The sequence below is a fragment of the Ylistrum balloti genome, unplaced genomic scaffold, assembly GCF_031769215.1.
Source record: "Ylistrum balloti isolate Yb309-2 unplaced genomic scaffold, AGI_CSIRO_Ybal_v1 Utg370384, whole genome shotgun sequence".
In the NCBI taxonomy this organism is placed as follows: Eukaryota; Metazoa; Mollusca; class Bivalvia; order Pectinida; family Pectinidae; genus Ylistrum; species Ylistrum balloti.
In genome coordinates this window covers 42,512-186,690 of record NW_026782267.1, presented here as the reverse complement: position 1 = coordinate 186,690, position 144,179 = coordinate 42,512, and the positions used below count along the sequence as shown (strand labels likewise).

The window sequence follows — 144,179 nt, the reverse complement described above, 5'->3', positions numbered from 1 at the left end:
TATTACCGTTTTGCATTTTATACTGACAAAAACATTTTTTTTATCTTGGACATACAAGAATATTAATATTTCACATTTCTTATTTGCCAAACGTTTGTTTTAAAAAATTATGTTTGGCCTCAAAATGTGTAATTTGAACTTTTCCAGTATTCAGTGATATGATGGCTGCGTGTCCCGCGGGTTGTTTACAATTATCGGGAAACTGCAGAGAACCCGTATTACACCGGGTATCATCGATAACCAATCGACTCATTGTTATCCGCTGGATTTTTAATGTCTAATGGAAGACTTATTTTGTTTTTATTTTTTGTTTTGTTTTTATTTAGTTATTCCCCTTTAACTTGAACGAAACTATCGACATGGTAACTGTTTGCATTTACGTTAAGTTAGATATCGCCATCCCTATTTCTCTGTGTACCAAATAAAATATACAGTGCTAACCACACACTAGATTTGAGTTGCTGGATTCAGTTAGTGTTATAGGTTCACGGATCGTAATACTCTCCACTTCTTTCTTCGCCTATGTATAGGGCAATCCAGTGCTGACCTTGTTTCGTATCCGAATCGGTATTACAGACTAACGAACATGGCGACGTTAATGCATGAGGCAATCTGTCACCTTTAAAAATAGTCGAAGTCTTTTTTAAGATGATTTCTATATCCAACGTATTCGTTTTTTAGGTATTGAAATCAAATAAGACTTGTCAATTCCTGTGAAATGTGCTTGTTTCGGAAAGATCGGGCGTCAGGTCGAATCCAAACAAATTATAGCCGTTGCCGTATTTTTTTTTCTCTCGTCATGGAAAATTTTGTCTGTACTACTAAATAAACCCATGTACCTCCATATGTAATGTTTCGCAAGCTTGTTTTGCCGGCTACGTTCAAGACGACGAAATTGATTTTGGGTAACGACGCCGCTATAGGCATCGCTGTCCACGCAGCCCACGACCAATCTCTTAGGCATTTTCCCTATAAACAGGTTGTCTTTCATGAAGTCGAGCTTCAAACACGGAACGGCAGCGGCTTTCATTTCCATACTGCTTATGGGGTATTTGACAGTCGTCAATTCTAACGCTGTCCTATGTGCCAATCTAACCGACGAACTAGGTTTCGCTTTCCTCACGTTCAGGTAAATGTCTTGTGTGACTACTTCGAACCCGTCGCTTTCCCCCATCAGAAAAAAAACGAATCTTCACTTCAGGTTAACGTTATCCTCACGTCTACGTTATTAATCAAGTTTCTCTCTTGAACGAACAAATCTGAATGTAATCTACCCATCAGTACGACAGTTTAGCCCGTCGCCGTTAGTAATTTACCTTAATGTAACAGTGATATTCGGCACCGGTCGTGTCCATTTTCGTACTCGTGTCTTTATACCATATACTTCCCGTCAACTGAGATTCTTTGGTCGCTGGATCGAAAATCGAGAGAGTTTCCATGTAAGCTTTATAAACATACACGTTTTAAATTGTTTTAGAAATGAATCTGTCCTTTGTACTTCACACAAGTCTTTGGTAAGTATTTCCAAATCAATAATCCACGGTAACTAACGCGGTCAATTTCATTAAACACATTCCAAAAATCACCCTTCGTCTAAATACTCATTATCGCAGATATCCAGTTTTTTTCTTTTTCTCAGTTTCCATCTCAAGTAAAATTGTGAAGACAACGAACGGTGGCTAGCATCGTAGACACATCATTTGACAACAAATGACGCTTGTTCCCTCTACATGGGTCATATTTATAGTTGTAAACTACCCGGGAGACACGTAGCCATCATTGGAATATCACTGAATACAGGAAAAGTTCAAATTACACAGTTTGTGGTCTGATGTTTTTTTTTAAAGTAATGTTTTGCAAATAAGAGATATAAGATATTAATTCTTGTATGTCAAAGTTAAAAATGTTTTTGTCAGTATAAAATGAAAAGCAGTAATATTTTGTAAGTAAGTATTGTAAAATGTTAAACGTTTGTCAATAAAAACAGGAAAACAACAGTAAACAACAGTAAACAGGTCAAGGTCACGCGGACCAGCTATGCCATACAATTTTGGGCTCCTGAAATTATGTCTTATTTCGGAATTTTGAGGTCATCAATAACCCTAATTTTTGGATGGTACATGGTTTATGGGTTTATGGACAGTACTATTTAGGTAATTTCTACATGCGAGGGTAGAAAAGTGACATTTGAATCTTAGAAAATCTAACAATGGATTAAGACCCTACCGTGATGACAACTGTTAACGACGCGCCCGTGGTGTGTATACAGTGTACATGTACTTGTGTGGTGTGACTGTATGATTATACTCAACTGGACTTTGATTTGGATATTTATCACCATTTAAAGTAAATTTCTGACCATGGGTAAACCGGGAGTTACTAGAAGCAGCAGCTCAGGTGGTGCTAAGACGACAGAGGAAAGGTTAGAGGAACTGACTGCAATGGTTGCCAACATTGTGACTAAGTCTGAAATGGACAAAAACATACAGCGTCTCACAGACAGGTTGGAAGAGAAGCTCACCAAACTAAATGATGATATTCGGCAGGAAAATCGTGAACTGATCCAATCCTATGAGGGGAGAATTTTCGAACTTGAGAGAGAAAATTCGGAACTTAAACAGACTGTCGGTCATTTAGAAACGATGTATTTTGAGCTAAAAGATTCACAGGAAGAGATAAATACAAGATACAACGACTTGGAGCAGCAGGGACGAAAAAATTCTATTCGTATCTATGGCCTAGACGATCCAACCGTAAGAGAGACTGTGGCTGAGTGCAAAGACAAAGTGACTAATTTTGTCAATTCCGAGTTGGGTGTGGCACTCCGTGGGGATGACATCGATATAGCCCACAGGCTTGGAAGGTACCGTGCCGGTAAGAAGAGAAGCATTATTGTGAAGTTTACGCATCGGACTAAGAAACATGAAATCCTGAAGGAGAGACGGGCTCTGAAAGGTTCCGGGATCACGATATTTGAGGACCTTACTCAACGAAACCAAGATCGACTTAAAGAAGCCTACAAACTGGAATGTGTGAAAAACTCATTCAGTGTCGATGGTAAACTTTTTGTTATTCTTCAGGATGGAAGAAAACGTAGACTGTTAAATGACACTCCACTAAATGGGAAATACTTGATGGAAGATGAAAATTTCAGAAATAGTTGACTGGACTGTGTTAAAATAAATCATCGGTAAAGGACTCTTCCGGGAAATGGCCCGGTTACCGATACATTATGTGTTCTATTTTCAACTTTTTCGCGAAAAAAATATATGTGTGGATTACTTATACATTCTGTAAGTTGATCTATGTGATTCCAAATCGTGGGATGTAAGTTGTGTGGTGAGATGATCTACAGGTTTATTAGGGTTATATTGACTCTCCGTTAAGCTAAATGATGACTCACTTATGGAAGATGGATACTTCATAAATCGTTGACTGGATCGTGTAAATTATCGGTAAAGAACTTCTCTGGGAAATAGCCCGGTTACCGATACATTATATGCTCCATCTTTCAACATTTTTAGATAAAAATAAGCGTGGATTAAGTGTGGTCAGTGTTTTTCTATATCATGGGATGTATAAGTCGTCTGGAGAGTTGACTCATTTCGGTTGAAAGGTAAGCCAAATATAATATAATGTTTTTGTCATTATGAACTATGATTAGGATAATCTTGCTACTGGATTAATTCCTATCATCTCTTTATTTACTTTTTTTCCAGTTTGTAAATTCATCTTTATGTCTTGTAAGTTTTAATTTATTTACTATATGACTGCTGTACACAGTATATATAGATTATAATTCTAGAATATCCGGTTTCTTTCATTTTTCCGGACCTCTGCCCAGGCTCTTCAGGAAAATTAGCTATGCACTACAGTATATCCCGTAGTAGTAACGGCTATATATGCAGTTTAGTAAAATTGATATTTTTGTCCTGCAAGTTTTTAATTATCTTACTGTATGACTGCTGTACACAGCCTATGTAGACTATAATTCTAGAATATTCGGTTTTTATTACTTTTTCCGGATCTATTGTCCAGGCTTTGTTTTCACTTCATGTATATTAGTTATGCACTATCACAATTTCCTGCTCAACTTCCGGTTCTCTTGGCAGTAGTAGTGGTTGCAGTTTAGTAATAACGTCATGTTGGAGTGAGTTTGGGCGTGAAAGTTGATAGTTGTCGACGACCAAGACCACATAGGATATTTTTTATGTTTCCCTTATGTGTTTACATGTTTTATGTCCTGTTTTCTTCTTTCTTCTTCGTGACAGATCTTCTATCAGTTGTTAGGCCTAACGCTACGCTACCGGGTGTCGATACGGGTGAAGAGATAAATGAGATGGTAACACATGTGTTCCATGGCATTTACCTAAACACCTGTCCCAATTCTATGGATCGTAGCTGTTTTAACTGTTTAATTACTTTATTATTGTTAATAACATAACTATTCTTAGTGCTAACTGTCAGGGTTTATGTGACAGAATAAAAAGGAAAGATATCTTTACATACTTCAGAACTCAATCATATAATATTTTTTGTCTTCAGGACACACATTTTACTAAAGAGAAGGAGAATATTTTTAGAAGTGAATGGGGTACTGATTGCTTTTTTAATTCTTACAAATCTAATGCTAGAGGGGTTGCCATGTATGTATTAATAACAATTTTGAGTTTAGGGTTCATAAAGAAAAGGGAGATAACACCGGTAACTTTTTAGCTCTTGATATTACGATTGAAGGGACAAGGTTAACTCTTATTACTGTATATGGTCCAAACCAGGATAATCCTGAATTTTACAATATTATTTCTGAGACTATTGATGATTTTGAGAACAGCTCTGTTATTTTGTGTGGAGATTTTAATTTAGTTCTAGATCCTGAGGTTGATTATGATTGTAATTATAAAAACATTAATAATCCAAAAGCAAGGGAGAAAGTTTGTGAAATTGTTGAAAATTATGGTCTTATTGATATTTTTCGAGAACAGCATGAGAATAGTAGAAGATATACCTGGAGAAGAAACAACCCTATTAAGCAGGCAAGGCTAGATTTTTTTCTTATTTCTGAGAACATGCTCTCTTCTATTAAAATCTCTTCAATTGATCCTGGGTATAAATCAGATCATTCTTTTCCAAAGATTCTAATAGAATTTAACAAGTTCAAGAGAGGGAAGGGGCTTTGGAAAATAAATAATTATTTGTTCCAAGATATAGAATATCTCAACACTATAAACTCTCTTATTAATGATGTTAAAATGCAGTATTGTTTACCAGTTTATAACCTAAATAATCTCCATGAAATATCTGACACTGATTTACAATTTACTATAGATGACCAACTATTTTTTGAAGTTTTATTGATGGAAATTAGGGGGAAAACTATAGCATACTCAAGTCATGTTAAGAAACAACAGCATATTAGAGAAGATAATTTAAAACGCACTATAAAAGATTTGGAAGATAAAGATAATGTTGATTTAAATGAATTAGAAAATAAGAAGAAAGAGCTTGAGGTAATTAGGCAACATAAAGTTAAGGGAAATATTATTAGGTCACGGGCAAAATGGATAGAAGAAGGAGAAAAACCTACAAAATATTTTTTAGGATTAGAAAGTAGAAATTTTACCTCCAAAATTATCCCAAAAGTAGAGAAACCAAACGGTGAGATAATAACTGATCAGACTGAAATTTTGAATAGTGTTAAAGATTTTTATGAAAAATTGTATGATGATTCCGATGATACAGATGATGTTAATTTAAATATTTTTTTATCTCATTGTCAAGTTCCAAAGTTAGATCTTATTGATTCAGAAAAGTTGGAAGGTATTATAACATTGGAGGAAGCTGGAAAAATTTTATGTCATATGAAAAATAATAAAAGTCCAGGCTCAGATGGTTTTACGACAGAGTTTTTGAAATGCTTTTGGAAACAGCTTGGCACTTTTGTAGTAAGATCCTTAAATTTTGGTTACCATAATAATGAACTTTCGGTTACACAAAAACAGGGTATTATCACTTGCATTCCTAAAGGTAGTAAACCAAGACATTTTATTCAGAATTGGCGACCAATATCTCTTTTAAACATTGTGTATAAAATTGCAGCTGGAGTTATTGCTGGTAGGCTAAACAGTTTTAGGAAAACTTGTAAATAATGATCAAACTGGGTTTTTGGAAGGACGTTATATTGGGGAAAATACTAGAATCATATACGATATTATGAATTATACTGAACTTAATGATATTCCTGGGATGCTTCTTATGGTTGACTTTCAAAAAGCCTTTGACTCTGTTTCATGGAAATTTATAGATAAAACTCTTTCTTTTTTCGGTTTTGGAGACAGTATTAAAAAGTGGATAAAAACATTTCATTATAATGCCAATTCTGCTATAATTCAAGGTGGAAATCTCTCTTCTTTTTTCAAGGTAAAGCGCGGCTGCCGTCAAGGGGACCCTGTCTCCCCGTATATCTTTATCCTGTGTGCTGAAATATTAGCTATAAGGTTAAGAAATAATAATGACATAGCTGGTGTAAATGTAAACAATTTTCCTATCCTTCTCTCTCAATATGCAGACGACACCTCATTAATACTTGATGGGTCAGAAAAATCTTTACAAAATTCAATCCTCGAATTAAATATTTTTGCTGATATCTCTGGATTAAAAATTAATGTACACAAAACTCAGGTAATATGGATAGGTAGTAAAAAATACAGTACTGACACTTTTTTACCAGAACTAGGTTTACAATGGGGCAGGGATAAATTTACACTCTTGGGTTTGGATTTTAGTGTAAATTTACATGAAATAGCTAGATTGAATTATGACAAGAAATTGGTAAAACTTAAGTCTTTAATTAAATCATGGAATAGGAGAAAACTTACACCTATTGGTAAAATACATGTTATTAAATCACTACTCATATCACAGTTTAATCACCTCTTCATATCACTTCCTAATCCAAGCTGTGCTTTCCTTAAAAAGTTGAATAAAATTCTATACAATTTCTTATGGAATGGTAAAATAGACAAAGTAAAAAGAAATGTCATAACTAAAGATTACTTTGAGGGGGGTCTAAAAATGATTAATATTATTTCTTTTATAGATGCTTTAAAACTAGGATGGTTAAAAAGATTCTTCCTTAGTTCACAATCCAGAAAATGGCAAATCATACTTAAGAATATTATTAATATGGATTACATTATGAATTGTGGCAATGATTACTTACAGAAATGTCAGAAATCCTGCAAAAATACTTTTTGGTGTGATGTCCTGAAGGCTTGGGAAAGATTATTGAATTCTGACTCACTAAAGGGCAGACAACTCTCTATACTAAAATCCCCATTGTGGTATAATCCTAATATAACTATAGGTGGTAAGTCTATTTTTTACAATAACTGGTATTCCAAGGGTGTTAGAGTAATAAATGACATACTGGAAAATACTAGTCCAGTTACTTTCTATTCCTATCCTGATTTCTTAAGGACTTATGGTTTAACTACAAATTTCCTTCATTTTCAAGGCCTTGTAAACTCTGCTAAATTTTATATAACTAGCTGTACACCGATAGACCCAGATACACAACTTTTACACCCGTCCATTCCCATTAACATAGAACCATTTTTCAGTAACACAAAGGGAACAAAATATCTATATCAACTTTTGTCTAAAAATGATGAAATTCCAACAGGTAGAAAAAAATGGGCAAATGACTTTGATTTTGATATTGGGGATTGGGCAAACATTTTTTCACTACCTTTTAAAATAGTTAAGGACTCGAAACTCCAGTGGTTTCAGTTTCGGATATTACATAAAATTCTGACAACTAATTCATTACTATTCAAGGCAAAGCTAGCTGTAAGCCCAATGTGTACTTTCTGTAAAATAGAGTCTGAAACAATATCTCACATTTTCTGGGAATGTCCTAAGGTTCAAGACTTATTTCAGAACCTAGAAGTAGTTTTAGATGCTCTTTTAATTCCTTTCACTATCAATAAACAATCTGTTATATTTGGCATTTGGCCGCATCAAAATGAATTCAGCAAAATAGATAATGAAGTAAATATTATCATAAAACATTACATTTATAAAACTAGGTGTCTTGACACCACATTAAACATAAATTCTCTCATCAACTCTATTAAAGACCATTATAATGTGAAAAAATATATAGCAACAAAAAAAGGTGGTGCTTTTCTCACCAATTTTAATAGAGGATGGGTAAAGTGGAAACAGATTCTATCTATATAATTTTTCATTTCTACCTGTATTACAACTATAGTGCAAATATGTATACATCATTTAAACAATTGTCACATAGGCATGAGCAGCTGGCACGAACGAAACTTAAATATAGTAAATTTTATTATGACCACAATTCGTTTTCTGTTTCTTCCAAAGAAGGTCTGTCTGTCTTATTGTCTGTTTGTCTGTCTTATTGTCTGTCCGTCTGTCTTATTGTCTGTCTGTCTGTCTGTGTCTGTCTGTCTGTCTGTCTATCTGTCTGTGTATGTCTCTCTGTGTCTGTCTGTCTGTGTCCGTCTGTCTGCTTATGTATTGCCTGTCTGTCCATACTTCTTCTTTCTTTCGGCTTTTTTTTGAAGCACATCACATGAGTCTAACTTATTTTTTGTATGTACCGGTATGTAATGTATGTGTGTGTGTGTGTGTGAATGTGTACATGTATGGGTGGTAGGGTTTGTGCGCGCATGTGTGTGTGTGTGTGTGTGTGTGAGGGTGTGTGTGTGGGTGTGTGTGTGTGTGTGGGTGTGTGTGTGTGTGTGTGTGTATGTATGTATGTAGGTATGTATGTAACATGTATGTATGTATGTATGTATGTATGTATGTATGTATGTATGTATGTTTCTGTCAGAGAGTATACATTTGGCATTTTTGAACAATAGAATGATCACGAGTGTTTTCTGCGGGATGTCTCACTAGATATTTATATTGTATCTTTGTCATGTGCTTGTGTCTTGTGAAAAAACCTGAATAAAATTATAAATTAAAAAAAAAAAAACAGTAAACAGCAGCAAATCAACACCAAATCAGTAGCAAACAGCAGGAAAAAACTGTAGCAAAAAACAGCAAATAGCGGCAAACAGCAACAAAACAGCAAACATAAGCAAAACAGTAGCAAACAGCAGAAAAACCAGTAGCAAGCAACAGGAAAAAACAGTAGCATAAATAAGTAAATAGCGGCAAACAGCAGAAAAACCAGTAGCAAACAACAGGAAAAAACAGTAGTTTCATAGTGAAAATCTCGCTATTTTCTTAAAGATGTGTTTTCTATATATTTTCTCAAATTTCACAAAGGGCCGGTTTCCAAAACGGCCCCTTCTCTGATTCAAATTTCCTGTTGGTGGTGCATTGCCCATGCCGTTGTGGTCACAAATCTATAAAGTATAAAGATTTAGGTCACTTGGTTTGTTTTTTATGGCTCCTCAAAGTTGTACCTTTCAGAAGCTGTCTAAGTGTCGATAAAATGTGCATGTTATGTAAAATATTAATGAAAATCTAATCAAATGATAGTCACCGTAAAGAATTCATGGCATGATTGTGACAAAAAATCATGTTTCCATCGAGCCATTTGGCTGTTTTATGGAAGAAACAATCTCAAAAATGCCATTTTCGATGATAACATTTTAGACACAAAAACTGTATTTTTTTTTTAGAGAATACACCCTTTTATGGGCGTTGGATGCAAACCAATTTTTATCCTATTAAATAGTACGTAATATGCTATTGATGAGAGGAAAAATCATCAAAATGTAAGTGGTGGAACATTTTCAAATGTTGGGTTGAATTAGCCTATGGCTGAATTGCCGATTTTCGACTTTCTTTAGATGATTACCAAAAAAACGAGAGTATTTGCTCGGTATGTTGAGAATATGTACACAGATATGAAAAAAAGTGAGAGAAACACTTTTTCATAAAAAATCCAAGATGGCTACTTCGTAAGTCCCCGTGGTTGAAGACATTGGCTGACAAATAGACAGAACAACAAACAAAACGTGTTCCTTATGATTTTGGTTGGTTTTCGCATTTACGGGAGTGTTCATAGCTACGGGCGATTGTATAATACCTATATTTATAAGTTTGGTTAGTCACATGGTAACGGGGATCTTTCATATCGAGCCCTAAACATACTTTCGACATATGCACTCTGTTGCCGCATGGAAAACTATTTCAAGTTTTGTCGGAATTTCTTTACCTGTGGTTGTAATGGTCGAGGGTTTCCCAGCGTCCTGTAATACCCAAAGTAGTACAAGATACTGGAGATGTGCGCACACATTCCCATCGTTCTCTCTCCAACTGGGCAATAGCAGTAGCAGTCCTTTATTGGGGCCTCAACATCGGGTGAAACGGTGAACCGTATCCAAACGTTATATTTCGTTTGGCTTTTGTGTCGAGAATGTATTTGACATCGGAGAAGGTCTGGGGAGTGCTGGTAAAGCCACACCTCATAGTCGCCGTCATCACTTAAATGTTTGGCGATGTAACCAGGAGCCAGAGGTTCTCAAGTAATCAAGATCGAGACGGGGAAACAGTACTTTATTTTTTTTTTTTTTTTTACATCATAAAACTGTCATGAAAATATCCGCTCTGATATTCAATATAAAAGTATGCATGTAATAAGCTATATAATAGGGTTTCAGACAAGGTTGTTACTCATTTCCCCTTTTCTTTCAATTAACAACCACATTCAGGCGGCGATATGAGAACGTTCCACCACATGGAATTAGCCGATTTTTGGTACACATATGAAACAAGTCAAGCTCTATCCGATTTTTTGATGGGAATTTGCATCCAAAACTATATAACGGGAGAAAATTGCAAATTTGTGGCATTTTTCTTCATAATTGTGTCTCTGCAAGTGCATTTTCATCCGAGAATATTATTTTTTTTATGTTTTATGAATAAACACGATGTTTTGGAAATATTTATCAAAAGAAATTTATACTATGTTGCAAATTACAATTTCGAGATAACCTTCTTTTATTTACGAACTTATGTCTTTGATGCTGAAATTGACAACTTTATAAAAATACATTTTCACTGAAATTATGAAATCTGGTTGAGTGATCTGTCCTTGATCTAAGGAAAAGGACAGTTTTTCAGCTCATAATTATTTTCAAAGTTATATAATTTCCTAACCACGGTTGTGTTTAAATTCTGGATAGCGTTATCCGAACAGCTTCAGAACTGGGAGTGTAACCTCTTGAAGGTAAACTATACATCAAGAAGACTGAAAATTTTTGAAAAAATGAGCGAACCACGTTCGTACGCCGAGGCGGCAATGGCAAAAATTGGCGGACAACCAGGTGAGAAACACTGTTAAGCCTGTTTTTATAGAAGAATATACATTTTTGGTGTGAAAAATCCTCCTAGAGATCAATGGTTGAACCATGTTGAAATATATAAGGCTATAGCAAGAACTGTTCCTCCCGAGAATATAGCCGGTCTACAACGGGTCCGTGGTGGATCTATATGGATTGTAATGACGCGAGAGAGACTTTCGCAACAAGTGACTTTTGCCTCCGTGGGAAAAGTATTGCAATGTACGAATCTAACCCTGGCAGCACTTATGTTGAACAAGATAATATAACCAGAGTAAGGATAAAGAACATCCCCCTTTCAGCTGATGATGGCCAGATACGGCGCTCACTTATGATCAAGGGATGTAATATTACAAATATGTTCCGAGAAAAACTCAGAGTCGATGGAAGACTTACAAATTGTGAGACAGGCGATAGAATTGTTCTGGTAAAAGATTTAGCTGACCCCCTTCCAAAAATCATGGAAATCGGTCGATACAGAGCATTGGTCGTACATAGAGGTCAAGTCAATGACAAAGCAAAGTGTTCAAAATGTCTCCGCTCTGGTCATATCTCAAAAGACTGTCAGAACGAAGTGGTGTGTCATTCCTGCAAGGAAACCGGTCATGTAATGTCAGATTGTCCAACATCACTAACTGAGGCAAATAATGATGTCACATATACGTCTTCTAGCGAAGAAAAAAGTGAAGATGACACGGATGATGAGGCTGTGCTTGATGTGCATACAAGCTCCGAGAATCAACAAATTAACGTGGCACCTGTAGTTGTGCGCAATCATGAGCTTGAAGAGCCAACCCCAGTATCATCCGAACAATTTCCCAAGAAAATCCAAAACAACGGCCTCGAAAAACAAAGGGAAAGGGAAAGAAATTGAACATCGAATCAACTCCAAAACCCAAACGAACAGGTACTCTAGAAAGCTACATACATATTCAGAACACAGGTACGGACACACCGGTAACATCTAGAAAATCATCCAACATTACCAGTGACAGGAGATCGCCTCTGAGTCCACCAAGTGATGACAGGTGTCAAAAAAAATCCAAAGACACAGGTTAACTTGTTAACTCAAACTATCGTTCAATATATATATAGTATTATACAAAAAAAAAAAAAAAGGAGAAAAACATAATAAAGAAACAATCCATCCATACACCGCATATACATACATACACCGCACATACATACATTCACACATACATACATACATATACTTATGTACATTCCAAGTTCAGATATAATATGTTTATAAAATACACACATGATTTTCTGTGTTTTGTTATAATTGATATTACAACAATTGTATTAACATTTTATATTATATAATTGGTCTATCTTTAGCAAAGAAATACTGATTTGACATTGTGTAATTTTTTTTTTCTTATTGTTTCATTCATATGAGATCTATGTATGGAATTTCATAATTTGTATACATGAATATGCTTTCGTGCTCTACATTTTTCAGATATCAATAAATATTGTTTCTTTATTATGTTTTTCTCCTTTTTTTTTTTTTTTGTATAATACTATATATATATTGAACGATAGTTTGAGTTAACAAGTTAACCTGTGTCTTTGGATTTTTTTTGACACCTGTCATCACTTGGTGGACTCAGAGGCGATCTCCTGTCACTGGTAATGTTGGATGATTTTCTAGATGTTACCGGTGTGTCCGTACCTGTGTTCTGAATATGTATGTAGCTTTCTAGAGTACCTGTTCGTTTGGGATTTGGAGTTGATTCGATGTTCAATTTCTTTCCCTTTCCCTTTGTTTTTCGAGGCCGTTGTTTTGGATTTTCTTGGGAAATTGTTCGGATGATACTGGGGTTGGCTCTTCAAGCTCATGATTGCGCACAACTACAGGTGCCACGTTAATTTGTTGATTCTCGGAGCTTGTATGCACATCAAGCACAGCCTCATCATCCGTGTCATCTTCACTTTTTTCTTCGCTAGAAGACGTATATGTGACATCATTATTTGCCTCAGTTAGTGATGTTGGACAATCTGACATTACATGACCGGTTTCCTTGCAGGAATGACACACCACTTCGTTCTGACAGTCTTTTGAGATATGACCAGAGCGGAGACATTTTGAACACTTTGCTTTGTCATTGACTTGACCTCTATGTACGACCAATGCTCTGTATCGACCGATTTCCATGATTTTTGGAAGGGGGTCAGCTAAATCTTTTACCAGAACAATTCTATCGCCTGTCTCACAATTTGTAAGTCTTCCATCGACTCTGAGTTTTTCTCGGAACATATTTGTAATATTACATCCCTTGATCATAAGTGAGCGCCGTATCTGGCCATCATCAGCTGAAAGGGGGATGTTCTTTATCCTTACTCTGGTTATATTATCTTGTTCAACATAAGTGCTGCCAGGGTTAGATTCGTACATTGCAATACTTTTCCCACGGAGGCAAAAGTCACTTGTTGCGAAAGTCTCTCTCGCGTCATTACAATCCATATAGATCCACCACGGACCCGTTGTAGACCGGCTATATTCTCGGGAGGAACAGTTCTTGCTATAGCCTTATATATTTCAACATGGTTCAACCATTGATCTCTAGGAGGATTTTTCACACCAAAAATGTCTATTTCTTCTATAAAAACAGGCTTAACAGTGTTTCTCACCTGGTTGTCCGCCAATTTTTGCCATTGCCGCCTCGGCGTACGAACGTGGTTCGCTCATTTTTTCAAAAATTTTCAGTCTTCTTGATGTATAGTTTACCTTCAAGAGGTTACACTCCCAGTTCTGAAGCTGTTCGGATAACGCTATCCAGAATTTAAACACAACCGTGGTTAGGAAATTATATAACTTTGAAAATAATTATGAGCTGAAAAACTGTCCTTTTCCTTAGATCAAGGACAGATCACTCAACCAGATTTCATAATTTCAGTGAAAATGTATTTTTATAAAGTTGTCAATTTCAGCATCAAAGACATAAGTTCGTAAATAAAAGAAGGTTATCTCGAAATTGTAATTTGCAACATAGTATAAATTTCTTTTGATAAATATTTCCAAAACATCGTGTTTATTCATAAAACATAAAAAAAATAATATTCTCGGATGAAAATGCACTTGCAGAGACACAATTATGAAGAAAAATGCCACAAATTTGCAATTTTCTCCCGTTATATAGTTTTGGATGCAAATTCCCATCAAAAAATCGGATAGAGCTTGACTTGTTTCATATGTGTACCAAAAATCGGCTAATTCCATGTGGTGGAACGTTCTCATATCGCCGCCTGAATGTGGTTGTTAATTGAAAGAAAAGGGGAAATGAGTAACAACCTTGTCTGAAACCCTATTATATAGCTTATTATATGCATACTTTTATATTGAATATCAGAGCGGATATTTTCATGACAGTTTTATGATGTAAAAAAAAAAAAAATAAAGTACTGTTTCCCCGTCTCGATCTTGATTACTTGAGAACCTCTGGCTCCTGGTTACATCGCCAAACATTTAAGTGATGACGGCGACTATGAGGTGTGGCTTTACCAGCACTCCCCAGACCTTCTCCGATGTCAAATACATTCTCGACACAAAAGCCAAACGAAATATAACGTTTGGATACGGTTCACCGTTTCACCCGATGTTGAGGCCCCAATAAAGGACTGCTACTGCTATTGCCCAGTTGGAGAGAGAACGATGGGAATGTGTGCGCACATCTCCAGTATCTTGTACTACTTTGGGTATTACAGGACGCTGGGAAACCCTCGACCATTACAACCACAGGTAAAGAAATTCCGACAAAACTTGAAATAGTTTTCCATGCGGCAACAGAGTGCATATGTCGAAAGTATGTTTAGGGCTCGATATGAAAGATCCCCGTTACCATGTGACTAACCAAACTTATAAATATAGGTATTATACAATCGCCCGTAGCTATGAACACTCCCGTAAATGCGAAAACCAACCAAAATCATAAGGAACACGTTTTGTTTGTTGTTCTGTCTATTTGTCAGCCAATGTCTTCAACCACGGGGACTTACGAAGTAGCCATCTTGGATTTTTTATGAAAAAGTGTTTCTCTCACTTTTTTTCATATCTGTGTACATATTCTCAACATACCGAGCAAATACTCTCGTTTTTTTGGTAATCATCTAAAGAAAGTCGAAAATCGGCAATTCAGCCATAGGCTAATTCAACCCAACATTTGAAAATGTTCCACCACTTACATTTTGATGATTTTTCCTCTCATCAATAGCATATTACGTACTATTTAATAGGATAAAAATTGGTTTGCATCCAACGCCCATAAAAGGGTGTATTCTCTAAAAAAAAAATACAGTTTTTGTGTCTAAAATGTTATCATCGAAAATGGCATTTTTGAGATTGTTTCTTCCATAAAACAGCCAAATGGCTCGATGGAAACATGATTTTTTGTCACAATCATGCCATGAATTCTTTACGGTGACTATCATTTGATTAGATTTTCATTAATATTTTACATAACATGCACATTTTATCGACACTTAGACAGCTTCTGAAAGGTACAACTTTGAGGAGCCATAAAAAACAAACCAAGTGACCTAAATCTTTATACTTTATAGATTTGTGACCACAACGGCATGGGCAATGCACCACCAACAGGAAATTTGAATCAGAGAAGGGGCCGTTTTGGAAACCGGCCCTTTGTGAAATTTGAGAAAATATATAGAAAACACATCTTTAAGAAAATAGCGAGATTTTCACTATGAAACTTCTGTTTTTTCCTGTTGTTTGCTACTGGTTTTTCTGCTGTTTGCCGCTATTTACTTATTTATGCTACTGTTTTTTCCTGTTGCTTGCTACTGGTTTTTCTGCTGTTTGCTACTGTTTTGCTTATGTTTGCTGTTTTGTTGCTGTTTGCCGCTATTTGCTGTTTTTTGCTACAGTTTTTTCCTGCTGTTTGCTACTGATTTGGTGTTGATTTGCTGCTGTTTACTGTTTTTTTTTTTAATTTATAATTTTATTCAGGTTTTTTCACAAGACACAAGCACATGACAAAGATACAATATAAATATCTAGTGAGACATCCCGCAGAAAACACTCGTGATCATTCTATTGTTCAAAAATGCCAAATGTATACTCTCTGACAGAAACATACATACATACATACATACATACATACATGTTACATACATACCTACATACATACATACACACACACACACACACACCCACACACACACCCTCACACACACACACACACACACACACACATGCGCGCACAAACCCTACCACCCATACATGTACACATTCACACACACACACACACATACATTACATACCGGTACATACAAAAAATAAGTTAGACTCATGTGATGTGCTTCAAAAAAAAGCCGAAAGAAAGAAGAAGTATGGACAGACAGGCAATACATAAGCAGACAGACGGACACAGACAGACAGACAGACACAGAGAGACATACACAGACAGATAGACAGACAGACAGACAGACAGACAGACACAGACAGACAGACAGACAATAAGACAGACGGACAGACAATAAGACAGACAAACAGACAATAAGACAGACAGACCTTCTTTGGAAGAAACAGAAAACGAATTGTGGTCATAATAAAATTTACTATATTTAAGTTTCGTTCGTGCCAGCTGCTCATGCCTATGTGACAATTGTTTAAATGATGTATACATATTTGCACTATAGTTGTAATACAGGTAGAAATGAAAAATTATATAGATAGAATCTGTTTCCACTTTACCCATCCTCTATTAAAATTGGTGAGAAAAGCACCACCTTTTTTTGTTGCTATATATTTTTTCACATTATAATGGTCTTTAATAGAGTTGATGAGAGAATTTATGTTTAATGTGGTGTCAAGACACCTAGTTTTATAAATGTAATGTTTTATGATAATATTTACTTCATTATCTATTTTGCTGAATTCATTTTGATGCGGCCAAATGCCAAATATAACAGATTGTTTATTGATAGTGAAAGGAATTAAAAGAGCATCTAAAACTACTTCTAGGTTCTGAAATAAGTCTTGAACCTTAGGACATTCCCAGAAAATGTGAGATATTGTTTCAGACTCTATTTTACAGAAAGTACACATTGGGCTTACAGCTAGCTTTGCCTTGAATAGTAATGAATTAGTTGTCAGAATTTTATGTAATATCCGAAACTGAAACCACTGGAGTTTCGAGTCCTTAACTATTTTAAAAGGTAGTGAAAAAATGTTTGCCCAATCCCCAATATCAAAATCAAAGTCATTTGCCCATTTTTTTCTACCTGTTGGAATTTCATCATTTTTAGACAAAAGTTGATATAGATATTTTGTTCCCTTTGTGTTACTGAAAAATGGTTCTATGTTAATGGGAATGGACGGGTGTAAAAGTTGTGTATCTGGGTCTATCGGTGTACAGCTAGTTATATAAAATTTAGCAGAGTTTACAAGGCCTTGAAAATGAAGGAAATTTGTAGTTAAACCATAAGTCCTTAAGAAATCAGGATAGGAATAGAAAGTAACTGGACTAGTATTTTCCAGTATGTCATTTATTACTCTAACACCCTTGGAATACCAGTTATTGTAAAAAATAGACTTACCACCTATAGTTATATTAGGATTATACCACAATGGGGATTTTAGTATAGAGAGTTGTCTGCCCTTTAGTGAGTCAGAATTCAATAATCTTTCCCAAGCCTTCAGGACATCACACCAAAAAGTATTTTTGCAGGATTTCTGACATTTCTGTAAGTAATCATTGCCACAATTCATAATGTAATCCATATTAATAATATTCTTAAGTATGATTTGCCATTTTCTGGATTGTGAACTAAGGAAGAATCTTTTTAACCATCCTAGTTTTAAAGCATCTATAAAAGAAATAATATTAATCATTTTTAGACCCCCCTCAAAGTAATCTTTAGTTATGACATTTCTTTTTACTTTGTCTATTTTACCATTCCATAAGAAATTGTATAGAATTTTATTCAACTTTTTAAGGAAAGCACAGCTTGGATTAGGAAGTGATATGAAGAGGTGATTAAACTGTGATATGAGTAGTGATTTAATAACATGTATTTTACCAATAGGTGTAAGTTTTCTCCTATTCCATGATTTAATTAAAGACTTAAGTTTTACCAATTTCTTGTCATAATTCAATCTAGCTATTTCATGTAAATTTACACTAAAATCCAAACCCAAGAGTGTAAATTTATCCCTGCCCCATTGTAAACCTAGTTCTGGTAAAAAAGTGTCAGTACTGTATTTTTTACTACCTATCCATATTACCTGAGTTTTGTGTACATTAATTTTTAATCCAGAGATATCAGCAAAAATATTTAATTCGAGGATTGAATTTTGTAAAGATTTTTCTGACCCATCAAGTATTAATGAGGTGTCGTCTGCATATTGAGAGAGAAGGATAGGAAAATTGTTTACATTTACACCAGCTATGTCATTATTATTTCTTAACCTTATAGCTAATATTTCAGCACACAGGATAAAGATATACGGGGAGACAGGGTCCCCTTGACGGCAGCCGCGCTTTACCTTGAAAAAAGAAGAGAGATTTCCACCTTGAATTATAGCAGAATTGGCATTATAATGAAATGTTTTTATCCACTTTTTAATACTGTCTCCAAAACCGAAAAAAGAAAGAGTTTTATCTATAAATTTCCATGAAACAGAGTCAAAGGCTTTTTGAAAGTCAACCATAAGAAGCATCCCAGGAATATCATTAAGTTCAGTATAATTTATAATATCGTATATGATTCTAGTATTTTCCCCAATATAACGTCCTTCCAAAAACCCAGTTTGATCATTATTTACAAGTTTTCCTAAAACTGTTTAGCCTACCAGCAATAACTCCAGCTGCAATTTTATACACAATGTTTAAAAGAGATATTGGTCGCCAATTCTGAATAAAATGTCTTGGTTTACTACCTTTAGGAATGCAAGTGATAATACCCTGTTTTTGTGTAACCGAAAGTTCATTATTATGGTAACCAAAATTTAAGGATCTTACTACAAAAGTGCCAAGCTGTTTCCAAAAGCATTTCAAAAACTCTGTCGTAAAACCATCTGAGCCTGGACTTTTATTATTTTTCATATGACATAAAATTTTTCCAGCTTCCTCCAATGTTATAATACCTTCCAACTTTTCTGAATCAATAAGATCTAACTTTGGAACTTGACAATGAGATAAAAAAATATTTAAATTAACATCATCTGTATCATCGGAATCATCATACAATTTTTCATAAAAATCTTTAACACTATTCAAAATTTCAGTCTGATCAGTTATTATCTCACCGTTTGGTTTCTCTACTTTTGGGATAATTTTGGAGGTAAAATTTCTACTTTCTAATCCTAAAAAATATTTTGTAGGTTTTTCTCCTTCTTCTATCCATTTTGCCCGTGACCTAATAATATTTCCCTTAACTTTATGTTGCCTAATTACCTCAAGCTCTTTCTTCTTATTTTCTAATTCATTTAAATCAACATTATCTTTATCTTCCAAATCTTTTATAGTGCGTTTTAAATTATCTTCTCTAATATGCTGTTGTTTCTTAACATGACTTGAGTATGCTATAGTTTTCCCCCTAATTTCCATCAATAAAACTTCAAAAAATAGTTGGTCATCTATAGTAAATTGTAAATCAGTGTCAGATATTTCATGGAGATTATTTAGGTTATAAACTGGTAAACAATACTGCATTTTAACATCATTAATAAGAGAGTTTATAGTGTTGAGATATTCTATATCTTGGAACAAATAATTATTTATTTTCCAAAGCCCCTTCCCTCTCTTGAACTTGTTAAATTCTATTAGAATCTTTGGAAAAGAATGATCTGATTTATACCCAGGATCAATTGAAGAGATTTTAATAGAAGAGAGCATGTTCTCAGAAATAAGAAAAAAATCTAGCCTTGCCTGCTTAATAGGGTTGTTTCTTCTCCAGGTATATCTTCTACTATTCTCATGCTGTTCTCGAAAAATATCAATAAGACCATAATTTTCAACAATTTCACAAACTTTCTCCCTTGCTTTTGGATTATTAATGTTTTTATAATTACAATCATAATCAACCTCAGGATCTAGAACTAAATTAAAATCTCCACACAAAATAACAGAGCTGTTCTCAAAATCATCAATAGTCTCAGAAATAATATTGTAAAATTCAGGATTATCCTGGTTTGGACCATATACAGTAATAAGAGTTAACCTTGTCCCTTCAATCGTAATATCAAGAGCTAAAAAGTTACCGGTGTTATCTCCCTTTTCTTTATGAACCCTAAACTCAAAATTGTTATTAATACATACATGGCAACCCCTCTAGCATTAGATTTGTAAGAATTAAAAAAGCAATCAGTACCCCATTCACTTCTAAAAATATTCTCCTTCTCTTTAGTAAAATGTGTGTCCTGAAGACAAAAAATATTATATGATTGAGTTCTGAAGTATGTAAAGATATCTTTCCTTTTTATTCTGTCACATAAACCCTGACAGTTAGCACTAAGAATAGTTATGTTATTAACAATAATAAAGTAATTAAACAGTTAAAACAGCTACGATCCATAGAATTGGGACAGGTGTTTAGGTAAATGCCATGGAACACATGTGTTACCATCTCATTTATCTCTTCACCCGTATCGACACCCGGTAGCGTAGCGTTAGGCCTAACAACTGATAGAAGATCTGTCACGAAGAAGAAAGAAGAAAACAGGACATAAAACATGTAAACACATAAGGGAAACATAAAAAATATCCTATGTGGTCTTGGTCGTCGACTACTATCAACTTTCACGCCCAAACTCACTCCAACATGACGTTATTACTAAACTGCAACCACTACTACTGCCAAGAGAACCGGAAGTTGAGCAGGAAATTGTGATAGTGCATAACTAATATACATGAAGTGAAAACAAAGCCTGGACAATAGATCCGGAAAAAGTAATAAAAACCGAATATTCTAGAATTATAGTCTACATAGGCTGTGTACAGCAGTCATACAGTAAGATAATTAAAAACTTGCAGGACAAAAATATCAATTTTACTAAACTGCATATATAGCCGTTACTACTACGGGATATACTGTAGTGCATAGCTAATTTTCCTGAAGAGCCTGGGCAGAGGTCCGGAAAAATGAAAGAAACCGGATATTCTAGAATTATAATCTATATATACTGTGTACAGCAGTCATATAGTAAATAAATTAAAACTTACAAGACATAAAGATGAATTTACAAACTGGAAAAAAAGTAAATAAAGAGATGATAGGAATTAATCCAGTAGCAAGATTATCCTAATCATAGTTCATAATGACAAAAACATTATATTATATTTGGCTTACCTTTCAACCGAAATGAGTCAACTCTCCAGACGACTTATACATCCCATGATATAGAAAAACACTGACCACACTTAATCCACGCTTATTTTTATCTAAAAATGTTGAAAGATGGAGCATATAATGTATCGGTAACCGGGCTATTTCCCAGAGAAGTTCTTTACCGATAATTTACACGATCCAGTCAACGATTTATGAAGTATCCATCTTCCATAAGTGAGTCATCATTTAGCTTAACGGAGAGTCAATATAACCCTAATAAACCTGTAGATCATCTCACCACACAACTTACATCCCACGATTTGGAATCACATAGATCAACTTACAGAATGTATAAGTAATCCACACATATATTTTTTTCGCGAAAAAGTTGAAAATAGAACACATAATGTATCGGTAACCGGGCCATTTCCCGGAAGAGTCCTTTACCGATGATTTATTTTAACACAGTCCAGTCAACTATTTCTGAAATTTTCATCTTCCATCAAGTATTTCCCATTTAGTGGAGTGTCATTTAACAGTCTACGTTTTCTTCCATCCTGAAGAATAACAAAAAGTTTACCATCGACACTGAATGAGTTTTTCACACATTCCAGTTTGTAGGCTTCTTTAAGTCGATCTTGGTTTCGTTGAGTAAGGTCCTCAAATATCGTGATCCCGGAACCTTTCAGAGCCCGTCTCTCCTTCAGGATTTCATGTTTCTTAGTCCGATGCGTAAACTTCACAATAATGCTTCTCTTCTTACCGGCACGGTACCTTCCAAGCCTGTGGGCTATATCGATGTCATCCCCACGGAGTGCCACACCCAACTCGGAATTGACAAAATTAGTCACTTTGTCTTTGCACTCAGCCACAGTCTCTCTCACGGTTGGATCTTCTAGGCCATAGATACGAATAGAATTTTTTCGTCCCTGCTGCTCCAAGTCGTTGTATCTTGTATTTATCTCTTCCTGTGAATCTTTTAGCTCAAAATACATCGTTTCTAAATGACCGACAGTCTGTTTAAGTTCCGAATTTTCTCTCTCAAGTTCGAAAATTCTCCCCTCATAGGATTGGATCAGTTCACGATTTTCCTGCCGAATATCATCATTTAGTTTGGTGAGCTTCTCTTCCAACCTGTCTGTGAGACGCTGTATGTTTTTGTCCATTTCAGACTTAGTCACAATGTTGGCAACCATTGCAGTCAGTTCCTCTAACCTTTCCTCTGTCGTCTTAGCACCACCTGAGCTGCTGCTTCTAGTAACTCCCGGTTTACCCATGGTCAGAAATTTACTTTAAATGGTGATAAATATCCAAATCAAAGTCCAGTTGAGTGTAATCATACAGTCACACCACACAAGTACATGTACACTGTATACACACCACGGGCGCGTCGTTAACAGTTGTCATCACGGTAGGGTCTTAATCCATTGTTAGATTTTCTAAGATTCAAATGTCACTTTTCTACCCTCGCATGTAGAAATTACCTAAATAGTACTGTCCATAAACCCATAAACCATGTACCATCCAAAAATTAGGGTTATTGATGACCTCAAAATTCCGAAATAAGACATAATTTCAGGAGCCCAAAATTGTATGGCATAGCTGGTCCGCGTGACCTTGACCTGTTTACTGTTGTTTACTGTTGTTTTCCTGTTTTTATTGACAAACGTTTAACATTTTACAATACTTACTTACAAAATATTACTGCTTTTCATTTTATACTGACAAAAACATTTTTAACTTTGACATACAAGAATTAATATCTTATATCTCTTATTTGCAAAACATTACTTTAAAAAAAAAACATCAGACCACAAACTGTGTAATTTGAACTTTTCCTGTATTCAGTGATATTCCAATGATGGCTACGTGTCTCCCGGGTAGTTTACAACTATAAATATGACCCATGTAGAGGGAACAAGCGTCATTTGTTGTCAAATGATGTGTCTACGATGCTAGCCACCGTTCGTTGTCTTCACAATTTTACTTGAGATGGAAACTGAGAAAAAGAAAAAAACTGGATATCTGCGATAATGAGTATTTAGACGAAGGGTGATTTTTGGAATGTGTTTAATGAAATTGACCGCGTTAGTTACCGTGGATTATTGATTTGGAAATACTTACCAAAGACTTGTGTGAAGTACAAAGGACAGATTCATTTCTAAAACAATTTAAAACGTGTATGTTTATAAAGCTTACATGGAAACTCTCTCGATTTTCGATCCAGTGACCAAAGAATCTCAGTTGACGGGAAGTATATGGTATAAAGACACGAGTACGAAAATGGACACGACCGGTGCCGAATATCACTGTTACATTAAGGTAAATTACTAACGGCGACGGGCTAAACTGTCGTACTGATGGGTAGATTACATTCAGATTTGTTCGTTCAAGAGAGAAACTTGATTAATAACGTAGACGTGAGGATAACGTTAACCTGAAGTGAAGATTCGTTTTTTTTCTGATGGGGGAAAGCGACGGGTTCGAAGTAGTCACACAAGACATTTACCTGAACGTGAGGAAAGCGAAACCTAGTTCGTCGGTTAGATTGGCACATAGGACAGCGTTAGAATTGACGACTGTCAAATACCCCATAAGCAGTATGGAAATGAAAGCCGCTGCCGTTCCGTGTTTGAAGCTCGACTTCATGAAAGACAACCTGTTTATAGGGAAAATGCCTAAGAGATTGGTCGTGGGCTGCGTGGACAGCGATGCCTATAGCGGCGTCGTTACCCAAAATCAATTTCGTCGTCTTGAACGTAGCCGGCAAAACAAGCTTGCGAAACATTACATATGGAGGTACATGGGTTTATTTAGTAGTACAGACAAAATTTTCCATGACGAGAGAAAAAAAAATACGGCAACGGCTATAATTTGTTTGGATTCGACCTGACGCCCGATCTTTCCGAAACAAGCACATTTCACAGGAATTGACAAGTCTTATTTGATTTCAATACCTAAAAATGAATACGTTGGATATAGAAATCATCTTAAAAAAGACTTCGACTATTTTTAAAGGTGACAGATTGCCTCATGCATTAACGTCGCCATGTTCGTTAGTCTGTAATACCGATTCGGATACGAAACAAGGTCAGCACTGGATTGCCCTATACATAGGCGAAGAAAGAAGTGGAGAGTATTACGATCCGTGAACCTATAACACTAACTGAATCCAGCAACTCAAATCTAGTGTGTGGTTAGCACTGTATATTTTATTTGGTACACAGAGAAATAGGGATGGCGATATCTAACTTAACGTAAATGCAAACAGTTACCATGTCGATAGTTTCGTTCAAGTTAAAGGGGAATAACTAAATAAAAACAAAACAAAAAATAAAAACAAAATAAGTCTTCCATTAGACATTAAAAATCCAGCGGATAACAATGAGTCGATTGGTTATCGATGATACCCGGTGTAATACGGGTTCTCTGCAGTTTCCCGATAATTGTAAACAACCCGCGGGACACGCAGCCATCATATCACTGAATACTGGAAAAGTTCAAATTACACATTTTGAGGCCAAACATAATTTTTTAAAACAAACGTTTGGCAAATAAGAAATGTGAAATATTAATATTCTTGTATGTCCAAGATAAAAAAAATGTTTTTGTCAGTATAAAAAGCAAAACAGTAATATTTTGGAAGTAAGAGTTGTAAAACGCTACTATTTTGTCAATAAAAACAGCAAAACAACAGCAAAACAGAAGCAAAGATCAGCAAAACAGGAGCATGTATGATTTTTTTGTCATCATTACATATTTTGAAAAATTGTGAGAAATATGAATTTCGCAAATAGAAAATGTGATGATTTAAAGAAATGTAATAATTCTATGTTTTTATTGTCAGTAAAACTGTAATATTTCGTAAAAATAAACAGTAAAAATTATGTTCTTGCATGCAGAAACACATCAATACACAACGAATCACGCCACACAAGTCACATTCCGTTGTAAAAAAAAAAGGGATGTATACACTCAACAGCCAAAAACTTAATGACGTCATCAAAACCAACCCGTCAATCAAATTACATAGGAGGGCATACCTGTAACATGGACTAAGACCACAATTAATTTCACTATATGTTTCATTGTAACATTAAATTTCATAACTAAGTCCCAAAGTTTCATCTGCAAATTTCCATTTCACCTGGCCAAGATCAACATCTGAGAAGCAACCTATCATGTTGGGCATTTTCTGGAGATATACCTCCATGTGTGTCACCAACGTCAATTATATACATCCGGGTCAGGGGTAAAGGTGAAAACAGGACCTTTTACACCGGGTCCTGCAGCACAAAATACATGTTCAATATGAATGATTTACACACTGACAGCTAGATTATCATCTCTATAACACATCTACATTTATAGGCAAACATCCAATTCAAAGAGGCGTATTATTTTTTTCCCAAATATACATACATTTTTTAGGGACTTCATTCGTGGGTACTGAACCCGGAAGTATTTAATTGTGGTCTTAGTCCTATTATAGGACACTTTTTTTTTTAAATTTAAAAAAAAAAAATTTCATCAACTGTGAGCTATTTCAAACATTTCGGCGTAAACAGAATCAGCGTAGGTCAAATAAAACAGGAGTTATGAAGAATTGAAAAACCCCTCTCAGACTGAGATTTTAACTCAGCTTTACATACACTTTGCTGTACATATCACAGACACCAAGCGTCAGGAAAAATGAAACAGATTTTGCAATTATTAAGATATTTCAGTTCTGTAAATTGGTATATAAACTTTAATAATTCCTACATATACCTATACAAAAAAGTTTTTCAATTTCAAATTACAATTTCATTTTTTTTTTGTAGAATTTTAAATTTTTTTGTTAAATTACCAAATTTTAATATTAACTGAACATTTAATCTGCTTTAAAGCATTTTTCAGCTTTGATTTGGACATGAAATAATCAATAGATAACAGTGAAGACTTGCAGTAAACAATCACAGTGAATGACACCCACTGGACTAACTAACAGCCACATGTATACATACAAAGACTATCCATGCCAAAGGCAGGGGAGGGGGGTGGGGTGTTCTCTTTGGGCCTTTATGTTTACTTTTGGGGCTCTCCCTGTCTCTGAAACACCTTTGATGTTATATTATCAAACAGGCAATGATGTGTATATCACAATGACCAATCAAATGGTCAGCTTCAGTTTGATTTTTGTATTCTTAATACATCTGACTACTTCTGACTGACCACTGCTGACCACACTGCTGACCACTACTGACCATTACTGACCATTACCAATATGAAGGGAGACAGAAAGAGAAGGAACAATTATTTCAAGCCTGGAAATGTTCCAAAGAATAAGGGCCAGGTATTTAAAGTTGAAGATCCTGAGGTACCTGTCACCAGAGAAGAGAGACCAGCTCTGACCAGAAGACTGACCACCCAGGAATTTCAGCTGATCACCAAGCCCAGTCCTGCTTATTCAAGATGTTATTGATTATGCAGAGAAATTTGGTGTAGATGGGGCGGTTCTTTTCTTAGACTTTTCTAAAGCTTTTGATTCTATTGAATTTGACTATATGTTTGCAACTTTACAACATTTTGGGTTCAGGGAATCTTTTCTTAAATGGGTTTCTACCTTGTATAATGATATCAGCTGTGCAGTTTCAAATAATGGTTGGATATCTGAATCTCTTAAAATAACACGGGGAATTCGACAAGGTTGTCCCTTGTCTGCCTTATTATTTGTTATTACAGTAGAAACAATGGCATTAAAGATAAGACAAGATGAAAATATTAAAGGTATAAAGTTTTTCAGTAAACAAAGAGAGTTCAAAATATCTCAACTGGCAGACGATACAACTTTGTTTTTAAAGTCAAAAAAAGATATAAGCAAAGCATTAAACTTAATTGAAATATTTGGTACTTTATCAGGATTAGTCCTAAATAGACAAAAAACTCAAGGAATAAAATTAGGACAAAGGTTACTTATAGGTGAAAACTTTGAAAACATTGAATGGTCAAGTACATATGTGAAAGCATTAGGAATATACTTTTGTAAAAATAAACAGTATGATTATAAAAACTGGGAAACTAAGATAGAAAAAATTAAAAAACTTTTAATTTCTTGGAACAAACGGAAATTAACAATGTTTGGTCGAATACAAATTATAAAGTCCTTACTTATACCACAAATTACATACACCTATTCGGTGCTACCAATAACAAAAACAAAAATAAAAGAAATAGAAGGCATATTGTATAGTTACATCTGGGGAGGGAAAAAAGAAAGGGTTAAGCGAAAAACTATAGTTCAAAATTATGAGAGGGGAGGATTAAATACAGTTGACCTCACAGCACATGTTAAGTTAATGTTAATAAAATGGGTGAAAGCGCTAACAGACGAACAGGATAGTCAATGGAAAATAATTCCGGGGAGATTCTTTACCAAGGCTGGGAGAAAATACATAATTTTTGCTATGAATATTGATAATATAAACCAACTGAAAGAATTTGACATTCCCACATTTTATAAGAAAATTATAAAGGCCTGGATTGAAATGGGAGCGGGACAAAAACAATATCCAAAACACACTGTAGACATTGGAGGCCAGATAATATGGGGAAATAGATTCATCACATATCAAAATAAAGTTAAAGTCTTTGAAAAATGGATTGAATCAAATATTATAAGAATAAAAGATTTATTAGATAATCAAGGAAATATTAAACTCAAATATAGACAAACATATATGGAATACAGAACCTTTTAAACCTACTATAAAACTGAAAACATCAACAGCTATATGGGAATAGATCAGTTGTGCAACAAACAAATATACAACTATCTTAAACACTTAAACTCCCAAAAACCAATCTCCTACATCTATTGGGCTTCCCAATTTCCTGATGAAGAAGACTTAGACAAAAAAATGGCAAATGCTCTGAAATTCACTTTCACTCACATTTATGACAATAAGCTGAGAATATATCGATGGAAATTGATTCATAAAATCTTATAAACAATCAGTTACTATATAAATATAAAATAAGGATTAATCCACTATGCAACTTATGCAGTGTAGTTGAAGATTTTGATCACTTTTTTACAAAATGTGACTTTATAGTTCCTATAAACAATCAACTGAATAAAATTTTTGAGTTGATAGGCTATAGAAAAGACATGATAACATTAAAAAACTTAGTGCTAGGTTATAAACTCCACAGTGACAACCATGTGAATATAAATATTTTACTAACACTCATTGGATTCACAATCTATAAGGGTTACTGTATGAGTGATAACAAACAAAAACAAGTTAACTTAATAAACGTTCTAAAACAAGAATTAGAAATGTTTCTTGAAATTCAAAAACACAAAAATAAAAGTATTCCTAAAATTATAAGTAATTTCGTCAACCACTTAGAATAATCTAAGTATTAATTTTAATCTATAACTCTTGTGCGTCTTATCTTGGTCAATGCACCCGGATGGCCGCGAACAGCATGTAAACATAACAACACGTGACCATTTCCAATGTAAAAATAGCTTCCTCAAACCGTTAAGCCTGCCTGAAACAAAGTCATTTGATATTAAATATTACTTTACCTAATACTAATAAATACACTGTAATTACTATAAATTACATAAGACAGTCATAACTTATTATCTAATTTGCAAGAAAGCGGGCTTCAACCAAACTTACGCCTGCTACTCTGTTTCTGTTAATGTATACAGATCTACCTGTAATTGAGCTTCAGAAATATCATGCCACGATAAACAAAAAACGAATTCAATAGACTAAAAATACCCTAACAAATAAACTGAGGTTTTGGAAACAAAATAAATGTCTAGACTTACCATGTCAAGCAGTAAATGCTCAGCGTTATGCAGCCATGTGCTCCGGTTAAAGTACCGTTGGCGCCTATACTAGTGCATGGAATAATCGTGGGCGCGTTCGACTCAAGCGACGCGCATACAACAAATAGTTATGAATACTTAATACGTCTTTTTATTGTCTTAATATTTTAATATGTTTATATACTTATAAACAAATCGAAATTCTTTGTTGGAATGAATGTGATATCTAATTTATCTACTGTAAACAAATAGCTATATGTCAGAATACAGCTACATGTATTTAGGATGAATGGTTATGTGGAAGGCGAGTGAAGAATGTGAGCCCTCCTGCGAGAGGATATTTCTGTATCTGTTTGTTTATCACTGAATAAAAAGAATGTAAAAAAAAAAAGATACGGCAAAAAAAAAACAAAAAAAAAAAGTTAGAAGTCAATTATAACCATTGAAGTTCATTTGAAGTGTATTTTCAATACATGTAGTTTCAAAAAAAGAAAAAAAAAGAAAATTTAATTTACACGGGAAAAAAAATGAAATCTGGTTGTCGGAAAGGTGTAAAATTATTTTTCGGAAAAGAAAAAAACAGTAGTTGAGCTAGATAAGAAATTATACGGGGGCAGGCTCCTATGGAGAATTAACATAACTGGAAACAGGCCCTTTGTGTCCGTTTGATTTAAATTATTTTTAATTTTAATTTAGACTATTTTAAAAAGAAAATAATTTACAAACTTGAAGAAATGACATATTGACGGATAGAACATATCACCATACAAAATTTACATAAGTGTCCTTAGCCTGTGTAATAAGATTATACCCACGCTGTGATTTTCTTGTCTACTACAATTAACTAACAAAGAATATACATACGGCTCACGTAATTTTATTGGGGTCTTCCCCGAACACCAACTCTGTATATGACAACATGTTTACATAGGAGGTCAACTGTGATAATAGTGGATTATAAGCTGTTTTAGAATTGTAGTACAGGTAACTTGCACAGGTAAATTCTGATAACTGTTCAGAAAACAGGTAAATCAGATGATTAAGTTCTGATTCTGATAACTGTTCAGAAAACTGAAAACTGTTAATAACTGTAAAATAAAGGAATCAAATATCTGTGTTAAATCTGTATAAATCCCAGGCTATTCAATGGGAAATGTATAATAGCCTAGTTCATTTTGGGAAATTATCATATTTCAATCTGCACTTTGAAAGATCAATATCTCAATCATTGCTTGATTTATTACTGTACTTTTGTCACAGATATATATTGTCAAATCAACTTTTGTCAAATATTAGTTAATCTTGTATTTTCTCTCAGTTTTTATGTAAATTGTGTTTAATTTGAGTGATATTATTATCTTTGTTGTTTGATACAAGGACAGTATGGCTAATGCTCAGATCAACGTTAAATTCATCACCAACAGAGAGGCGGACAGAACCTTTCACATAATGGATTCATGTTCAGACAGATTCGAAAGAACGGCAGCAGGACATTCTGGAGATGTTCGACCTCAGGCTGCTCAGCATCACTCTCGACAATCGACAACATACCAGCTAACTTCGGAAGAAATCCACACACCCACGCCTCAGACCCAGCCAGTGTTGTAGCCAAACAGATCATGAACCAGATCACCAACAAATGCGTATAATCGGTCCAGCCTATTCCGTCCATCTTTGAGGAAGAGCTCAATCAACTCCGAGACAACGACTGGGATGACACTTCCAAGGCCGTGGTCCAGCGACTACCAACATTCTACACAGCGAAATCGTCTCTTTACCGTGCTCGCCGCAAGCAGACTCCTCCACTACCAAAGACTTTGGCCGACATCACCTTGGATGGAAGATGGACAGAAGCATCTACAGGCGAACCATTTCTCCTCTTTGACGACGGTGAACAGAACAACAGGATGATTGCATTCGCTTCGTCTTAGAACCTGGCCGAACTTGCAGCATCTGACACCTTCTTCTGTGACGGAACTTTCTACAACTGTCCAACAATGTTTCATCAGATTTACAGCGTCCATGTACAGAATGAAGGCATCATGACACCAGTCGTATACACATTACTTCCCGTAAAGAGCCAGACAATCTACAGCCGTTTTTTTAATCATTCTCCTGGATCACATGGCACACTTCGACATTCCATTCCGACCCACTACAGCCTTCGTCGATTTTGCGGTAGCTGCACACAATGGATAGAGGGAGATCGTACCACCTGGAACCACTTCTCAGCCAAGGGACCCCGGACTACCAACCATCTGGAAACTTGGCACGGAAAACTGAAGAAGGTACTGCATGCCCACCCCAACATCTACACCATCATCCAGACGTTTAAGGACATACAGAACATGAACGACATCAGCCGGATTCAGAGAGACGCAGGAGGCACCATTCAACCCCGGAAGAAGAAATACGCCAATATTGACAGACGCCTGGCCACCTTGAAGGACCGTTACCAGACTGGGACAATCGACCTGATGACCTATGCCGATTCAGCATCCGAGCTTCTGCATCTTGGATAGAGTGTTTTGTGTTTTCTGGACTTATGGATTACTTGATTATCACAGGTTGTAAAAGGACATAATATCTAGATAAATGGATAATGTATTGTCATACATAGTGCTAATTCCGCTTCATTTAGGGGTTTACTATTTATATTATATCATACTTTATTATGTTTCAACATTATATATATACAATTTAATAACAGACATCAGTGTATCATTGTGACTTACTAAATCTTATTTATCAATTAAATATAATCTTATATGATAATCATTAAAATAATAAATAACAATTTTAAATACTAATAATTGATAACTATTTTGTAATACTTCATATACTACAAAAATGTGTTACATTTATATATGTAAAACAAAAAAAACTTTCCTTATTGATATGTACGTATCCTATTTACAAGGACAAGTTGACATTCTTAGTTGAAACCGACTATAACTTTAACATCAAAGGATTCCCTTTATAAACACCCTCCTTTCAAGTTGGCAGAGTTGGTGTTCGGGGAATGAGCCATTTTATTTACTCTACGGTCACACTGATGATCATGTCTGTACATCTATTTTTACTACTCTTTGTTCGTAGTCAGTCAGATAATGACATTTACAACTCACCTGTGAAGTTACCTGGTCAGTTATTTGTCTGACAGCCGTGTCAGTTATTGTTAACGTATTAAGTGACAATTAGCGATAATCTACATTACGTAAACGCTTCGCGTACCTGTCCACAAATTTATTTCTTTGTTCTTAACCCACGCTAGAGTTCGATAGCTTTTAACCAATCAAGACAGAGGTGGACAGCTAATTAGCCAATCAAAATGCAGATTGCTCCGGACAGCCTGTTTAGATTATCTGTACTGATGCCCAAGACTTCACTCTGAACTTGGACATTAAATTAACCACACGTAATCTAAACAGCTGTCTTTCATCTATAATTTCAGGTAAGAAACTTTACATTTTTTTAATTATGTATTTTCACATTTGAATTTGATGGATGTTCTCTCGTATTCGTATCAATTTTCATTTTATAATTGTTTTATTGTAATTGCATTTTTCATGTGATAATGTGTTCAATTTGCGATATGTTGTATCTATTGTACATCGCTGCAATCATGAGTATCTGAAAAACTAGTGTAAATTCAGAATGCGCACACATTATTTTGTATTGTATATTACTTGCCGTTAACTGTATATATTTAGTTTTTGATTATAGCATATGTGTCTATTAATCTGAGCATAGGCAATTTATCTTGTAATCACATTCTTCATTATTTATCTGGTAGTGTGTCAGATTATAAATATAAGTTGCTGACCGGAAGTGACCATTACAACCGGAAGTAATCCCTGTAAACTGAAGGTAGAATTTGCTAATGTAAACAAGTGAATGTTAAACATAATACTGAGTCAAGCCTATGATTGCTCATGATTATTTTCCCTTTTTTATGTAAATAACTTTTATGTTCCCAGTAGTCCTAGTCAATTAACTTGTATATTTTGTTTTAATTACCAGTTTCAATTCTAACTGTTAACTACATACAGCTGGTACATTTGTATGATGAGCCATATTCTCAGGTTGTGTTGACTTCTCACTGCTAAACATTAGATATCACTTGCTAATTTTCCCCATATTTTCACAATGTCATAAATAACATAAACAATACATTTTCCCTTAAATTAAACCCTTATAATGTAGTTCAATTTTATATGATTGTAACTCTGTATCTGTATATCAATATTAATTATAATGTGTTTTGTTATTGAAATGTATTGTGTATTATGACAGACATTTGTATTGTATACAAATGTCTATTTCACTCTGAACTTGGATATTAAATAAACCACACGTAATCTAAACAGCCGTCTTTCATCTATAATTTCAGATTCACTTAAAAAAAAAATTTCACACAAAACCCGGTGAAAACTTGGTGGAGTATCCTAAAGAACCCGAATGCCTGAGAATAAAAACAACAGACCCTTGAATTATCAGACCGACAGAGTAACAACAAGAAATCAGAGTCAAATACTACAAGAACAGTCAACACCAACACAGCCTACACCCTCAGCAGCATCTTTACCACCACTGCAGTCGTTGTCATCATCATCATCATCATCATCATCATCATCATCATCAACAACAACAACAACAACAGCAGCAGCAGCTACAGAGAATGGTGACATTGTAATTATTGAGGACAATACTGATGTCATAATGGCCAACATTTCATTAAAAAAGTTTGATGGAACTGGATCACCACAATTATGGCTATCCAGTATAGAGGCATGGCGGACAGTCCATAGCTATTCGGAACAAAAAATGCTAGGAGCATTGGCCCTAGTATTAGAGGGACCAGCAGTTTTGTGGCTACAGACACAGCCAGATGCATCAACAGCTTCTCTTACTGCGTTCAAGACTGCATTTTTGGAACGATTTGGGACAAGTGACAATGACATGTCATTTATGTCATTGAAACAACAACAAAACGAAAGTTCTCTAGACTTCATTGAACGGGCAGAGAGGACTGGCCTTGGTGTGGCCTTGTCTGAACGTTTCAAAGTGAAAGCAGCGACGCAAGGCCTGTTACCGAATATCAGGTCAAGAGTAATCGGCAAAGAACCCGTTACGTTTCCTGACCTGAGGAAATATATCCAACTTGCCACGGAGGAACTTGATTTTAGATTTTTTTATTTGGTAAAACACAATATTAAAATACATACAAACATGTAAAATAACAATTTTGTTGAACCAGGATAACACAGTAAAGTCCGAAGACTTATTTCCGCTGTGGTCCCTTTCCATAAAAAACGTTACAATACAACATAAAATACAGTGACCTTACATAATACAAAATGCACAAATATTATTGATATAAAATATATATTTTGTAAAGAACCTAAAACTATTTAAACTAAAAGTTTGGCAGGAATATCATTGTATCACAGAAAATGTATCCAATTATGAGGTATTTTGTAAAAAATCTCGAACAGCTTTTTTAAAACTTTGTTTCCCGCTATTTGTAGCTGTTGTTTCATTTTTTTGGCTCAGACCGTGGTACCAGGCTGTACAACAATAATCAAAGTGACACAGAACAAGAGAATTACAAAGTGTTTTCCTAATAACCAATGGGAGATCTTTACATTGCCTATAAAAGAAGTGGAGTCTAGAATTAAATTTTTTTATTATGTTATCAACAATATGTTCACCTGTTAAGCAGTTATCTATATCGATACCGAGATAGCGCACTCGATCTGATGTTTGAATAGGTTGGTCATTAATAGTTACTTCAAAAGAGTCTATTTTGCTAAGTTTTTGCTTTGTACCAAAAAGAATGACTTCTGTTTTTCCAAGGTGCAAAGACAATTTATTATTTACTGGCTAAGTGTGACAATTAGATAACTCCTCCGATAGTTGGATGTTTTGAGTCCACCACAGATGTGAAAAGTGTGGACTTACTTTGTGATAAGTTTGCAAAAATGACAAAAGACCTCTCTGAGTCATTTCTGGCACAAATCAACACACTGCAATTACAGCAGCAACAACAACTCCAACAGGGATTTCATCAACAACGCCCTTATCACCAAAAATCAAACAGCGCCAGCAGCATCATCAGCAGCAACAGCACTACCACCAACAGCAACAGCAGCAGCACCAGCAGCAGCAACAACGCCAACAGCAGAACAGCAAAGTCAACGACCGTGCCAAGGTTGTGGTAAGTCATACACTTTAAGGTCGCTTTGTCCTGCATTTAATAAAAGATGTAATTATTGTGGGTATTTGAACCATTTTCAGGCTGTGTGTAGAAAGAAAGACAACATGTCTTCTAACTTTAACACCTCCCAGTCAATGAATTTCTACTAGGGGTACGCGCCTATCCCTAGCAAGGATGGGCACCTAAACAGTACTAGCACTTGTGCTCATAGGGCACCACAAACTTCCATTACTGACAGCTCCCGAAGCACCACATCTTCTTCTCACTCGCACTCTAGGATTTCATCGCATCCTACACAGACTGTCAGTACACACACAACAAATGTCAATCTGGTCACCCCTGTTGATAAGAACACAGTGAACGTTGAATTGTATGGCACAGGAGAATCTATATCCTGTGTAGCCTTACCATTGTTAGATAGAATTAACTTTGATATGTCAACGTTACAAAAATGTTTTCGAAAAATTTCACCAACCACTTATTCTATGAATGGATTTTCTTGAAGACCACAGTGCTGTTTTTAATGCGTCATCAAAAACACTACATCTGAAGGAACCATCCTCTGATACAGTTTTCTCTGTTGACACAAACATAGGAATCGCACGAACATCCACTCATACCACTGTTTCTTCAATGTGTATTTCAAACATACAGGTAGATGTATCAAGTCTCCCCGTAGGGTCCAACACCTTATTAGAGCCCCTACCAAATCTCCCTAAGCTAGGTCTTGCAGGAGCTAAATGTGTAGCAGTTATACAATCTGGTTGGAAAACTGTGCTTCAGGTAATGAATCCTACTGACAAAGACATTATCATTTCAAGGAACAAGGCTGTAGCATCAGCATCCAGTATTGACAATACCAAGGTAATACCTCTAGAATCATCGCCATCTGGTTGTAGGAAAGACCCTTGTCCATCTTCATCTCCTACCTCAGACACATCTGATCTGTCCTTTGATATGAAAAACTCTGATCTATCTGAAGAACAGAAAAACATTCTCAGCACTTTTCTTAATCAGAACAGATCTGTCTTTGCTACTAATTTGTCAGAGCTTGGTAAAACTAACCATGCATCTCATACTATCGAAACAGGGGACGCAACTCCTATTCGGCAAAGATTTTACAGGCAATCTCCAGAGGTAAAGGCCGAAACTGAACGTCAATTTCAGGAGATGCTTGAGAATGATATTATTACAGAGTCAACATCTATGTAGCAGTCACCCGTGGTTTTGGTGAAAAAGAAAAATGGTCAATTACGCTTTGCTGTTGACTACAGAAAACTAAACGCAGTCACTAGACAATTCACCTTTCCTCTTCCTCGTCTCGAGGATGTCTTTGATTCTATCGGGGAAGTCAAAGCTCAGTTCTTTTCTAGCCTTGATCTTGCTTCAGGTTTCTGGCAGATCCCCATGGACCCCCAAACGGCTCATAAGTCTGCTTTTGTTACACCAACAGGTGTATTTCAGTGGAATGGGATGCCATTTGGTCTTGTCAACAGCCCAGCAAGCTTCCAATCTCTCATGACAAAGGTACTGCGAGATCTAAACTGGAAAACCTGCTTAGTCTATGTTGACGACATCTTAGTTTTCTCTCGTTCTTTTGAATCTAATCTTCAACATCTTCAACAGGTGTTTGACCGTCTCCATTCTGCTGGTCTCACTCTTAAACCCAGCAAATGTTAATTTGCACAATCTCGGGTACACTACCTGGGTCATGTCATTTCCAAAGATGGTATCGAAGTAGATACCACAAAGACAGATGCGGCAAGATCGTTTCCAACACCAACAAACCAAAAACAGGTAAGATCTTTTCTTGGCCTTTGTAACTATTACAGAAAGTTTGTTAAAGGTTACAGCAAAGTTGCAGCACCACTTAACACCCTTCTGAAAAAAGACAAAAAGTTTGAATGGACATCAGACTGTCAGGATTCTTTTGATGATCTCAAACTAGCACTCACTTCTCCTCCTGTACTCGCTCATCCTGACCACTCGAAACCCTTTATCCTGACCACAGATGCATCAGGTGAGTCCATTAGCTATGTCTTCGGACAGCATGACGACCATAAAAGAGAGAGAGTTATTGCTTATGGTGGACTTTCATTAAACACATGTGAGCGTAAGTACAGTATCTCGGAAAGAGAAGGTCTTGCCATAGTAGAAGGGATAAAGAACTATCATGTCTACCTAGCAGGTAAGCGTTTCAATATTTACACAGATCACAGTGCTATAAAATGGTTGAAAGAAATTAAACAAGAGTCAACAGTTAGGTTAGCTCGTTGGTCAGTACTCTTACAAGGTTATGATTATGAAATCATCTACAAGACAGGTAAGACAAACGAGGCTGCTGATGCACTCTCCAGACGACCATATAACACCTCAGAACCCTATCCAATTGAGGACTGTGTTCCAAGCGCAGATGTAGCGACAATACATGACAAGGATTCCTTCTTACAAGTGACTTTTGAGTATTCCCACAGTAGGAGCACCAACACTCAACTATCAGCTGAGTCTATATCTCAGATCACTGAACCTGTCTCCACTGACTCTGTCTCAGTCTTACAATCTCAATGCTCTGACTTCTCTACTCTATACCACTACCTTCAGACAGGTATATTATCCACTGGTAAGGTGAATGCTGACAAAGTTCTCTGTCAGTCCCATCAATATGCCTTACTGGGCCTTGATAGAACCTTCCATGCAGTACAACTTAAATACTACTGGCCTAAGATGTACCAAAATGTTGCATACTATATCCGTAAATGTGATACATGTCAGAGGGTCAAGAAACCTACCAATCTTAGGAATGCCCCTCTCACCCCAATGCCTGTTACAGACACATTTTCACGGCTACATATGGATATCTTAGGTCCAATTACCACAACAAAAGAAGGTTACAAATACATCTTACTTGTTGTGGATTCCTTTAGCAAATGGCCGGAATCCTTCCCTCTCAGAACACAGGAATCAAAGGAAATTGCTAGAGTACTGTACTCTGAAATTTTCAGTAGATATGGTACCCCCCATTGCATTGTTAGTGACCGAGGACAGAACTTCCTTTCTAAGATAGTCACAGCTGTTTGTGAAATCTTTCAAGTCACCAGACACTTCACCAGCTCCTATCATCCTCAAACAAATTCTACATGTGAAAGAATGAATAGCACTTTAGCCCAGTGTCTAAGAGCCTATGTTGATAAAAATCAACAAAACTGGACAGAGTTCTTACCAGGTGTTCTAATGGCATTCAGAATGAGTCCATCAACTCAGTCCTCTGAATTGTCTCCTTACCATCTTCTTTTCGGGAAAGAAATGAACCTTCCTTTTGATACTTCTCTTATATCAAAAGAAGGTCTCAACAAAGATGCCAAATCTCATGTTACAGCACTACTATCTCATCTCAAATATGTGAAGGAGTTGGCTGAACAAAACATTACAAATACTAAAGCCAAGCAAAAACTGCAGCATGATCGAAAAGCAGCACTACCCCAGTTTCGCGTTGGAGATCTTGTGATGTTGCACTCAACAAGAGTACTCCAAGGTTTGTCTCCCAAACTACATCACCCCTGGGATGGCCCATTCTATATTACAGATGCAGGTCCAAACCACACATATAAACTTAGACGCTGTAACACACACAAGGAGCTTAAATCTCTGATTCACGCAAATAGACTTAAACTCTATTCAAACCCTTCAAGCAGGGGTGACCTTGACCCTCCAGTACCACCAGTTAGAAATGATGCCAACTTCCATCATGCTCCACAGCAACATCATGCGGATGACTCACAGTTATCTGATGCCAACTTGCATCATTCCCATCAGCAGCAAGATGCCAACTCTAAAAACAATGATGCCAACTTGCATCGTATCCCACAGCAACAGAGCACCAACCCTCATTCCAACGATGCCAATATGCATCACACTCACCGGCAACATGGTGCCAAATCACGTTCCAGCGATGCCAATACACATCACACTAAGAGGCCATCTGGTGACAACCCCCCTTCCAATGGTGCCAAATCACGTCAGACTCACCGAAAACTGTGTGTCAATCCTCAGCAATCTCATGCGTCTCAATCAATAGATTCACAATCACATTCACAAAATCTTGATCCGCAGCAAACTTATCCTATTGATAAGTTACTGCGCTACAGAATTAGGAAAGGAATAAAAGAATTCCGTGTTAAGTGGAAGAGTTACTCAGAACGGACCTGGGAACCAGAGGGCAATCTCCCTGCCTTGTTGGTAAGACAATTCCATATAACAAAGACGCAACATGGGAAAACACGCAGGAACAAACAGTCAAACTTGACTTGTTTTTCACAATAATAAATTCCTACATTGAGATCTCACTATACTTTCATACCACTTCCTTTATTATCTTTCTTCTTCTCTCATTAGTATTCTGTTACTGAGATTTTGAAATTTGTTTGTCAATTTAGTGCTATAGTCGACTGGCCAGAGACTTCCATCGGTATCAAATTACTAATTGAATCTTATTTTTCTCATTCTTCTGTTGGTGTTTCTCAATCGTGGCTCTTTCTAGCTGTGATATTCCTGTGCATCCCATTTGTTGTTACGGATTCGTCGCCAATCCAAAGATTGAATTATGGGATTTTGTTTGAACCAACTGCCCAATTACACCTTGGACAAGAATTTTGGACACACACTTTCAAGATTCCCCTTCCCTCACCTATGTACCTTCCAGGGATTCGTACTTGTGAAAGACAAACATGTAAAGTTGCAAATCAAATCGTCAGTACATTGAACAATCTACGTACTCAATGCATGTCTAATGTCAATTCTACTGTAAAGGAAATTCACCGTCTTATTCCACACTCGTATTTCCCAAAAACCCTTAGTTCTGGTAGATCCAAACGTGGTTTACTAGACTTCATTGGACAAATCTCCAAGTCGTTATTTGGAACTGCAACATCAGATGATGTTGAAGACCTCAAACGTCACATGCAGGTATTAAATAACAACAATATCAAACTAGCAAAAGCTATGGCTTCTCAGAGTCATCAACTAATGTCTTTCATGTCTACAGTGGATAAACGTCGTAATAACATTGTTGAAGTGGTAAAAAGCAATCATGACCAAACCGTCACATTATCAAAACAATTTTATGCTTCTTTAGATGGCATTGAACATGAATTTGTACTTTTAGAGAACCTAATGTTGTCTCAAATCAATGCTACCTCAACACTAGACAAACATTTGGAACATGCTAAGTTAGCAATTCATGATTTAGCAAAAGGCAAATTATCTCCCTTTCTTCTGTCTCCTGAAATTATGAGGTCAACTTTGAAAGAGGTTCAAAGTATTATTTCTTCCAAATATAGTGGATTTAGCATAATTCATAAAGACCCATTATATTACTATCATTATGCTAACTTTGTGTATGCCAGACATCATTCTATGTTGTATTTACTCTTAAAGATACCTATTTCATCATTTATACAACCTCTGCTTGTGTATAAAGTGTATTCTGCACCTGTCCCACTCAATGCAACATCCACTCATGCCACACAGTTGTTAGATGTCCCTGATTACTTTGTCCATTCCGGTGACAATCAACACTTTCTACACTGTCTCACAAACAATTACAAGACAGGAACAAATATTTTATATTGTAAGTTCCAGGTAGCTCTGTCTTCAGTTGCAAAATCTAACTGCATATCAGCTATTTTCTACAACCAGAAACAGTCAGTAAAAGACAACTGTGATTTTCGATTTTTACCAGATATATTGTCATTATCCATTACAGAGTTAGCTCCCTCTACTTTACTCACGTATCAAATACCTATGTTAGCACTAGATTGTCCAAATGGTCAGAAGATCATAAAAGGATGTCCTTTTTGTGTGGTCAGTGTACCATGCCTATGCACAGTAACAGCAGGAAATCTTTTTGTTCCTCCACGTTTAGGTCAGTGTAAGAATGATTCCATTGACATTTCAGTCATTCACCAAGTCAACTTGGCTCTTCTTCAGGAATTTTTCCCTGATCAACAACATGCTTCAATTTTTGGTGACACATCATATCCAGATTTTGTCCATATTAAACTCCCAAACTTAAGAATCTATAACCATTCATTTTCTGAAAAATTAGCTATTGATCAGAAGTATCATTTGAGGTTAAAGAAAATTGTCAAATCAGCTAAAAATGGTGAAGTTGCATTTAAGTCACTAGCTAAATCAATGTTAGAAGGACAAATTCCATTTACTTCAGGATCATGGCCAGATACAAGTGGTGTAATTGCATTAATAGGAACAGGTACAGCAGGTATAGCAATTATTTTAGTCTTCTGTATGTATTCAAAATTGAGGAAAATATCGACCATGTTGTTACTTGTTCAAAAGTCTCACACAGTTCAAGCTTTTACAGTCTCACCTAACATTCCTAGTTTTCATTTTCAATGTCTTCCTGACCCAACCACATCTTACACCATTACAGAAAATGTGTACAACTCACTGATGACACCATGGCCCTATGTCACACTGTCACTTTTAACTACCATTTTCATCCTGACATCAATTTACTGTGAATTTTTCACAACAACAAAACTGCAATTTTTCTTGAACTTACCACTGGCACTGCTTGTGAACTAGTCCGTGTAGCGTCATTACCTTTATGTCCTGATAACTGGACTATATCTCCCCCAATAGATATCAATAATATCCAAGTGTTTGGCAGGATCTTCCCAGTACTTAGTGTGGACTGGTCAGAATTTTCTATCATTAACAATAAGAGCAAACACAGAATTTACCCGACAAATAAGTTTCGTTTGTCTCCTAGACAGGCACATTCTATTAGGAAACTTTTAAATCAGCCTTATGCAGCATACACTTTGGTATGTCATCATGGTTATTTCCATCCACTTTAGTTTGACTTACAAACTATTCTCCAAGCGAACTTTTTAGTGTCATGACTTACAACATTGTGCGTTTTGGTACTTGTAATATGTTATTTGTATTTCAATTTTTCATTGATGTTTTATTATTATGTTTATTCAATTCATTATGAATGTTTACCATATTAAAATGCAGCAACACTGATGTCCACTCATCATGTCAGTATCAGTATGTGTAGGCTGGATTTTATCTCAAAAGAGATATGCATTTCATGATTTTATGTATAAAAGTTTTTGCTTATTTTATTTTTATATGGGTGTATGTCAATATTTACTAATATTTTGTAACATGATGATTTATGTGGTACAGAATTTAAGTTCATTTTTACCCATTGTTCACTCTATTGAATTAATTTGCTTATAAATGCAACAAAGGCAGTGTTCTATGTTTCCTACTGATTATCTCCCTTGATTTTTATTTTTTGCATTTCCTGAATTACCTCCCTTTATGAGATAATTCATACTAGCACAGATGTTGTTACCAATCTAGAAATGCATATTTCTGTATTGCTTGTAGCCGGATAGATTTACAATAACTGATTAAGTTACTTTTATCTTTGAGGACAAAGATTTTTCCGACCAATAGGGATATTTCATAGTGAAAATCTCGCTATTTTCTTAAAGATGTATTTTCGATATATTTTCTCAAATTTCACAAAGTTTGTCTCCGTTTGATTTAAATTATTTTTAATTTTAATTTAGATTAGTCAGTCAGATAATGACATTTACAACTCACCTGTGAACTTACCTGGTCAGTTATTTGTCTGACAGCCGTGTCAGTTATTGTTAACGTATTAAGTGACAATTAGCGATAATCTACATTACGTAAACGCTTCGCGTACCTGTCCACAAATTTATTTCTTTGTTCTTAACCCACGCTAGAGTTCGATAGCTTTTAACCAATCAAGACAGAGGTGGACAGCTAATTAGCCAATCAAAATGCAGATTGCTCCGGACAGCCTGTTTAGATTATCTGTACTGATGCCCAAGACTTCACTCTGAACTTGGACATTAAATTAACCACACGTAATCTAAACAGCTGTCTTTCATCTATAATTTCAGGTAAGAAACTTTACATTTTTTTAATTATGTATTTTCACATTTGAATTTGATGGATGTTCTCTCGTATTCGTATCAATTTTCATTTTATAATTGTTTTATTGTAATTGCATTTTTCATGTGATAATGTGTTCAATTTGCGATATGTTGTATCTATTGTACATCGCTGCAATCATGAGTATCTGAAAAACTAGTGTAAATTCAGAATGCGCACACATTATTTTGTATTGTATATTACTTGCCGTTAACTGTATATATTTAGTTTTTGATTATAGCATATGTGTCTATTAATCTGAGCATAGGCAATTTATCTTGTAATCACATTCTTCATTATTTATCTGGTAGTGTGTCAGATTATAATTATACGTTGCTGACAGGAAGTGACCAACACAACTGGAAGTAATCCCTGTAAACTGAAGGTAGAATTTGCTAATGTAAACAAGTGAATATTAAACTCAATACTGAGTCAAGCCTATGATTGCTCATGATTATTTTCCCTTTTTTTATGTAAATAACTTTTATGTTCCCAGTAGTCCTAGTCAATTAACTTGTATATTTTGTTTTAATTACCAGTTTCAATTCTAACTGTTAACTACATACAGCTGGTACATTTGTATGATGAGCCATATTCTCAGGTTGTGTTGACTTCTCACTGCTAAACATTAGATATCACTTGCTAATTTTCCCCATATTTTCACAATGTCATAAATAACATAAACAATACATTTTCCCTTAAATTAAACCCTTATAATGTAGTTCAATTTTATATGATTGTAACTCTGTATCTGTATATCAATATTAATTATAATGTGTTTTGTTATTGAAATGTATTGTGTATTATGACTCTGAACTTGGACATTAAATAAACCACACGTAATCTAAACAGCTGTCTTTCATCTATAATTTCAGATTCATTTAAAAAAAAAATCACACAAAACCCGGTAATAGTAGCATAAATAAGTAAACAACGGCAAACAGCAGCAACAAAACAGTAGCAAACAACAGCAAAAGAGCAGCAAACAGTACAAAAACCAGCAGAAAACAACGGTGAAAAAACAACAGCAAAAAACAACAAAACAGTCGCAAACAGCAGCATAAATTTGATTTCTTTATTGTCATCATTACATATTTTGAAAAAAAAATGTAATTGTGTAAGTGAAAAATGTAAATTTTGCTAATAGAAAATATGATAATTTAAAGAAATGTAATAATTTTATGTTTTTTTCAGTAAAATAGTAATATTTCATAAAAAAACCCTAATAATTATGTTATTGCATACAAAATACTAACCATACACGACGAATCACGCTATACACCTCACACAAGTCATATTCCGCTGTGAAAAAAAGATGTATAAACTCAACGGTACAGACGAAAACTTGATGACATCGTCAAAACCAACCGTCAGCCGATTTATATAGAATGGATTCCTATACCATAGCAAGCAGAACAGAGGGGACAATCAGTTAAGAGCAGAAGCGGATCGGAGAGATAGGCAGAAGAATATAAATACCCAATGCGTCGTTGTGAAAAGCTGTAAATTGTGTTTCTACTCTGAATTCGGGGAGTTTCTAAATAGGCATATGGAATGATAAGAATGTTGAATCAGTTATTGTTACTGACTTAGGTATAGATCCAAGTCTGTCATTTGGGTATCTAAAATGTTATTGAACAGTATAAGTATGTAATATCAGTTAGATTGTGTCTTATACTTTATAGTTACAAATAATTGGTGTGTTATTATGAAATACCTGTGAGGCAGAGGAAAAAATACAGCTATGAATTAAAAATTCTTTGAATTGACTGATATGGAGTTGAAAAGCTAAGAGGCAGTAGACGCAAACGCAAATCTCTCTCTCTCTTAAAAAAGTCATAAACCACTTTTCACAATTTTTGTCTACCGATACAGTTACGTCCCTTTACGCATATTACGGCCAATCAAATTCTGGACAACTAGCTACGTCACACAGCAACAACTGAAGCGTCAAAATGGCGGACACTTAACTGGAGCCAATTACTTATCCGGATGTTAGAGTAGTGTTTAGTGATTACACAGAAAACATGCCGAAGAAAAAGGGGAAATCGGGAAAGTCGAAGAAAGGAGGGAAGAAAAAGGGTAAATCCTCTTCAAAGGAAGGATCAAAACCTGCGAAAGCAGACCCAATGGCTCCGCTGTTTGTACAACCCCCACCTCGACCAGGCGAAAGGGTATACATTTTTATTGTTTTGATGTTCACTCTGTCAGTGTGTGGTAATAGTTCGTGAGTCGTTTGTATGATTGAGTCGTTTAGAGAGGGACTGACATCTAGCGATTTTTCTCACTCACGTACCTAATGTTTGTTATATATCAATACAATACATGACTTTCAAGCCCATAACTGAATAACCTAAACATATCTTATTTACACAGCTTGTGGAACTTTTGAAGAAGAATCCAGTTGATGAAAAGGAAATTCATGGCTACAAAGTGACCAACAGAATACTTAAACAACTGACTCCTCAGGAGATCCGAGATCTGTTGATGGTGTTTGAATTGTTTGATAATAACAGTGATGGGTAAGTCTACTCTGGGGGTATACCCCTGTGTCATCGGATTTTGACGGTGTAGGAAAAAAATCGCTACTTACGGATAACTTCAAATAATTTTATTCCAATGCTTACAGGCAATGTTCTTCACTGTTCATGCACTAATTCTGTAAAAAGAATGATAGACTTCTACAAATGCACCAAGCAAAATATAGAAAAACATGGCGTCTGCTTACCTTGTGTGCATGTGTGCTTCGTCATCAGAATTCAAGGGTCATCCATTAACGCTACGGTGGCCCATAAGGATAGCACAAAAACTAAATTCAAACCTTAACAAGTCAACAATCTACGCATTCACCCAACTATACAAATTTAGATGTAAGGAAGGTGTTTCATTTCCACTGGGCAAAAATCCTTCCATCAGACCATCCAGCATACATGTATGTTTTTCCGGGAAAGATGAAGAATGATGGACCTGATTTCCAGAAGCATTGCCTCCCCCAATAACTGATATAGTTTGGAACTTTCCTGATGTGACAGCCTGGGGCTTATTAGTGGCTCCTTAAACAATTTTTGGAGGTTTGCAGTCTGTTGAAAGCCCTTTCTCACCTAGATTATAAATAGCATGTGGTCTTTCCTGAAAGTTGTGTTTCTCTAGAATGTTACCAAGCTCCTTAAGATATCTCTCAATGACAAGTCTCGTGGCACACTTCGCTCTGGTTGTCTGCAGTCTTCTGGGCTTTCTCAAGTTTAACTCTGGCCATCTGTCTGAGAAGTTATGAAGCCACTGCAGACTTGAAGAATTGTCCTTTGAGTGAAGTTCCAAATGAATTGCATAAGCAGTTGCCAAGTTAATGGTTTCCATTCTGGGATATCCATAACCTAACTTGGCCATAATGTTGATATGTCCAGAAAAAGTAGCTTCCTGTTCTTGTGAAAATAGAACCCTTGATCATCTCAATGGTTCAATGATGTCATCATAAACAGAAACGCAGTGTTGATACAAGTCTGATACACATGTCCGATACACATGTCTGATACACATGTCCGATACACTTTTCTGATACATGTCCTATACACATGTCTGATACACATGTCTGATACATGTCTGATACAAATGTTTGATACACTTGTTTGATACACATGTCTGATACACATTTTATACAAATGTCTGATACACATATCTGATACACATCTTATACACATGTCTGATACACATGTCTGATACAAATGTCTGATACACATCCCATACACATGTCTGATACACATGTCTGATACTTGTCCAATACACATGTCTTATACACATGTCTGATACACGTCCGATACACATGTCTGATACACATGTCTGATACAAATGTCTTATACACTTCTGATACTTGTCAAATACACATGTCTGATACACAAGTCTTATACACGTCTGATACTTGTCCAATACACATGTCTGATACACATATCTGATACACATGTCTGATACATGTGTGATACACGTCTTATACACATGTCTGATACACATGTCTGATACATGTCTGATACACATGTCTGATACATGTTTGATACATGTCCGATACACATGTCTTATACACATGTCTGATACACTTGTCTGATAGACATTTCTGATACACATGTCTGATACATATCCGATACACATGTCTTATACACATGTCTGATACACTTCTGATACTTGTCCAATACACATGTCTGATACAAATGTCTTATACATGTCTGATACACATGTCTGATACAAATGTCTTATACACTTCTGATACTTGTCCAATACACATGTCTGATACACATATCTGATACACATGTCTGATACATGTCTGATACACGTCTTATACACATGTCTGATACACTTGTCTGATACATGTCCGATACATGTCTGATACACATGTCTGATACATGTCCGATACACATGTCTTATACACATGTCTGATACACTTGTCTGATACACATTTCTGATACACATGTCTGATACATATCCGATACACATGTCTTATACACGTCCGATACACATGTCTGATACACATGTCTGATACACATGTCTGATACACGTCCGATACACATGTCTGATACACATGTCTGATACATGTCCGATACATGTCCGATACACATGTCTTATACACATGTCTGATACACATGTCTTATACACATGTCTGATACACATGTCTTATACACATGTCCGATACACATGTCCTATACACATGTCTGATTCACTTGTCTGATACACATCTGATACACATGTCTGATACACATGTCTTATACACTTGTCTGATACACGTCCGATACACATGTCTTACACACATGTCTTATACACAGGTCTGATATACATGTCTGATACACATGTCTTAAACACATGTCTGATACACATGTCTTATACACTTGTCTGATACACGTCCGATACACATGTCTTACACACATGTCTGATATACATGTCTGATACACATGTCTTATACACATGTCTGATACACATGTCTGATACATGTCCGATACACATGTCTTATACACAGGTCTGATATACACGTCTTATACACATGTCTGATACACATGTCTGATACATGTCTGATACAAATGTTTGATACACTTGTTTGATACACATGTCTGATACACATCTTATACACATGTCTGATACAAATGTCTGATACACATATCTGATACACATGTCTGATACAAATGTCCGATACACATCCCATACACATGTCTGATACACATGTCTGATACTTGTCCAATACACATGTCTTATACACGTCTGATACAATACACATGTCTGATACACATATCTGATACACATGTCTGATACATGTGTGATACACGTCTTATACACATGTCTGATACACATGTCTGATACATGTGTGATACACGTCTTATACACATGTCTGATACACATGTCTGATACATGTCCGACATACATGTCTGATACACATGTCTGATACATGTCTGATACATGTCCGATACACATGTCTTATACACATGTCTGATACACTTGTCTGATACACTTGTCTGATACACGTCCGATACACATGTCTGATACACATGTCTGATACAAATGTCTTATACACTTCTGATACTTGTCAAATACACATGTCTGATACACAAGTCTTATACACATCTGATACTTGTCCAATACACATGTCTGATACACATATCTGATACACATGTCTGATACATGTCTGATACACGTCTTATACACATGTCTGATACACGTCTTATACACATGTCTGATACACGTCTTATACACATGTCTGATACACATGTCTGATACATGTCCGATACATGTCTGATACACATGTCTGATACATGTCCGATACACATGTCTTATACACATGTCTGATACACTTGTCTGATACACGTCCGATACACATGTCTTATACACTTCTGATACTTGTCCAATACACATGTCTGATACACATGTCTGATACACGTCCGATACACATGTCTGATACACATGTCTGATACATGTCCGATACATGTCCGATACACATGTCTTATACACATGTCTGATACACTTGTCCGATACACATGTCTTATACACATGTCTGATACACTTGTCTGATACACATGTCTTATACACATGTCTGATACACATGTCTTATACACATGTCTGATATACATGTCCGATACACATGTCCTATACACATGTCTGATACACATGTCTTATACACATGTCTGATACACATGTCTTATACACATGTCCGATACACATGTCCTATACACATGTCTGATTCACTTGTCTGATACACATCTGATACACATGTCTGATACACATGTCTTATACACTTGTCTGATACACGTCCGATACACATGTCTTACACACATGTCTGATACATGTCCGATACACATGTCTTATACACAGGTCTGATATACATGTCTGATACACATGTCTTATACACATGTCTGATACACATGTCTTATACACTTGTCTGATACACGTCCGATACACATGTCTTACACACATGTCTGATATACATGTCTGATACACATGTCTTATACACATGTCTGATACACATGTCTGATTCATGTCCGATACACGTCTTATACACAGGTCTGATATACACGTCTTATACACATGTCTGATACACATGTCTGATACATGTCTGATACAAATGTTTGATACACTTGTTTGATACACATGTCTGATACACATCTTATACACATGTCTGATACAAATGTCTGATACACATATCTGATACACATGTCTGATACAAATGTCCGATACACATCCCATACACATGTCTGATACACATGTCTGATACTTGTCCAATACACATGTCTTATACACGTCTGATACTTGTCCAATACACATGTCTGATACACATATCTGATACACATGTCTGATACATGTGTGATACACGTCTTATACACATGTCTGATACACATGTCTGATACATGTGTGATACACGTCTTATACACATGTCTGATACACATGTCTGATACATGTCCGATACATGTCTGATACACATGTCTGATACATGTCTGATACATGTCCGATACACATGTCTTATACACATGTCTGATACACTTGTCTGATACACTTGTCTGATACACGTCCGATACACATGTCTGATACACATGTCTGATACAAATGTCTTATACACTTCTGATACTTGTCAAATACACATGTCTGATACACAAGTCTTATACACATCTGATACTTGTCCAATACACATGTCTGATACACATATCTGATACACATGTCTGATACATGTCTGATACACGTCTTATACACATGTCTGATACACGTCTTATACACATGTCTGATACACATGTCTGATACATGTCCGATACATGTCTGATACACATGTCTGATACATGTCCGATACACATGTCTTATACACATGTCTGATACACTTGTCTGATACACATGTCTGATACATATCCGATACACATGTCTTATACACTTGTCTGATACACGTCGGATACACATGTCTGATACACATGTCTGATACACGTCCGATACACATGTCTGATACACATGTCTGATACATGTCCGATACATGTCCGATACACATGTCTTATACACATGTCTGATACACTTGTCCGATACACATGTCTTATACACATGTCTGATACACTTGTCTGATACACATGTCTTATACACATGTCTGATACACATGTCTTATACACATGTCTGATATACATGTCCGATACACATGTCCTATACACATGTCTGATTCACTTGTCTGATACACGTCTGATACACATGTCTGATACACATGTCTTATACACTTGTCTGATACATGTCCGATACACATGTCTTACACACATGTCTGATATACACGTCTGATACACATGTCTTATACACAGGTCTGATATACACGTCTTATACACATGTCTGATACACTTGTCCGAGATACATGTCTGATACACATGTCCGATACACATGGCTGATACACTTGTCTGATACATGTCCGATACACATGTCTGATACACATGTCTGTCATTTCAGGTGAGTGCATTTGAGATTGGATCTGTGGATATTTTCTAGAAAAATACTGGTGTTTCATCGTTTAGTTTTTAATGAATATTAGAATATGAACACATTTGAATTAATTTATTTATTTGTTTGGTGGCAATTCGTCGACATAGCATTGCTAGAGAGAAATGATTCTTAAGGGGTTGGAAACTAGTGTGCCAAGGATATATCATGTTCATCTACTTTTGATATGGGTATACAACAGGCTAGCACCATCATTAATATTTGACATCGACCAAATCCCTTACGTAAAATAATTTATTTTTTCGGAATGATAACTTTTACCAGAAAATGTCTGTAAAACGTATGCAACTTCAGTTTATTTTGTGTATTGTGTTTTGATTAAAACAAACGCTTGTTACTCAAGATGACATTTAAACTGTGACAAGTGTCTATGCTTATTAGTAATCAAATGAACTTTTAATATCTTTGATAGGTACCATGGGTCTGCTGAACTTCGCCGTGCAATGAGAGCCTTAGGGTTCAAGTGTTCGAGGGAGGAAGCAAAGCAGTTGATAGCTGACACAAGTCTAAATGGCAAAAAGTGAGGAATCTAATATACTTTTAAAGAGATCAAATGAGCATAGTCATCCTATTTTTCTTTAATAAGAATGATTATTTTGCACTAAATTCATTACACCATTACGAAGAAAACAAAAGAAATAAAACTATTGCATATATATACATATGTACCTGGACACATTAAAACTACTGTTTAGAAGTTTCCTTTACACCAGGATGTTGTGCAAAACTACTCTCTTACAAAACAGGTAACATCATATGGCATTACAAAACATCAATATGCAATAAGAGTGGATGTAGACATGTCTGGACTTAAGCTTCTGTCATACTTACCATTAATATCATAACAATGAAAAGTAACAGAAAGGTAACATGACAGAAAGGGGTATATATATTGGCAATTTATTTAAAACTTATGACATAGATTAGAAGCTCACTGGTATGTAAAATGGTATGTATTATGATTTTTGATGAAAGATTGTAATGTATTTCTTTATTTTCTGGACATGTGATATACATCATTTTTTTCAGTAATATTTTGATAAAATATTCATCCATCATTTTTTACTTGTCCGAACTTATGGTACATTGTATCCTTTTCAGTATGATTGATTTCCCTGAGTTTCTAGAGGCAGTGATTGACAGACAGGGTGATGCAAGAGACATGTATGATGAAATACTCAAAGGTTTCAACATGTTTGATTATGGTATGTTGATGAACTATAAGCAGATAACATTGTATGTTTGTTAATAAGCTAACCCATAGTGTATGTCAGATCTAGTACACTCCACACTGGTCATTTGTCTGATTATTGTCTGAAGGCGACAGTGCATTCATCGAAACATCAACCTTCTACTGGTTGTGTTACAAGATCTTCTATATTGTGGTCGTGTGGTGCAGTGGTAACACACTCGCCTTTCACCAAGCTGTCCGGGGTTTGATTCCCTCAATGGATGTGAAAAGGTATGGGGCACCTGCCCCGGGTACTCTGGTTTCCACCCACAGAAAGAACCATTGCACGCTTCTATCCTGACCAGCAAGAGTGATTAACATCAGTTGGAAAAGAATTGTTGTAAAATAAATAAAGTAAATTATTATCATTAGATATCTTAATATTATTAAAAAGTAGAGAAAAATAATAAATCGTGTTTATAAAGTAAAAAAAGATATACTAGTTAATGTAGGTTAATTAACAAATAAATGATGTACACTTCCATAAATTATCAATAGAAACTTGTACTGATTGCACTCCAGTAGCAAGATAAACTGTTGGGTAAAGAACTTAGACATAACTCACAAGATTAATACCTCCAAAATATTTTCTTTGAAATTTAGAATACTAATTTAACCTGGAAATTTGAGCCTATCACACTTTGGGTTGACAGGAAAACACAATAGCATGTATATTGATTCCTGAATCTCAGAGTGTAATTTCATCATAAATTTTGAATATTTTTTACCTATTTTGGGGATTGCTATTGTTCTGTGGTCATTAAAATATAGATTAATTCAAGCTTATATCATTACTTCATCTGCAATACACTATTTTACCAGTTTAAAACAATTACACCTTTGTATAAGCTAAATTAAAATCAACCATCATGTCAATTGCACCTGTGTATTGTAAGACCGACTGGTTCTCTACCATATTTAGTCTTAAAAGGATATAAAATATCCCCAAAAGTTCATGTTAATCATAATTAGCCAATATGACAAATTTAAAAAAAAAGAAAAAGAAAGAAAGATGTTACATCTAATTATCTTATCTTAAAGCTGTCCTGTAATGGAAGGTGTTAAGAAATATGGCCTTTGATGATTTTTTCTGTCCAATATTAATATTAACGACAAATTGTTGAAATTTTCTTTGACAGAAAAGACAGGAGCCATTTCTTTGGAGGGTTTGAAGTTGGCATGTGAGGATGCTGGTATAAAATTTACTCAGAAGGAGCTAGAAGAAATGATTGAAGAGGCAGACCTGAATGGTGACGGAAAAGTTGACCAATCAGAATTCATTCGAATTATGCTACAGACAAACTTATTCTAGAAACTTCATCTCTATGTGTATTAACATAAAAACCTGTGATATCTAACTGGCAATTAAATTCACTAATCTATTTATGAATGATTAAGTTTGGTAGAGTCTATAACTTCTGATCATTGGGTTGGAATGGATTAAAAGTTATTTCCAGGGATCTTTGTAATGAATAAATTGTGAATTTAAATCTACCAAAACCAGAATAAAAAAGACCAGTGTAGTAAATCAATTTTTTGGACTGTATTTCAGGGATATTCTCGTTTTGATACAACTATTTTACTTAAACATGTTAGAAACATATATAGCAGTAATATCTAATTTTGAATAGAATATCAGTTTGACTCATACATTGTAATGATATAATATTTTGCAATAAAGTCAGATCAGGGTTTTTCTAAACCTTAAATTTTCTATACAGATGTTGGCTTGTTCAAGTGTGATGCAATGTATAAGTGTGTATAATCTGGGTGTGATAGAAATCTTATTATGAATCTTTGATAACATTTCATATTTATATGCATCTAGTCTTCAGATATCGTTTTGAGTAAATAAAAATCAAGAATCATTGTGAGTATCCATTGTTTTTTATCCAAATGCTTACTTTGAGCCAGACTCAATAGAGACCAAAGTTTCCACTGCAAATTTAGCACTCCTCCAGTAAGCTGACTTGTTATAGATACAACTTAGCACTCCTCCAGTAAGCCGACTTGTTATAGATACAACTTAGCACTCCTCCAGTAAGCTGACTTGTTATAGATACAACTTAGCACTCCTCCAGTAAGCCGACTTGTTATAGATACACCTTAGCACTCCTCCAGTAAGCCGACTTGTTATAGATACAACTTAGCACTCCTCCAGTAAGCCGACTTGTTATAGATACAACTTAGCACTCCTCCAGTAAGCCGACTTGTTATAGATACAACTTAGCACTCCTCCAGTAAGCCGACTTGTTATAGATACAACTTAGCACTCCTCCAGTAAGCCGACTTGTTATAGATACACCTTAGCACTCCTCCAGTAAGCCGACTTGTTATAGATACAACTTAGCACTCCTCCAGTAAGCTGACTTGTTATAGATACACCTTAGCACTCCTCCAGTAAGCCGACTTGTTATAGATACAACTTAGCACTCCTCCAGTAAGCCGACTTGTTACAGATACAACTTAGCACTCCTCCAGTAAGCCGACTTGTTACAGATACAACTTAGCACTCCTCCAGTAAGCCGACTTGTTATAGATACACCTTAGCACTCCTCCAGTAAGCCGACTTGTTATAGATACAACTTAGCACTCCTCCAGTAAGCCGACTTGTTATAGATACAACTTAGCACTCCTCCAGTAAGCCGACTTGTTATAGATACAACTTAGCACTCCTCCAGTAAGCCGACTTGTTATAGATACAACTTAGCACTCCTCCAGTAAGCCGACTTGTTATAGATACAACTTAGCACTCCTCCAGTAAGCCGACTTGTTATAGATACACCTTAGCACTCCTCCAGTAAGCCGACTTGTTATAGATACAACTTAGCACTCCTCCAGTAAGCCGACTTGTTACAGATACAACTAAGCACTCCTCCAGTAAGCCGACCCGTTATAGATACAACTTAGCACTCCTCCAGTAAGCTGACTTGTTATAGATACACCTTAGCACTCCTCCAGTAAGCCGACTTGTTATAGATACAACTTAGCACTCCTCCAGTAAGCCGACTTGTTACAGATACAACTTAGCACTCCTCCAGTAAGCCGACTTGTTATAGATACAACTTAGCACTCCTCCAGTAAGCTGACTTGTTATAGATACATCTGTTAAAAATTCCTTTCCTCATTCATTCTGATTCCAGTCCCAAATGATTCGTAATATTTATGAAAAAAAATTTGCTTTTTACAAACTCAACATTTACTTTCAACAATATGCATCAATAATTCACATACGGATAATGAAAAAATTGTTATGATGTTTTGTTTGAAAGGAGAAATCGTGCCTTTATGTTGGTGAAAATTACATACATGAAAAAGGTTGATTAAAAAAAATAATCTTTTACTGTTATGAAAGTCACAGTTCCAATAAATGCAGTAAAGTACTCCCAGTTAATAATTCATGGTCTTTGTACTAGCTTGCAAATTGCGAAAGATACTTTGCAAAAAATGGTTATATAAGTGATGCTAAAAAAGTTTTCCTTATAAGAGTCAATGAGGATAATATGGGACACAGTGTGGATTATTTCTTGACCATGTATTACATAGCAGCATTATATTGAAAATGCTATATAAAACATCAGCAAAACGTTCTTGATACAATCTTAGAGGGATGTGTGGAATGTCAACAAAGCTTATAATAAAGACATTTGGAAAAAGAAATATAAACTTTATTGAAAAATAGGTATAAAATTCATATGGTACATAAACGATGTTATAACTATTATTATACATACATAACATCAACAGTCAACAGTAGAACTGTACAATAACATCCTCTATATGAAAGTCCTGGGGTACAAAAACAATTTCTCTACATCTGTCTAATGTATCATGAATATAATTTGCTTTAAGCAGGACAAATAACATTCATGAACCCTCAGTTAATTGATTATTGTATTACTGGCCAATGTGACCTAGAGACAATAGAAATGTGGTTCGAGTTATTCTGACATTCTGTTTCCTTTACGTATCAGTATCATATATATATACATGTAAGTTGATTGAATGTCAGAGTAATTAAGCCTAATTAAAAATTCATTAAAAATGTTTGTTTCCATATAATGCCAAATTTTAAGGACTAATTGTTAAAAAAAAAATGTGTTATTTAAGTAATTATGTATCGTGCATATACATAAATTTTTCCATGATAATCTAGTTTATCAGCTTTAATAAAGTATACATATATCTGCCAGGTGATCTTTACACTATGCACTATAGTGTAACACTATACAAACATTTACACTGCAGGAAAAATAATTACTTCAGTGTTAAATCTACTGGTGTATGATTTCTATCATGCATTTACAGTTTATGCAGGAGCTATAGGGGATACTACATGTAATTGATGTGTTCAAAGGAAATAACTAATCTCAGGATAGACAAATCCTAGGTTCAAGGGAGAGAGCCAAGCAGTCTACGGCCGCTTTTGCATAATCAGATTAAAATTGTTCAGGCAGTTTGGAATTATTCCACAATAAACAACCGTGCTTGTACGGGATGCTGGACCTGATATATGAAAAGTTACAAATGCAATGTATTAGAATTCCTGTCTAGCATAATACAATTAACTAAAATTAAGATACCATCCATTTCACTAATACTTAATAGAATAATGTTTCTGGAAAGATGTGAGTGCACCAACACTATTTTATGCTGAAATTCTGAAAAAAACTAATGATATTCTGCAATTTAGTTTCAGAGAGGACCCTTCAATCTGCACATGCCAAATATTCTGCAGCCCTGCCTTGGTCCCGATCTGTGCCTGGCATTTTTCTTGCAGGTTCAACTTCTTTAACAGTTTCAACTGGTTACATGAAAGCGACCTAAGAATTTACATGTAAAAAAGACAAATGTTATATTTCTGTATAGTGTAGGAAGAAATAAAATTTGCCATCTTATAGTGAGTATCAATTGGTTTTTCTTTTCTACTTTATGCATTAAACAACTCATTAGACATTGGTTCTTGATTGTATGGAAATATTAAAGCAAAAGTTACCACAAGTTTTAGGTTGTAACTACAGATCCTGTAATTTGTTTCAGAGCAGATTTTCTAAAAAAGCAATGTAAGTTGATTTGCTATTACATACAGTCCAACCTACATTAAAAGTCATTGTCTATAAAGACCTCAATGGAATACATGACAATTCATAGTCATTGAACCTCTTCATAGAGGCCACCTACAATTCGTAGTCATTGAACTTCTTCATAGAGGCCACCTACAATTCATATTCATCAAACCTCTTCATAGAGGTCACCTACAATTCATAGTCATTGAACCTCTTTATAGAGGCCACTAACAATTCATAGTCATTGAACCTCTTCATAGAGGCCACCTACAATTCATAGTAATTGAACCTCTTCATAGAGGCCACCTACAATTCATAGTCATTGAACCTCTTCATAGAGGCCACCTACAATTCATAGTCATTGAACCTCTTCATAGAAGCCACCTACATGTTAAAGTCACTGTCTGCTTAAGTGGCTTTCAAGTCTGACTGTATTTGACTCACTTTAATGACATATCAAAATATCATTGTATATTTAACAAATCTGATGAAATCTTTATATGACAAATATATATACCACAGTAATAGTAAGTATACAAGAGTTCAAACATTGATATGTACAATCTGTTGTGATCTGTGTATACATTGTTTATGTGACACATCTGATATAATATACAATATCTTCTACCATAGCACATGTAAAAGCCATTTGAAAATAACAGCACAGATTAATGTAGAAGAATTGTTTTTCTTTCATTCAAAATAGATAACTCTGACCCTCCTGGCCTACATATTATGAACTGTTTAACAGAACCTGGTCAGCAATTTCTGTCACCACATACATGTTTCTCTGTTATATGTTCAACAAAACAATGACATGATTTCTTAATGAAAATGATTGTATGTTATAAAATTTTGGTACCTAGTAAACTAAAAATCAATTTATCAACTCATTCACTGCACACTGAAACGATAATATAGAAGCAAAATTCACAAATTCCATTTTGAAGATAATGTGATTGTGGATGTGATAATAACTGAGCAAAAAAAATTCAATAAATTATATAGATACTGCATTTTCTATAATACTTCATACACTTCAGTATATGACCATCATACATAGGTAAGAATTATATATCAACAACAGAGCCATACACAATAAGTAAAATATCTATCACAGTTTATACAAATATGTCAAAAAGTCTATATACATACTACAAATATTCTGATTCCTATAAATGACTTTATAATGAACATCTGTAAGTCTGCAGTATACAGAACATGCTAGAGAATGATGATAGAATTGGTGACCAATGGTAGTGTGGAGGAAAGGTTGGGGTTAGGGTTACAAGTAAACAATTGTAAACTGGTCAACAGTTTTCACCATTGGCCGATGGTGAACATCCAAATGCACCCTGGCTTTCAAACCAAGAGGCAGTCTTTCTGATTGTGTTTACCAATGTGAACGAACAACACATTGCTTTTTCCTTATTCTTGATATTCATTCATCCAGATATACATTTATCTACCTAAATTTCCTATATCTGAATATTTTGAGTCTGGAAACAATACAGTTGTTTCTTATCAGCCTACGGTTAAAAAATATTTCCTTGAGGCATTGGAAGCAACCCGATGTACAGTTTGCTGCCTGCGAAGTTCATTGAGCTGGTTCAAACACCTCATGGACAGTTTTGACATGAAAATACTGTATATCTTAAGAATTACACAGGAATGATACAATCTCATTATACAATTATCATGAAATATTGTTAGCACTCAACCTATATCACAGGTGTATAGTGTAGCTATGTAGAACAGAGTTCAGCTACCACTACTTTATGATGACAGTTAAATTGACAGGGATCTGAGAGCCATCAGCAGAATAATATATTTTGACAACTGTCACAATAGGAATATCACTTAACCATCACACAAACTTGTTTATTGTGAAAACATCAATGATATAACTACTTTAAAGTGAAATAATTCTATTTCAATTTAGATACAAATCTTAGAAGATTTTATTTTTACGAGTTTGGTGAACAAAAAATAAAACTCTGAGATGAAATAAAAATAAATTTTCACTTAACTAGAAAAAAAGACATTTTGACAGCTTTTAAATTAAAACTGAAAATGTTGAGGACACAGTCCATCAGAGATTGATTTCTGACTAACCTGGTCAGGGTATATCACATTAGAGACACTGGATAAGAGGTTGATTTTGTGATCAATACATACATGTATATCAAACCATGTATACTGGTGTGTAATTACTATATGGATCCAAAAAATCTGGAATAAATATTTCCATAAGTGATAGATTCTTCTCTCAACTGGACATCAAAATGAATGAAAATATTATGTGAAGCAAATAATTGGCATCTGCATAGTTTTCATGGAGGATAAACATGAGACAAATGTTTATGAAATGCCTAGAGACCAGTAACAGTATCCATGTGTAAGTTTTCAACCATTGCTATGTCCCTAGATACTAGTGTTGGGAATTGGTTGAGATTTCCTGATCGATCATCAACTTTGTGTAACCGATCGATGATCGATTAAAATCGATTAATTCTTAATTGTCTGTTTTTGGATATTATTCAAGTATAAATACGTATTTTGTGTTATGTTTTAACAGCAATTCACGTAATTACTAAAACTGTTGTACCTACACCATCATTTTGTGTGCTTGTTATTCGTTTATTGCACAGAATACTTTTTAATATAAACAAATGTCGTTTTTTAAAAAATAATCTTATTAATGTTGAAAATAAGTTCAATGTTGAAATAATCTATTTTCATACATCACGATGCTCGATTACAGATTTCTTAATCGATTGATTGATCAAACATCTCAAACAAGTGATACTCGATTAAATTGATTAATCGGAACAACACTACTAGATACCAAATATATCATGTGACATCCCTAGATACCAAATATATCATGTGACATCCCTAGATACCAAATATATCATGTGAAGTCTCAAGATACCAAATACATCATGTGACCTCCCTAGATACCAAATAATATCATGTGACATCCCTAGATACGAAATATATCATGTGACATTCCTAGATATCAAATATATCATGTGACATCCCTAGATACGAAATATATCATGTGATGTCCCTAGATACCAAATATATCATGCCACGTCCCTAGATACCAATGATGAGAGGTAATAACCCTATACGTACCAGAAATGACATGTAATGTCCCTATATATCAGAGATGTCAGGTAATGATGTCTCTAGACACCAGCAATGACAAGTGATGTCCCTATATATCAGAGATGTCAGGTAATGATGTCTCTAGACACCAGCAATGACATGTGATGTCCCTATATATCAGAGATGTCAGGTAATGATGTCTCTAGACACCAGCAATGACAAGTGATGTCCCTATATATCAGAGATGTCAGGTAATGATGTCTCTAGACACCAGCAATGACAAGTGATGTCCCTATATATCAGAGATGTCAGGTAATGATGTCTCTAGACACCAGCAATGACAAGTGATGTCCCTTTATATCAGAGATGTCAGGTAATGATGTCTCTAGACACCAGCAATGACAAGTGATGTCCCTATATATCAGAGATGTCAGGTAATGATGTCTCTAAGACACCAGCAATGACAAGTGATGTCCCTATAGGTACCAGAGATAACAGAGATGACATGTGATAAGTCCAAGTATCAGAGAAGACCTGTGATGTGGCCAGGTATCAGACATGACATGTGATGTGGCCAGGTATCAGACATGACATGTGATGTGGCCAGGTATCAGAGATGACATGTGATGTGGCCAGGTATCAGACATGACATGTGATGTGGCCAGGTATCAGAGATGACATGTGATGTGGCCAGGTATCAGACATGACATGTGATGTACCCAGGTATCAGAAATGACATGTGATGTGGCCAGGTATCAAGAGTTGACAGGTGTTGTGTGACCAGGTATCAGAGATGACATGTGATGTGGCCAGGTATCAGAGATGACATGTGACGTGGCCAGGTATCAGACATGACATGTGATGTACCCAGGTATCAGAGATGACAAGTGATGTGGCCAGGTATCAAGAGTTGACAGGTGATGTGGCCAGGTATCAGAGATGACAGGTAATGTGGCCAGGTATCAGGGATGACATGTGATGTGGCCAGGTATCAGAGATGACAGGTGATGTAACCAGGTATCAGAGATGACATGTGATGTGGCCAGGTATCAGAGATGACAGGTGATGTAACCAGGTATCAGAGATGACATGTGATGTGGCCATGTGTCAGAGATGACAGTTGATGTACCTTAATATCCAAGATGGCATTTAATATCCATCAAGAAGGCAAATATGATTATTGAGATTTCTTAAAATCCTTAGCTTTTCATCTGGCCAACATAATAATATTTTCATTATTGTGATTTCACTGGAGACCACTGAAGTCTTTAAATTTCATCATGGAGATGTTCAGAGATCCCTTAAATGATTAGATTTTCATCATGGCGATGTCCTTGGAGACCACAGTTACAACACCTTCATCTTCTGAGTCTGGCAAAGCAGGGTTTATTCCGAGGACTCTTTGTCTGTGACGCTCTTCTGCTCTTTTTTTCTTTTCCATTTTCTTCTGTTCCTTCTTTTGTTTGTTTGATACAGTTATTATGCTCTGAAATAAGTTAAAAGAATTCTTTAACAGTATCTGTTTGACCAGGATTGGTTTTTTTTCTGAAAAAACTTAAGGACATATTGAACTAATTTGATTGCTAAAGAGCATTGACAAATCCTTTGAAGGCTTGTTGTATCAATGTGTGTCAACCCATCAGAATTCATGCTTCAAATATTACATTATGTTGTGCAAGTAAGTACAAGATAAAAAAATTCTTGCACCACAGACAGGGATATCCCACGTAATACCCCATCCTAGATTTTTCTATTTTGCCCAATCTGTTTAGTACCCATACATGTGTTTTGCCGGAAATTTTAACATATCAGTGTATTCATCCAGGTGTAGGCATAGGTGAAACCTACACCTATGCATTTCAACAAAAACGTAGGTTATGTCACTGTTAAAATTTCAACAATATTCTATTTAATTAATCATATTCCTGATGTTGTTGATATAATAAAATGTGTTGTATTTTGCAAGTGCAGCCTACATTGTTTATCTGGCACTATCCAAACGTTGTTTAAAAGTGAAGAGGCTGTGTGGGTAGTTTGCGGCTCCCACGGGATACGCCAAACTCTGATGAAATATTTAATAATTTTCAGAGTAGTAGGTGTGAATGAAAAAATCTATTACCTGTAACTGAGGGAGATCTGGGTATCTAAATCTCGGGCTAAGATCCTGTAACATCCTAACCTCAGCTAACACCTCAGTTGGGATTATGTTACAGGATCTTAGCCCTTGACTGAGATACCCCGATATTGCTCAGTTACAAGTAACAGATTTATCAGAGTTACCTACCTTATTACTCTTCGGCCTTGCCCCACCTGCTGAGCTGATTGAGCCGTATCCAGAGCTGCCTCCATAACTGTTGTCACGTGAGTGGACAGGAGTAAAGGTCTCTGATGACACACCGCTATCTGTGGATGTTCTCTCAGAAGGTCCAGAGGATGAGTCCCTCAATTCTCCTAGGTTCCAGATTACAAATATACCACATATTAGAATAACTGGCTATTTTTGACACAGAGGCAGAATTACATAAATCCTGCACTGACAGCAAAACCAAATTCTTTGTAAATGCAATAAAACACAGTGTTAATAAATTATTTATATGCTTTATCAATTCAAAATAAAATGCTTTTCACAATATGTAAATTTTAACAGATTATATGAATAATTTAATCCTATAGAAAGTTATGCATTGAGGTCAATGATACAGACAATGTGAAAAACAAGACATTACAACAACAACCACCTGCAGGTCAAAATCTTTTGTCCATTTCCCTTCACTGAATATACAGCTATTTTGCAAATACTTGTATCATTTTGAAACAGGCTGAACTCAAATTTACTTCTCTAATGGGCACCTTCCATATTGTGTGACAATTAAAGAGGAAATGTCTCATCAGTTCATTTTCATGTTTCATTTAATCTTCAAAATTTTGAAGCTAAAACACAAGTTTTCATGTATGTTTTACAGATTATGTACATAATAATATTGTTAAACTACACACAAACATTGCTCTACACACATTACACAGACACATTAAACTACACATTAGTCTACACACATGCATTACACACATACATTACATGACATACAACACTCATACATAACACTACACACATATTACATCACACACATTACACTACATACATACATTACACTAAAGCATACAATGTATAACACACATTAATTACACAATGCACATTAACTAGATCTAAGTATAAAAAAAGGGTAAGGGGAGGTAATGCAGATCTGCAGTTCACCAAAGACATGATGTTGCCGAAGGCACTATACCTTCCATCTCAATCAGCTGTAGAAGTTGGCTGATGGCTAAGTCCACATCGTACTGACAGTCCATCAACATCTCTGTCACCCGCTTTTCATCCTTCACAGCAATTAAAAGTAAACAACTTAGTAAAATACTTTGTTCATTTATAACAAATAGTTTCAACAGTGATTACATATACATTCCAGATAATGTTCAGTACTTTGCCACTGAAAATTCAACTAGGCATATATATCGTAGCTACTATGGAAGAGGAATTGGTAAATCTTTATTGAATAGCATGGAAGAGGAATCGGTAAATCTTTATTGAATACTATGGAAGAGGAATCGGTAAATCTTTATTGAATACTATGGAAGAGGAATCGGTAAATCTTTATTGAATAGTATGGAAGAGGAATCGGTAAATCTTTATTGAATACTATGGAAGAGGAATCGGTAAATCTTTATTGAATACTATGGAAGAGGAATCGGTAAATCTTTATTGAATAGTATGGAAGAGGAATCGGTAAATCTTTATTGAATAGTAAATCTTTATTGAATAGTATGGAGAGGAATCTGTAAATCTTTATTGAATAGCATGGAAGAGGAATCGGGAAGAGGAATCGGTAAATCTTTATTGAATAGTATGGAAGAGGAATCTGTAAATCTTTATTGAATAGCATGGAAGAGGAATCGGTAAATCTTTATTGAATACTATGGAAGAGGAATCGGTAAATCTTTATTGAATAGTATGGAAGAGGAATCGGTAAATCTTTATTGAATTTATTAAGTTCATATATCCCTTTTTCAACTTAAAGGATAATTTCTCAAAATCTTAAGGCAGGGAAAATGAAGCAGAGTTTGACTTAGATTTTCTGCAGTATTCTTTCTATGTAAAGTTAGGTTAAATGGAAACACTTCTTAGTCATATCTTTCAAAAGTACCAACCACACAACCAGTAGCGACCATCACTTCATGCTCAATACTCTGTTCATCCCTCAGTGCTGATACTATGCCTTGACCTCTGGCCTCTGTCTTCTGCCCTTTGATTGCAGAGGATGTGTTGATCTTCATTGTGGGTCGTCCAGAGTTATCAGTACTACAGTCGACCTGCACAGAACAATTTCATATCATATGTTTGCATCAGCTGTCAGTTAGTCTGGATCACTTGTTCATTTTTTGTTTATATGTTTTGCAGTGAATTGCAATCACAAAGTACTAAAACAATATAGAACCTGAAAAATCTCTAAATTTATGATGAGGAACAAAAATTCTGTACTTTGATTTCAGACCTTCAGTATTTTGATTAAGGATTTCATTGTCGCAACAAAAACAAATTTGTCTTTCAGAAGTGTGATAAGGAACTGACTTTGAGTGTTTTGGTCTAGTGATTTCAGTACTGACCTTGAGTCTGATGTTGGCAGGAGATTCTGTGTTGTCGCTGACACGTCTCACACTGGAGTAGTGATCACCGTTGTGATAGGCAATGTGTATTTGTCGAGCATTGGGTGTTGGAGTGGAAAGGCCCCGAATCTGAAATTTTTACAAATGTATTTTAACAGAGCAGTGATGTTAATGATCTAAAAGCAAAGACAGCTTTATCACTAACCATATGTGGCCACAAATCACTTCAATGTGTCTCAAGACAGAGGTTTGCTCAAATTTGAAATAAAATTACAGTCATCAATTTCAGACTTGATAAAGAGTACCTAAAACAAAACTATACTCAGGGGATAAAGATGGCAAGACATTGAGTAAAATGTTCAATATCTTTAAGTAAGAATGATGATTAATTCATTCAGAACAAACTACAAATTCAATGATTTGTATCTGGTAAGTGATTTAGGAGTAATTGAAGAGAATTTGAAGGGAACTCTGTATAATCTGAAACAAGAGATCCCAGAGGGATCTTGGCGCCCACCATTTGAGGATCTGTTTTCAGTTCTTGAAGATTTGTTTATTTTTTTTTGGTTTGTTACAGGTGTTGTAAATGTTCATTGAGGAAGATCCATCCAGTACTTTCTCAGAAATAGCGGTAACAAACTTTTACTTCCAAAATCCAAGATGGCCACCTGTCCGCCATCTTGAATGCGAATCAGTTCAAAAAAGGTACAATGCACAACTAGGGACCAAGGGGAACCTGCATATGAAATTTGAGAAAGATCCATCCAGTACTTTTCCAGAAATAGCAGTAACAAACTTTTACTTCCAAAATCCAAGATGGCTGCCTGTCGGCCATCTTGAATTCGAATTAGTCCAAAAAAGGTACAATGCACAACTAGGCACCAAGGGGAAACTGCATATGAAATTTGAGGAAGATCCATCCAGTACTTTCTCAGAAATAACGGTAACAAACTTTTACTTCCAAAATCCAAGATGGCCACCTGTCGGCCATCTTGAATTCGAATCAGTCCAAAAAAGGTACAATGCACAACTAAGGACCAAGGGGAAACTGCATATGAAATTTGAGAAAGATCCATCCTGTACTTTCCCAGAAACAGCTGTAACAAACTTTTACTTCCAAAATCCAAGATGGCCACCTGTCCGCCATCTTGAATGCGAATCAGTTCAAAAAAGGTACAATGCACAACTAAGGACCAAGGGGAAACTGCATATGAAATTTGAGAAAGATCCATCCTGTACTTTCCCAGAAATAGCTGTAACAAACTTTTACTTCCAAAATCCAAGATGGCCACCTGTCCGCCATCTTGAATGCGAATCAGTTCAAAAAAGGTACAATGCACAACTAGGGACCAAGGGGAACCTGCATATGAAATTTGAGAAAGATCCATCCAGTACTTTTCCAGAAATAGCGGTAACAAGAATTGTTTACGGACGGACGGACGGACCACGGACCATGGACGCAGGGCGATTTGAATAACCCACCATCTATTAGATGGTGGGGTGATAAAAAATGACATGTCAATGACTAGTCAATACCGCATATATCCCCCATTCCCTCTCTCCATCGCCCTGATTCTCCTTGGTATGGAATATTCTGTGCCCCAACCAAGCCATATGACAGTGGCAACGAGTAGCTATAAGAGGCAGACCTACAAACAGGTGACGTGCCAGCAGACCAACTTTCTGTGATGGTTTCTTTAAAGTTTTTGCATGGATAGGATTGGTTATGAGTTCCTATGGTATGAAGGGCAGATTCAGTGGCAGTAAGGTGCCAGGTGCCAGTTGCCTGTCCTGACATTGTGATGTTACACCCGGATGTGCCGTCCTAGGTCTGTCAGCAACCAACCTACTTTTCCTTGCATGTCTAACAAGACGTTCTACAGTGCAAATAGGGACACTGAAATGCCTGGCAACCTGTATTTGCCTTTGACCTTGCATAATCGCCGCAATGGCCTCACCCCTCTGAACTTTAATCAGCTGTGCCACTGTTTATTGCTATCAGAAATTAATCACAAGACATCCCAGAGGGATCTTGGTGCCCACCATTGTTTGATCTTTACATGCTCTTTGAAATTGGATCTTATATATCTTGGATCCTATATATGAAATTTGAGAAAGATACATACAGTACTTCTCAAGAAATAGTGATAACAAACTTTCAAAGTCAAAATGCCTCTCAGATATTGCAAATAATGTCACCCTGTGTTTCTTTATCCCCTGAGTAAAAATACATAATATTGCCCAAGTTTATTTATCATTCTTTCACTAAAAGAATTATAATTAAAATTAATTTAACTATTGGACTGGTGACATAGTAAGAATATTGATATTGTACATATATTCTTCATTATTTGTTTTAATCATACAGTGATAAAACATTTTTAAATTACACTGCTTGTCTATGACTGAGTATACCTACCAGAAGGAAAGGGGAACCCAGTTGGTGGATGATAACGTTCACTTGTTGTAGTCTAGCAAATGCTACGATTGCATCATTTCCTGCATATGTACCTATTTTTTGCAAATTTTGAACTGAAAAAGATCCATAAAAAGATTATACTTAAAAAAAAAAAATTGTAAAGTGAATTTGACTTTGTGCTTCTGTACAGACTTGTGTATATCCGCAGTATAATATGGTGAAGAATAAACATTTCATTAAACATGTACTCAGCTTGAAATCTTGTGCCAAGGACTCTGATAGCAATTCTTATAAGTCAACTCTTAACGAAAGGTAGTAGGACCTTAACTTAACTGGTATTGTAAGTTCAAAGAATTTTAAAAACAACATTCAAATGATAACCCAATCACAAATAAAGGCTGCTTTAATACCTTATCAAGATAAAATTCAATAGCATACACAACTAGGTTGTCAATACACTGTTTTCTTCACTTTATTTTCTAGAAGATCCCTTCAAAGTTATGAATAATTATGACAAACTTCCATTGCAAATATTCATACAAATAACCTATCAACAAATGCAAGTGCATTCACATTCTGTTCCTCCCATCTCTCTCTAACTTTCAAAAGTTGACATGAAGAGTTAATCGTAATGCATGGAACCAACTAAAAGACTGAGGATGGTGAGTGATTTTAATGTTGATGATAACCATCAGGTGTTATAGGTGTAAACCAAAATGTCTGAAAATCCACAACATCAAGAAAGTGACAGTAAAGTGAATTGTAGTGACAATAACACTAAAGTATCAAAGGTTTTAATTCCATAACCAGTCCAGATCATAATAATTTGTGAAATGAAAATATTTCTGTATAACAAAATGTATCATACAATTTTCAGACAACACTACAAACTCACTGTGTCGATCAAAAGGCACGTCATCCTCTACAAACGGCTCAAAATCATCTCTGTGTTCTGACATGTATTTGACGACATCATATCTGTACTTGAAGTGGTTCCTTCCATGTCCCTCAAGTTGGTCCCCCAAAGCACGGAAAAGACAATTCCTAGAACATATATATATATAATATAGATTTAAATTAATTTCTAGAATAATATGAAGTTTTAAGTGCTGTAGGAGGTTTAGAGTCAGTCCATAGACAAATATCATGGCACACAGAATATGTCTTACAGACAGTGCTTACCCATCTCCTGGGATGTCCCTTAGTTGTAGACCAATCTTATCAAGCTGCATCTTAAAACTGGGATAGTTGCCATCGTCAGCAAGGTAAGATGCTGCCTGTCTGCCACGTTTGTGCTGTTCTCGCACGGCACGCTCTTCCCGTTTCCGTGACACGGCATCCTGACGGTAGTGCTGAGATTTAGTCATTCTTGGGTCATAAATGTAGTGCACTCCTCTCGCAGACATAAACCTGACTATAATGTCCCTTTAAACAAAAAAAGTTACATGTAGTATTAACAAGCATAACTCTCAGTGTTCTGAAGTCATTTAGACCACAATCTAATTTTGTGTTTAGAGTAGCTGTCCTTTCCAATATAAATATACTTGATAGCATTTGAAACAGTTGCTAATACTCTGTCTATGTTAATATCAGGAATCATTAATTATACATTTTTTGTTTTGTTCAGTTGTCTAGTCCAAGTGTTGCATGATGTTTAACATCTGATAAATCTGTGGAAGTGTGAATTAATAATATTATCTTTGCTTTGATTAAGGGCTTTAACGATACACAGCTTCAATGTGATACACCTCAATGTTCTGTATACATACACCATGCAATTGGATTATTTTGGCACCATATTTTATACAAAATTTTAGAAATTTTTATGTATACTAAATCTACTAGAATGTTTTAAATCAGAGCAAATTTAGTTACTTTGAAAAGATATTCACCAATAACAATCACTCTTTTGCATATCTGTATACATAGCACATATAAACCAGCCATTTATAAAGATGTTGTCACGCTGCCAAAGGAAAGCATAAAAAATCTTCATAAGCAATGAACATGATACCTGTATGATGTTATATGTAGAATAATTGCACATGACTTTCAGATAGCATGTCTAAGTGAACAGCCACAATGAAATCAGGACTACATGAAATGTTAATGACAAAACCAGACCATTTAAAGCTATTATCACCAACCAACTTTGAAAAGAATTCAAATGTTTACAAGGTCGCGTAACACCATCATATCACATGTTTTTTTATTTTGCTAGCACATCATTTTTCCAATTTCCCAACACAATTTCAAAATGCTAGCTATTAATTATACATAATTATAACTGATATACCAGAGCTGTAACATTAAAAATCAGATAATTAAACTTGTGATAAATGTGATATAAAAATGATTAACATAATTTAAGTCTAACAACCATTTGTGAATATAACATAGTGATAAGATATGAGAGAAAAAATATTAACATATAGAAGTATTGAGCTGGCATGTTTTATGTTTATCTGCAAAACTCCGTCATTTATATATAATGGCCATAAAACAGGACAGTGAGATGCTTATATTTATCTATTGATTTTCCTGTCCTGTGCTGATTATAACTTGAAAAATCAAACTAAAATTAATAAGGCCTTATTAACATTTTGTCAAGTTGCAGTAAAAATGTAGATATAATTCATTAGTTTCAACAAAAAGCTAGTGGAGAACATGATCACATCAGTCTTTAACATATGTCACACTGCCTGTCTGGTTGTGGAGTTATTGTCACACTGCCTGTCTGGTTGTGGAGTTATTGTAACACTGCATGTCTGGTTGTGGAGTTATTGTAACACAGCCTGTCTGGTTGTGGAGTTATTGTAACACTGCATGTCTGGTTGTGGAGTTATTGTCACACTGCATGTCTGGTTGTGGAGTTATTGTCACACTGCCTGTCTGGTTGGAGTTATTGTCACACTGCCTGTCTGGTTGTGGAGTTAATGTCACACTGCCTGTCTGGTTGTGGAGTTATTGTCACACAGCCTGTCTGGTTGTGGAGTTATTGTCACACAGCCTGTCTGGTTGTGGAGTTATTGTCACACAGCCTGTCTGGTTGTGGAGTTATTGTAACACTGCCTGTCTGGTTGTGGAGTTATTGTAACACTGCCTGTCTGGTTGTGGAGTTATTGTCACACTGCCTGTCTGGTTGTGGAGTTATTGTCACACTGCCTGTCTGGTTGGAGTTATTGTCACACTGCCTGTCTGGTTGTGGAGTTAATGTCACACTGCCTGTCTGGTTGTGGAGTTATTGTCACACTGCCTGTCTGGTTGTGGAGTTATTGTCACACTGCCTGTCTGGTTGGAGTTATTGTCACACTGCCTGTCTGGTTGTGGAGTTATTGTCACACAGCCTGTCTGGTTGTGGAGTTATTGTAACACTGCCTGTCTGGTTGGAATTATTGTCACACTGCATGTCTGGTTGTGGAGTTATTGTCACACTGCCTGTCTGGTTGTGGAGTTATTGTCACACTGCCTGTCTGGTTGTGGAGTTATTGTCACACTGCCTGTCTGGTTGTGGAGTTATTGTCACACTGCCTGTCTGGTTGGAGTTATTGTCACACTGCCTGTCTGGTTGTGGAGTTATTGTCACACTGCCTGTCTGGTTGGAGTTATTGTCACACTGCCTGTCTGGTTGTGGAGTTATTGTCACACTGCCTGTCTAGTTGTGGAGTTATCGTCACACAGCCTGTCTGGTTGTGGAGTTATAATCACACTGCCTGTCTGGTTCTGGAGTTATCGTTTTAAAATCTACCAGAAATGTTTGATAAAGCGATGATTGTGATTCTAGACCGATGTGACTAGATGGGAGCGAACAGGAATTGATAATGCTACATGCCCCCATTCCAATAAAAAAGTAATTTTCAGTTCATTTCTATTGATGATGAATGTATTTGTCAGCATTGTTATCATGTCTCATTTTGTACCAGGGTATCAACCATACCAAATAAAGAAAATGTGGACATTAATCTGTACCAGGTGAAGATAGGTTATATCCTAGATTACCTTATCATCTTAAACATTAGAATTCTAAGTGTTGTGGTTAATATTGTAATCGAAGTACAGATAGGCCATACAACCATACTTTATTTTGCTGTATAGTGAATACAATGATAATACAGCTATGATAGTGATAGTATGCTTATCAACGGTAGCTTGTCAAAGAAGATCTGATCAATGACACTTAAAAACATCATGTAACTGTGTATATAACATTTCAAAATCTTGATAATACATGTACACTGTTTCAACATAACAATATGATTACCTCAAAGTCAGCTACATTCTCGCACTTGTATATTTCTCAGTATCATCAACCTAAACTACAGTCATGGTATACATGAATGCACTTTTAAAGTTAACAATCAATATGACTTAACAGCCTTATAACAAAACTTCACTTTGGTCTAAATACAACAAATACATGTAACATTTAACAATATCTTGCTAGATTTGTCTTTATATGCATGTGTACAAGATCCATTAAACTGTATGCTGAAGCAAATGATAATCACAATAATATGCTACAGACATTCAGAGTGATAACAAATATATGTGCTCTATTTGCACAGTAAGTACTACATGAAGTTTTGAAATTTTGTATTTCATAATTCAAAATTACTACAATATCATTATCAAGTTTGAATTCTTATGTTAAACAGCACTGAAAGAAACTAGTTTCTTTGTACCTAACTACAGGTAATTGTAACACAACAAATACAGAAAAAATGAAGCCAAAAAGAGTATGTATGTTATCCAAGGTGTTCAGTTCATATTTGTGTAAGTGACTGACACAGGATTTAAAAGCATCATCTACATTTTAATGTAAAGTTTGTAATTTTCCTTGCACCTTCATCTAGTTCTGGCCATTTTTCTCAATTCATTTCACTTTATTCTGTATGCAAACAGCATATAGGAGAAAAGATTAAATACATACATGTTGTAACAAAAATTTATACAAGATGGCAGAGAACATTTGCTTCTATATATATATATATATATGTAAACATAAAAGGCCAACAAGGCAAATAAACTTGATTATCGCTAACGTTTTCAAGCCGTGTCTCAGCTATCTTCAGGCGATTACTTCAATGTCTTGGTAGCAACATTATGACGTAATACAATCAATAATATATGAGGGGAGATAATAACATTATTAATATTTTTAAGGTCTAAGTACACTAATTAATTAGCATTTAGTGCCCGCTTGAAGAGTTTGACAAACGTATCCTCTTTGCATAGTATTGGAATCGGACATCTTATGGAAAAGGTGCACCCAGAATAGTCCCTTGTCACAATATATATATATATATATATATATGTATGATAATATACATGTATACATAGACAAAAACCATGAATAAGACATAACCCACTACGACATAACCCACTCGACATAACCCACTATGACCTAACATTATGACGTCATCATGAAAAAGTAATAACAAGTAACCTCAACAGGAAGCAGGCTAATGAAATACCATAAGTCAACACTAGTCTATTTGTACCAATGTAGAAACAAATGTGCACTTTTTTACCTCATAACTCTAAGAAAAGAATAAGGAAATCAATATACACATATATTACATTCATGTTACATCTAAATATAAAAGATGTGTTTAGTAATTCATACCCACAATAGGAACTTTCTCTTTGATGTAGCCTGAATTTTATATCTACCAAAACAAGGAAGATTTTTTATGTTAAAAAACAGTTGAATTAATTAGAAAACAGATGGTCGGCAATAAAACTACAGTTTGATATATGTTGATCTTATTTCTGAAAATGCTGGACATAATAGTATAAACTGACTTTCATTCTCACACAGAGTGCACAGTTTTTGAGCTATATGAAGGCCATGATATCTTCCAGTCTCAACATTTTGTGTATGTGCATTCAACCTATACTTAGAAATTATTATTTTGATCTTTAAAGTTAGTGGCTTGTTGAGATAGAATTTACATATTTCAGTTCATGAGGAAAAGTCATTCAAAGGTTTTAATGAATCTGGCCCCCGTGACCTAGAATATATGACGAGGTAATTTCTTTTTGCAGACTTTGTTGGACATCACCCTAAGAACATACCAGCCTCTGGGCCTTTTACTTCATGCGAAGTTGTTTTTATGTTTTAACAAATTTGCCCCCTGTGACCTTGAATGTGAGTCAAGGTAATTTCATTCTGCAAACTTTGTCAGGCTGCATCCATGGAATATAACAGCCAAATATCAAAACATTCAGTCTATTGATTAATGAGAAGAAGTTGTCTAAAGAAAAAAGTTGACGCTGGATGCCACACCACAGTATAAGCTCACTTGGCCTTTCTGGTCAGGTGAGGTAGTAGAAACTCTACGGTGTATGTAATAAGGAAATGACCACGTTCGAAATAAACCATAGAGGTATTAACATTTTGTTTAAACCCAATAGAGACTTCATGCTATATGTAGTTTTTTTTCTGTGGCGCAGTATCGAAGCTCCAGAACTCACAGACGTAATTCAAAATACATGACATAGTATAAAAGTATAAAATAATACCAACTTGGTCTTTTCATTCAAGATAAACCTTTTTACCTTTTGATTAAGAAGAAAATAGACCTTTGTGCCTTGTGTAATAATATCATTATGAGCAACAACAAATTTCCCATTATAATAAAAAACGAAGCCTAAATAGTAGAACTGATCTACCAATTCTGTTTTCTCCATCAAATTTCCACTGTTCATTTGGTAACAATCTCTTGTTTTTTTCAAATACACTATTTCAGTTTTATCTACCATGATAGGCAACTTGCCATAGTTTGTGTAATTCTATATTGAATTGTTCCCGATTTCATAATCTATAGCTTGCTGTCTTTTTTGGTTTGCCAGCATTTTCAAGGTCCTCTTATATCACCGATTTCTTTTCTTACAATGTATAAATATACCTACATATTATATAATCAATGAAAAAATAGCAACAGTATGGACAAGTTGTAAAAAGTACAAAAGTTACATCACATACGCACAGCATAGACAAAGACAAAGTTACAAACTATAATAAAGAACAATAACATTAAATGTTCTGATAATCCTATCGGCCAGTTGGACGCCAATCTTAGGCCCTATAGAAGGGGCAAAATATATAAACCATCTTAAGAAGGTACATATACTCTTGTAAAAGAACAGGGAAAATACACATTCCTGTTGAGTGCCGCCACCAGGAATCAAAACAGGGTCTCTGGAGTGATAATCACAAAACATGCTATGTCGGCTGATTGACAGACACCATATTTAATACTATATACAAGCTACACCAACCCACTCCTATTACACTCTATACAAATTCCCTTGAAGAACTTCTGAAAAGGTGAAAGTGAGTGCAAAGCAATACTTAACCATTCGCTCATTTCTTTTTTATTGTTTTTGATATTCATATAGGATCTGAAGATATTATATTCATTTTATGTATACATACATACTGTATTTTTGTCAAAGTCATGCATGATCGAAAATAGACTGTATCATAGAACTAATTAAATAAAGATAGTTTTTAATAAATGTTTACAGTTTGATGACAATAGCCAATGAGATCTTACTCAATATCTTAGCTGTGTACCTCTATAAGCTAAATATATACAATAAGAAACAACATTATGTATATATATGTTGCAGGTTGAAATCTTTGGCATTGTAACTAACTTCAGCCATTTTTGGTAGGATTTTTTCATGCAAGTAAAAAGACCATTTTCAAAATATCAAGAGATCTGGTAATTAGTTCTTAAAATTTCAGGGAGTATAAATCAAATATCTGAGTCCCAAAACTCAAAGAGACAAACAGATATAGTGTCTTACTTTACTTTCAGTTAGACACTTTGAACAACTTTTGGATGAACACTTTCAAGATATGATTTATGATTATTGATAACTATGATATGCGTTAACTTTTAAAAGCCATTGATACAATATGTATATTTATCATTGTATTTCAGATATGAATATAAAGGCTTAAAGCCTGCGTCCATAAATTTGTCATTAAATGTCATTAAATTTAAAAATTGAATCTAAGATATACAGCCTGCGTCCATAAATTTGTCATTAAATGTCATTAAATTTAAGAATTGAATCTAAGACGCACATGTACTAGCTCTGTTTTAGGCTCTTCCTACTTATTGTGTCAAATAGAACTTTTTCCTCACTGAGTAAGTAGGAACTCCAAGCAACAAGCATTTATAAGCTTGAGATGCATATCCTAAAAATGAATGTGCCTTCACAATGAAACAGCTTACAGTAGGTAAAATGATGCCTAGAAGAAATAAAATATCAAATACATAGTAGAAGGAAAAACATTTTAATTATGAAATGCAGAAGAAAATTGAATATATCTAATTCAATATCCTTCTGTTACATAAACATATTGTTGCTTGATCAGAAGCAACAAAGTTGTTTGCCTCATGTATAGACAATGTTAAAATTTACAAGTAGATGTGCTTTATTTAAATATATGATGCTGATAATTAAACTTAAATTAAACTGTTAAGTCTTGTCAGTCAAACTATTGGACAGCTCATGATCATGTGCTTATAAAAACAAATATCTAATACATGTTCTAAATAAATCTATATTACAGGTATATAAGCATACAGATTTTGCAATGTTTAATACACAGTTTTTTAAATAGAAAATAAGTATATGATTAACTTAAAGTCTCATGTACATCCTAATCATTACCTTTCTGTGACCGTGCACATGTATACCTTATATACATTAATACATGATATTCTCATAAAGGGAAATCAAACTACTACCACATGTAATATCACCAGTACTTTAACGTGCTGCTGACTATGACGACAGGGACATATTTCTGAGTCAGTGCTTCATGTAGTACCATTACAGTTCTTCAATTATCATGAATGTCACATTTACAAACAAGACATAATTGGATCTAAATCTATATCTTGAACTGAATATACACACATAAATTACAATACACAGCAGTAAAGCATTAATAAAAAACATGCAATAAATTGCACATCACACTGAAAAAAAGTAAAATTCTACTGCTTGTTAATGCACAATTATAGATGTCCTACATTTGAATACTTGTACATAAAATCCTTTGCTTTGATTACCTTACAAAACCGAACAATTCTTAAATGTATTCCAATCTATACTTGACGGCGGTCTTGACACACCCAAACACTTTTCTCTTAGCAAGTCGGTTGGGCCAATATTAAACACATCTAAAGTCTATTTTTAACTTTAAAGTAATGTCAGAGAATTTCCGAGCACACAAGGTAAAAGCTATAAGCAGACTGGGACGATATACCCGATCTTTGAACGGGTATATCAATAAACCTGTTTACAATAGCGTGACAGCTAGACCGTGACTGGCCATTTAAAAGTGTTTATGAATGAAAACCGGTCTTTGGGAAATATTGGTCTGCTACGTCTTGTAAACCCGTCATATTTGAATATTTCAACAAAATAATATGCCATTTTCATACCTGTTTTGAACCTTGTTGTTCCTTTTTTTCTAAATGAGACCCCAATCCAAAGGATGGGACATACATACAATGTTATATATTACATAGTTCTCATTCAAACCGGAAGTAGCGTAAAGTAAACCGGAAGTCATCTTACTGTCATGGCGGAAGATGGGGCAAAGTATCAGCTGACTCAGGCAAAATATGGTAAAAAGCAAAAGGAAAAAGACGATTCTGACATAGAAGTGGAGGATAATAAAGGTACACATATTACTTACGAACTGAGTAAGTTTCAAAAATTTCGGTTATCAAATGTAAGTGTGTCTTTTAATGTACACGTCACAGTCCGCATTTGTAGCTCTTCAAAATGTCTGCAAATGAAAAACGAAAGTAAGTAGACTCAAAGAAATTCTTATAATACCTGGCTGAGGTCATTGTATTTCATAGAAGGAAGACAGTGATGCAAATGTTTTCATATTGTTTGGTAGTTCGAAAGAATCTGTTACTTGGTCAATGTAAACCTGATTTAGTGGTGTTGTTGTACCTGACTGGGGAATGTCTACCAAGAAAGGAATTAACAACAAACCACAAAATTAAGACAGATATAGCTCTACATATATATGTAAATAAACAAGTCAATTTCATTGAGGATGTACTGTTTTTTCTTTCACTATTTAAAGTGTACCCTGAGAGGTCAGCTATTTTGAGCTTAAGAAATAGTTCTGCACATTGCTGAAAATGCGAATGCCATGGAATGTTCCATTACTGAGAAATTGTGACCTTTCTGAAAAACACACCTTTGGCTGAGAGGTCTTGACCTCGTTTTTGGGCATCCAAACCTGTGACGTAATAAGTTCAACGTTTTTGCTGATGCAGCCATATTGGCATTACTGTGCTACATGTGATTGTGATCTATTTTGGGATTTTCCGGGGTAATTTCTTTGTTTATTTTCGTGAAAGTACTTCACATCTTCGCAATATTTAAGGTAGTGAACGAGGGTTCGGTGAATTAGCACTTAAATCCGCTAAAATGGCTTCCTTTTGAGGAGGGAAGCGTTGTGCTGCGTACGGTTGTGCTACGAAAATTCCCTGGAACGAAAATTCCCCTTGGACGAAAATTCTTCGGTACGAAAATTCCTGACACCATCCTAACACTAACATGGATGGGGTGTCGATGCATGCCTTCCCATTAAATAGGCCAGATTTATGCAAACAATGGATTCAATTTGTCCGGAAGAAGAAAGACATGTGAAAAGGTCCACCAAATTATTCATATTAATGTTCAAAAAACCTCGACGGAAATTCATTTCCAATTCGGTATAGTGTAATGAAAGCAATGGATTGGACTCTGCCGAAAAGAGTTTGACTAAATGACGATGTTATTTTCCTCCTCACTGGATACATCGTCTTGTAATTCCGGTTCAAATCGGTAGGGCTGGATTCCGTCTTCAGAAATAGCATCCACTCCATAATCAGACTCCTCAAAACTCATGTTCAAATCACTATCAGGTGCGGTGTCGTTGTCACTGTCAGTCATGTTGGCTGCCATTTCTGTTGAACTAATGACGTCACGAGTAGAAGCGCCTCGATTCTGCGGAAATGACCATTACGCTGATTAGGTCTGAGCGAACAGGTGAAAATTGACAACTTTGAGCTTTAATAACTCGACACTGGGGCGACGGATTTTGACGGGGTTTTCGTTATTATTATTTTTACGGCATTCTTAACATTATATCTAAATATAAAGTTACACTCATGGTATACTTTATTATAACCCACTAGGAATGTACATTTGTAATAGGATGGAGTAATAAAAACACCCTGCAACCGCTGGGGTTCGAACTAGTGATCCTTTGGTCTTTAGCCAATCACTTGACTAAAGGGAAATTCCTACTAGCTGAGGCCTTAGTAAGGCTACCTGTCCTCTTAACTTCTACACGTTTACAGTTTGCATTTTGCAGTTGAACAAAAGTGTTGAATAAAGACTAACATTTACTTATGGAGGATTAAATCTTGATTAATCAGATGGTGAGCTGTTCAAATTGCTCTATGTCTGTGATCCATCATCTGTCCATCTGCCGTCCATCCCTAAGCAATTTTTTACTATCACTGTTTCTTGTGAAGGATGGGAAATATCTTTCTCAAATTCCATAGATAAGTTCTCTTTGGTCCCTAGTTGTGTACATTTGCTTTTAGGGCTAGAAATAACATAGCTGGCAGGTGGCCATCTTGGATTTTACAATGAAAGTTTGTTATCACTATTTCTCGAGAGATACTGGATGGATGTTTGTCAAGTTATATATGTAAGTTAAATTCCCTTTAGTCACTAGTTTTATTCTGTTTGATGTTTGTTTGGACTAATCAGAAAACCAAAATGGCAGATGGACAGCCATCTTGGATTTTGCTTAATAAAATTTGTTATCACTTTGTTGTGAGAAGCACTGGATAGACCTTTCTCAAATTTCATATGTAAGATCCTTTGGTCCCTAGTTGTGTCAGTTTGTATTTGGACTGATCAGAAAAAACAAAATGGCTGAAGAGCTACCATGTTGGATTTGGCAGTTAAAAGATTGCTATTACTATTTCTTCAGAGAAATGTTCAAATTTTGTATAATTAAGAGCAAAAACAGGAGAGAAGAAGACAGATTAAGCTTTTAAAGAACTAATAAAGATCACTCAATGATGGGTGCCAAGATCCCTGTGAGATATCTTGTTGAATACTGTACAAAATTATACTCCTATTGATCCTGCTTATGATATATTCAATGCACTAAAGTATATGTTTGAAATATATGTAATGTTTTCTTTTCAGACATATCAAAGATACTCCATCGGAAGTTGTCAGATGTTGGGGCCTACTCCTATTCAGCGTTGTGTGCTGTCTCCTTTCTTCAGCTCTTTGAAGACAAATGGCACAAGTATGTATAATTGCTGTGTGTCACAGACATTCATTCTTCTCAAATAGTCGTCATGGGTACATGATATACTGATCCCAAAAAATATGCTGTGTATTGAAATTAAAGGGCCATTGTATTGTTGAAGCTGTTTGAATTTACAAAAAATGGAAAAAAAAATCTGTTCTTTTTTCTAAAGATGATAAAGTCATAACTTTACACTTATAATGTTATTCAAGTCCAAATATAACCCAAATTTCTTAAAGTTTGAAGAGTCTCTCAACTAGATATACAAGATGAACCCCAATGGGTGAGTTTGAAAATGAGCGGGTACACTCAAGTTTTGTAGTATATGAAAACATAATAAATAGCTGACAGTGGCATGGTGAGTGAAATTTGAATGAATATGAGCAAAGTGGTTTAAAGGTAAAAGATGTCAAAATGAGCTGCCTTACTTCAGACAAACAACACAAATTGGCTCTGCATCAGTTAGACAGTGCCTCCAGACATTTAAGATCGCAGTTACATTTGCTGCCATTCAGACACATAGACTGAAATTTTCACTGATTTGTAACTACTTTATTTAAAGTATTATGCTTATCTTCATTAAATTATTTTATTTTTAGAATTATTTTGTGACCATATTTCAAATTCAGTTTATATGACACAGGTTTGTTTGGTAGGGAATTCCTTTGTTGTCGTGTGTCTGTGATTTCATGTGATTTAGATGAAGCAGATGAAGGAGTTAAGAAATATTCAGAGTTACGAAATATTCAGGTGCATAAGATCTGTATTTTCTGTTCACTTTGATGTTCATTTAATCATTATTTAGCACATGTTTTATTTTGATACTCATTTAGGTATAAAGTTTGAAAAATGATAAGCTATACTTATCACTTGCTTGATGAAAATGATACCCCTTTACATAGATATGAAGTGACTATTCAAATGTATAAAAAAAAGCATGTCTGTGAAAGAAGTTTGTTATATGTAAAGGTAGCATACACTAAATGATAACTGTCTGAAATTGAAATTAAATAATTACAATTAACAAAATAGTCGTACATGTATCTATGACACTTAAGTAGGAACTATCTTTTTATAGTGCTTTGTGCCCAAGACTCAGAAATCGTCATGAAATAAAAAAATATTTTTGATGAATCGATAGAGGTTTAATATGGTCTTGGTTCTTGGTTAAAATGATTTTATTATGTACACATGTAAATTACGGAAATTTTCTATTTGAAATATAAATCATGGTTTAAGTATAGACATTTAGATAAAATAAAATGTATTTTCTACTTGCCCATTTATTTTCTCTAGTGACTTCAAGAAAGCCTCCATGGAAAGGATCGTGGAACACTTGCATCTACCCAGCCAGGTTTGTGACAAATTAATGGTAAATTATGAGTGAAATAAAATTTTAATGTAAAGGGTACATCACTTTGTAACACTGGGGTTCTCCAAAGATGAAACGCTTGTGGATGAACTTTATTGTGTTTCCTTTGTAATGTTGGTGTTTTCCTAAAGCCAGAGACTTGGTGATGAATTTAATGTATATGTTTAGTAATGTTGTCATTTACCGCAGGCCAGAGACTCTGTAATGGCCATCATGGAAGGTCAAGGTTTTGATGATGCTCGTCCCTATGTAGACATGGTGTTAGATGAACCAGTCCTGGAAAAGTCTGGAGTGCCGGTTGTTTCAGACCTCATAGCTCTATCAATATCTAATGGTAAGGTTTTGCTCATGTTATATATATCACTGCCTCAACATTCATCTCTTAGTATCTGACGTACTCAGATTTAGGATTGCATACAACAGAGGGTTCTTTTAGTGTAACTGTATGGGTGTACTATCATGATGTATGGATTTACTCTAGATAAAGTATGACTGTACAGTAAATAATGTACAATTTTACTGTAAAAAAAATACACCGTTTTACTGTAAATAATGTTCAGTTTTACTGTAAATAATGCTCAGTTTTACTGTAAATAATGTACAGTTTTACTGTGAATAATGCACAGTTTTTCTGTAAATAATGCTCAATTTTACTGTAAATAATATTCAGTTTTACTGTAAATAATGCTCAGTTTAACTGTAAATAATGTACAGTTTTACTGTAAATAATACTCAGTTTTACTGTAAATAATGTACAGTTTTACTGAAAAGTAATGTTCAGTTTTATTGAAAAGTAATGTTCAGTTTTACTGTAAATAATGCATGGTTTTACTGTGAATAATGCTCAGTGTTACTGTAAATAATGTACAGTTTTACTGTAAATAATGTACAGTTTTACTGTAAATAATGCTCAGATTTACTGTAAATAATGTACAGTTTTACTGTAAATAATGTACAGTTTTACTGTAAATAATGTACAGTTTTACTGTAAATAATTTACAGTTTTACTGTGAATAATGTACAGTTTTACTGAAAAGTAATATTCAGTTTTATTGAAAAGTAATGTTCAGTTTTACTGTAAATAATGCATGGTTTTTCTGTGAATAATGCTCAGTTTTACTGTAAATAATGCTCAGTTTTACTGTAAATAATGTACAGTTTTACTGTGAATAATGAACAGTTTTTCTGTAAATAATGCTCAATTTTACTGTAAATAATATTCAGTTTTACTGTAAATAATGCTCAGTTTAACTGTAAATAATGTACAGTTTTACTGTAAATAATACTCAGTTTTACTGTAAATAATGTACAGTTTTACTGAAAAGTAATGTTCAGTTTTATTGAAAAGTAATGTTCAGTTTTACTGTAAATAATGCATGGTTTTACTGTGAATAATGCTCAGTGTTACTGTAAATAATGTACAGTTTTACTGTAAATAATGTACAGTTTTACTGTAAATAATGCTCAGATTTACTGTAAATAATGTACAGTTTTACTGTAAATAATGTACAGTTTTACTGTAAATAATTTACAGTTTTACTGTGAATAATGTACAGTTTTACTGTAAATAATGTACAGTTTTACTGTAAATAATTTACAGTTTTACTGTGAATAATGTACAGTTTTACTGAAAAGTAATATTCAGTTTTATTGAAAAGTAATGTTCAGTTTTACTGTAAATAATGCATGGTTTTTCTGTGAATAATGCTCAGTTTTACTGTAAATAATGTACAGTTTTACTGTAAATATTGTACAGTTTTACTGTAAATAATTTACAGTTTTACTGTGAATAATGTACAGTTTTACTGAAAAGTAATATTCAGTTTTATTGAAAAGTAATGTTCAGTTTTACTGTAAATAATGCATGGTTTTTCTGTGAATAATGCATGGTTTTTCTGTAAATAATGCTCAGTTTTACTGTAAATAATATTCAGTTTTACTGTAAATAATGCTCAGATTTACTGTAAATAATGCACAGTTTAACTGTAAATAATGCTCTGTTTTACTGTAAATAATGTACAGTTTTACTGTGAATAATGTCCAGTTTTACTGTAAATAATATTCAGTTTTACTGAAAAGTAATGTTCAGTTTTATTGAAAAGTAATGTTCAGTTTTATTGAAAAGTAATGTTCAGTTTTACTGTAAATAATGCACAGTTCCATTGTGAATAATGCTCAGTTTTACTGTAAATAATGTACATTTCTACTGTGAATAATGTACAATTTTTCTGTAAATAATGCTCAGTTTTACTGTAAATAATTTACAGTTTTACTGTAAATAATGCACAGTTTTACTGTGAATATTGCACAGTTTTACTGTGAATTTGTAAATTGCTGTGACATGTTTTGGTACTGTTGTATATTTGTAAATTACTGTGACATGTGTTGGTTCTGGTGTACATTTGTAGGTTGCTGTGACATGTGTTGGTACTGTTGTATATTTGTAGGTTGCTGTGACATGCGTGGTATTGTTTAACATTTGTAGGTTGCTGTGACATGTGTTGGTACTGTTGTACATTTGTAGGTTGCTGTGACATGTGTTGGTACTGTTGTACATTTGTAGGTTGCTGTGACATGTGTTGGTTCTGGTGTACATTTGTAGGTTGCTGTGACATGTGTTGGTTCTGTTGTACATTTGTAGGTTGTTGTGACATGTGTTGGTACTGTTGTACATTTGTAGGTTGCTGTGACATGTGTTGGTTCTGTTGTATATTTGTAGGTTGCTGTGACATGTGTTGGTATTGTTTAACATTTGTAGGTTACTGTGACATGTGTTGGTTCTGTTGTACATTTGTAGGTTGCTGTGACATGTGTTGGTACTGTTGTACATTTGTAGGTTGCTGTGACATGTGTTGGTTCTGGTGTACATTTGTAGGTTGCTGTGACATGTGTTGGTTCTTGTGTACATTTGTAGGTTGCTGTGACATGTGTTGGTTCTGTTGTATATTTGTAGGTTGCTGTAACCTGTGTTGGTATTGTTTAACATTTGTAGGTTGCTGTGACATGTGTTGGTACTGTTGTATATTTGTAGGTTGCTTTGACATGTGTTGGTATTGTTTAACATTTGTAGGTTGCTGTGACATGTGTTGGTACTGTTGTACATTTGTAGGTTGCTGTGACATGTGTTGGTTCTGGTGTACATTTGTAGGTTGCTGTGACATGTGTTGGTTCTTGTGTACATTTGTAGGTTGCTGTGACATGTGTTGGTTCTGTTGTATATTTGTAAGTTGCTGTGATATGTGTTGGTTCTGTTGTACATTTGTAGGTTGCTGTGACATGTGTTGGTTCTGGTGTATATTTGTAGGTTGCTGTGACATGTGTTGGTACTGTTGTACATTTGTAGGTTGCTGTGACATGTGTTGGTTCTGTTGTATATTTGTAGGTTGCTGTAACCTGTGTTGGTATTGTTTAACATTTGTAGGTTGCTGTGACATGTGTTGGTACTGTTGTATATTTGTAGGTTGCTGTGACATGTGTTGGTTCTGGTGTATATTTGTAGGTTGCTGTGACATGTGTTGGTACTGTTGTACATTTGTAGGTTGCTGTGACATGTGTTGGTTCTGTTGTATATTTGTAGGTTGCTGTAACCTGTGTTGGTATTGTTTAACATTTGTAGGTTGCTGTGACATGTGTTGGTACTGTTGTATATTTGTAGGTTGCTGTGACATGTGTTGGTATTGTTTAACATTTGTAGGTTGCTGTGACATGTGTTGGTACTGTTGTACATTTGTAGGTTGCTGTGACATGTGTTGGTTCTGGTGTACATTTGTAGGTTGCTGTGACATGTGTTGGTTCTTGTGTACATTTGTAGGTTGCTGTGACATGTGTTGGTTCTGTTGTATATTTGTAAGTTGCTGTGATATGTGTTGGTTCTGTTGTACATTTGTAGGTTGCTGTGACATGTGTTGGTTCTGGTGTATATTTGTAGGTTGCTGTGACATGTGTTGGTTCTTGTGTACATTTGTAGGTTGCTGTGACATGTGTTGGTTCTGTTGTATATTTGTAGGTTGCTGTGACATGTGTTGGTTCTGTTGTACATTTGTAGGTTGCTGTGACATGTGTTGGTTCTGGTGTATATTTGTAGGTTACTGTGACAAGTATTGGTTCTGGTGTACATTTGTAGGTTGCTGTGACATGTGTTGGTTCTGGTGTATATTTATAGGTTGCTGTGACATGTATTGGATCTGTTGTATATTTGTAGGTTGCTGTGACATGTGTTGGTTCTTGTGTACATTTGTAGGTTGCTGTGACATGTGTTGATTCTGTTGTATATTTGTAGGTTGCTGTGACATGTGTTGGTACTGTTGTATATTTGTAGGTTGCTGTGACATGTGTTGGTATTGTTTAACATTTGTAGGTTGCTGTGACATGTGTTGGTTCTGTTGTACATTTGTAGGTTGCTGTGACATGTTGGTTCTGGTGTATATTTGTAGGTTGCTGTGACATGTGTTGGTACTGTTGTACATTTGTAGGTTGCTGTGACATGTGTTGGTACTGTTGAACATTTGTAGGTTGCTGTGACATGTGTTGGTTCTGTTGTATATTTGTAGGTTGCTGTGACATGTGTTGGTTCTTGTGTACATTTGTAGGTTGCTGTGACATGTATTGGATCTGTTGTATATTTTTAGGTTGCTGTGACATGTGTTGGTTCTGTTTTACATTTGTAGGTTGCTGTGACATGTGTTGGTTCTGTTGTATATTTGTAGGTTGCTGTGACATGTGTTGGTACTGTTGTACATTTGTAGGTTGCTGTGACATGTGTTGGTTCTTGTGTACATTTGTAGGTTACTGTGACATGTGTTGGTACTGTTGTATATTTGTAGGTTGCTGTGACATGTGTTGGTATTGTTTAACATTTGTAGGTTGCTGTGACATGTGTTGGTTCTTGTGTACATTTGTAGGTTGCTGTGACATGTGTTGGTACTGTTGTATATTTGTAGGTTGCTATGACTCACGAATGAGAGTGTTGATCAAACATATCGCTTGGCAGCTGAGAGTTAGCTGGGACACTCTGGAAGAGACAGAGGCGTCAATGGTTGATTCTCTAGACTCCGCCAGCCAGTACACTTATGAGATGTCTGAGTAAGTAATTTACATTATTGAAGATTTTATGTCAAAGAGAAATGGATCTTAGTTTTTATCTGAGAATTAGATTAGGAAAATATCATTGTTGTGTGAAAGACTAAAAATCCTTTGTCACTGAGATTCATTTTCATAGTATTTATATCTTAGTTATATGTAACTTCAACAAGGACTATCTAAAAGGACACACAAATCATATTATAGATAGTTATCTAATAAGTGTTATTTATTTGTGAAAACAATATTAGATTCAGTGTGTAAAATAGTAAACAGATTCATTGTGTAAAATAGTATACAGATTCAGTGTATAAGATAACATACAGGTTCAGGGTGTAAGATAACATACAGGTTCAGGGTGTAATATAACATACAGGTTCAATGTGTAAGATAGCATACAGGTTCAATGTGTAAGATAACATACAGGTTCAGGGTGTAAGATAGCATACAGGTTCAATGTGTAAGATAACATACAGGTTCAGTGTGTAAGAAACATACAGATTCAGTGTGTAAGATAACATACAGATTCAATGTGTAAGATAGCATACAGGTTCAATGTGTAAGAAAACATACAGGTTCTGGGTGTAAGATAACATACAGGTTCAGTGTGTAAGATAACATACAGGTTCAGGGTGTAAGATAGCATACAGGTTCAATGTGTAAGAAAACATACAGGTTCAGGGTGTAAGATAACATACAGGTTCAGTGTGTAAGATTACATACATGTTCAGTGTGTAAAATAACATACAAGTTCAATGTGTAAGATAGCATACAGGTTCAATGTGTAAGATAACATACAGGTTCAGGGTGTAAGATAGCATACAGGTTCAATGTGTAAGATAACATACAGGTTCAGTGTGTAAGAAACATACAGATTCAGTGTGTAAGATAACATACAGATTCAGGTTGTAAGATAGCATACAGGTTCAATGTGTAAGAAAACATACAGGTTCAGGGTGTAAGATAGCATACAGGTTCAATGTGTAAGATAACATACAGGTTCAGTGTGTAAGATAACATACAGGTTCATTGTGTAAGATAACATACAGGTTCAGGGTGTAAGATAACATACAGGTTCAATGTGTAAGAAAACATACTGGTTCAGGGTGTAAGATAGCATACAGGTTCAGTGTGTAAGATAACATACAGGTTCAGGGTGTAAGATAACATACAGGTTCAGGGTGTAAGATAGCATACAGGTTCAATGTGTAAGAAAACATACAGGTTCAGGGTGTAAGATAGCATACAGGTTCAATGTGTAAGATAACATACAGGTTCAGTGTGTAAGATAACATACAGATTCAGTGTTTAAGATAACAAACAGGATCAGGGTGTACAATAGCGTACAGGTTCAATGTGTAAGATAACATACAGGTTCAGGGTTTAATATAGCATACAGGTTCAATGTGTAAGATAATATACTGGTTCATTGTGTAAGATAACATACAGGTTCATTGTGTAAGATAACATACAGGTTCAGGGTGTAAGATAGCATACAGGTTCAATGTGTAAGAAAACATACAGGTTCAGGGTGTAAGATAGCATACAGGTTCAGTGTGTAAGATAACATACAGGTTCAGTGTGTAAGATAACATACAGGTTCAGGGTGTAAGATAGCATACAGGTTCAATGTGTAAGATAACATACAGGTTCAGGGTGTAAGATAGTGTACAGGTTCATAGTGTAAGTTAACATACAGGTTTATTGTGTAAGATAACATTACAGGTTCAGGGTGTAAGATAACATATAGGTTCATTGTAAGATAACATACAGGTTCAGGGTTAAAGATAACATACAGGTTCAGTGTGTAAGGTAGTATACATCCTTATCAAAACAGTATTTTGAATTGTTAGAAGACTGTATTTAATTCTTTTTTTAAAATGATTACTGATTCTTTCCTGTTAACAAGGACAATGAGGTAAAATACTCTCTGTTAGATTATGTTTTATTTCATTTAAATTGTTTTGTAAAAATTCAGTTTAAAAAAGTGATTTTCAACCCAAAATTTTAATTTTTATTTGCTATTTTTATCAATAAATTACTGTTATTGTCATAATCTGCATGTGTTCCTCCACTTCCCACTCCCACACCTTTCTCACCACTGTCCACACCCATACTGTCCACTGTCCACACCCACATCTGTCCACTGTCCACACCCACATCTGTCCCACCACTGTCCACACCCACATCTGTTCTGCCACTGTCCACTCCAACATCTGTCCTGCCACTGTCCACTCCCACATATGTTCTGCCACTGTCCACACCCACATCTGTCCCATTACTGTCCATTCCCACATCTGTCCTGCCACTGTCCATTCTCATATCTGTCCTGCCACTCTCCATACTCATATCTGTTCCATCACTGTCCACACCCACATCTGTCCACAACCACATCTGTCCACTGTCCACACCCACATCTGTCCCACCACTGTCCACACCCACATCTGTTCTGCCACTGTCCACTCCAACATCTGTCCTGCCACTGTCCACTCCTACATATGTTCTGCCACTGTCCACACCCACATCTGTCCACTGTCAACTCCCACTCTGTTCTGCCACTGTCCACTCTCACATCTATCCCAACACTGTCTATTCCGACATCTGTCCTGCCACTGTCCACTCTCACATCTGTCCCAACACTGTCCACTCCCACATCTGTCCTGCCACTGTCCACTCCCACATCTGTCCACTGTCCACTCCCACATCTGTCCCATCTCTGTTCATACCCACATCTATCCCAACACTGTCCATTCCCACATCTGTCCTGCCACTGTCCACTCTCACATCTGTCCTGCCACTGTCCACTCCCACATCTGTCCTGCCCCTGTCCACTCCCACTTCGTCCTGCCTTTGTCCAATCCCACTTCTGTCCTACCACTGTCCACACCCACATCTGTCACATCACTGTCCACACCCATATCTGTCCCATTAATGTCCATTCCCACATCTGTTCTGCGACTGTCCACACCAACATCTGTCCTGCCACTGTCCACACCCATATCTGTTCCATCACTGTCCACACCCATATCTGTCCCACCATTGTCCACTCCCACATCTGTCCACTGTCCACTCCCACATCTGTCCACTGTCCACACCCACATCTGTCCACTGTCAACACCCTCATCTGTCCCATCACTGTCCAATGCCACATCTGTACTGCCACTGTCCACACCCACATCTGTCCTGCCACTGTGCACACCCACATCTGTCTCATCACTGTGCAAACCCACATCTATCCCAACACTGTCCAGTCCTACATCTGTCCCAACACTGTCCACACCCACATCTATCCCAACACTGTCCATTCCGACATCTGTCAAGCCACTGTCCACTCTCACATTTGTCCTGCCACTGTCCACTCCCACATCTGTCCTGCCCCTGTCCACTCCCACTTCGTCCAGCCTTTGTCCACCCCCACATCTGTCCACTGTCCACTCCCACATCTGTCCCATCACTGTCCACACCCACATCTATCCCAACACTGTCCATTCCGACATCTGTCAAGCCACTGTCCACTCTCACATTTGTCCTGCCACTGTCCACTCCCACATCTGTCCTGCCCCTGTCCACTCCCACTTCGTCCGGCCTTTGTCCAATCCCACTTCTGTCCTACCACTGTCCACACCTACATCTGTCCCATCACTGTCCACACCCATATATATCCCATCAATGTCCATTCCCACATCTGTTCTGCCACTTGTCCACACCAACATCTGTCCTGCCACTGTCCACACCCACATCTGTTCTGCCAATGTCCCCACCTATATCTGTTCCATCATTGTCCACACCCACATCTGTCCCACCATTGTCCACTCCCACATCTGTCCACTGTCCATTCTCACATCTGTCCTGCCATTGTCCATACTCACATCTGTCCACTGTCCACACCCACACCTGTCCCATCACTGTCCACATCATTCTCACATCTATCCTGCCACTGTCCATACTCACATTTGTCCCACCACTGTCCATTCCCACATCTGTCCCATCACTGTCCACACCCACATCTGTCCTGCCACTGTCCACACCCACATCTGTCCCATCACTGTCCATTCCCACATCTGTCCTGCCACTGTCCATTCCCACATCTGTCCTGCCACTGTCCATTCTCACATCTGTCCTGCCACTCTCCATACTCACATCTGTTTCATCACTGTCCACACCCACATCTGTCCACTGTCAACTCCCACTGTGTTCTGCCACTGTCCACTCCCACATCTGTCCTACCACTGTCCACAACCACATCTGTCTTGCAACTGTCCACTCCCTCATCTGTCCTACCACTGTCCACTCCCACATCTGTCCCACCATTCTCCACTCCCACATCTGTCCCACCATTGTCCACTCTCACATCTGTCTTGCAACTGTCCACTCCCACATCTGTCCTACCACTGTCCACTCCCACATCTGTCCTACCATTCTCCACTCCCACATCTGTCTATTGTTCATTCCCACATCTGTCTACTGTCCACTCCCACATCTGTACCGCCACTGTCCACACCAACATCTGTTCCGCAACTGTCCACACCCATATCTCTCCTGCCACTGTCCACTTCGATATCTGTCCTGCCACTGTCCACACCCTTATCTGTCCTACCACTGTCCACTGCCACATATGTTCTGCCACAGTCCACTCCCACATCTGCCACTGACCACACCCACATCTGTCCCATCACTGTCCACACCTACATCTGTCCCAACACTGTCCACTCCCACATCTGTCCTGCCACTGTCCACTCCCACATCTGTCCTGCCACTGTCCACTCTTACATCTGTCCAGCCACTGTCCACACCCACATCTATCCCAACACTGTCTATTCCGACATCTGTCCTGCCACTGTCCACTCTCACATCTGTCCCAACACTGTCCACTCCCACATCTGTCCTGCCACTGTCCACTCCCACATCTGTCCACTGTCCACTCCCACATCTGTCCCATCTCTGTTCACACCCACATCTATCCCAACACTGTCCATTCCCACATCTGTCCTGCCACTGTCCACTCTCACATCTGTCCTGCCACTGTCCACTCCCACATCTGTCCTGCCCCTGTCCACTCCCACTTCGTCCTGCCTTTGTCCAATCCCACTTCTGTCCTACCACAGTCCACACCCACATCTGTCACATCACTGTCCACACCCATATCTGTCCCATCAATGTCCATTCCCACATCTGTTCTGCGACTGTCCACTCTCACATCTGTCCCAACACTGTCCACTCCCACATCTGTCCTGCCACTGTCCACTCCCACATCTGTCCACTGTCCACTCCCACTTCTGTCCCATCTCTGTTCACACCCACATCTATCCCAACACTGTCCATTCCGACATCTGTCCTGCCACTGTCCACTCTCACATCTGTCTTGCAACTGTCCACTCCCACATCTGTCCTACCACTGTCCACTCCCACATCTGTCCTACCATTCTCCACTCCCACATCTGTCTATTGTTCATTCCCACATCTGTCCTGCCACTGTTCACTCCCACATCTGTACCGCCACTGTCCACACCAACATCTGTTCCGCAACTGTCCACACCCATATCTCTCCTGCCACTGTCCACTTCGATATCTGTCCTGCCCCTGTCCACTCCCACATCTGTCCACTGCCCTGTCCACTCCCACATCTGTCCCACAATGCCACTGTCCACTCCCACATCTGTCCACATCTGTCCACTCTGTCCTCCACACCCACATCTGTCCCATCACTGTCCACACCCTGCCACTGTCCACTCTCCACATCTGTCCCCACTGTCCACACCCACATCTGTCCCACACCCACATGTCCACACATCTGTCCTGCCACTGTCCACTCCACATCTGTCCACACTGTCCACACCCACATCTGTCCACTGTCCACACATCTGTCCTGCCACTGTCCACTCCCACATCTGTGCCCACTGCCACTGTCCACACCCACATCTGTCCTATCACTGTCCACACCCACATCTGTCCTGTCACTCCCACTGTCTGTCCATCAATGTCCATTCCCACATCTGTCCTGCCACTGTCCACTCTCACATCTGTCCTGCACACTGTCCACTCCCACATCTGTCCTCACTGTCCCTGTCCACTGTCCACTCCCACATCTGTCCACTGTCCACACCCACATCTGTCCACACCCACACCCACATCTGTCCATCACTGTCACTCTGTCCCACCACACCCACATCTATCCTGCCACTGTCCTGCCACTGTCCACTCCCACATCTGTCCTGCCACTGTCCACTCCCACATCTGTCCTACTGTCCACACCCACATCTGTCCCATCACTGTCCATCCCACATCTGTCACCCACTCCCACACTGTCCATTCCCACATCTGTCACTGTCCACTCTCACATCCACATCTGTCCTGCCCCTGTGCACACCTACATCTGTCCCATCACTGTGCACACCTACATCGGTCCCAACACTGTCCAGTCCCACATCTGTCCTGCCACTGTCCACTCCCACATCTGTCCCACTGTCCATCTGTCTGTCCACCCACATCTGTCTGCACTGTCCACACCCACATCTGTCCTGCCACTGTCCACTCCCACATCTGTCCTGTCCACTCCCACATCTGTCCACTGTCCATTCCCACATCTGTCCCACCACTGTCCACACCCCACATCTGTCCTGCCACATGTCCACACCAACATCTGTCCTGCAACTGTCCACACCCACATCTGTCCTGCCACTGTCCACTCCCACACTGTCCTACATCTGTCCTGCCACTGTCCACACCCACATCTGTCCTCACTGTCCCTCCCACATCCACTGTCCACACATCTGTCCCACTGTCCACACCCACATCTGTCCCATCCACTGTCCACACCCACATCTGTCCCACTGTCACTGTCCACACCCACATCTGTCCCACACTCCCACTGTCCACCTGTCCACTCACTGTCCACACCACACCCACATCTGTCCACACCCTCATCTGTCCCATCACTGTCCACTGCCACATCTGTACTGCCACTGTCCACACTCACATCTGTCCTGCCAATGTGCACATCCACATCTGTTCCATCACTGTGCACACCTACATCTGTCCACTGTCCACCCACATCTGTCCCCACACACCCTCCCACTGTCCCACACCCACATCTGCCACACCCACATCTGTCCCATGTCCACACCCATATCTCTCCTGCCACTGTCCACTTCGATATCTGTCCTGCCCCTGTCCACTCCCACATCTGTCCAGCCACTGTCCAATCTCACATCTGTCCACTGTCCACACCCAAATCTGTCCCATCACTTTCCACACCGATATCTGTCCCATCAATGTCAATTCCCACATCTGTCCTGCCACTGTCCACTCCCACATCTGTTCCGCAACTGTACACTCCTACATCTGTCCCATCACTGTCCACACCCACATCTATCCCAACACTGTCCATTCCGACATCTGTCCTGCCACTGTCCACTCTCACATTTGTCCTGCCACTGTCCACTCCCACATCTGTCCTGCCCCTGTCCACTCCCACTTCGTCCAGCCTTTGTCCAATCCCACTTCTGTCCTACCACTGACCACACCTACATCTGTCCTCCATCACTGTCCACACCCATATCTGTCCCATCAATGTCCATTCCCACATCTGTTCTGCCACTGTCCACACCAACATCTGTCCTGCCACTGTCCACACCCACATCTGTTCTGCCAATGTCCCCACCTATATCTGTTCCATCATTGTCCACACCCACATCTGTCCCACCATTGTCCACTCCCACATCTGTCCACTGTCCATTCTCACATCTGTCCTGCCACTGTCCATACTCACATCTGTCCACTGTCCACACTCACACCTGTCCCATCACTGTCCACTGCCACATCTGTGCACACCTACATCGGTCCCAACACTGTCCAGTCCTACATCTGTCCTGCCACTGTCACTCCCTAATCTGTCCTGCCACTGTCCACTCCCACATCTGTTCCGCAACTGTCCACTCCCACATCTGTCCTGTCACTGTCGCCACCCACATCTCTCCCATCCCTGTCCATTCTCACATCTGTCCTGCCACTGTCCATACTCACATTTGTCCCAATACTGTCCACACCCACACCTGTCCCATCACTGTCCACACCCACATCTGTCCCAACAATGTCCATTCCCACATCTGTCCTGTCACTGTCCACACCCACATCTGTCCTGCCACTGTCCACACCCACATCTGTCCCATTACTGTCCATTCCCACATCTGTCCTGCCACTGTCCATTCTCATATCTGTCCTGCCACTCTCCATACTCATATCTGTTCCATCACTGTCCACACCCACATCTGTCCCATCACTGTCCATTCCCACATCTGTCCTGCCACTGTCCATTCTCACATGTGTCCTGCCACTGTCCATTCTCACATCAGTCCTGCCACTCTCCATACTCACATCTTTCCTGCCACTGTGCACACCAACATCTGTCCCATCACGTCCACACCAACATCTGTCCCATCACTGTCCACACCAACATCTGTCCTATCACTGTCCATTCCCACATCTGTCCCAACACTCAATTCCCACATCTGTCCCGACACTGTCCATTCCCACATCTGTCCCAACACTGTCAATTCCCACATCTGTCCTGTCACTGTCCACACCCACATATGTCCCATCACTGCCCACTCCTTAATGTGTCCTTTTCCTTATCCATCCAACCCTGCATAATAAGCATGTAGAGAGTTTTCTGCAAATGCAATGTTTTTGAATGCAAAATTTTACCACTTATTTTTGTTTTTACATTTAACATATTATCCTATTTCATCTTTGAAAATGTTAATGAATTGAAAAGCATGTTGATTAAAACATGTATATCGTACATGTAGATGAAATTCTATGATATTTGTCGATGGATCATGAAACATAGTTCAGTTTGTTCATTTCTGATATTACTCATTGTCTATTGTTTGTTATACATCAGATCAATTAAAGCTTCAAAGTTTGAGCTGAAATATGTAGTGGTATGTCATCTGTACAGTGTTATGTCATCTGTACAGTGGTATGTCATCTGTACAGTGTTATGTCATCTGTACAGTGGTGTGGTGTGTCATCTGTACAGTGGTATGTCATCTGTACAGTGGTATGTCATCTGTACAGTGGTGTGGTGTGTCATCTGTACAGTGGTATGTCATCTGTACACAGTGGTATGTCATCTGTACAGTGGTATGTCATCTGTACAGTGTTGTGTCATCTGTACAGTGGTATGTCATCTGTACAGTGATATGTCATCTGTACAGTGGTATATCATCTGTACACTGTCTTTAATAGTATGTGATATTTGTAAAACAGGGAAGAAAAGAAAGAAAAACAGAAAAATTCAAGAAAGGAAAAAGCCAAACGGTTTGCTCTTATTGGTCTAGCTACAACAGTAGGAGGGACATTGATTGGTAAGTATAGATAATGAGGATATTTTTGAGATTACCTTTTTGGCTCTACCAGCATGATTACCAAGAAAATGTTCCTGTCAGGTTAACTGCAAGATTACCTGGCACTTCGAAAATTCCTGTAACTGTGAGATTACCTGCAACTGTGATATTTCCTATAACTGTGATATTACCTGTAACTGTAAGATTACCTATAACTTTGAGATTACCTGTAACTGTGATATTACCTGTAACTGTGAGATTACCTGTAACTGTGAGATTACCTATAACTGTGAGATTACCTGTAACTGTGAGATTGTCTGTAACTGTGAGATTACCTGTAACTGTGAGATTACCTGTAACTGTGAGATTGCCTGTAACTGTGAGATTACCTGTAACTGTGAGATTACAAGTAACTTTAAGATTACATTTAACTGTGAGATTACCTGTAACTGTGAGATTACTTGTAGCTGTGAGATTACCTGTAACTGTGAGATTACCTGTAAATGTGAGATTACCTGTAACTGTGAGATTACAAGTAACTTTGAGATTACATTTAACTGTGAGATTACCTGTAACTTTGAGATTACATTTAACTGTGAGATTACCTGTAACTGTGAGATTACCTGTAACTGTGAGATTACAAGTAACTTTGAGATTACATTTTACTGTGAGATTACCTGTAACTTTGAGATTACCTGTAAATGTAAATTTACTGGATCTTTGAGATAACCTATAACTGTGAGATTACCTGTAGCTGTGAGATTACCTGTAACTGTGAGATTACCTGTAACTGTGAGATTGCCTGTAACTGTGAGATTACCTGTAACTGTGAGATTACAAGTAACTTTAAGATTACATTTAACTGTGAGATTACCTGTAACTGTGAGATTACCTGTAACTTTGAGATTACCTGTAAATGTAAATTTACTGGATCTTTGAGATAACCTATAACTGTGAGATTACCTGTAGCTGTGAGATTACCTGTAACTGTGAGATTACCTATAATTTTGAGATTACCTGTAAATGTGAGATTACCTGCAACTGTGAGATTACAAGTTACTTTGAGATTACCTGTAACTGTAAGATTACCTATAACTGTGAGATTACCTGTAACTGTGAGATTACCTATAACTGTGAGATTCTCTGTAGCTGTGAGATTACCTGTAACTGTAAGATTACCTATAACTGTGAGATTACCTGTAGCTGTGAGATTACCTATAACTGTGAGATTACCTGTAGCTGTGAGATTACCTGTAACTGTAAGATTACCTATAACTGTGAGATTACCTGTAGCTTTGAGATTACCTGTAGCTGTGAGATTACTCGTATATGTGAGATAATACCTTTAGCTATGAGATTATACCTTTAACTATGAAATTATACTTGTAACTGTGAAAATAACCTGTAATTGTAAGATTACCTGTACCTGTGAGATAAGCTGAATCTTTAAGTTTACCGGTGACAGTGACTTGTAATCAGGTTTGACTGGTGGTCTGGCAGCTCCATTAGTAGCAGCTGGTGCTGGGGCTATCATTGGTGGAACTGGGGCAGCTGTGCTTGGGTCGTCAGCAGGTGTGGCCATCATAGGTTCCCTGTTTGGTGTAGCAGGAGCTGGACTTACAGGTCAGTATAGAGGGGCTGGACTTATAGGTCAGTATAGAGGGACTGGACTTATAGGTCAGTAGAGAGGGGATGGACTTATAGGTCAGTATAGAGGGGCTGGACTTATAGGTCAGTATAGAGGAGCTGGACTTACAGGTCAGTAGATAGGGGCTGGACTTATAGGTCAGTATAGAGGGGCTGGACTTATAGGTCAGTAGAGAGGGACTGGACTTATAGGTCAGTATAGAGGGGCTGGACTTATAGGTCAGTAGAGAGGGACTGGACTTACTGGTCAGTAGAGAGGGACTGGACTTATAGGTCAGTAGAGAGGGACTGGACTTATAGGTCAGTAGAGAGGGACTGGACTTATAGGTCAGTAGAGAGGGACTGGACTTACAAGTCAGTAGAGAGGGACTGGACTTATAGGTCAGTAGAGAGGGACTGGACTTATAGGTCAGTAGAGAGGGACTGGACTTATAGGTCAGTAGAGAGGGACTGGACTTACAAGTCAGTAGAGAGGGACTCGACTCACAGGTCAGTAGAGAGGGACTGGACTTACAGGTCAGTAGAGAGGGACTGGACTTACAAGTCAGTAGAGAGGGACTCGACTCACAGGTCAGTAGAGAGGGACTGGACTTACAGGTCAGTAGAGAGGGACTGGACTTACAGGTCAGTAGAGAGGGACTGGACTTACAGGTTAGTAGAGAGGGACTGGACTTACAAGTCAGTAGAGAGGGACTGGACTTACAGGTCAGTAGAGAGGGACTGGACTTACAAGTCAGTAGAGAGGGACTGGACTTACAGGTCAGTATAGAGGGACTGGACTTACAGGTCAGTATAGAGGGGCTGGACTTATAGGTCAGTATAGAGGGGCTGGACTTATAGGTCATTAGAGAGGGACTGGACTTACAAGTCAGTAGAGAGGGACTGGACTTACAAGTCAGTAGAGAGGGACTGGACTTACAGGTCAGTAGAGAGGGACTGGACTTACAGGTCAGTAGAGAGGGACTGGACTTACAGGTTAGTAGAGAGGGACTGGACTTACAAGTCAGTAGAGAGGGACTGGACTTACAGGTCAGTATAGAGGGACTGGACTTACAAGTCAGTAGAGAGGGACTCGACTCACAGGTCAGTAGAGAGGGTCAGGAATTACAGGTCAGTAGAGAGGGACTGGACTTATATGTCAGTATAGAGGGTCAGGAATTACAGGTCAGTATAGAGGGACTGGACTTACAGATCAGTATAACAGGGCTGGACTTACAGGTCAGTAGAGAGGGACTGGACTTACAAGTCAGTATAGATGGACTGTACTTACAGATCAGTATACAGGACTGGACTTACAGGTCAGTATAGAGGGACTGGACTTACAAGTCAGTATATAGGGACTGGACTTACAGGTCAGTATAGAGGGACTGGACTTACAAGTCAGTATAGAGGGACTGGACTTACAGGTCAGTAGATAGGGACTGGACTTACAGGTCAGTATAGAGGGTCAGGAATTACAGGTCAGTAGAGAGGGACTGGACTTATAGGTCAGTATAGAGGGTCAGGAATTACAGGTCAGTATAGAGGGACTGGACTTACAGATCAGTATAACAGGGCTGGACTTACAGGTCAGTAGAGAGGGACTGGACTTACAAGTCAGTATAGATGGACTGTACTTACAGATCAGTATACAGGGCTGGACTTACAGGTCAGTATAGAGGGACTGGACTTACAAGTCAGTATATAGGGACTGGACTTACAGGTCAGTATACAGGGACTGGACTTACAAGTCAGTATATAGGGACTGGACTTACAAGTCAGTATATAGCGACTGGACTTACAGGTCAGTATAGAGAGGCTGGACATACAGGTCAGTATAGAGGGACTGGACTTACAGGTCAGTATAGAGGGACTGGACTTACAAGTCAGTATATAGGGACTGGACTTACAGGTCAGTATAGAGAGGCTGGACATACAGGTCAGTATAGAGGGACTGGACTTACAGGTCAGTATAGAGGGACTGGACTTACAAGTCAGTATATAGGGACTGGACTTACAGGTCAGTATAGAGGTACTGGAATAACAGGTCAGTATAGAGGGACTGGAATAACAGGTCAATATAGAGGGGTAGGATATGGAATTTGCAATATATTTGTTTGATAAACATAATCGGTGGAGGATAATTGTTGATTGTAATAGATGTTTTGGCTTGTTGTATTTTCTCAGGATACAAGATGAAAAAACGAGTGGGTGCAGTTGAAGAATTTGAGTTTGAGCCTTTGGTATTTGGTACACGACTTAAGGTGGATCCTCATCCTGCTAAACAGTTACATATTACTATAGCTGTGTCAGGATGGCTTTCCACTTCTATGACGGGTATGGATGTTTAATGTTGGTATTCATCATTTATTGTTATAGCTGGGGAAAAATATCATCATATTTCTTCTGAATTGTGGATTTGTTTGGTCAAAGCAGCACTTGTGAAAAGTCTTTAGGATATAAGCCAAGAAACAAAAAGAATTTAAAACCACCAACATGTACATGGTTATAGTTATTTCCTGGGTTATTAAAGAACTGAATATCTACATGGATTTGAAATCCTAAAGAAAATGGCAGATATTAAATCATTTCATTATCAGTTGAAAAGTTTTCATATTTAAATCTGTGATTAAAATTCTTGATAATTAGATAGATAACGGATGAAGTCATGGTAATAATCTGACCTGAAGGGTCGTGATAACTTATAGACATTGTACTTGGTCCATTGTCGTTAGCCGTGCGCCGTTGGCCATGTGCTGTTGGTCGTGCGTAAACTTTTGACTTTTTAAACTTCTTCTCAAATTCCACAAGTGGGATTGAGCTCCAACTTGTCTGAAATTATCTTGAGATGTTCTTGACAAAGTGTTGTTGCCATGGCCGCTATCTTGAAAAACATATTTTAAATTTCTTCTCCAGTTCCACTGGTGCCATTGAGCTAAAAGTTGTTGGTAATATGTTGTTATTTTTTCAACCTTGTCAAAACTATGATACAACAGCATGGGAGGCCTTTTAATAACATGGTTGCACAATCATGGTTTTCATGTGTAACACCTATTTCAAACTTCTTCTCAAGTTTCACCAATGGGATTGAGCTCCAACGTTACTGTCAAAAAATAGGTAACACAGTTACCTTCTCCTCACCAAAACTACCATCTGCATCATGGAAAACAGCTTCTTAGTAAGATTTCACAAAGTAGAAAAATATCCTTCCTCCCTGCTGAAAGTTTTTGTAGTCAGATGACCATTAAGGTCCCTGGGCCTCTTGTTTTATTTTAGATACAAATGGAAATTAAATGAGACATTCATTTGCAGATTTTCGGTATCCTTGGTATTCACTTGCTGAATCTCGGGAACAGTACAGCCTTCGTTGGGAGTCCAAGTACTTGATACAACTTGGACGAGCTCTTGACTACCTCTTAGGGGGTGCTATGTCTGTAGCCACGCAGGAGGCCCTCAAATACACAGTACTCTCAGGTTAGAAAATGTCAGCCCTTCATTGTTTGTGTGTTTGCTTGGTGGGTTTATCATGCCATGAACAACACTCAGGGTGATTTTGAGGCAGGACTCATTATAGAAGTAAGTGGTGGGTACCTCACTTAACAATGTATAGGAGGCTCATCATCAGTAGCAATTAGGGCAAGGACGCACCACAATCACATCCGCATAGATTGGTCATTTCTTAGCTTTCTGATAAACAGGATAGGTGTGTACAAGCCTTTAGGATAACATTGGTCAGATGGTTGAAGGATTGCTAGTCTGACTCCTGACACTGACACTTTCCTGTGACTTTTCCTGTTTCCACAGATGATAATATTTGTGAATGGCTTCATCCCAGCATCTGTCAAATTGTGTATTATTTATGGGAGATATATTTCCACTGATTTTGTGATCTTAATCTATGAATTTATATGTCCCTGTAGTGTAAAAGTAAGTGTGGACTTCTATTGTTTATTTACAAAATCAAATGTCCACGAAAAGCATGAAAAAAGGGCCCACGAAAAATTGTGATTTTACAGTATGTTTCAGTGATAAAGGAGTATATCAAGGACCTATTTATTAGTTATTACTAACAACATTGTAAGCCTGTTGGTATTACATGCAAATTGGTCCTCATTGATGAGATTGACATTAGTAGGAGTCAGATCTAGAGTTATATCACAGGTGTCGTCAGTGAAGTGATACAATCTAACAAGCTTGGACTACTAAATACACGGTCTTATTCTGTTAGTTGTCCAGCCCCACTAAATACGTGGTCTTATTCTGTTAGTTGTCCAGCCCCACTAAGTACCTGGTCTTATTCTGTTAGTTGTCCAGCCCCACGAAATACCTGGTCTTATTCTGTTAGTTGTCCAGCCCCACTAAATACCTGGTCTTATTCTGTTAGTTGTCAAGCCCTATTAAATACCTGGTCTTATTCTGTTAGTTGTCCAGCCCCACTAAATACCTGGTCTTATTCTGTTAGTTGCCCAGCCCCACTAAATACCTGGCCCCACTTGTATAAAACATTTCAACTTGAGATTTCCTCAAGTCGAGATTTTCCTCAGCTGATATCTCCTCAAAAACGGCTTGTATAAAATTTTCTCAAGGAACAGGAGGAAGTCATCGGCTAGGATGTCCTGAAATTCCTTGAGGAATTTTCATACAAGATATTTTCAAGGAGATATTAGCTGAGGAAAATCTGGGCTTGAGGAAATCTCAAGTTGTGATGTTTTATACAAGTGGGGCCTGGTCTTATTCTGTTAGTTGTCCAGCTCTACTTAATACCTGGTTTTATTATGTTAGTTGTCCAGCCTCACTAAATACCTGGTCTTATTCTGTTAGTTGTCCAGCCCCACTAAATACCTGGTCTTATTCTGTTAGTTGTCCAGCCCCACTAAATACCTGGTCTTATTCTGTTAGTTGTCCAGCCCTATTAAATACCTGGTCTTAGTATACTAACTGTCAAATTTTTAAAAACATCTTCTTTTCTCCTTTACAGTGGTCTTGATGTAAACTTTTTCTAAATTCACATTTTGCCATTATTGGTTTTAAGTTGCAGTTACCTTTTTATTTTTCATATTATCTTGGTGTTTCTGAGTTTCGACAATAACAATAGCTTGCTTTACAGGTATAATGTCTGCTATCACCTGGCCAGCAACTCTGGTTTCCATGGCGAGTGTGATTGACAATCCATGGAGTGTATGTATACAGCGAGCAACAGCTGTGGGACGAGAACTTGCAGAGGTGCTACTTGCAAGAGAACAGGTATAAAGGTGTCTGCTCTTATCTGGAACAAGAATATTTTGGCTTTGTTTTTATGTCATCTGACCTAGAGGTCATGATGTCCTCTAGTCATCATGCTTTATCTGTCAGCCGTGCGTAAACTTTTAGAATTTCAAACTTCTTCTCAAATTCCACCAGTGGGATTGAGCTCAAACATGCATGAACTGATCCTGAGATGGTCCTTACCAAGTGTTGTTATTTTTTTGGTGTGTCTGAAATCCTAGATGGCTGCCATGGCCGCCATCTTGAAAAACTTTTTTTAAATTTCTTCTCCTGGCCCACTGGTGCCATTGAGCTGAAAAGTGGTGGGAATGTTAAGGAAAGATAGCCAACAAAGTGTTTTTTCAACCTTGTCCAAACTTTGACAAAGCAGATGAGGAGGCCATTTCATAACATGATTGCACAATCATGGTTTTCCTGTGCAACACCTATTTAAAAAAGTTTCACCAGTGGGATTTAGCTCCAACTTTACTGTCAAAAAATAGGTTACACTTGTTACAGTTACCTTCTCCTCACCAAAACTACCATCTGCATCATGGAAAACAACTTCTTTGTAAGATTTCATTCAAAGTAGAAAAAACAACCCTTCTCCCTGCTGAAAGTTTTTGTATTCAGATGACCATTAAGGTCCCTGGGCCTCTTGTTTGTATACATTGTATGTTTTTTTCTGTAGTGGAAATTTTTACCCTCTTTGCTAACTTAGAATGATTGAATGTGGTTTGATACATCATACAACCATGAGGATAATTAACAAGTTGTAGATGATATTTTAGATATAGGCAGTGATCAAATTCAATGTCACATTTTGACTTTCAGGTGTAGAACATGATTGATCCTTGGCCTATTATTTCTTAATGAAACATCTTGACACCATACATGCCATACCTCCTGGAGGAAGGGAAAATCTCTAATATTTTCTACCTAAATTTTGTCTCACGGTGTGATAGCCATAATTTTGTCAAGTTAACATTGACAGAGTAGTGGGGCACACTAGACAAAATATGGTAACTATATTACTGATCATTAATTTATAGGGACAGCGGCCAGTCACTCTCATAGGATTCAGTCTTGGTGCCAGAGTTGTCTTCTCTTGTTTAGAGGAACTCTCCAAAAGGAAAGGTACATACTTCTATACTCTATGTTTCAATACTTAGTCAGTGCCTAGTAAAATGTCACTTACTCCAACACATACTATATTTTTCTTTCTTAAAGGTACTCTTAAAAAAATAAAGTTGAAAAGGTAGTAAATGCCTAGTGAGGTTTCTATCATGATATACTACAGGATTTTTTTAGCCCACTATTTGATTCAAATTGCCCTTCATCCATGGTCTGTCATCTATGTGTTCATCTATAAACAATTTTTTGATGTAGCTATTTTTTTGAGAAGGACAAGATGGATATTTCTCAAATTTAATATGTATGTTTCCCTTGTTGTGCCCATTTGATTTTGGGACTTATCAGAGAAATGATATGGCCAAGAGGCTGCCATTTTTGATTTTGACTTTTGAAAGATTGTTATCGCTATTTTAAGAGAAGTGTTAGATGGATTTTTCACATATTTCCTATTACCTATTTGATTATGGTACTAATAGAAAAAAACAAAAGGCTGACAAGTGGCCATCTTGGGTTTTGCCTAGTAAAGTTTGTTATTACTATTTTATATGGAGTACAGGATGGATGTTTCTCAAATATCATATGTAAGAGTTTCCTCCCCTCGTTGTGCCTGGTTGATCACAAAGAGGAAATGGTTGATAGGTAACCACAATTGTTTTGGTAATAACAAATTTTGTATCATTGAAAGCAAAAGGAGAGAATAGAAAAGAAGGAAAAAGTTTAAACTTTTAAAGATCAAACAATGGTTGACACCAAGATCTCTCATGGGGATCTTTTGTCCAATAATGAGCCCTATCCCAATAGAAATTATGTAATAGTTAAGGTATATTCCCCAAATGTGCAGTTTACACTGAAATTGCCTGGATTTTCATTGCAATGCATTCTTCTAAAAGCAAATGAAAACATTTTCGTCACATGGATAAATAAAATGGAATGACAGTTTCAACTTAGATTTTTTGAACACTACTTCACATAAAAAAGCTATAAAAACAGCAGATGTATATGTGGTTGTTGACTCAGAAATATTCACATCAGAATAATCTGACATATTGTTCAGTTGAAAATAACTTTTATTTGTGTCTATCAGATAAACTGAAATAGTGGAAATGCTAAATAATAGTAGTAGAAAAGTAGTAAAGCTAGGTTTTTAACATAATGTGCCCCAAGTGTGTTCTTGAAACAACACTAGTGGTTAACAGAGGTGTTAAATAGATTACTTCAATTACTTTAAAAGAGATTGCACTCAGGGGGATCGGTGTCAGTGATGATAACATATACTCACAGCAATACAGACAGTTTAATAAGTTAACAAGGTTTTACAGTGAATGTTAGGATACTACTGTAACAGGTTAATGATGAAAGGTCATAATGTCAGTGTTAAAACAATTATCAGTACTTCTAATGAAGATCATGTACAAATTATTTGTTATACATATAAATGTAAGTTTGATCATGATGTGTGATACAGTCTATATTTTATTATTATGAAAAGGGGTCACAGTGGTTGAGTGGTTAAAGCATCTGTTCATTTTTACCACTTTAACTCTCTACCTGTGGGTTTAAGACTTATGCATTTGCCAAAAACTGATGGCGGGTTGGTGGTTTTCTCCAAGAACTCCAGCTTGCCTTCACCACCTAAACCTGGCACGTCCGTTAATGACCCTGGCTGTTACTAGGATGTAAAGCAACAAGAAACAATTCTAAAGAGAGGTTCACCTAAAAATCAGCATGTTCATTTCTTACCTGCAGGATGTGAGGGCATCATAGAAGATGCTATACTACTGGGGGCCCCGGTGTCAGGTGACCCCAAACTTTGGTGTGGTTTAACACGAGTTGTTGGAGGGAAAATCATCAATGGGTATTGCAGGTAAAAATACTTACCTATGTAACAGACAGGAAGTATTTGATAAGGCAGTCAGAGTTTGTCAGGTAAAAATGTCTATAACTTTGTGAACTCATCATGGACGGAAAGTGTTAGACCCAACTGTTGGGGTGTGTCAGGTAAAAGTGTCTTTAAGAATAAGTTGTCATTATTAGTACTCACTTCCTCTATTCATCCATGAATGATTAGACCATGTTCGTTAACATGTCTGTTGTATTTCTGTAAAAATGCTTACAAAGGTTTTCAGTTGTCAATAAACTTACCACCTTCTTTTAGTAAAACTTTTCTTGTGTTGCTCATTGCTATTTGTATATATGATCTCCATTGTTATGTTAAAAGTTCCTGTCTGTGAATGTGACATCGCAATAAGCTATATTACACGTGTAATATTATTTGTGAAAATATAATGGGTGAAGAGTTTACCAACTTATATCTTGGTGGCCCAGATGGAAGGGTGCGAGGGGTTTTACTGTGGGAGTACTTGGGAAAAACCCATGTGGTCAAGCAGGTGACCCATACCTTTCCCATTCTGGGAACTAAACACCGGATAGGTAGTTGAAAGGCGAGTGCGCTACCATGGCACAACCTGCCCAACTAGAATCTTATGTTTCTTTTAGGTTCATATGAGATTTATGAAATCGTAAATCAAGTTTTCATTGTTCTTAACCAGAAGCTGAGAAAATGAAAAATTCAAAGTCTCATTCCGCAACTTGCATATAAATAGAAACTCAATTTAGGTCCTTGTTTTTTAAAAACTATATATCTGATATTAATCTCTTGTTTTATTGATGATTAGAGGTGATTGGCTACTGAAGTTCCTGTTCCGCACTGCATCTGTCCATTTAACAACGGTTGCCGGGCTTAGCCCCATTAAATGGGATAACCGTCGCATGCACAACATCGATCTCAGTGATGTGGTAAGTTATGATAGAGTGACAGAAAACACACTAGGATATATAATGTAACGTTTGATGTGGCACCCATACCATGATGTATGACATTTTTGTGTCCTGCATTTCAATTTATTCATGTCATAAGTTCAGTGACACTTTTATCAAATTAAGCAAAAGTCAGCAGAGAAAATCTAAGAGAAGAAAATTTTGTTAAGAGCAGACCTCCAATAAGCTCATGTTATTTATGTCATTGGTTTATGATGTTGCAATAAACCTTGTGATGTTAGATTGTGAATTGGACATTGTGTATTGTCAGTCTGTGTAAACTTTGTATCTATTGGACAAGGAAATACTCTGATAAAATGTGTTATCTTAGATTTGTTATTCTGCCATTGATGGACATTTGATCATTTATCAATGTTAAATGTTTTATTGCCCAGGTGAATGGCCATAAAGACTACCTGAAGCAGCTAGATGTCATTATGAAAGTTGTTGGGGTCCGAACCAAGGGTGATGTTAAACTTCCTTCCAAACGTTCTGGGGAGCCTCTGCTTCATGAAGACAGTTGCGACAGTTTCACCAGTAGTGACAGCGAGGTAGATACCAGTTCAGATGTTGTACGAAATATAAACCTCCCAGCAGACAAAGAACAAAGGAGTTTAGGAGGAAGCATTGAAGAACCAGATCTAAGTTTTGTGGTATTGCCTAAGGACAAGGAGTGTGAAGAGGGTGGTGTTGATTCTGAACCACCAAACTCATCCATGGAGGAGGATTCCATCCTCAATAGCGATGTCCTAAGTAGTGACGAAAATCCAGGATTTTCCAGAAATATCTCAACAGACCAGTCAGATCAAAGATTTGAGCCATTTGCTCAAAGCTCTGATATGTCTAGAAATGTTTTAATAGATCAGAGCTTTGAATCCAGTACTGAAATACAAAAAGATTTGAAATTCCATCAAGTAATGGCTGACAGTGACTCCACAGATTTGAGTTTTGTACCCATAGATGATACAAGTATACCTGTAGATCAGAATATCACACCTGACCAAAAGATCCTGTGCAGTTTTGAAAATTTAAAAATAAAGAAAGAGGAAACATACAAAGATGATTCATGTACCTCAAAATGTTGTGTGCAGTCTGTTGACCTAGCGGATTTGAGTTTTGCGAAAACAAGTAAAGAAGGTTTGGGTACTGATAATGGAGATAGAATTTCTATGAACTTGTCAAATGGAAGTGTGGAAGTGAAAAGAGATAGTTCGGATGCAACTAGTGGAGACAGAATTTCTGTGGATTTGTCTAACCAAAGTTTCAAACAGTATCTGGGAACGGTGATTGATTGTGACCTTGAAGGAGATTGATCCACTGACTTGATGATCAGCCTTAACCTTTGTGCAATGTTTGTATATGTTTGTTTCATTAAGTTGTTAACATGTATATTTACTTACTTCCATTAATATTGTTATGAAACAAATAGATTTCTTCATATCATAACCTGTGTCCTTCTCCTGAAATATCTCTACCAAAACCTCCTAAAAACAATGCTACTTAATATCACAACTGTTTGTGATGACTGAAATTTTAGAAAATTATCAGAATGATTTAGATATTCAGGTAGAATATATAAATGTTATTACTGTCAGTAGAATGCATTGTTTCTGAATAGAAAATTGGTATTTGACATATTACTGTATTTATCCATCAATAAGTCCATCATATATATTTCTGTTGAAAACAATGATAGACCAGTGTAATTTGATAAGCACACCCTGTGACTTAACGAAGAAGTGATGAATAGACTGGACTTACCACACAATAAATATGGTACTCCATTTATAATCTCTCGTCTGTAATGTCAGCTTAGAGTTTTTAATCAGAAACAGATTTCATGTTCTCTAAGATGACAAGCATGTGTGAAGTAGAAGTGATTTAAACAATTATTCTTTTTTCGACTGTGCATGCTAGGATAGGACAGCCATCACATGTAGCTAGGATAGGACAGCCATCACATGTAGCTAGGATAGGACAGCCATCACATGTAGCTAGGATAGGACAGCCATCACATGTAGCTAGGATAGGACAGCCATCACATGTAGCTTAATTGGGCTTTGTATAGCTGGTCAAAATCAAGGTCAAGATTATATATCAAAACAAGGGTATAATTGTGTTTGGTGAATATAGGTTTTTGTTTTTTTAGAATGATTGTTGGTGCTATTTCTTTAGTCTTAATTCCTACAGTTGATGTAAAATAAATGCATATTAAAATCTCTTGTAAATACCTTAATCAGAATTTTCAAGTTAAAAAATGTTATTTTTATATACCCACTAAAATTATAGACCTGATAAATTATGATATGGCATTGGTTTTTGATCCAGAGATATTTTCTCTTTGTTTTGAATGCTTTTTATGCCAAAGCGTGGCGTCAGTCTGTCCGTTGTTCAACGTCCATCATCTGTCAGTCGTCCGTCCTGCCTGTGTCCGTCAACTTTTCATTTGAACAACTTTTTCTGAAATACCGGAAGGCCTAGAATCATTATATTTGGCTGGAAGATTCCTTTGATAAAGCCCAACAAAGTTTGTGAAAAGAAATGACCTTTTCCCTTATTCCAGGTCACAGAGGTCAAATATGGTAAAACCTTTAAACGACTTCTTCCAAAATACAGGAAGGCCTTGAATCATTACATATTGCTGGAAGTTTCCTTTGATGAAGCTTAACAAAGTTTGTGAAAGGAAAAGTCAAGGTCACAGAGGTTAAATGTGTTAAAAACTTTAAGCAAATTCTTCCAAAATATCGGGAGGCCTAGAAACATTATATATTGCTGGAAGGTTCTTTTGATGAAGCCCAACAAAGTTTGGAAAAGAAATTACTTTGACCCATATTCAAGGTCACTGAGGTTAAATGTATTAAAACCTTTAAACAACTTCTCCCCAAATACTGCAAGGCCTAGAATCATTATATTAGGCTTCTTTGTTCCTCTTATGGTGTCCTACAAAGTTTGCTATAAGAAATGACCTTGACCAATCTTCAAGGTCACAGGGGTCAAATGTGTTAAAACGTTTAAACAATTTCCTTCTGAAATATCGAAAAGCCTGGAATCATTATATTTGGCCAGTATGTTCCTTTTATGAAGTCCAAGAAAGTTTGCAAAAAGAAATTACCTTGACCTATATTCAAGGTCACAGATGTCAAATGTGTTAAAACCTTTAAACAACTTTTTCTGACTAACCAAATATCTTGGATAGTGACATTATGCCAAATTAGGTTCTCAATAATGCCCTATGATATTTAAGAAAAGAAATGACCTTGACCAATATTCAAGGTCACAACAGCGTTAAACCTTTGAACAACTTCTGCTTAACCAAAAGGCCTAAATTCATAATATTTGGCCAAAAGGTTCCCTTTATGGTGCCCACATAGTGTGTGAAAAAATAGCTTGACCCATAAAAACATCTAAGGTCACTGGGGTTAAATTTGGTAAAAGCATTAACAACTTCTAATTGACCAAAGGCTATCATATTATGCCAGTAAAAGTTTCACCAAGGCCTATATACATATATGTAGAACCTTCCAATGACTTATCAAAGGAATATATTTGGCTGAGAATTTTCTTGGCATAATTTGGAATGAATTATAAAGACCTTTCACAGTGATGTCACACTGTTCCAAAAAATAGATTAGGCCAAGCCCTCGGGAGGTCTGAGAGTCTTGAGCTAATTAATGTAAAAAACTACATGTTAGCCAATGACTTATGTTCTATTCACAGCATTACAATACAGGAAACATGATCGGAAAGAGAATTGCAAGAGCTTCATTTTGATTTAAATTTCTTCATAATTATAGCATAAATAAATAAGAAATTCTAAGTTGATCCCGTTTGCTATGCAGTGTTTATAGGCTACAGTAAACTGTTATCAGTATATCTCCAGTAACCGGGGCCTAACTGACCATGGTGACATCACTAATGATATGCATAAAACGTTTTATTATTGGTTTTGAGTTAGGATTATGATTTATAATTACATGTACCTTAATTTTTCCTGTCTTTATATTTAATCCTTGCTATATATTGTTGACTTGTGCAAGTCTCAAACATGTTGTATCTGTGTTTGTGAACAATGATCTAAAGGGCAAGTAAGCTTCTGCTGTCCTGGGTCATCCGTCCAGCTATAACTAGGAGTTTTTCTGCTATATTGTTTTACCATCTACTTTCCTTGATTTAGAAGAAAGCTATCAATTATATTTAACTGGAGACATCATAAAAAGTCTCAATTCAACATTGAACAGGTGAGGGGGCTGACTACTAAGGGACAGAACCCATATGGAGTACTTTGTCATATTGCTTTAAGCATATACTGTGGCACAGATATAGTATATTGGTCATAAAGATCCGGATGAGCGTAACAGGCCCTCTGGGCCTCTTGTTTTTAATACTTAGTGGGTTTAGTAATCATAATCCAAACATTTGCTTTTGTTGAAAAAGAAGTTTGATTCAACTTTTTAGAGAGTGATTTTTGCCTCTTTTATTGTCTCCACCAATCAGTCTTGTATGGAATTCTCCTTGGGATTGCTTTTTATATCAAAGGAAGAAGTCACTTTTTTGAAAGTAGCCACTTAATTCATACAAAATAACATTATTTCTCATTGGTTGATCAAGTTCAAAATGAATAAACTTTCTTTTCTGACAGTACTTGCAGACTTGATGGTCTGAGAAAAGATCACTTTCTTCAAATAAGATAAACAAGGTAATTTTCACTTTGATCAGTCAATCATCACATGATAATTGAGGAAAGTGCTTACAGATGATGAGCTGCTTTATTTTGATTTCAAACCAGATTAGTAATAATGAATATTTCTTTTCTTGATGCATCTGTAAATCTCTGTTCAATGAACACACAGATGACACACCCACTTCTTCTGAGACACACCCCATTCTCTGGGCTTCTTATCCTTTGGAAGAGAAAATTCTTCCCTGTAACGATTGATAGTTTAAAAACCACCAGTACCCGTTATGTGTAATAACACATCATGAATGTTTTGATTGAAATTTTGATTGTGGATATTTAACATATTTTAATGGTATCATATTGTATGAAAATTATAGAGGTTTATGATATGGTCAAACACCTCCATAAAGGCCTAACAAGGAAGAAAAGAGACCTTTGTCTATATTTGGATACTGAAACAAGAGACTGTAATATGTTGGATTAAAAGACAGGTGTTTGCTATAAGGAGGTGATCTTTATAGACAGGTGTTTGTTATAAGGAGGTGGTCTTTACAGACAGGTGTTTGCTACAAGGAGGTGATCATTATAGACAGGTGTTTGTGATAAGTAGGTGACCTTAAATGCATGTTTGCCTGTATTATGAAGATTTTGTTAACAATGTTTGATCTTATGTGCATGAAAAGCCAGATTATTATATTAAATATTGCATATCTGTTTTACTTGGGTTGACGGTAAAAACAGTATTTCATCAGACCTGAATTTCAGTCATAATCCATCACTTGAATGCATACTTAAGATTCCCTTGATCTACATACAATGTGTTGTATACAGGTACAGTATCTTACAAGAATTGTTTTTGTTGTACTCTTTAATTTGTGCCAATTTATTAAGATGTTCCTAGTCTTGGATACAGTTGTTATTCCAGAAGGAAAATTGAAAAAAAAACTAATTATGCAAAAATGTATTTATGCAGTATTTTTGACATGATATGACAATGTCTGTTACTCTCAGATTGTGTAAATGTTTTACTTCTTTATCATATCTAGTCATTACGTGAAGTATTTTGATGAAGACGATATCTATTATTACACCAGTAAAAACTGTATGTATAATATCTTTATCCTGCAACTTGCGCTTCCATTGTCGGAATATACCTGCCTTGTATATTTTTATTATATTCGTCAGTCACCGAAAGCAGCTGTATTTTAGTATGTGCATAAAATTGACAGATTTATTTTCTTAAATTACTTAAAAATTATGTTTAACAATAAAAATAACTGATATATATAAATATTAATGAATAATGTTATCCAAGAAAATTCATGAAATCCCTGTCACATCCGATGAAGTTTGGAGCTTTATTTCTGCATGGAGCAGTATTTTCAGCATGATTCAGCATAATGTTAACAACAAGTAAACACAGATTGAACAACACAACTGTTCAGGTTTTGATGGTCTGATTTTCAAACAGTGTTGCAGGATAAATAGAATACATGGTCAGTGCCATAAAATATAAGCTGCATTTTGGCTCAGGACAGAAAGAAAAAAGTGGCTCACCTCTTTTGTCTTTCTTCACCCTCACCCAAATACTGGTTATATTTTAAGACACTGACCATATATTGTCTATGTCCATATTTTCCTGAATCATACAAGAAATGAAGCTACCCAATATTATATAATGGTAGGTAACAGACATGGAGACTTTGCTACATTTGCAGTTATTTGAAATTACATCAAACCAAAGAAACAGAAAAGCATCAAATAAAATACCAAGGAAACATTTTTTCTGCTTATGAAAAGTTTGGAAAATGTAGATTACATGTCTGTATACAGGGGTATAAAACATACTCTTCAGAATCCCTGTTTACTGTTTAAAGCGAGATAATGGGAAATTTAATTCTGTGCACCTCTCATAACTGGGCAGACAAACATGAAATGCTGACCAAGCATTCTAATTCAATCTGATATTTTGTGAATTTCTGCTCCATTTTTACCTCATGGTATCATAATGGCTTCATTGTTTTTAAGGTGTTCATTGGTCAATGCTAAAGGGTCAGAGGTCACGACTTCTACAGCTTCATCAAACAATGATACTTAATATATTCTTGGGAGTGCAATTACCTATTCTTGTCATTATGACATATTCTAGTTTTATTTCTGCTTGAAGTTATACAAATTATGGTAGGTACCTGCTTTCAACATTTATTATTTTATTTTGAAATCCAAACATCTTGCTCATTTCTTTTTACTGAATACATGATCATAATGAAGTATGATAGACAAATATATATTTACATAAAATATCAAACATTATTCTAAAAATATTTTCCTGAATTATTCATGAACAAACATCCTTACTGCAAACACTATTCTAATTCATTGATGGTTTATTTACAATTTCAATGTTACATCTGTATTATCAACATTAATTGTGATTGAAATCTAAGTTTTTTCTCCTGTATGAACAGAAATGACTTTGGTTTTGTTGTGATTTAGATAATATTTACAGTATTAATTGTTTTATGTTGTTATAATTTTAGCTTTATATATTTTTGTATTGACACAAGTAGTTGTTTAATTGGATAACCGGTTTTTTGCTAGTTATTAGTAAATTTTCCCTTGTTAAGACTTAACAATGAGGTTTACTCTCAGGAGAAGCAAAACATATGAGGAATTAATTGTACAGAATGATGATATAGGATGTATATTTATAAAGAGTGGAAAAGACCTGGGATGTATATCTTTAGACAGTGGGAATAAAGATGTGGGATGTATATCTATAGACAGTGGGAATAAAGATGTGGGATGTATATCTATAGACAGTGGGAATAAAGATGTGGGATGAATATCTATAGACAGTGGGAAACAGTGGGAATAAAGATGTGGGATGTATATCTATAGACAGTGGGAATAAAGATGTGGGATGTATATCTATAGACAGTGGGAATAAAGATGTGGGATGTATATCTGTAGACAGTGGGAATAAAGACCTGGGATGTATATCTTTAGACAGTGGGAATAAAGATGTGGGATGTATATCTATAGACAGTGGGAAACAGTGGGAATAAAGATGTGGGATGTATATCTATAAACAGTGGGAATAAAGATGTGGGATGTATATCTGTAGACAGTGGGAATAAAGACCTGGGATGTATATCTTTAGACAGTGGGAATAAAGATGTGGGATGTATATCTATAGACAGTGGGAAACAGTGGGAATAAAGATGTGGGATGTATATCTGTAGACAGTGGGAATAAAGACCTGGGATGTATATCTTTAGACAGTGTGAATAAAGATGTGGGATGTATATCTATAGACAGTGGGAATAAAGATGTGGGATGTATATCTGTAGACAGTGGGAATAAAGACCTGGGATGTGTATCTATAGACAGTGGGAATAAAGACCTGGGATGTATATCTATAGACAGTGGGAATAAAGATGTGGGATGTATATCTATAGACAGTGGGAATAAAGATGTGGGATGTATATCTATAGACAGTGGGAATAAAGACGTAGGATGTATATCTATAGACAGTGGGAATAAAGATGTGGGATGTATATCTATAGACAGTGGGAATAAAGACGTGGGATGTATATCTATAGACAGTGGGAATAAAGATATTGGATGTATATCTATAGACAGTGGGAATAAAGATGTGGGATGTATATCTATAGACAGTGGGAAACAGTGGGAATAAAGATGTGGGATGTATATCTATAGACAGTGGGAATAAAGACCTGGGATTTATATCTATAGACAGTGGGAATAAAGATGTGGGATGTATATCTATAGACAGTGGGAATAAAGACATGGGATGTATATCTATAGACAGTGGGAATAAAGACGCGGGATGTATATCTATAGACAGTGGGAATAAAGACGTGGGATGTATATCTATAGACAGTGGGAATAAAGACCTGGGATGTATATCTGTAGACAGTGGGAATAAAGACGTAGGATGTATATCTATAGACAGTGGGAATAAAGACGTGGATTGTATATCTATAGACAGTGGGAATAAAGACTTAGGATGTATTTCTTTAGACAGTGGGAATAAAGACATGGGATGTATATCTATAGACAGTGGGAATAAAGACGTGGGATGTATATCTATAGACAGTGGGAATAAAGACATGGGATGTATATTTATAGACAGTGGGAATAAAGATGTGGGATGTATATCTGTAGACAGTGGGAATAAAGACCTGGGATGTATATCTTTAGACAGTGGGAATAAAGATGTGGGATGTATATCTATAGACAGTGGGAAACAGTGGGAATAAAGATGTGGGATGTATATCTATAGACAGTGAGAATAAAGATGTGGGATGTATATCTGTAGACAGTGGGAATAAAGACCTGGGATCTGTATCTATAGACAGTGGGAATAAAGATGTGGGATGAATATCTATAGACAGTGGGAAACAGTGGGAATAAAGATGTGGGATGTATATCTATAGACAGTGGGAATAAAGATGTGGGATGTATATCTATAGACAGTGGGAATAAAGATGTGGGATGTATATCTATAGACAGTGTGAATAAAGATGTGGGATGTATATCTATAGACAGTGGGAATAAAGATGTGGGATGTATATCTGTAGACAGTGGGAATAAAGACCTGGGATGTGTATCTATAGACAGTGGGAATAAAGACCTGGGATGTATATCTATAGACAGTGGGAATAAAGATGTGGGATGTATATCTATAGACAGTGGGAATAAAGATGTGGGATGTATATCTATAGACAGTGGGAATAAAGACGTAGGATGTATATCTATAGACAGTGGGAATAAAGACTTAGGATGTTTTTCTGTAGACAGTGGGAATAAAGACATGGGATGTATATCTATAGACAGTGGGAATAAAGACGTGGGATGTATATCTATAGACAGTGGGAATAAAGATATTGGATGTATATCTATAGACAGTGGGAATAAAGATGTGGGATGTATATCTATAGACAGTGGGAAACAGTGGGAATAAAGATGTGGGATGTATATCTATAGACAGTGGGAATAAAGACCTGGGATGTATATCTATAGACAGTGGGAATAAAGATGTGGGATGTATATCTATAGACAGTGGGAATAAAGACGTGGGATGTATATCTATAGACAGTGGGAATAAAGACGTGGGATGTATATCTATAGACAGTGGGAATAAAGACGTGGGATGTATATCTATAGACAGTGGGAATAAAGACCTGGGATGTATATCTGTAGACAGTGGGAATAAAGACGTAGGATGTATATCTATAGACAGTGGGAATAAAGACGTGGATTGTATATCTATAGACAGTGGGAATAAAGACTTAGGATGTTTTTCTGTAGACAGTGGGAATAAAGACATGGGATGTATATCTATAGACAGTGGGAATAAAGACGTGGGATGTATATCTATAGACAGTGGGAATAAAGACATGGGATGTATATTTATAGACAGTGGGAATAAAGATGTGGGATGTATATCTATAGACAGTGGGAATAAAGACGTGGGATGTATATCTATAGACAGTGGGAATAAAGACATGGGATGTATATTTATAGACAGTGGGAATAAAGATGTGGGATGTATATCTATAGACAGTGGGAATAAAGACGTGGGATGTATATCTATAGACAGTGGGAATAAAGACGTGGGATGTATATCTATAGACAGTGGGAATGTATATCTATATACAGAAATAAATTACAAGGCATGTTTATCTATAGAATAAGAAATTTAAAGATGGATTGTATATCTATCAGAAGTGGAATACCATTCTCCACTAAACAATAACAAAGATCGCGCAAGTGGTTGAAATGGTTTGACCAGTTGAACCTACAAGACGTGGGATGTATATCTATAGACAGTGGGAATAAAGACATGGGATGTATATTTATAGACAGTGGGAATAAAGATGTGGGATGTATATCTATAGACAGTGGGAATAAAGACGTGGGATGTATGTCTATAGACAGTATAGACAGTGGGAATAAAGACATGGGATGTATATTTATAGACAGTGGGAATAAAGACGTGGGATGTATATCTATAGACAGTGGGAATAAAGACGTGGGATGTATATCTATAGACAGTGGGAATAAGGACATGGGATGTATATCTATATACAGAAATAAATTACAAGGCATGTTTATCTATAGGAATAAGAAATTTAGAAGATAAGAAATGATCAGAATGGATACCATTCTCCACTAAACAATAACAAAGATCGCGCAAGTGGTTGAAATGGTTTGACCAGTTGAACCTACAAGAGAAGTGTTTCGTACAGATCATAACCAAGGCTGGACTGCAGAATATTCAGCAAATTATGGGGTCCAGCTGTTTTCAGAATTTCAGCATAAAGCAGGGTAGTTGCATGCTCATATTTTCATGCTATTTGGTATTGATTAAATGGATGACATCTTATTGGTTTACACTGTCGGGTCAAATCCTCTTGTGTGTTTATTGTTGATTGTAAGTATGACATAAAGCCAGAAATCTACAGGATTGATTTTGCATTTATCTCACATGATTTCACCACATAATACTTGTTCCTTGAAGTTACACAATCATTGCTTTTTGATTGGTTAATAAATGATTTGAAAAATGACTCATCAAAATTGTCTTGTTAATTATAGTGTTTGGCTCCATATTGGTTACGGTTAAGTCAAGCAATGGAAGAAATATTTCAGTTATAATTTATTGTTGATGATAAACCCTACTATCATTGCCCTCATCAGATAGTGGGCCATTCACAAAGATTTCATTTCAGAGTATTTTATTGATATAAACAATCAAGAGGATTAGATAGCAGGCTAGAGCCTATATAAGTCTTCTCCCAAGACAACAGGTTGGTCAGACATAAACATAATACACTATAAACAAACAAACAAACAAACAAACATACATACATTTGTATAAAAATTTGTATCATTATTAAATCGAAGATTAATTACATACAGAGTTGAGTTAAAGCTATTTACTTAAAATCTGAATGTTTGCTAAAGCGGTAACCCTGAAACATAAGAGGTCAGTGGTCAATCAGTTTGTTGTCCAACATCATTATAAGGCCCCATAAGAAGAATCTTGTCAAATTCTCCATTGTTGAAATTTTAAACATATCAAATGGTAGGCATTTCTAATCATCATGTGTACTCCATCTGTGCCCTAAACACTTTCTTGATGCCCTGATTAACTGCTGATTTAAGCTTTGTAGACACAATAGCATCATGGTTCTTCACATGCCACACTTTGACAGTCTCCATTTGAATTTTGACATTTAAAGATGGTTTCTGTTTTTATGAAGAATTGTAGAAGAAATTTCATTCAAATTGTGGAATAAAACTTGTTTGATATTTGTGCACATTGTGAGTGGAACATTTTGAGCTTCACAAGATATTCAAGTTGGCTACCAACTGCCATTTTAAATTTTGCCATTGAAAGTCTGTTACTGCTGTTCCTGAAGAACTACTGAAAGGATCTTCTTGTAAAATTATGAATCTGTTTATTATTGACCCTTGTTAAGCATGCTACATTTTAAACTTCATTGGATATACCAATACTTTCCTCTTCTAAGTCTACAATTCCAAAGTTAGTCTGGTTATAGGGTTAAGTACCTCGGGTACCTATTTTCATCTGTGGCTAGATTTGCATTCCATAATGAAATATGATGATATTAAAAAAACAACAGAAGTAAATCATTTTTGCAGTATTTTATTATTTCAGTAATTATAACATATCACGGAAAACAACATCTAGAATAACATAATGCTGAGAAAATCATAAAAAATAAATTTTACTAAACTCAACTTAAAGCAGTGCATCTGAAAATCCATTTATAGTAAACATAATAAATGTAAGGTAGTTTCCATTATAACTCCTGAGGAAGTTTGGAATTTTGGTCACACAATCCTGCTGCATTTTAACAGGGATTACAAACAATAGCTAATAGACAACTATATATAAACATGAATCACACGCTGAAATAAGTACTGACAAAGGAGGTAAATTTGAAGCACTTTATATCCTAACTGATGATGTACACTTGAAACATTATCATTCCTAGACTGGAAAATCTGCTGCTCCTAACTTTTTTCATATTATATGGCAGTCTTGATGATGCTGTTCAACTGATCCATTTCTCAATAAGTTATTCGCTTACTAATTAATTTTTCATTAAAATATCTTGTGAATCAAACTATTAATTTCAAGAGTTTTGCTTTTGAAATTAGATTAATTTTTCATCAGTTGTGTTTAAGGCACTTGTTATGTCACAACTACACAATATTTGATAACACAGAGATATATATAAATAGTATAGTGTTTTATCAATGCATTGTATTTAGGTTATATTATAGCTGTTTGTGCCATCATGACTAATACAGCATTCAATTGGTATCTATGTAATTTATCAAAAACAATGTATAGTGTGAAATGACACAATGTGTTAATGATGAGTGAAGATTTCATAGTTCACAGTAATTCAAGAATATATTACCATTCCCAAGGTAGATGTTATATATTACCATTCCCAAGGTAGATGTTATATATTACCATTCCCAAGGTAGATGTTATATATTACCATTCCCAAGGTAGATGTTATATAGTACCATTCCCAAGGTAGATGTTATATATTACCATTCCCAAGGTAGATGTTATATAGTACCATTCCCAAGGTAGATGTTATATATTACCATTCCCAAGGTAGATGTTATATATTACCATTCCCAAGGTAGATGTTATATATTACCATTCCCAAGGTAGATGTTATATATTACCATTCCCAAGGTAGATGTTATATATTACCATTCCCAAGGTAGATGTTATATATTACCATTCCCAAGGTAGATGTACGTAATGCATTATGGTTTTGAATTGTCTAAACAGATTATTTGAAACAGAATCTTAAATCACAGTTGCTTGGATAATATATAATTAAATAGATACTGCTCATTAAAACAAGAGACACAAAAAAAGGGTCAAATGGTCACCTGAGTCACAATGGTTTTAGAAATGATTTTGTTTAAATTTCATTGAAATCGGTTCAGGAGTTATCAAGAAGAAGTAGAAAATGTTAAAAGTTTACAACACATTCACAATGCATGACACTGAACATCCCGAAAGTTTGTGTCAGGTGACCTAAAAATCACCCAATATCTCCTTAACAAACATACATAGACAAGCAAGAACCTCACTTCCAGTGAATGTGTTGATGTTTATATTAGTGAGGTAAGACAGCCAGTCTGATACCTTTGTTAAAGCAATGTAAAATGTTGCTGTATCTAACAGAATACAAATTGTACACATCATCATCTCCTTGCCGATTTTTACTCACTGTCCATTCAAAGCTACCCTTATCCCTTCTAATGATAAGTTTAAAATAACAAAGATAAAGGAATACATTTTCATTTCAGATTAAAATCATTGTTTTACAAACCCATGTACTATATGCAATCAAAAATTCAAGTAATATGCTTCACAAATAAATACCATATTTTACATTGGAATATGGTTAACTTGGAGTGAGGTGGTAGTACAATATAAAGTCAGTTTTTGTCCTAATGCCATTACATTGTATATTTTACATTCTGTACAAAACATCACAGTTTATCAAGGCATGCAAATAACCGAATTCAAAATGTGCTTTAAATGAAATTCCATATATTTAATCAGGAATATCCACATGGAATTACAGCCTTTTTACCCAAACATCTTCTATCAAAGTAAGAAACACTAGGCACACTTCTGAAAGCACAGACACAATGCAACAAAATTCAATGTACAATAAAGCTTAATTACAGGTACAGCAGGGATCTTTGATGTGATAAGTCCCTGTTCATGTGATGCTTACAATAAGGTCAAAACTCTAGGAAAAATCTGCAGTGAGGTTATACAGTAAATTTAAAATTTACTACATGTTGTTTATAGATATGATTTATCTGTACAGTGAAGACAACAACACAATAAATGTTAATTAAAACTGGTATCTTATCACATTAACAGTAACAGATGTGTATTATATAATTTGTCCTACATTTTGTGTGAAACAACTAGTTCTGTATAGGTTTATGTACATACAATCTTATATCAAAGACCAACTGACCTTTATCTGCCATATGAATGTCAATAAGATTAAATCCAAGAGGTCTGATGTGTTTGATAACATATATCACACTAAAAAGTAAAAACAAGAAAAATGCATGTAAACATATTTAATTCTTCAAATGATCGCAGATAAACAGTAAATATTTTCCCACACAAACAACAGGCTCTGGAGCTAAGTGTAATATCACAGTTAAGCAAATGGTTCTGTACAAAATAAATTATTTCATTTTTATGAAACAATAACAAGTGTATGAGAACCCTATTGAAGGGAGATAACTATCTATAAGTTGTAATCACAAAATGTATTAATGCACAAATCATGAAATCGAGCAGGTTTACAGAAACAAATATATAATGTACCATATAGTAATCAGAAAAACTGGCTAATATTGATTGATAGAATTTACATTCAAAATATAGGATTTAGTGATATACAGAAAATTTTTCTCTTGTGTTTTATATTCTTTAACCTTTAAAAAGGTATGAAAAATCAAACTGTTAATATTTTGTAGGAATGTATCTTTTGTTAAATCTATACACTTTGTGATAGCATATAAATATATGATTCTACACTCATTGATTTAAAGTTAGCAATGATTACTATCAGGTACTTTTACAGTAAATTTAAGATTTGTCACTCCTGCAGTAGAACATTAGTTGCCCCGGTCAGGTCTGTCTTTATCTCTGTTTCTCCTGTGTGCTGAAGTCAGAGTGATTTTTGAGGATGGACGTGCTAAGGCATTGTCCGTGGTTCCAGGAAAATTTGAGCCAAGTAAAAGTGTTGTGCTGCTCTGACTTTGCCCAAGTATAGAAGAAGTAGACAGAGTTGTGTCCCCATGGCCAGAGGAGGCAGAGCTTGCCCCAGCAATTCCGGGGAACAAGATGGCTGGTTTTGTAGTAAGTGCTGACTCTGGACCAATCATCTGGAGACCTTGGGAACCAATAGTCCATGTATGACCACTACTTGTAGAGCCTGACTCTTTAGAAGTGGATTTGGGTGTTTCTGCAGTACTGTTGGAAGATGTAAAGATCTTCACATGCTGAGTTGGTATATTAGAACTAGTGGAGCTTGTCAGGGACAGTGTGGGAAGTGTTGTTGTTAGGACAACTGTTTTTATGGGAGCACTAGCTGGAATCTTTACATTTTCACTTGATGTTGTGGTTTTGGCTGTTGATGACAATGTTGGCTTCGTGGAGGTACTTGTTCGAAGCGAGAACGGCTTATTTTTAGTATCACCGACCTTCACTGTAGATTTGCTAACAGATTTAGTTGTAACATCCATAGATTTTGTGGATGTCCTATTACTTGTATCATTATTAGTTGTTTTCATAGTTGTGTTTTTTGTGGCTGTGTCTTTTGTAACCACATCTGTCATGGCTGTGTCTTTTGTAGTCAAATCTATTGTAGCTAAGTCTTTTGTAACCACATCTGTCATGGCTGAGTCTTTTGTAGTCAAATCTTTTGTTGCTAAGTCTTTGGTAGCCCCATCTGTCATGGCTGAGTCTTTTGTAGTCAAATCTTTTGTAGCTAAGTCTTTGGTAGCCACGTTTGTTGCTGCTGTGTTTTTGAGGGCCGATTCTGTCGTGGTCGTGTTTTTAGTGCTATTAGAAGGTGTATCTTTGGTATCAACAGATTCATCTTTAGAATGTTTAGTTGTTCCCTGTGTTTCTTCCATCACTTGAGCATCACTTTCCATAGAGTTATTTTTGTTTGTATTTCCACCTGCATGAGTCATTTTCAGTGCCACTAATTCCTCAGTGGTTGGTTTGGATACCATTATCTGTGGGGTACACTCCTTAACATTAGTCTCAGTTGATTTATTCCCAGCAGCCCCTGATGTTGGTCCTACGACCACAGGTGTGCTATTTGTTGTCATACGATGACTCCTGACAGGAGACGTATTCCGCGTTACGGCAGTGTTTGCTACTGATGTCCGTGTTCTCTCATTTGAGTCTTTAACAGGAGATACACTGCGTGTTGTGCGAGAGGAAACATAATATGGACGAGACCCACAATACAGCACACAAAAGCCACGTTGAGAGTTTAAGGGAAGTAATGCCTGGTGTCGCTTGGCCTTCTCAAAGCACTCTATACTGATATCTGTAGATAAGAATATTTGTTAGTAAAGTATTCCAATGTTATCCTAACATCTGTCATTAAAAATATTTGAGAGGTTTTTTCTTTTTGTTTTTTACTGGTATGGAAATTGTAATAGATACCTTAAATGACACACATTATCTTGAAATATCTATAAACAATGCAGATTACATACAAGTAAACAACAAGAAAGAACAATAACTTTCTTATATATACATGTTGACAACATTTTGTACCAATCTGCATTTCTTAGAAATAATAATTGTCATTCATTGGGAGTTTTACACACTGACAGCATTAAAGAAACAAACAGCTGATTCTAAGTCAGTGTGAAAGTTTCTCAACTACAGCTGCAAAATAAAGAGAAAATAATTCTACAATAACAATCTTTTTAGTACCTTTTTGTGAAAAGTTTTAAATATCTACATTTCAATACACATATAGTTTTGAAAATTTTAGTCTAAACAAAATAAATTCACAAAATTAAAACACAACAGTGGACTGTTTTACCAATTTTTCTGGTATTAGGCTAGAGAATACACACTGAAAATGGAAATATATGCATATCAACAAAGTATGCCAAAGTTTTACTGATTGATCCTCTTATTTTTGAGTGAAATCCAATTTTAGAGGGCTTTATTTTTGTTTTTATCCATGGGTACTCTGAATCCTCCAACTTATATGATACACAGGTGAATGTTGGCATGATTCACTATACATAATATGTAGTGCCACTAAAAATGTATGTTTTTGGAAAACCACGATATCTGGGCTTCATGAAAATATATGATTTTACAGTTATGTGAATGTCAGACAAGTAACACTTTTATACACTGGTACAATATACACAGATTTTTATCAACTGGTACAATATACACAGATTTTTATCCACTGGTACAATATACACAGATTTTTATCCACTATACACAGGTACAATATACACAGATTTTTATCCACTGGTACAATACACAGATTTTTATCCACTGGTACAATATACACAGATTTTTATCCACTGGTACAATATACACAGATTTTTATCCACTGGTACAATATACACAGATTTTTATCCACTGGTACAATATACACAGATTTTTATCCACTGGTACAATATACACAGATTTGTATCCACTGGTACAATATACACAGATTTGTATCCACTGGTACAATATACACAGATTTGTATCCACTGGTACAATATACACAGATTTTTATACACTGGTACAATATACACAGATTTTTATCCACTGGTACAATATACACAGATTTTTATACACTGGTACAATATACACAGATTTTTATCCACTGGTACAATTTTTATACACTGGTACAATATACACAGAGTTTTATACACTTTTTATACACTGGTACAATATACACAGATTTTTATACACTGGTACAATATACACAGATTTTTATCCACTGGTACAATATACACAGATTTTTATCCACTGGTACAATATACACAGATTTGTATCCACTGGTACAATATACACAGATTTTTATCCACTGGTACAATATACACAGATTTTTATACACTGGTACAATATACACAGATTTTTATCCACTGGTACAATATACACAGATTTGTATCCACTGGTACAATATACACAGATTTTTATCCACTGGTACAATATACACAGATTTTTATCCACTGGTACAATATACACAGATTTGTATCCACTGGTACAATATACACAGATTTTTATCCACTGGTACAATATACACAGATTTGTATCCACTGGTACAATATACACAGATTTTTATCCACTGGTACAATATACACAGATTTTTATCCACTGGTACAATATACAAATATTTTCATTACAATTACAATCTACAGAACAATTTTTCATGTTATTTTCTTTTCAATAACACACAATGTCAAAAGTATCTGAGAAATTAGTGGAAAGAAATGTGTACACTTACGTAGTGTCTCCTCTACAACTGCTGGTATGACTTCCTTCAGAGCGGAACAGTTACAATGAAGGGCTGGGTTTACATTCACTTCAATCAGCCATACCTACAATAATCATTCACAGTTCATTAATAAGTACACTCCAGGCCTAATATTGTTTCTGTTTTGACAAACAGATAACACGCTCAGTGTATCATCAATCAGATAAGCTTCACAAATGTGTTGAATATGAAAATATTTCTTTTAATGAAGAACTTCATTAGATAAAAAAAAACAGGGCTGTCAGAGACGGGTGTTGCTCCATGAATGTGAAAAAATTTAAGTATGAAAAATAACAAAGGGCCTTTAAAGTTTTATGTTGATACATCTTATAGTTTTTGTATTATGCTTTGGACAAAATTATGAAGGACAGACAAAATTATGAAGGACGGACGAATGGATGGACAAGGTGGCACTATAATTATCTCCCTGACAGGTTATAATTGCCCAGGGACCAGTGATCTAGGAGTACCCAAGTTATTGTGTCAAAATATTTTTTTATTCATAGTAAAAGGGAATGTGATCTACATTTTAGTTTGAAAAGTAATCCAAAGATAACAAGAATTATAAATGGTTAAAGAGTGCAGTGTGCAAGTTTGATAGATCTAAGGAAACTGAAAATTGTTGTGCAGAAGCAAATTTTCTACTTATCAGTGACCATCATAATGAAAAACGACATGAAGAGAGTCATGCATGTAGGGAAGTAGTTTTTCAGGATTGAGTATATTCAATTCAAAGAAAATTCAGTTATTGATAAGAAACCAACTTTCTATATATAGTAACAGTAACCTGGATGTTTGACCTTTTGACCCAATAAAGCAATTCAAAGAAAATTCAGTTATTGATCAGAAACCAACTTTCTATATATAGTAACAGTAACCTGGATGTTTGACCGTTTGACCCAATAAAGCAATTCAAAGTAAGCATTCCTGATAAAGCAGTGTGAGAGATTCAAGTATGATCAATCCACTTGAACTTGCTTTATTGTCTGAAAATTGTGATGAGCATGGAGAGAGTGACTAACAGACCGCATCATTACAAATCCCACCTTCTGATCTTCAATCAGGAGAAATTTTGACCTTGGTGCGTATACATTAAATCGGTCCCTTACCTTCATGTCTTGGTCAACCATAAAGTCCAGTCCAAATAGGTCAAAGTACCCCATCCTGGTCTGAAGCTTGTGTTTTACACTATTGAAGCAGTGGATCATTATCTTCTGCATTTGTTTCTACAAAACGGTGATCTCTAATCATTGGTTTCATCCTACAGACTACATGATAACATTTACATACACTCATCTCTATCTGATATCATCTATAAGCTCCTTAATTATTGTCAGCCAGGTGGTGTGGACATATCTTTGTTCATATATCCTATATGAACAGCTAGACATAAAACATGATCTGACAGAGATACTGAAGTCTTCATAAAGTACATAATATTGAGTGTTAAAGAACAATTCAACTCTCTGCTGTAGAAAATTTGCCAAGGTGTGGTATTATTGACCTTAAACAAAAGGCATAATGTAGGTTTATGTCATTTTGCAGGACTATGTTTTATCATCAAAGGTAACTGAAATTGATGATAATGATATTAGGTGATGTACTTACTGTTAAGGTATTATAGACCCAATCAAGCTCTATATTTGATTTGGGTTGTATATGCTGATTGACGTAATCATTAAATTTATCCATTGACCAGGCAGTGTCTTCTTTATTTTCTTTGTAATTGGGATCTTTCTTCTGTACAAACTATCAGAACCAAGATAAAATGGGATTAGGTCAAAGTAAAAATAGAAACATTTCTTAGGTATTTATTCATGCTGCAAGGCAAACAGTTTCAGTTGTATCTTCTAAGATATTCCATATGACTGTAAAATGAGTGAATTTCAGATTAAGTCTCCTTTTCAGAATAAGTCTTATCACCTGTTGAATTGTAGCATTACTGACCAAGCACGTATACATTATCTATTTTACGGAATGACAATAAAACAAAATCAAAATTTGCTTTTGATACGCTACTAGAAATGTTGTTTGAAGCTACAGATCATATCAGTATGACTTTATAATGAATAAATAAATATATGTAAAACACAGCACTGGAAAGTGTTTACCTGTTACAGAAAACAATTCACAAGCACTAGACTTCTCAAATCATAGATATAGACTCTATGACTGAAAAATACTTTCAGTGCTTCATTGTATTGACCGACTTGTCAGAAGATGTGCCAATGTTTAATTTCAATCAATTAATTATTTAAGTAATTTCAAGACAACGATTGACTTTTTCTTTGCTTTACAATTGAAGGGACTAAAAAATTGTTTCAATTCAACTTAAATTTCAACTCAATGCCATCCCAACCAAAATTACAAAGATAAAAAAGGAAAAAAAAACAAGATTTGAAAATTATTTTGACTCAAGCAATTTAGAGATGAGTTTCAACTGTAAGTTGCTGGTATAAAGAAACAAATGACTTCAATAGCAGCGAGAGGCCTGTTGATAATATTTTTCACACTTACTGATGAAAGAAAATATTACAATAAAAGAAGAACATATTTTACAACACAGTTATAATATCTAGTATTTTGCTGTTTTTCTTAATTCATGTCGTCAGTAATCCATTTCTGTTTTGTCTAATAATTACAACAGGATACTTAAAGGTCCATATAGACCACAGTCATCTCATTTTTTTTCATTGTCAACTTCAGTACTGTGCTCTATTAGCTATTTTGTGAAAAAAATATTAACTGCAAAATATTTTAATATCTACAGACACTTTACACCTATTATTGAATGAAGGTCCTCCTGGAACCTCGAGGACACACTTCAGCTTATACCTATTTCAAGTTGGTTCTCAGGGATATTCCCCACTTTTGTTCCTATTATTGAATGCTTTCCTTTCAAAAATGGTAAAACATGATGGTGCAATATGTCAGTATCATTGGTTGTATATGTGATACATTTAAATAAAAAAAAATTAGAAAAAATCCCACATTTTAAAAATTTGTCAGAATAATAACTGAAATTATTGAATACTTGACATCATTGGATGATTTGTAAGGTGTTACCTGATTGGTGAGGTGTGTCATAAGACTTGTGTCATTTGTGTCGTATTTTGTGCAACAGAGGCGGACATATCCCTTGTGATAGAGGACAAGGAAAGGGACAGTACTTCCAATTAACATGTAGGCACGGATATCAAATTTGCGTCCATCCAGCAGCAATGGGTTGGTGATATACCTGAAGGATAAACATCTGATCAGTAACTTTGTCACCAAGAGATGAAAATTCAGTTATAAGTACTCTAAACTTGAAACTAGGATTTTTAGTTCTTTCTAAGTGAAAAAACACAAACAATGCATTATGATGAAATGAAAGAGGTTGAAATAAATTAAGGTAATGGAAAATGTTCTGGGAACACCATTACATTGATAAAATAAGCTACTGATTAATACTGGTTGAAATTTACATGAACTTTCCAAACATTTTTGACCTCTACATCATCTCAGACGTGGTCATCTCCTAACTGCTATGCCATTAAAATTGGTTTGACCTTTTTTGGTGCTGACCTTTGTACGACTCTCGTCATGAGTGGTTTTGTGCCTTTTTGTGCCTGTTCCTTTTTATGTACCCTTTCCTCCAGAAGTTTGATAATTTCCTCGTAGGAACGGATAATAAATATTCCTTTGCCTTGGTTCAGTCCTGTCGGTTTACATATCCACATCTCTCCCTCTGAAACATTCCAGTAACAACTATATGTCAATACTTTTAATATTAATTTGTGATACATTATATCTTTCTGATAATGATGACAGTAGCTCTTATTGATTCTTATTTTGTCTTATTGTTCCAAGCAAAAATGAACTTTATAATTGTGTTGTTAATAGAAAAAATCAAAGCTGGGGGAAATTGGAACATATAATAAATATCTAAATGGTTTGCTCATGTTGCTCAAGATATTTGTATGCATTGGAGACTTAATCAATTAAAAACAGAAATGACTTTACTTTCACGTCAAACAATTTGGTTACATATTTTCTTTGTTAATGACACTGGCTCATATCTTATTCCATAGTTTGAACTGACAATGTTGTGTTACCACACACAAGATAATATTTATAAATATTACATATTAATGGACATTCCTTAATAAATCATTCACAAGGCTACAATTATATTTTACCTTGATAAATTTTCAGAAATTCTTCTTTATCTTTTGCTTCATCTAGTCTATAAGTCTCTGGGACAAAATCTGAGAATCGTAATCGTGGTGGTCTCCCCTTGGTACTGAGGGTCACCCGTTCATATTCCTGTAGACTGTTAAGTAGGCCAAGTTTATTGGTAAGGAGGTTTCCATTAGGAATGTGGTTCACCATCTGGTCTCCTATCAAAAACGATACATGTTACCATAATTCTCTCAATGGCTTTCATGCCGAGAGGCTAGAATCAACAAAGCACATTATGTTGTAGTGTATATCAGTCATTACTTTTGATAATTCTAATATAATTTTCCAGCTGTCATTATATATACACAGGAGGATTTTAGAGTTATCTACGGTATTATCCTCTACTAGTCCCTTAATCATCAAGTAATGATATTATCCTCTACTAGTCCCTTAATCATCAAGTAATGATATTATCCTCTACTAGTCCCTTAATCATCAAGTAATGATATTATCCTCTACTAGTCCCTTAATTATCAAATGATGATTCTTTTTTCGTCTTCAATTCATAGACAGTTGTAATTATTATCGAGCCATTGATATGTTATACACAAACTATATTCTGGACATCCAAAGCTTAATTCAAGCAGACCAAAAAAACATTTTTAAAAATAGCATACAGATATGATTTCTGACTTTCAGTTGCTGATCATGAAGCCAAATAAAATCATTACGTCACTCCTTCATCAATGATATAAGTTGTAAAGTAGCTCTTTATCGTGTTATGCTTTATCGTGTTATGCTTTATCCTGTTAGTCATAATATAATGGCCTCGATCCACATTCAATAACACAGACATCAAATATGATAAAATCTTTCAATTTTTTACAATAAGCCCAGAGTTATAATATCAACCTTAGGCCTGGAGCATGCATCACTTAGATGATAGGCTACCACTTTGCTCATATGAATGGCCTTGACCAACTAACAAGGTCACAGCAGTAAAATGTACAATAGATTTTAAACATTTTTTGTAATATCCAAGAAGAACTAGGCCATGATATTAGGACCATCTTGCTGTGAAGGGCTACCATTTCCATTCAAATAAGTAACAATGATGAAGTTCAAGGTCACAGGTGTCAAAGGTCTCATAATCTTTAAACAACTTTTTCTCATTAACTCTCATTAATTCTCATTGGGCCTATAACATGTTTGGATGAAGGTCTACCAAGTTTTTTTGTAATGAATGACCTCACAAAGGTCAAATGTGTTAAACTCTTCGAATGGCCTCTTGTTAATAATGAAAAGCTCCTTTATTAGTTCACCTGTAACCTTTTTATGTAGATAAGGAGTATATGTTTTGTAGATAAGAAGTATATGTTTTGTAGATAAGAAGTATATGTTTTGTTGATAAGAAGTATATGTTTTGTAGATAAGAAGTATATGTTTTGTAGATAAGAAGTATATGTTTTGTAGATAAGGAGTGTTTTGAAGATAAGAAGTATATGTTTTGTAGATAAGAAGTATATGTTTTGTAGATAAGGAGTATATGTTTTGTAGATAAGAAGTATATGTTTTGTAGATAAGAAGTATATGTTTTGTTGATAAGAAGTATATGTTTTGTAGATAAGAAGTATATGTTTTGTAGATAAGGAGTATATGTTTTGAAGATAAGAAGTATATGTTTTGTAGATAAGAAGTATATGTTTTGTAGATAAGAAGTATATGTTTTGTAGATAAGAAGTATATGTTTTGTTGATAAGAAGTACATGTTTTGTAGATAAGAAGTATATGTTTTGTTGATAAGAAGTATATGTTTTGTAGATAAGAAGTATATGTTTTGTTGATAAGAAGTATATGTTTTGTAGATAAGAAGTATATGTTTTGTAGATAAGAAGTATATGTTTTGTTGATCAGAAGTATATGTTTTGTTGATAAGAAGTATATGTTTTGTAGATAAGAAGTATATGTTTTGTTGATAAGAAGTATATGTTTTGTAGATAAGAAGTATATGTTTTGTAGATAAGAAGTATATGTTTTGTTGATAAGAAGTATATGTTTTGTAGATAAGAAGTATATGTTTTGTAGATAATGTTTTGTAGATAAGAAGTATATGTTTTGTTGATAAGAAGTATATGTTTTGTTGATCAGAAGTATATGTTTTGTAGATAAGAAGTATATGTTTTGTTGATAAGAAGTATATGTTTTGTAGATAAGAAGTATATGTTTTGTAGATAAGAAGTATATGTTTTGTAGATAAGAAGTATATGTCTTGTAGATAAGGAGTATATGTTTTGTAGGTAAGAAGTATATGTTTTGTAGATAAGGAGTATATGTTTTGTAGAGAAGAAGTACATGTTTTGTAGATAAGTATATGTCTTGTCGGTAAGAAGTATATGTTTTGTAGATAAGAAGTACATGTTTTGTAGATAAGAAGTATATGTCTTGTAGGTAAGAAGTATATGTTTTGTAGATAAGAAGTATATGTTTTGTTGATAAGAAGTATATGTCTTGTAGGTAAGAAGTATATGTCTTGTAGGTAAGAAGTGTGATGATAAAAATGAAAGATGGTAGAATAAATGCAATTTTTCTGCTTTTAGCTGCAAAGTAGGTAAGTGATACAGGCCCATTGTGTCTTTTGATCTAAAATACGTACCTTCTTTGTAGGAACCATAGTTGATCCTCGTCTTACATTCTGTCCACTTAAGTTTGAAGCGTTCATCATATTTGTCCATTGTTCTCTTCCATCCCATTGCCGTCAGGGCCCCTTCTACCCTAGAAAACGTCATACGAAAACCATCTATTATTAAAAAGTACGTACATATGATACTCAATATACTCCTAAGTAGATACCAGATATATCTCACTTGAGAACTCATCTGAGTCTGTTAATGCAGTATCTTTATATAAGCTACCTGATCATTATAGTTAAAAAGGAAATGTAATTTTCTGCAGACAAATAAATATATAGGTAATTGAAAATGAATAAAGTGCATATTTACTATCTATTCAAGACATGTTACCACCTTCCTGTCAGAAGAATCATAAATATGTCAATACCATAAATAAGTTAGGGACGAATAAATGCCATTAAGTGCACTGCTATCATACACTAGTGGTGTCACAGGTAAACCATTGATTAATGAAAAAAAAACAGGTAGTCGAACAGATGTGTCAGACTCTAAGTAAAATACATATCAATGATCACCAGACCCTTCTTTATTGATTGTGGATTTTTGGACTACAAAATACACCAACTTATTGTTGATCAATATACCATGTTGATATAGAGTCATTATCTCATTAACTCTAATCTATAGGGTATATATATGTCATGTTTAAGTGATACAATGCATTATTAACTTTCAATCGGTATCCAAATGTATTGTACATATATTACAATGTGTTTCTGCTGAGTAAACTTGTGCATATTAATCTGATAGAGAGCATATAAAGTATCTGCTATTGGTACATACTGTTGTAGCTCTATCAATAGTGTGCTGATGTAAATAATAGTGTGTAGTTCTCCTTCAAAGTGTGTAGCTGTAATTGTATGTAACTCTAACTGTGAATGTGTAGCTCTGATTGAAATTGTTGTTTCAGCTGATAGTGTGTTGTTCTATGGCTCTCATTGATAGTATTTACCTGTAATTGTGTGTAGCTGTAATTCATAGTGCATAACTGTAATTGATAGTGTGTAGCTGTAATTCATGGTGTGTAGCTGTTGTTCATAGTAGCTGTACTTGATAGTGTGTAGCTGTGCTTGATAATGTGTAGCTGTAATTGATAGTGTGTAACTGTAATTGATAGTGTGTAACTGTAATTCATAGTGCGTAACTGTAATTCATAGTGTGTAGCTATAATTGATAGTGTGTCTAACTGTAATTGTGTGTAGTGCTAATTTAATGTGTAACTGTATTTGTGTGTAGTTCTAATTTAATGTGTAAATGTAATTGTGTGTAGTTCTAATTGAATGTGTAAGTGTATTTGTGTGTAGTTCTAATTTAATGTGTAAATGTAATTGTGTGTAGTTCTAATTGAATGTGTAACTGTATTTGTGTGTAGTTCTAATTTAATGTGTAAATGTAATTGTGTGTAGTTCTAATTTAATGTGTAAATGTAATTGTGTGTAGTTCTAATTGAATGTGTAACTGTATTTGTGTGTAGTTCTAATTGAATGTGTAAATGTAATTGTGTGTAGTTCTAATTCAATGTGTAAATGTAATTGTGTGTAGTTCTAATTTAATGTGTAAATGTAATTGTGTGTAGTTCTAATTTAATGTGTAAATGTAATTGTGTGTAGTTCTAATTGAATGTGTAACTGTATTTGTGTGTAGTTCTAATTTAATGTGTAACTGTATTAGTGTGTGGTTCTAATTTAATGTGTAAATGTAATTGTGTGTAGTTCTAATTTAATGTGTAAATGTAATTGTGTGTAGTTCTAATTCAATGTGTAAATGTAATTGTGTGTAGTTCTAATTCAATGTGTAAATGTAATTGTGTGTAGTTCTAGTTTAATGTGTAAATGTAATTGTGTGTAGTTCTAATTTAATGTGTAAATGTAATTGTGTGTAGTTCTAGTTTAATGTGTAAATGCAATTGTGTGTAGTTCTAATTTAATGTGTAAATGTAATTGTGTGTAGTTCTAGTTTAATGTGTAACTGTATTTGTGTGTAGTTCTAATATAATGTGTAACTGTATTTGTGTGTAGTTCTAATTTAATGTGTAAATGTAACTTATTGATAATGTACAGCTCTTATAAACAATGTTATCCTATAACAGACTGAAGCTTAATAAACTGATATCATGATTTGGCAGTTTAAATCTATTTGAGATTGTGTATCCCCAGTAACTAACAGAGATACCTTTCCCTTTGTCCCCAGTAATTTACAGAGATACCTTTCCCTTTGTCTCCAGTAACTTACAGAGAAATACCTTTCCCTTTGTCTCCAGTAACTTACAGAGAAATACCTTTCCCTTTGTCTCCAGTAACTTACAGAGAAATACCTTTCCCTTTGTCTCCAGTAACTTACAGAGAAATACCTTTCCCTTTGTCTCCAGTAACTTACAGAGAAATACCTTTCCCTTTGTCTCCAGTAACTTACAGAGAAATACCTTTCCCTTTGTCTCCAGTAACTTACAGAGAAATACCTTTCCCTTTGTCTCCAGTAACTTACAGAGAAATACCTTTCCCTTTGTCTCCAGTAACTTACAGAGAAATACCTTTCCCTTTGTCTCCAGTAACTTACTTAGAGATACCTTTCCCTTTGTCCCCAGTAACTTACAGAGATACCTTTCCCTTTGTCCCCAGTAATTTACAGAGATACCTTTCCCTTTGTCTCCAGTAACTTACAGAGAGATACCTTTCCCTTTGTCCCCAGTAACTTACAGAGATACCTTTCCCTTTGTCCCCAGTAACTTACAGAGAGATACCTTTCCCTTTGTCTCCAGTAACTTACAGAGAGATACCTTTCCCTTTGTCCCCAGTAATTTACAGAGATACCTTTCCCTTTGTCTCCAGTAACTTACAGAGAGATACCTTTCCCTTTGTCCCCAGTAACTTACAGAGATACCTTTCCCTTTGTCCCCAGTAACTTACAGAGAAATACCTTTCCCTTTGTCTCCAGTAACTTACAGAGATACCTTTCCCTTTGTCCCCAGTAATTTACAGAGATACCTTTCCCTTTGTCTCCAGTAACTTACAGAGAGATACCTTTCCCTTTGTCCCCAGTAACTTACAGAGATACCTTTCCCTTTGTCCCCAGTAATTTACAGAGATACCTTTCCCTTTGTCTCCAGTAACTTACAGAGAGATACCTTTCCCTTTGTCTCCAGTAACTTACAGAGAAATACCTTTCCCTTTGTCTCCAGTAACTTACAGAGAAATACCTTTCCCTTTGTCTCCAGTAACTTACAGAGAAATACCTTTCCCTTTGTCTCCAGTAACTTACAGAGAAATACCTTTCCCTTTGTCTCCAGTAACTTACAGAGAGATACCTTTCCCTTTGTCCCCAGTAACTTACAGAGATACCTTTCCCTTTGTCCCCAGTAACTTACAGAGAGATACCTTTCCCTTTGTCCCCAGTAACTTACAGATAGATACCTTTCCCTTTGTCCCCAGTAACTTACAGAGATACCTTTCCCTTTGTTCCCAGTAACTTACAGAGATACCTTTCCCTTTGTCCCCAGTAACTTACAGAGATACCTTTCCCTTTGTTCCCAGTAACTTACAGAGATACCTTTCCCTTTGTCCCCAGTAACTTACAGAGAAATACCTTTCCCTTTGTCTCCAGTAACTTACAGAGAAATACCTTTCCCTTTGTCTCCAGTAACTTACAGAGAGATACCTTTCCCTTTGTCCCCAGTAACTTACAGAGATACCTTTCCCTTTGTCCCCAGTAACTTACAGAGATACCTTTCCCTTTGTCCCCAGTAACTTACAGAGATACCTTTCCCTTTGTCCCCAGTAACTTACAGAGATACCTTTCCCTTTGTCCCCAGTAACTTACAGAGATACCTTTCCCTTTGTCCCCAGTAACTTACAGAGAGACACCATTTCCTCCTCCTATGAAAAATGTTGGCTGCATGTTGTTTGGAAGACTGCATGATGGAAGCTTAGATTGCTTGGCTCCTGGAGACTTCTTGCCACCAACTTTCTTGATTGACCTTGACTGTAGATCTTCCTTGAGCGGTGAGTTTTCAGATGGAGCTGAAGCAGGGATAAAGCCGGGGGCTGACCCTGTGGCAAAAGGTTTTTCTATCTCACCTGGATCTGTCAAAAATGGAAAAACATCACATACTACATCAACTTGTATTCTGATGTTTTCATCTTACTGATATTCTCTGAAGATAAATAACTTGAAGTCATCTTATTCAAAACCATTTTGACACAGACTTTAGATCAAATATAATTTTGTTACCTGAGGATGAGGTCATTCTTGCTGTGACAAAACCAGCAAAAGTGTTTCTCCGTTGGACCTTTAGACGATCTAAGAAAGATTTAACCTTAGCCTGGTCCACAGCATTAATGAACTTGTCATTGTCACTGGGGTCGACCTTGACTCTGTGCAATGTAACTTTCCTGTTTTTGGACACAGCACATTGTAAAGCCACAGAGCATTGTAAGGGTGGTAACATGATCACTATGAATGACAATTTAACACCTGATTGTCTAAGTCAATTCTTTGTTAAGATCTGAATATTCCCAGAACACAATTGTGTTTGGCATCTCCAGTCCATGATACAGTGATAAGTGACCCTACTTAGTGTCAGTAAATTCTCCCAATCCCTATCACTACATGTTCGTGGAGTCAATTTTGAACCCTGATGTTCTAGGGTTTCAGTGACAAACAAGTGATGAAGTCCCGTGATTGTTCTAGTGACAACCTTGGTCACATTAACTGTCATGTCATTGAAAATTAAGATTGAATTTTGTACAACACAATACGAAAACGAAAAATTTTTGAAATTCTTTTCTTTTTGTACCATTTCAAACAAAGTCAAAATTGTTCAAACTGAATAATTCAATCCTAAATTTCCTCAAAGGAACAAACACAAATCCACTGAACACAATAGATGATGAAAGAGAATAAAATATGGGTCTAGTTTCACTCACTTAGCAACATGCTAACACACCAGTAAATCCAAGTGACAATGCTATTTTACATCCTGACATGCATTGAAAGGCTGATATATCTACAACACGATTTTATTGACTGATCAATTATAATGACAGCTTATAAATATTCAAAGGCTTATTCTCCTACCTCTTTAAAGTAAAATGTTCTACCTGTAAAAAAAACCTACCATACTCAATGATTACAGATGTCGCTATTTTCCACCCTGCTTGTAGAAATAGAACATTATCACCAACATTTAAACTCATTAGAAATTACAGCCTTTTTCAACAGGATATAGAATGTAAATTCATACAGAGGCCTGTCATGTTGTAGCTAAGGTTTCAGCAAGGCTAAAGCAGAGGCTGATCAGAGCACAATAACGGAACTACAATCCATAGGGATATCAATATTTCTATAGCTTCCAGATCAGCTGTAATCGATGGCTCCTTTACAGTACGGTAAACAGCTGACACAGCTCAATCAATACTTTACACTTATGCTTTTATAGTTTTTTCCATCCTTTCACCTTCTACATGCAGTCTCCTTAACCACAGTCATCAGTTCTATATTCATATGTATATGATACTTTACCTGTCCAAATGTTGGCTTTACTAATAAGAACTCACATAAATACAGTAAAAATAAAATACTGTATAATTTTCTTTCTTAAATATGAATTGGAATTGACCATGATGTTAACATCGTGAAATCTTTTTGTCTGCTATAACCTAGTGCTTAAATTTTCCTTTGTATCTAAAATTTGATTGATGTCATGTAGTAAACCACAGGGCAGCTAAAACAATAAGACACCCATTATCTGCTAAAGATAACTGTATGATTGCTTGGAAATGAATACAAAGATGGAAATTAAAAAATGTTCGATAATAAAAAATCCACTGAGAAAGCACAGTTTCATGTCACAGCAACAATGAAAGAATTTTTTTGAAGATGAATGGTGAGGATCTACAGACAAAGGGCAGTAACTCTTTCAAAACTTATTGAGTCAATACACATTAATAGATATACATGATATATGTGATGAAGATAAGGCCTACTAAAGCTTTAAAAATATTTGTTGAAATCTGAGAGAAAACATCTCTGGACAAGATTAAAATGATAAAATTAAACAATAACCCTAAAACCATTTAATCAAATATGCCATTCAGGAAAACACAAATTCATGTCACTGCTACAAACCCTCAAAGTTAATATGATCAATATTAAGCTTCTACCAAGTTTCCTGATCCTAGTTTTAATGTAAGCACAGCTATGCTCATGACAAAATTTTAACAAACGACAATAACTCTATACTGAGGTGTCATATGCTTGGACTTTGCTCCACTGCACATCTTGCACACATCATATTTCAATATCCCTGAGTAAATGCAAGTAATGCTCAAGACATTTAATTTTAACAAAGGGAAATAACTCTGTAACTGAGGGATTGAGGGCTCTGAATTTGGTAAAATGTACATCCCCTTAGTTTGACCAATGTAAACACCAAGTTTCATGATCCTTGCTTAAATTTGGGCAAAGTTATGTTCCAGACAGGAATGACATTCGAAAAATTTTTGGGGAGCTTAAAAAAGCAATTTCATATCATAGCTGTAAAGTGTAAAATGGAAGAGATGGACAGACAGATGGATTGGAATAACAATACCATACCTTCATACCTCTTATTGAAATTTGGATGTATAAACATACTGATATGGACTAACATGATGCCCCTAATGACCTTTTATGTGTTGAAGGGTCGTGAAGGTTGCAATAACAATAACAATAATGCATGAAGAGAGAACAAATCTAATTCCTTTAATCTCCTAATAATACCATCATGTAGACAAATGGACCAACAAGTGGATTTAAAGCTACACAACTCCATACCTTATAGCATCTCATCCTGAAATTTTTGATGGGTGTATAAAAAATTTGTTGACTGCCAGGGTGCACATGCAACCATCTTTTATTGGCACATCATCATTGAATACAGATGAGAAAATCTGTTCAAATATGTAGATTTGATGTTAAAGTGTATGATGAAGCATTCAAATGTATGTATACATAAGCATTACATAGTTTCTTTACTAAACTAAGAAGCAATAAATTCACTATCAGAACTGTATAACACTAGATTCCATATAAAATAAAATTTTATGGACACAGATGCACGTGGCACAATGCCAAACAAGAGGCCATTGCCAAAGGTCACCATGAAACTATGTCTCAGGTGACTATGTCTCAGCTACCAACCATGAAGTTGTTGTAACTGATGGGCGGAAACCAAATAACAAGGCAAATGTCACAAGTGTGCCCCTTGACTACAGAAAAATTGTGTAATCCAAGTATAAATGTTTTCAAAAATGGATAAGTTAATATATCAAAAAAGGTCAGCTATGAAATTCTTTACAGCAATAACACTGTGAAAGTGAAATATATATCACATATGTTTATGAATCACTCAATGTAGACAACCTTATTGTTTCAGAAAACTCCACAACAACAGTATCACTATTTCAAAGACCACTGAAATGTCTTTTTCTAAAAACATGTTACAATACATAACAAAGTAACACCAATATATGTTCAGATGTTTAAAACTTAAAGACTAATTTAATCTATGTTACGTCTAAATACTTATTATACACTGTAAGATAAATGAGAACTAGACTAGTGACAACAAAGGGACCACCTGAGGGATCAGGGACCCTAAAGTCAGCTGGTCAGTGTACTGATCTATCAGATATCATATACTGGACTGAAATTCTATTGGCCATGCATGTAGAGCATTTTTGTACTACATCTACATATGTATTGTAGAATTCTTGACTTTAGACATTGTACACCTATTTAAAGATTCACACTTAGCACATAAATTATCAAATAAGTATCATTTTATCTTTAACTGATCAATATTAAAAAATAATGAAAAAAAATGCATTGCTTCTCCATATGATAATTAAAAAAGGGGTAAATTTGTATAAAAACAATGTCAATGTCTAACAATACTTTGATAAAAATTAATGATTTAACTGTCATTGTCTCAGGATTCAATCACTTTGTGTGCTAGCCATTTTTTCGATTATCAGATAAGGAACATCACTCATGACAAAAAACATAGGTGTACTTCTGTACTTACAGTCACCACTCAGGACACACAGACTGATGAGGTGTACTTCTGTACTTACAGTCACCACTCAGGACACACAGACTGATGAGGTGTACTTCTGTACTTACAGTCATCACTCAGGACAGACAGACTGATGAGGTGTACGTCAGTACTTACTGTCACCACTCAGGACACGCACACTGATGAGATGTAATTCAGTACATACATTCACCACTCAGGACACACACACTGATGAGGTGTACTTCAGAACTTACAGTCACCACTCAGGACACACAGACTGATGAGGTGTACGTCAGTACTTACTGTCACCACTCAGGACACACACACTGATGAGATGTAATTCAGTACATACATTCACCACTCAGGACACACACACTGATGAGGTGTACTTCAGAACTTACAGTCACCACTCAGGACACACAGATTGATGAGGTGTACTTCTGTACTCACAGTCACCACTCAGAACACACAGACTGATGTGGCATACTTCAGTACTTACAGTCACCACTCAGGACACACAGACTGATGAGATATACTTCAGTACTTACAGTCACCAGTCAGAACACACAGACTGATGTGGCATACTTCAATACTTAGTCACCCCTCAGGACACACAAACTGATGAGATGTACCTAAGTACTTACAGTCACCACTCAGGACATACAGACTGAGATGTACTTCAGTACTTACAGTCACCACTCAGGACACACACAAACTGATGAAATGTACTTCAGTACTTACAGTCACCACTCACGACACACACAGACTGAGGTGTACTTCAGTACTTGGAGTCACCACTCAGGACAAACAGACTGAAGAGGTGTACGTCAGTACTAACAGTCACCACTTAGGACATACAGACTGATGAGATATATTTCAGTACATACAGTCACCACTCAGGACACACAGACTGATGAGGTGTACTTCTGTACTTACAGTCACCACTCAGGACACACACAAACTGATGAAATGTACTTCAGTACTTACAGTCACCACTCAGGACACACAGACTGATGAGGTGTACTTCTGTACTCAAAGTCACCACTCAGAACACACAGACTGATGTGGCAAACTTCAGTACTTACAGTCACCACTCAAGACACACAAACTGATGAGGTGTACTTCAGTACTTACAGTCACCACTCAGGACACACAGACTGAGATGTACTTCAGTACTTACAGTCACCACTCAGGACACACATAAACTGATGAAATGTACTTCAGTACTTACAGTCACCACTCACGACACACACAGACTGAGGTGTACTTCAGTACTTGGAGTCACCACTCAGGACAAACAGACTGAAGAGGTGTATGTCAGTACTAACAGTCACCACTTAGGACATACAGACTGATGAGATATATTTCAGTACATACAGTCACCACTCAGGACACACAGACTGATGAGGTGTACTTCAGTACTTAGTCACCACTCAGGACACACAGACTGAAGAGGTGTACTTCAGTACTTCAGTACAGTCACCACTCAGGACACACACAAACTGATGAAATGTACTTCAGTACTTACAGTCACCACTCAGGACACACAGACTGATGAGATATACTTCAGTACTTACAGTCACCACTCAGAACACACAGACTGATGAGGTGTACTTCAGTACTTACAGTCACCACTCAGGACACACAGACTGAGATGTACTTCAGTACTTACAGTCACCACTCAGGACACACACAAACTGATGAAATGTACTTCAGTACTTACAGTCACCACTCAGGACACACACAGACTGAGGTGTACTTCAGTACTTAGAGTCACCACTCAGGAAAAAACAGACTGAAGAGGTGTATGTCAGTACTTAGAGTCACCACTTAGGACATACAGACTGATGAGATATATTTCAGTACATACAGTCACCACTCAGGACACACAGACTGATGAGGTGTACTTCTGTACTTACAGTCACCACTCAGGACACACAAAAACTGATGAAATGTACTTCAGTACTTACAGTCACCACTCAGGACACACAGACTGATGAGGTGTACTTCTGTACTCAAAGTCACCACTCAGAACACACAGACTGATGTGGCAAACTTCAGTACTTACAGTCACCACTCAAGACACACAAACTGATGAGGTGTACTTCAGTACTTACAGTCACCACTCAGGACACACAGACTGAGATGTACTTCAGTACTTACAGTCACCACTCAGGACACACACAAACTGATGAAATGTACTTCAGTACTTACAGTCACCACTCAGGACACACACAGACTGAGGTGTACTTCAGTACTTGGAGTCACCACTCAGGACAAACAGACTGAAGAGGTGTATGTCAGTACTTAGAGTCACCACTTAGGACATACAGACTGATGAGATATATTTCAGTACATACAGTCACCACTCAGGACACACAGACTGATGAGGTGTACTTCTGTACTTACAGTCACCACTCAGTCAGTACTTACAGTCACCACTCAGAACACACAGACTGATGAGGTGTACTTCAGTACTTACAGTCACCACTCAGGACACACAGACTGATGAGGTGTACTTCAGTACTTACTGTCATCACTCAGGACACACACACTGATGAGATGTAATTCAGTACATACATTCACCACTCAGGACACACACACTGATGAGGTGTACTTCAGAACTTACAGTAACCACTCAGGACACACAGATTGATGAGATGTACTTCTGTACTCACAGTCACCACTCAGAACATACAGATTGATGTGGCATACTTCAGTACTGACAGTCACCATTCAGGACACACAGACTGATGAGGAGTTCTTCTGTACTGACAGTCACCACTCAGAACACACAGACTGATGTGGCATTCTTCAATACTTAGTCACCCCTCAGGACACACAAACTGATGAGATGTACCTAAGTACTTACAGTCACCACTCGGGACATACAGACTGAGATGTACTTCAGTACTTACAGTCACCACTCAGGACACACACAAACTGATGAAATGTACTTCAGTACTTACAGTCACCACTCAGGACACACACAGACTGAGGTGTACTTCATTACTTAGAGTCACCACTCAGGACAAACAGACTGAAGAGGTGTATGTCAGTACTTAGAGTCACCACTTAGGACATACAGACTGATGAGATATATTTCAGTACATACAGTCACCACTCAGGACACACAGACTGATGAGGTGTACTTCTGTACTTACAGTCACCACTCAGGACACACACAAACTGATGAAATGTACTTCAGTACTTACAGTCACCACTCAGGACACACAGACTGATGAGGTGTACTTCTGTACTCAAAGTCACCACTCAGAACACACAGACTGATGTGGCAAACTTCAGTA

General features: G+C 36.1%; 4 protein-coding genes across 4 annotated transcripts; 2 read left to right on the top strand and 2 right to left on the bottom strand.

Annotated features, from left to right (window-relative positions):
- Window positions 1–45,699: 45,699 nt before the first annotated feature.
- Window positions 45,700–54,402, top strand: LOC132554136 (uncharacterized). The gene is made up of 5 exons (XM_060218437.1): window positions 45,700–45,846; window positions 46,049–46,194; window positions 52,071–52,178; window positions 52,760–52,863; window positions 54,029–54,402. Exons 1-5 carry the CDS (start codon window positions 45,700–45,702, stop codon window positions 54,199–54,201), a joined length of 678 nt encoding a protein of 225 aa, XP_060074420.1. The 3' UTR covers window positions 54,202–54,402.
- Window positions 54,403–59,847: 5,445 nt separating this feature from the next.
- On the bottom strand, window positions 59,848–77,670 carry LOC132554134 (OTU domain-containing protein 3-like). The gene is made up of 9 exons (XM_060218435.1): window positions 77,621–77,670; window positions 69,330–69,572; window positions 69,043–69,191; window positions 68,148–68,260; window positions 65,729–65,857; window positions 65,273–65,434; window positions 64,354–64,444; window positions 63,354–63,520; window positions 59,848–62,555 (listed from the first exon to the last, which is right to left on the bottom strand). Exons 2-9 carry the CDS (start codon window positions 69,551–69,553, stop codon window positions 62,379–62,381), a joined length of 1,212 nt encoding a protein of 403 aa, XP_060074418.1. The 5' UTR covers window positions 69,554–69,572; window positions 77,621–77,670; the 3' UTR covers window positions 59,848–62,378.
- A 90-nt stretch (window positions 77,671–77,760) lies between these two features.
- On the top strand, window positions 77,761–108,452 carry LOC132554135 (transmembrane and coiled-coil domain-containing protein 4-like). The gene is made up of 15 exons (XM_060218436.1): window positions 77,761–77,860; window positions 80,412–80,517; window positions 81,817–81,874; window positions 82,082–82,226; window positions 86,833–86,974; window positions 96,242–96,339; window positions 97,798–97,941; window positions 100,132–100,281; window positions 101,257–101,418; window positions 103,052–103,188; window positions 104,241–104,325; window positions 106,069–106,186; window positions 106,998–107,118; window positions 107,535–108,276; window positions 108,346–108,452. Exons 1-15 carry the CDS (start codon window positions 77,761–77,763, stop codon window positions 108,450–108,452), a joined length of 2,415 nt encoding a protein of 804 aa, XP_060074419.1.
- A 14,111-nt stretch (window positions 108,453–122,563) lies between these two features.
- LOC132554133 (tubulin glycylase 3A-like) lies at window positions 122,564–137,262 on the bottom strand. Its single transcript, XM_060218434.1, has 11 exons — window positions 137,046–137,262; window positions 136,669–136,897; window positions 132,782–132,900; window positions 130,146–130,346; window positions 129,532–129,694; window positions 129,031–129,202; window positions 127,573–127,713; window positions 127,074–127,190; window positions 125,935–126,028; window positions 123,432–124,011; window positions 122,564–123,311 (listed from the first exon to the last, which is right to left on the bottom strand). The coding sequence occupies exons 1-11, from the start codon at window positions 137,260–137,262 to the stop codon at window positions 122,564–122,566; spliced, it is 2,781 nt and encodes a 926-aa protein (XP_060074417.1).
- Between the last annotated feature and the right edge of the window lie 6,917 nt (window positions 137,263–144,179).

Excerpts from the sequence above, each read along its gene's own strand:
- LOC132554136 (XM_060218437.1), top strand. The coding sequence starts at position 45,700 with ATGCCGAAGAAAAAGGGGAAATCGGGAAAGTCGAAGAAAGGAGGGAAG. Across the intron at positions 46,195-52,070 it reads TTTGATAATAACAGTGATGG|GTACCATGGGTCTGCTGAAC; the intron begins GTAAGTCTACTC and ends TATCTTTGATAG. Across the intron at positions 52,864-54,028 it reads TTTCAACATGTTTGATTATG|AAAAGACAGGAGCCATTTCT; the intron begins GTATGTTGATGA and ends TTTCTTTGACAG.
- LOC132554135 (XM_060218436.1), top strand. The coding sequence starts at position 77,761 with ATGGCGGAAGATGGGGCAAAGTATCAGCTGACTCAGGCAAAATATGGT. Across the intron at positions 101,419-103,051 it reads CAAATACACAGTACTCTCAG|GTATAATGTCTGCTATCACC; the intron begins GTTAGAAAATGT and ends CTTGCTTTACAG. Across the intron at positions 108,277-108,345 it reads TGCGAAAACAAGTAAAGAAG|ATAGTTCGGATGCAACTAGT; the intron begins GTTTGGGTACTG and ends AAGTGAAAAGAG.
- LOC132554134 (XM_060218435.1), bottom strand. The coding sequence starts at position 69,553 with ATGTCTGCGAGAGGAGTGCACTACATTTATGACCCAAGAATGACTAAA. Across the intron at positions 68,261-69,042 it reads CGTGCCTTTTGATCGACACA|TTCAAAATTTGCAAAAAATA; the intron begins GTGAGTTTGTAG and ends GATCTTTTTCAG. Across the intron at positions 65,435-65,728 it reads CTGCCAACATCAGACTCAAG|GTCGACTGTAGTACTGATAA; the intron begins GTCAGTACTGAA and ends TGTTCTGTGCAG.
- LOC132554133 (XM_060218434.1), bottom strand. The coding sequence starts at position 137,262 with ATGTTACCACCCTTACAATGCTCTGTGGCTTTACAATGTGCTGTGTCC. Across the intron at positions 129,203-129,531 it reads ATGACGAGAGTCGTACAAAG|GTATATCACCAACCCATTGC; the intron begins GTCAGCACCAAA and ends TTTATCCTTCAG. Across the intron at positions 126,029-127,073 it reads TGGTTGACCAAGACATGAAG|GTATGGCTGATTGAAGTGAA; the intron begins GTAAGGGACCGA and ends TGATTATTGTAG.